At 40.1% G+C, this 144,179-nt stretch overlaps 2 protein-coding genes across 4 annotated transcripts; both read left to right on the top strand.

Annotated features, from left to right (window-relative positions):
- The first annotated feature begins 4,360 nt into the window (after positions 1-4,360).
- PIK3CG (phosphatidylinositol-4,5-bisphosphate 3-kinase catalytic subunit gamma) lies at positions 4,361-35,986 on the top strand. Of its 3 annotated transcripts, none has more exons than XM_065743624.1 (11): positions 4,361-4,508; positions 9,370-11,385; positions 15,646-15,711; positions 15,809-16,034; positions 19,050-19,153; positions 21,334-21,480; positions 22,396-22,486; positions 25,689-25,819; positions 26,945-27,056; positions 30,234-30,391; positions 35,281-35,986. In XM_065743624.1, exons 2-11 carry the CDS (start codon positions 9,382-9,384, stop codon positions 35,560-35,562), a joined length of 3,321 nt encoding a protein of 1,106 aa, XP_065599696.1. In that variant the 5' UTR covers positions 4,361-4,508; positions 9,370-9,381; the 3' UTR covers positions 35,563-35,986. The 3 variants fall into 3 exon arrangements, with proteins under 3 accessions (XP_065599696.1, XP_065599698.1, XP_065599697.1); XM_065743626.1 differs by lacking the exon at positions 4,361-4,508 and adding an exon at positions 5,292-5,322; XM_065743625.1 differs by lacking the exon at positions 4,361-4,508 and adding an exon at positions 8,017-8,152.
- Positions 35,987-58,223: 22,237 nt separating this feature from the next.
- On the top strand, positions 58,224-143,937 carry PRKAR2B (protein kinase cAMP-dependent type II regulatory subunit beta). The gene is made up of 11 exons (XM_065743658.1): positions 58,224-58,718; positions 84,864-84,899; positions 119,625-119,677; positions 121,555-121,638; positions 134,459-134,565; positions 135,408-135,561; positions 136,939-137,040; positions 137,615-137,689; positions 139,782-139,847; positions 139,992-140,136; positions 141,507-143,937. Exons 1-11 carry the CDS (start codon positions 58,397-58,399, stop codon positions 141,638-141,640), a joined length of 1,278 nt encoding a protein of 425 aa, XP_065599730.1. The 5' UTR covers positions 58,224-58,396; the 3' UTR covers positions 141,641-143,937.
- The last annotated feature ends 242 nt before the right edge of the window (positions 143,938-144,179 follow it).

The raw sequence follows: 144,179 nt of genomic DNA, 5'->3' as shown, positions 1-144,179 counted from the left end.
CAGCACGGTTCAGAGATCTGACGTAGAGCAGCCTATGGGTACAGTGTTAGGGTCATTATTTTTGGTGAGAGAACATTTCAGAGACAGAAAATTCTGTCTGTACCTTATTTAGAGATACTAATCTGTTAGTGTCTGCTAGACTAGAGGTCTTGTTAGGAGTGTGCTTTCCTTTTCTTTACATTTCTATTTCTGTCTTGTTTCATTTCCTTTGCCAAGTCCCAGCAACAACAGATGATGCAATATTGCTTCACCACCTAATACTGAGATCTCTGACAGCAGCCACAGTTCATGGGTTTACACAGTCCTTATGAATAAACAGTGGTCTTAACAGATCTGCTTACACGCACCATGGTGTCATGAGGAATAACATCGCTGTCTGACAAGCACAGCCATACACGTACAAATAGAGAAGGCATGTATTGAAGCTTGTAAGAGATATTACATGAGTTTTACATCTCAGCTTATGCTTGTAAGCAACTTTAAGAGGTGTATGGAGGAAACAGCTTGTACTCCCACCTCTGTGCTTTAAATAACTTTTATGAAAGGTAAGAGCCTAAGTCAGTTAAGTGGGAGACAAAGCCTTCAGCAGATGTATCTCAGAAAGCTTCTGAACACCTGCTGCTTCCTGTTCGAAAAGTCTGAGATGTCTAAAATGAGGCATTTCAGGCAGAATCTAGGCTAGGAGCACAGACCTACCATGAAAAAAGAAAGCAGGTATTTCTTGGAGGAGAATAGTCTTGAGATTGAAGATTCCTCTTTCCCTTGTTTGAGCCTCTGCTCTGTTTAGAGAAGTTCACAAAAGATATTCTGAATCAGGTCACGGGGTTACTTCCATGGCCAAGAGAACCTGAAAGTTTCCAAGTCACCTCTCTTGGGATCTCAAGCCAGTCACTTGTGTAGAAGATATCTTACAGAGGATGCAGCTGCCGCTGGCACCCCTCCAGAGAGGGGTTCTGCAGCAAGAGCACAGCCTTTATTTGCTTTTCTTCTGGATCCCACCTTTCTCACCCAGGGTCTTCTACTGCTTCCCTGAGCAGTGACCCAGAACTGGCATAAAAACAAATGGACCGTCATTTCATTCCCATTAAATAAAGCTGTGAGAGGTGGGCACTGCAGGCAACATTTAGCTGTCAGCTTCATCCACTACATGAGCAGCCACCATACTGAGAACATGATGCAAAAGCCAAAGAAAGCCCATCTCACTCGTCAACTTGTTCGAAAGTTATAAGAACAAAAACTTATTTCTGATACCAAAGATTACACAGAATCTCGTATATAGACAAAGAGACTACAATGAAGTTTGCACATCTGTTTGCATATTTACATGGTCAGTTATCAGAGCAGAGCTGTAAAATAAAGGTATTTAGTCAATTTATTTTTAATCCTGAACTGAATATATCACAAAGTACTTAAGATTCATTCAGAAAGTTCCAGCTCATAAATTCTGTAAGAAATGGGAAAGCTACTTACCCTCCATACCCTCCATCAGAAAAACCATGTATCCCTCGGTGTTTTTTTTTTTTTGTTTGTTTGTTTTTTTTCTTCAATGTCCTCTACATAAGGAAGCAATTACAAAAGCGAATGTTGCTCTTGCTGGGTTGAGGCAAGCAGACTCTGGCTTGTTGTTGGTATCAGACCTACAGCATCCCTGCACTTAATTTTTTACTCTGATAGCGATACAAAAAAAAACCCACAAGCTGTTAGGTACTGCTCCCAAAACTGCAATGAACCCAGGCTGTCAGTGACAATAGAACATCTACATCAAGTTTCAGCATATGTTGGTACATAAAGTTGTTGCTGAGCATTTAATGTGGCTGTTATTCTTTATCTCAGTTCTCCACAAAACAACATAAAAACTGATATTTGACTGTGCAGAAAACACAATAACACCATCTTACATTTCTCCAACCTCCAAAACTCCCATTAAAGATCGTGACAGCAATTTCATGTCATATTTTTATTACAGCTGAAAGATAAAGGAAATAATTGCATTGTGACTGCACCCCACAAGGTTTTATTAGCAAAATGATTGCTTCTTTGCATGACTAATTTTGATTAAATCAGCTTCATTTAAATACCAAATTGTGTTCTTCACCTTCCTTCATTAAGCTATGGTATTCCTGAATATTTAGAGCTCCATTTTTATATGGTAAAATGCTCATTTCTGTGTTTTGTACAGGCTGTTATTGGCTGAGAAAGAGATACGACTGCTAGATAACTTATAGGAAAGGTTTAAAGTCACAATGAAAAATCGACAGGAATAAAATAATTTTAAAATATTTATTTCTGAAGAATAGGTGAACTATAATAACAAAATTCTGCACTACTTGATTTGCCACAAGAAGTAATAAATGTGTGTGCTGTGTACATAGAAGTGGAAAATTAACTGCAAAAAAAATATTTTATTAGCCCACTAAATCTTGAAATTAGAAAAAAAAATCTGTAACAACTCACAAAATATTTTACCTCATTTTCTTGACTAGAATACAGAAAATAATTTATTCTTCCATTGCAAGTTGCATGATGTTGATTTATAGCTATTTAAGGTACTTAGTACAATTCTGGCAGGAGACAACATGAAACACGTTGCTCAGGTTGTAAACTATTCCCTTTGAATTTGTCTTTTGACAAATGAAAGGCTTTTGTTCAGCTGCTTCAGTCTCCGTATGTTTTTCTTTGCATTCCCAAAGAAATCCAGAGATTTCATCATGATTAATAGCCAGACTTACTATCCATGTTTTCCTGGAGTGATCCATCTGCGATCCAGACAGCAACAAAAAAAAGCTTCCTATTCTGATAAGGCTTTCTAATCTCTTAATTCAGCATCACATATGCTGTGCAAAGGTGAACTTCCTTGGCCAATATGACCAATTGTATCAGGCAAAAACCAAGCACAGTCAGTGAATCATCAATGAGTTTCCTCCATGCTGCAAACACATCATGTGAAAGCTGTTAAAGGTTTTTATTTTGCTTTCACATCCAGAAAAAGGGAGACTTCACACCAGTACAGAGTTACACTTCCACTTAGCCACTGTTCAGTGTAATTTATATTTATTTTAAAACTCTATGTTTACACTTTTTTTTTTCTGAATTCTGAATTCCTTTCTGCTTCATGCTGGTATTGCAGTTCCTAATGCTGTCATAAAGAAGATTTTTTAAGCCGAGAGAATTCCACTATTATAATGACAATTACCCAACCTTTCATCATTGCATCTGTGCAAGTAACATTCTAGCTATTCCTTTCTGACATTTTTCTCTACGTGGAAGTTAATGCAGTGTACCTAGGAAGACGTTCTTGTGAAAACCTATGATCTTATCAAGAGCTCCCTGGAGATGTGACCTTGTGCCAGCACATCTTTCAGGACAAGCGTGTAGGCTCCCTGCTGCCCAGGGTTCACCTGTGAATCTCATAGCAAGATCAGGGTCAAAAAGATCTCAATACAAGAGTTGAAATAATTTTGCTATCCATTTCAAATAGAGCTGAGGAGACACAAATGCTCAGCTCCTTTCAGAGTCAAACAGCCAGCAGCCAGCATGGGGAGCAAGTTGTAAAGGCGAGCTGTTTGTTTGGGTTGGAAGTGAATGTTTTTGCCTGTGCTGCATTTTGAGTCCTGGCACTGTGAAGCTGATGAATTAATCCTGCTGTGGGCAGCTCTGGCAGGACCTTAGCTGGAGTACTCCTCTGTCCAGTTCAGGGCAGTGCTTTCCAAAACAACACAGCCCATTTGGCTGGAGCCCAGAGGCAGGCTGCAGGGAGCCCTGCAGGGCTGAGGACCTGCCCGGCCTGAAGATGCAAAGACAACAGAAAACCAGGAATCTGGCACCTTCACGTAAAAAGGGTTCTGGAAAAATAAGGGGAATAAGACAAATAAGAGGTTGATAGTGTTGAATGAAAATCTTTCCAAAGGAGAGAGCCACTGAGCAGTGGAGCAGGTGACCATCACAGGGCTTCCTGAGGACAGCCTAGCCCGGCACAAGCCAACCGCTACTCGCCTCTGCGCGGGGCGGGATGGGGAGCCGGCGAGGTCCCCCAGCCCACGGCCACGCCGCGTGTGTCACCGGGTCATGTAAAGCCGCGCGGCAGTTTCCGGAGCTCGTTCCGTGCCGCTCCCGGCCCCGATCGATGTGGCCGCACCGCAGTCGCTCGCTCCCCGTCCGGGTGCGGCTGCCCGCTGCCTCCCGGTGGTGCCGCGGCGCGTCCCGGCCCAGTGCCGGCCCCTTCCTCGGGCCCCCGTCCGGCTCGGGGGAAGGGGTCCGGTCCCGGCAGCCCGCTCCGCGCACCGCGGCGGGGCCGGGCTCAGCGCCCGGGGCCGTGCCGGGCCGTGCCTTGCCGGCCGAGCGGGGCGGGGAGGCCCTAGCGCCGGTTCCCCCTGTGCCCGGCGTGTGATTGGCGGCGGCTCCGGAGCTGCCTACCGCCGGCCATGGAGCCTCCCCTCCGGCCCCCGACCCGCTCCGCTTCCTGCTGAGGAGAACACCTGTCCGGAGCGGGGCCGCGGCCGCGCACTGCGGTGAGTAGCGCCGTTCCGAGGTCGCCACCGGACCCCGCCCGAGGCCGGCGCTGCCCGAGGCGAGCGGCTCGGACGGGGGTCCCGCAAGCGCAGCTCCGCTGCCCGGCACGGCCCGACCCTCGCGGCGGGCAGAGGCGAGCGGGCTCGGGCTCCTTATCGGCCTGCGGTGGGCTCCGCTGTTCCCGCGGGCGCTCGGCCCCGGCCGCCATCTCGGGCGGGCACGACCGCAGGGCGCTGTGGGCTCGGCCTGGCGCTGCCTGGGGCTCGGCCCGGGCTCGCGGCTGTGCCCGGCCCGGAGTCAGGAGATACGCTCGGCCCTGAGAGCTCTTCCAGCGGCTCTGCTGAGTCGTTAGTCAGCTCCGTAGTCCTCAGGGCTGAGTGCATCCGAGCCCGGCTGGTGCTTCACTGTTCGTGGCCTCGGTGCCGAGTTAGGGCTTGACCCGACGAGGAACTAGTTGCACGACTGATGAGAAACCCTTCGAGTGAAATGTACGCTGTACGCTGACCCAAACTGTGCGAAGTGGGCTATTCTCCTGCCTGTGCCCTTAAGGTCTGCGAGTTAGCTGTACTGTGCAAAGAGTTTAAACAGTAAATAACAGTATTTCCTCATCTGACAAATAATAATCTCTTGTGTGACTCAGTACGTGTAAGTCATAAATTTCCCTTACAAAAAAAAAAAAAAAAAAAAGGCTGAAATAATGTCATAGGACACTATGGAGCTGGTGTTCTCTTTAGATCTTGCCCACAGCAGGGAGTTCAACCTAGATGATTTTTAAGGCCCAAGCCACTCCATGATCCTGTGATACAGTTTAAGGTCAGTATTTGGAAAAATAGGTTCAACTTGAAATGACAGTGTGTTCCTGCAGGAGTCAGAGCTGTGATCCTTGGGTTTCCAGACCCTGCATCAATTTAAAACTAAATTACCCATCACTGATGTTAACTGGCTAGCCAGAATTCTTCCAAACTTCCTACTTTATTTTTATTTTGATTTAATCCTGGTGAGAGTTGGTGGTTGCTAGTGGATTTGACAGAATAACCACCCAAGACAGTTCTTTTAGCTGTGTTCATGCTTAACATGTTTGTGCTGCATCTTGCTGTCTGCATAGCTCACAACTGCAACATAATGTGTATAGTAGGAAGATAAATTTTATTCCTATCAATCAAGTGCAAAGCAGTCTCCAGCTACAAAGCAAGGCTGGCAGGTAGATGTAGCATGCTGCTTGGAAACCTTTGGGTCGTGTCATATATGTGGATTTTTTTCTTCATTTATCTTTACAGTTAGCTTTATCTCAAAGTGACAATGTAAGTGAATCATTGTATTTGCATAACGTATAATTCTTGCTTGGATAGTGCCTATTGTAAATTATATTGCCCGAGGAGGAGATCACAGCAAAGTGAAAAGACTAATTTACAGTGTTTTTCATATGTTTTTCAGATTAAACTAGAAGCAGAAACTAGTAGAAAAATAAGTGTAAGTGGTAAAGAACGAGCAATAGTAAAACTCTTAACGCAGGTTAACCAGGCAGGGAAGTTTGACAGGTGCTCTGATTTACTATTATTATTTACTATGTTTCAGTCTGTGTTGCTGTGGTTCCATTCCCTTCCCTGCCCTACCAGCCCTGCAACTGATGAGTTAGATCAAGGAGCTGATCCAGCTGAAAATTAACCAATCTTTTCTGTCGCTGTTGCAGTCAGTTTGCTGACCTGAGTGAAGAGGTGGGAACTTGATGGGAGATGGGCGTGAACCTGTTTGCCTCTCTTAGTTACATTGTACAGGCCCACCTCCTCCTGTGTTCTGTTGTACCCTCCAGGATACGTGGGCCAGTGGTAGGATGCTTCAGTTATTGCAAGGAAATTGAGACTTAATTAGGACTCATAAGAACTTTTTTTTTTTGAAGGAATTAATTTCAATTTTGTGTGTGTGTGTGTGTGTTGTTGGAGACATATAGAAACATTCATACTGGAACTTATGCTTAGACATGACAAAGGTTTTAGGAAGTTATTTTAAATGTTTTTCAGTTCTAAACATAAAAGCTTCCTGATGCATATGCATGAGGAAATGTGTTTGTGCCATGCCCACACGTGGATTGGCAGGAAATAGTTACAATTTTGGTGTCACCTTAAGTAAGAGCGAGGATGCTTATGTGTTTGTCACTGCACAAACACAGGCTAAAGATGGTCGTTGTTCCAAGAACTGACTTCTGAAGCTGATGGAACTGAGCCAGACACGGAGCTGGATCTGTATATTGGATTAGACATGGCAGATTGCAACCCAAATGAATGTGGGAGAAGTGTCTAGTATGGGCAGCTGCACAAATGTCACACACTTAGCACTGTATCTGATGTGCTTTGCTGGGGAACATCTGATTCTTTCATACTATTACTCTATCAGTAGGTTCTAAAGGGATGAAACTGTCAGTCACTGTAGTTGCACAGAGTATGAGGTAATTCTCTGCAGCATGAGGTAGAGATGCTTCATTTGAATGTCTTGACAGTGTTGATCAGTGGACTAGTGCTGGAATAACTTACCAGGAGAAGGAATATATGTGTATATGTGCTTGGAAGATTTATACTGAAGTATGTATCACACAGTTACAAAATAGAATGTTTTCAGTGGCCGTGATTTCTTAGGTCTGGCAAAAAAAACCAACAGTGAAACTTTAACGAGTCCAGGTTTACTTAGTAGTGTCATCACAAAGACTTTTAGGATGAGAGATATTTGCAAGAAATCTATGTATCCTGTTGGCAGGAGAAACCTCCCTGCTAATAGCTTACATTTAAATAAAGAAGAATGCATTAAATTCCTTACTATGCAGTGGTTTTTTAGAAATTACATTATAAAATACAGGCTTTGGAAGAATGCTGCAAAGTCAAGCTTTCAGAATTAAGGTTGGAAGTCTGTAGTTAAAATTCTTCCCAAACCTTAAGTTGTCAGTTCTAGTGGGTTTCACCGTGTGTTTGTAACTGTAACTGCATGAGTTAAAAGGATAGATGAGGAGATAGATTGCCCAGTGATTCTGTTGCTGAGGTTACCATGCAAGATTCTTGGAATACACTGTCTCCACGTGATGTTTATATGAAGATTGGCTTAAAAAACCTGTAATTAATGTAAGCTGGGGTCCTCAAAGTGCTACCACCATACAAATAAAAATAAGCATTGCAGATTTAGTTTTCTTTTGTCTGTTTTTTTTTTTTATCCAACTCTTAAAAAGTGGTTAAACTCTTTAAAGCATACTCCATCCTATTGCTGATATTAAAAATGTTTTATTTAGATTCATTAGTTTTATTGCCCAAATTATTTTTAGCTGTTTTAGCCTGTGCTAAAGACAGGCTGTAAGCGTGCCTCCTATGCACATGTGTTAAAATTACATTGCTCTATTGTAGATATATTTTTACTGTTATAACAGGAAAAGCTCTCTGACTTTTTTTAAAATGAGCAATCATATGTATAATCAACTTGGTTAAAACTTCCTTCCTGCTAAGTGCAGCACTTCCTTTGCATCTGGATAGGAGGGCATGCAAGAAAAGCAGAAGAGCTTAAACAAAGTATTTTTTGTATGAATGATCTTTCTTTGAAAAATAGGAACTTCAGAAATTAAACAAATGAGTCGTCTTCAGCAATTCGGCCTTTATTTGATAAGCAGGTAATAATAATTCCTTGTGTTTTGTCTGCTATAGAAGTGATGTCCACAATTTGCTTTTTGGGGCTTGAAAAAAAGAGTTGTAGATAGCACGTTAGATTGTTTTACCCTAACATGTTTTTCTTGCTCCGTTACCTGCTGAGGCATCATTACATCAGTGTGTTTTAGTTTTTCTAGTAGCTAGAGAAATATATTATATATATATATATATATATATTTATATAATAATAAGCTTTATCTGAAAATGATGTTTCATATGTCGCTGTAGGTTTGTGAAAGAAAGCTCAGTGGGCGGCTTGTGCAAGTGTGTCCAGTCTCTTCCGACCTCTTGGTGAATAATTTCCACTTAAACTCATCTTCACTGAGCAGTGTTAAACTGAACAAAAATAATTTTGGTCTCCTGAAAACCAGTAATATGCAGGGTAATAAAATATAAAATGGTTTGGGTTGGAAGGGACCTTAAATATCATCTAGTGCCAACCCCCAGCTTAGGAGTTTTTTCTTCTGTAACAAAGCAATAGTTCGTATTGGAAGTGCTTGCTTTGTTGTATGTTCAAAGTCTGGTGAGAGGTTTGATTTTAAAAATCACATCTAAAGATACTGGGCTTGAATTCAGATGCATTTTAAATGTCTGCCTTAAGAAACATGCTTGTGAATCTTAAGGAACGTTTTTTGGTGTATGTCCTTATTCCTCATTGTGAAAAAGAGAGGTAGAGAAAAGTGAGTGCTGTCTGAAAATTAATGGTTTGTTTTGTCACGTTCTGTTTTTCCTGGAACTTGGCAGGATAGTGTTCTGTTCATGCACCTTACCATGTCTTTTGATCTCTGTGAAAATCCACTTCTGTGAATACCAATAACATCAAGAAAGAAGAATCGGTGTTTGATTAAATAAAAGCTAGAGCAAGTCACTGTGGCAGAAATGCACAGTCAGACTGCTTGTCCTTAGTGAAATCTGGGAAGGCTGTTTAAAAGCTCTATTTTAATTATTTAATCATTGGGTTGGGTTTTTTTTCTTATATTTGGTTGAATTGAAAATATTAAATCTGGAGTGGTTTATGTAAAGTGAGTATTTATGGTCAGAAATTAAGGGGAAGAGGAAATCTAAGAAGCATGTAGCAGGATGCTGACTGGTCTGTGATTTTAATCATGAATAAGTAAAAAATATCAGTAAAGAAAAAATGTAGATGAGAATGCAATCCAATGTTTTTATCTTTTGCTAGATTTCTTCTGGCATGGAGTTGGGTGGCTATGAACAGCCTGTTGTTATGAGAGAAGAGAACAAACGAAGGAGAAGAAGAATGAAACCTCATTGTACATCAAGTAATTTATCTTCAATGGAACTGATATCCATTGAGTTCATTTTACCTACAAGCAATAAACATACTAAGGTACCGGAAATGTTGTTACTCGAAATAGCTGGAAACTGTACTGTTGAGCAAATGAAAGCACAAATTTGGATGCGTGCAATAGAGATGAGTCAAACCACAGACTTCTACCATGCATTCACCCCGGATCAGTTTGTTCTTCAGTATCAGAAGAAGGGGCAATGGTATGAAATTTATGATAAGCATCAACTATTACAGACACTAGACTGCATACTGTACTGGAAAGTGTTACAGAAGAAAGTAGGCAAGATATATGTAGTCCAGAAACAAAAACCATCAGAAGAAGTTCAGGAGTTTCAGCGGCAGCTTAATGATTTAATTGGTTATGACGTTACTGATGTAAGCAACGTGCATGATGATGAGCTGGAATTTACCCGACGCAGATTAGTCACTCCACGAATGATAGAGGTAGCCTGTAGAGATCCTAAACTATATGCAATGCACCCATGGACTACATCTAAGCCACTACCAGAATATTTGTTTAAAAAGATAACTAATAATAACATTTTCATAATCATACATAGAGGAACGACAAGCCAGAAAATTAAAGTGTCAATAGATGACACTCCAGATATGATTCTCCATAGCTTTTTCACAAAAATGGCAAAGAAAAAATCTTTGATGGATATCCCTGAAGATCATAGCGAACTGGATTTTGTTCTTAGGATTTGTGGCAGAGATGAATACATTACTGGAGACACACCCATCAAGGATTTTCACTGGATAAGGCAATGCCTTAAGAATGGGGAAGAAATCCACCTTGTGTTAGACAACCCCCCTGACCCAAGTGAGGATGAAGTGCAGAAGGAAGAGTGGCCCTTGGTGGATGACTGTACAGGAGTTACAGGATATCACGAACAATTGACAATAGATGGAAAAGATCACGAGAGAGTCTTCACTATCTCTTTGTGGGATTGTAATAGGAAATTCAGAGTAAAAATAATTGGCATTGATATCCCAGTTTTACCAAGAAATACCGATCTTACTGTATTTGTGGAGGCTAACATTCAACACGGGCAACAGCTCCTTTCGCAAAGGAGGACTTCCTCAAAACCTTTTACTGAGGAGGTCCTGTGGAATGTTTGGTTGGAGTTTGATATCAAAATCAAGGATTTACCTAAAGGTGCGCTACTGAATCTTCAGATATATTGTGGTAAAGCACAGGGATTGTCCACAAAGGCGAACCTTCAGTCATATGAATCCCCCAACTCTGATTCAAAATGCAAAACTCAGCTTCTCTATTATGTGAATCTTTTATTGATAGATCACCGTTTCCTGCTACGGAGCGGGGAGTATGTGCTTCACATGTGGAAAATCCCAGGCAAAGGGGAAGAACAAGGAAGTATCAATGCAGACAAACTCACCTCAGCAACTAATCCGGATAAAGAGAACTCCATGGCTATCTCTATTGTGCTGGACAGATATTGTCACCCAATTGCCTTGCCCAAGCACAGGATAACATCTGACTCTCAGGGGGATAGGACACGAGCTGAAATGCCCAACCAGCTTCGCAAGCAACTTGAAGAGATCATAGCAACTGACCCACTTAATCCACTTTCTCCTGAGGACAAAGAACTGTTGTGGCACTTTAGATATGAAAGCATAAAGCACCCCAAGGCATACCCTAAGCTGCTTAGCTCTGTCAAATGGGGACAACAAGAAATAGTGGCCAAAACATACCAGTTGCTGGCTAAAAAGGAGGTATGGGATCAAAGCACTTTAGATGTTGGACTCACAATGCAGCTTCTGGACTGTAACTTTTCTGATGAAAACGTACGAGCAATGGCAGTTCAAAAACTGGAAAGTTTAGAAGATGATGATGTTCTTCATTATCTTTTGCAACTAGTGCAGGTAAGGTGTTCTAACCCAAAACACATTTTCTACTTTCACCTTTTGTCTGTATCATTATTTTTGTATGACCATTGCCTTGTGCCTTGCAATTTGCATCTTGTGCCTATAATTATGTGTTATGGTGTCAGCACGTAACATGGTTGTGGTGGGAGCAAATCCGTACTGTGCTCTCTCTAACCCTGTTCTTGTCAGGTCTGAATCACACTGTGCTGATGAGCTGCTGGTCAGCTTTACTGAGGAAGAAAGTAAAGGCAGATGTTAACTCAGTAAAAGTCCAAATAAAAATCTGGGGTTGGATTTCAGGATCAGGAGTGACAGTGCAGTTAAATAATGTGTGGCAGTGCTGTCAGTTTTTGAATGTTAAGGGGACCAAATTTATCTAGAAGGTTCTAAAATAATTAAAAGGCAAATAAAATTTTGTTATTCTTAGATAAAATTATTTCATTCTGAGAAATTGAGTGAAAAAATTGTGTTTTTAATGGAAATGAATCACCACTGTATTTATTTGAAGTGCTTTGTGTGCAATCTGACAGATGAAACATCTGGAAAGTTGGCATCAGTTGTACAAGCAAATCGGTTGGTTTGTTTGCCACGAAGTGGAGCTGGAGCTGGGCTGGCTGCTGGTGGCGAAGTCCCACAGCTTCTGAGAGGTGGGACCCGCAGTCCTGCAGTGGAAGCACGTCCCCCAGTGAAGCAGGGCGGCACTGCGGCTTCCTGGGCCTGGCAGGCCTCTGGGTCACGTGTGGGACTGTCAGCCTGCACAGCAGGAAATGCTTTTGTCAAAGAATCAGAGGACAGTATATGCATTAAAAAAACAAGACAACAACAACACTAAAACCCTACAAAAAAACAACACCCCACCCCTTAAAAAGAAAAGGAAATGTTGCAACCTGGGAACTGGTGGGATGGGTCTTTTGATTTCCAGGTGTTCAAAGGACCCTGGCTGATACAAAAAACCAAGATAGTTTTTCAGACATAGCTGCGCCTTGGCAGTGCTATAAAGAAACCTTGTTAGCTTTGTCTTCACTCGTCTGAAGATGAAGCTCCTCAGGCTGAATTGGTGTGCTTAGCATTAGCCAGAGGAACCGTAGTGGTTGCTTCCCCAGACCTCCCACGTTGCTGGGCTGAATCTGCTCGGCTGCGGCTCTGCAGTCTGCACGTAGCTCAGCAGTTTCATTCTCCTCTGTACCTAAATTAGGGCGTAGGACGGCGATCGGTCCATGACAAAGTGCCTAAGAGAAGGGGGGGAAATACTCTTTAAAATTTCTTTTAGAGATTTTTTTTTCTTGAGAGAGTTTTAAAGAGAATAAATAACTCTAATGGTAAATTAAATGTGTAGTATAATTTCATAGTAGTTTAATTTCACCTTGTCATTTTTAGCAGGAAATTTATCCCCATGTTAAAATACTGTCATCCCCAAAAGGGAAAAGAATACTAAGTCCCAGCTTTTACCTCTTAACTGCTTCCTTGGATTCTCTTCCGTGGTTAATCGCAGAGCACAGACCTTTGGCACCAGGCAGACAAGTACTGACACGGCATTTTTCTGAGTCCTCTACTCTAGGAGAACATCTTGGATCTCTCCCTTGAAAACAGTCATGGCTTCTCACATTTGCCTTCATGAGAGCTTTATGGCTTCTTTTCCTGTGTGTAGGGTGTTCCCGTCCTACATCCCAGTGCAGGTGGAATCATGTTATCTCCTGCCTGGTTTATCCCAAACAGAAGTAGTTATGCCATGAGTAAATCCACTGACCATCCAATAAAGGTCTGTGGCTCTCTGTAGTAAAACGTGGCAAGGATAGTTAAATCGAGGCAAAATCCATTGAAAAACAAATACCAATGAAGAAGATTGCACTACTTCTATGTGGCACTGTGTCAGGGCCTTCTGTTGGTGAGCTGACCCAGCAAAGGTCCAAGAAAAGACCTGGGGAAATACTGTCAGGCTTTTTTTCATGGCTAGCTTTTATTATGCATATTCAAATACTTGTAGTTGTCTCTATGAAGGAAAACATTGGATTGTTTTTAAAAATAATTATTTCCAAGACACAAGTATAGTAAGGACAGTCATAAAACTTACTTTTTTTTTTACAATCTCTTATACTGAAATACATTCACAACTTTAAGATAAGGAAGTTTTGTCTTGAAGCAGTGGCCAGGCCTTGGCTCTGTTTCATTCTGCAGTTGTTTTTCAGGGATGTACATGGACAACATTCAGCAGAATGTATACTGGAATAAGGTCTTTAATAGCCTTCCTTGGGCCTGTAAGCAAATCCGTTTGAATGTATGTAATGGTCATTGCGTTGGGGTTACTTACAGCAGTGAAAATACATTTTTATTGAAAAAAAAAGTAACACTTCATCATCTCACATGTGAAGTAAATGCTCTCTATATTTTACAGTCAATCTAAGATTGTGAGTTCTCATTATCTTTCCTAGGTAAGATGCTGTTATTTGGATGAATTAAACTATTGGGGAGTTAGTGTTGATATTTTATTAATAAAGGTAGAATGGTGTGCTGCAGTACATTTAGGAGATATTTCATTAATTCAGCATAGCTGTGCTGATGGCTTGGTTGCTTCCTTGCAAGCTGCAGAACACAGCAATCTTGAAAGGGCCATTATGCTGTGTTGCATAGCTATCCCTGGAGGTTTGTGTACTGTGATGCTTCTAAAAGCTGAGCATGCTACACACTGTGGGCTCTGCACATCCCTTTGTTTGCCCTTAATCTCCTCACTGCCACATCCTGGCTGTTTCCAGAACCTAAAACCATTCACCAACCACTCTATCCATGCATGGGATTTTGTGATGCTCCTCCAGGGCTTGTTTGCTACTTCTTCCATGTTTACATGCCTACCTTTCATCCACTTTAGCCTCAATATGATCCTCCTGTAAGTCAGAGTCCCTCAGTCAACAGGAAGGAAGCAGCTGGAGAAAGCACTCCCCATCACAGCCTGGGGTCCAACCCAGAACATGGGTTAGGATTTGTTTAGTAGACCAGTTCACTTGGTTATTGAGGTGGGGGTGAGAATAACAGAACAAAATTCCAGATAGTTCAAAAAGCTTGTTGACTTTGTTTCCACCCCCTTTTTGGCAGTGACTTTGCAATATTTGTGGGCTTGGTGCAGGGGAGTGGCTGCTGGAAGAGAAAATATATATCTGTGCTCACAAAGTCACTGAAAAAAGCAGGTCTGCTGAAGTCTTCTTTTGTTCTTTCTTATATAGAATGGGATTTGTATCAGAGGTGTCCTGTGGTGATGCCTGTTGGCAGAAATGGTGTGTTATTACTGAATATTAAAGAATGATTACAAATACTTTATTTCATTTGGCAGTAATATTTTCAAGCATTCTCTGTATTGGTCAGACTGCAGACTGTTTTTTCATCCCGCTAGGTTTTCCTACAGACTGTTGTTACGTTGTTTCACTGGCAGTCCAGAACTCAATCTCATTAGTTAGCTCGGCCTTGCCTTGCTTGTTATAGAATTACAGAATGGTTTGGGTTGGAAGGGACCTTAAAGATCTTCCAGTCCCAGCCCCTGCTGTGGGCTGGCTGCCTCCTACCAACCAGCTCAGGCTGCGCAGGGCCCCATCTGACCCAGCCCTAAGTGCCTCCAGGGATGGGGTACCCACAGCTTCTTTGGGCAGCTGTGCCAGGGCCCCACTGCCCTCTTAGTAAAAAATGTCTTCCTAACATCAAACCTAAATCTTCTCTCTTCTAGTTTAAAGCCATTCCCCCTTGCTCTGTCACCATAGACTGTGTAAAAAGTCAATCCTCTCCCACTTACAAGTTCCCTTCAAGTACTGGCAGGTCTCAGTGATGTCTCCCTGGAGCTTTCTCTTCTCCAGGCTGAACAAGCCCAACTGCCTCAGCCTTTTTTTAATAGGAGAGGTGCTGCAGCCCTCTCATCATCTTCATGGCCCTCCTCTGGACCCTCTCCAACAGCTCCTCCTCCTACCTGTGCTGGGGGCCCCAGGCCTGGACACGGTACTCCAGATGGTGCTTCATGAGGGCAGAGGTGTAGGGGACAGTCACCTTCCTCGCCTTGCTGGCCACAAATTGCTTGTTGCATTAATCTGAAAATAACCTGTTGCAGATAAAAGGTCCAGCAGAGAAGCACTGCTTTGTTTTTTTCAACCTTGTTTCCTCAAAAAACCTGTTTTGTTATGCTCTTTCATGCAGCAGTGTGTTATGTACATGTGACCTGTAAAGTGTAAGTGCAAGAGGACCTTACGTATGTTACTTACATATCTTCTCTGTATTTTTCAGGCTGTGAAATTTGAGCCCTATCATGACAGTGCATTAGCCAGATTTCTGCTGAAACGGGGTTTAAGAGTAAGTAGTTCACATACAGCCAGCTCACTCTAAGTTACTAGCATTATGTGAAGGAATAGTCTTGTGTGCTAACCATAATGTCTTTCTTCACCATCAGAACAAAAGAATCGGTCACTTCTTGTTCTGGTTTTTAAGAAGCGAGATTGCCCAGTCTATGCACTACCAACAAAGGTTTGCTGTGATCCTAGAAGCCTATCTTAGGGGCTGTGGAAAAGCAATGCTGCATGATTTCATGAAACAGGTTCAAGTCATTGAATTGCTGCATAAAGTCACAATGGAGATAAAATCAGTTTCTGCAGAAAAATATGATGTCACTTCTCAAGGTATTTATTACCAGACATTTCTTCGTTTGTCATAGTATTGTTCTTTTCTGTTTAGGTGTGAAATCTAGGCATCAGATTGCCTAGGTTATTTAAAAATCATGGATAGATAACTCAAGGGGCACCATTATTACTTCTTATAAAATGTCAGTGTAAGTTGATAGAGATTGAGCTAATAATACATTTGTTTGCTGTTTTCATCCAAAGTTATATTACAGACATAACATTTTCATTCTTTGACTTATCTTCTTGAGCCTCATGTCATGCAACTGGAAAGTTAGAATTTTGTACATAATTTTTAGCTGAATACCAGCTCTGAAAAATAGAAGCAACCCAGGACACAAATATTAACTGGAAATAAAGAGCAAAACATGGCACTTGCCAAGAAATGCAGCCTTACCCTAGGCTGTGCCTGCAAGAACCTTGGCAAGAGGAGTGGGGAGGAGTTCAGAGAAGTCTCTGCTAGACCGCAAGTAGCTGAGGGATCAGCCCTCAATATACAGAGCACATCTTTGGTGCTCTGCAGCATGATGAATAGGAGTCCTGTGAGACACAGATGTGACATTGTTATTTTCAGTTCCTGTAAGCACTGCTTTGGCCCTGCACTGGGGTTATGTAATGCCTGTTTACCTCTTGTCTTTTCCTGACTTTTTTTTTTTTCTCAAATGACTTCCTTAAAAGCACTTTTAATAAAATTCCCGTTAGTTGCTCAGATTTGGGACTAAGTGCAAGAGACGTTATGACAATAATATACAATGTAAATGCTAAAAGCTGTGGAATTTGAGAGACAGACATACTAGTTCTTCCAACATGTTCAGTACAGTATGTGCTAGGCCACAAAGTCCTTGGTTCAAAAGTCATTCCTGTTCTGGTTATTGGGAAGTGTCAGGGGTGCTATTTGAGATGCAGCTGTTCTTACAGACCTTGTCTTGGAAAGTAAGGAGTCCACTAGGAGCTGACTGCTGTACTTACCAGTTCTCAGGAGGTATTCTTTAGGACTAGAGATTTCTGTATCAAAAACATGGCATGAACACAGAGCATTGGGTAGAGCCTTTGTTATTAAAATTGTTTATACTACTTGAAAACAAATTTATTTGTGATTGCATAAAGTGTAAAGAGGATGTGCATTTGTTCTTCAATATACGATATTTCATTTTCAGTTGCATTACCACGGGGTGTGAATTTCAAGGCTGACTGCCTATATAATTTTATTTCTAAACAGCATTTTAAATGTATCTGGACAGATTTGGTCAGATCCCCATGTTTCAGAAAGGAGCACAGAGCCTTGCAGATGTACGTCTGTAACAGCAATGGTTTCCTTAACACATTATCTTTGAAGAGTATGCAAGATAAGAAGGAAAGTTTCAAGAGAAAGTAATCACTTTTAGCACCCACCAGATTTTGAAATCAAAGAATTTCTGTATTTAATCTACAGCAGAACAATTAAAGAGGTCTTATGTAATTGACATTTCCACTGAATAAGGCTTCCATTCAGTCTGTCCTACTAACGATACACCTAGTTTAATTTTTTCTTAGGTTGCTGAAGATATGACTTTTTCTATAGGCATCCTAAGCTTCTTGAATTTTTAAAAATGTATTTTCTACACTTTCTTTTTTAGTGTATTACTTTTTTTTTCCATGTCACTTCCATTCTGCTTTTATATTTTAAGTCTGAACACTTTAAATTGTTTCATTTCATTCTCTCATGCAGTCTCATCTAATTTTTATATACATGTTTTTCTTCCTTTGATGCTTGTGGGTTTTTTTTATTTTTATTTTTTAATAAACTACTCTAAGGCCTGTGGTATTCTGGTAGCAATTGTGTCATCAAACTTACTTTCATTTTACTCATAATCTCTTTTTCTTATATTAAAAACATAGCTAATAGTAATAATAAATAAATTCTTAAGAATATATCATTACCAGCTTGTTTTGGATTGTCTGCTTTCATCACTGCCCTGTTAGGTGATTTGTTGCCCCTGTATGTGTATGTGCAGCTGTTTCTTCTCTTGAAAAAGAAATATTTCTCTTAAAATACATAGTTCTTTGTTCTAAAGCTAGATCAACTTGGAAATTGGCTTAGAAAGTGCTTTGACCTGTGTTTTAAAATCAGCTAACACCTGATCTTTGCTTGTTTCAGTTGGTCAGTACAGAGTTTTGAGACTAGGTTGTTTGACATTATGAGAAGACTTACTGAAATCAAGCTAGATTTGTGTAAGAGATCAGTAGTTAAATTTTGTAAAGCTTTTGCATGGCCTAGGTTACCACAACCTGGTTTATTCTTAGGAAAGTTGTCTAATTATATTGTTCACTTGTTAGCTGCTGTATGTCACTGGCAAATTTAATTTTTTATTATTACCGGAGTAGATATCCCATCAGTCACCAAATTTTATTGTAATATGAGATTTACAAGGCTACAACAAGAGAACTCAAGAAATTCAGCATCTCTGTGGTTGGATTCATTATGACTACACTGTACAGCACTGCATTCATTCAAAAGCCATGAATCTGGCTGCAGGAGCAGTGAGATAGGTGAAAATTATATTAGTAAATGCAAGGTACTTTTCATTTTCCCTTCCTTCTGAGCCTCTGAGGAAGATATTTTAGTATTTCCTTGACAGTAATAAGGGCAGTATGTAAATATATATATACATTTCAAGTTGTGTCATTTTGTTTTCCTAAATGAAAGTTGAGTTTTTAATGAGTTTTAATTCTATCCTGGAGATGGAATGTTCAGAGGAATATCAAGCACTGCGTGGTGCTTTTGACACTGTGTAAAGGGGCAGTGAGTTGTGAGATGCTTCAAGACTTCGGGAATCTGAAACAGCCCATTAATCATGGAAGGTAAAGAGTTTAACTTCATTCCTCAAAACAGTGTCTTTAAGGAAAGCAGCTCACAAACTAGCTAAATGGAGGAATTGTTTTTAGCTAAATTGTGATTCTAAATACGTTCTATTAGCTATAATGCTTTTACTTCCAACTTTTGATTTTAGTGTGTTTTCTTACTTGCAATTGCAGTTATTGCACAGCTTAGACAAAAACTTGAAAAACTACAGGGCAGCAAACTTCCAGAAAGTTTTAGAGTTCCATATGACCCTGGGCTAAGAGCAGGAGCCCTCGTGGTGAGTACATCTCAAGTTTCTACAAATGCTTTTTGAAAAAAATATCCTATCTGCAACTACTTTTCCTTTGGTGAAAATATCTGAAGATCTTGTTTCACTGTGAATGCAATGACATTTCATGGCTTCAAAAAATTTTTCTTCCTAGAGCTAATAGCATTTCTGTAAGCATGTTTACATGCTACCATGCACTAAAAAAAAAACAACAACTCTTAAAAATTCTAATAATTAAATGTCATTTAAATTGAAGATTTAACAGGTGTCTGACTTCTTTTTATATTAAATGCCTCTATAAAACTGTTTCATCAGACTTCAGAGGTTTGGGGATGTTCAGTTTTTCTTCTTACTTTCCTTGTCTTTCCTAAAAGATGTATCTGACCTTCTCAAGTTGTTCAGGTTTATTCAAGACCTTGGTCTTACTAACGCAAACATTTACCTTACCTATTTCTGTTTTTTCAGTACCTCTGCTGACTGTGTTGCTTCTATTAAAAAATACATTAACATTTTGTTAGAAATATGTTAAGAACCACTTGCTTCCTCCAGTTTTGTCACGAGATTGTTGAGGCTTGTGCCAATTCCTATGTTTTACAGATAAAAACATGGTGAATAAATAAGCAGGTGTATTGGTGGATTTGCTCTTTCAGCTTCTATGCAGTGTGGAATTTGGGTAAAGATGCACAATGAGAGCTCTTTGGATGCACTTGATGTGCAGCCTACATGAAATGAATCCTTTGGTTTTTCTCTTGGCTAAGAGCAGATGAACCATCCAGCTTAAAGAACTGCCAGTCAGTATTGTACTCATCTGGGTAACTGATAATTGTTTTCCAAATCTGTCTGTTTTTCTGTTAAATAAGCCAGTGCCTTGGTAGACAGCCTGTAGCCCTGAAAGAGCTGAACACTTCCCAGCTGAGGACAACAGAGGTACTGTCTGTATAGAACTCAATTCAAACAATATTTACTCAGAAATACAAAATTTGTGATAACTTCAGAAATTTAATTTAAATAATAATATTTTTTGTGCGTGTATACATATTTAACTTTTAAAATTTATTTATTGAGCTTTTTGACATAAGACCTCAACATATCTTTCAGACCTGTCTAGTTTTCCTTTACTTAGGAAATGGGCAGCTCTCCCAGGGCCTTCCTGGGTACAGGAAGCAAAGCAATTGGTTTACTAAGAAAAGTAGTCATGTCCAAAAATAGATGTAACCATTTTTTATTTTCTTTAAACTATATGAATGGAAATTTTTGATACAACATTTGATATTGGTAAGCTTTAATTCTGTCTTTATTCTAACAAGTGTTACTTGTCCATAAGCTTAAAATCCTCGCAGCCTGAAATCTGAATAGTTTAAACCAGATATTAGTCACAAAATCGATGTTTCTAGTAAGTTCAAAGATTTAATGGTACTCTTCCCTGACATCATCAATTCTGTCAGCTCTCAAACACTGGTCTGTAAATGCTTTTATTGTTTTAGGTGGTTTTACTGTACATAATGATGTTCAGTAATGAGCCAGGAATTCCAGAATAGGAAGTATTTTGTACCACATTTGTACAAGACATAATCAGTTGAGAAAACATTTGAAATAATGCAATTTGAGTATTTCATTGCTGAACTTCTCAAGATTGAAAAATTAGTAAAATGAAATGAGTGTTTATTCTGTTATTTTATGAATTACTGTGCTAAATTACTTTCACAAATGCCATTTTCCACACGAATCTGGATGCACAGTTTTCTAAGGAAATTGAATAAAATCAAATACTCTGAAAAAACAGTGAGGTTGCTAAAAGTCACATGAATAGATGATTTGGCAAATTGCATTGAATGACTGCTACTTTCTTGTTTTGCAGAGCATCTCAGAATGCTGTAGGGAGGTTCTATGTTTTCCAGTTACTTCAGAAGCTCTTACTCCTGCCTTAAAAGTTCTTTCTGTCTGAAGCACATTTACAAGTTAATATCAGTTGCAGAGAAAGGCTTATGTTTCTCGTCATCATGGGCAGTGTTAAAAGCTCTGCAGGTTCAGTGAGGTTTTCTTTGGCAATGGAAAACCATTCTTTACATGTGTTTTCAGTGTGTTTCTTGTGGAATAACCAATTGGTGAACTACTCTCTAGGTGATGTATGAAAGGCTGGTGTGCTGATGTTGGAGTGCAATACCTAAAGATAAACCTGTCTTTCACAGATAGAAAAATGTAAAGTAATGGCATCCAAGAAGAAGCCCCTCTGGCTTGAGTTTAAATGTGCAGATCCAACTGCTCTATCAAATGAAACCATAGGCATCATCTTCAAACACGGAGATGACCTCCGTCAGGACATGCTTATTTTACAGGTAAGATAGCAAAAATGCTGTATTGGAGGTAGAAATTGAATATGTAAATATTTAAAAATTGTTTTACTTTACAGAGAAGTATATGCTGCCTTCTTAAAATAGGAGGCTTTCATTTTTTAAGCTGTATGACAAGCTGATAGCAAAACAGGTTCTTTTTTTTTGTCCTACTGTGTTTTAAGTTACTGTTACTTTTTTTTTCCTGCCACATGCCACAGATACTCAATATTTGGTGTCAGATGGCTTGTTTTTCTGATGAATTTTTTTTTCATTATTTGATAGGTGAAATTGCAGATGGAGAAAAAATAGTAGATAGCATTGCTGTAGCAGTATTTCAATGACTACTCTGACAAATGGGGTTATTAGCATTTGTGGGGATATTTATGTTGGAAAGTGGGTGTACTTGCTAATGTGTTCAATGTCAGATCGTGTAGAAATCATAGAAGACACTTGTTATTACCTTGTAAATAGTAGAGGTGGCTCAGGAACAGGACAGGTTAGGAAAGAAAGCCCTGTTCCTGTAACTGATAACCTTGAGTGGCTGCACACTTACTGTGTTCTTCTCTTAAGCCACAAAATAGACAAGCAAATGTGGCCCCATGTCAGAAGTCTGGGCAGTGTTATTTTTCTGAGTAATAATGTCTGAACAATGCAGATTAGACACCAGGAAGAAATTCTTTATGCTTAAGATGATGAGGCCCCCTCAGGTGCCAGAGAAGCTGTGGATGTGCTTTCTCTACAGAGAAGGCCAGGTTTGGTGGGGCTCTGGGCAGCCTGATCTAGTGAAGGGTGTCTCTGCTCCTGGCAGAGGGTTGGAACTTGTTAACTGTTAAAGTCACTCCCAGCACAACCCATTCTGTGATTCTTTGTTTCTATGAACTTGTAATAACTTTGTGCATTCTTTTTTGGTTTTACTAGATTCTTCGAATTATGGAATCCATTTGGGAAGCAGAATCCTTGGACCTCTGTTTGCTACCGTATGGCTGTATTTCTACAGGGAACAAAATAGGTATGAGAAGACAGTTACTGTAATTAGAAATTCAGAATATCTTAGTTACAGAAGTCAGATGCAGAAGTATTCAGTATGCACTGCAGTCCAGAAAACAACATCAGTTTCTTTATTGTTGTCTCTTAGCTGTAGTTTCTGCCCTTCTGATGGGTAACCTTATACTGCTAGACTAACTAGACAAGTGATTGTGCTTTCTTTGCTAATCCAACTGTTTGGATCCAGCTCTTTCCCTTTAATGACAATATTTGATATGAAAAGCTGTTGAAAGCAAGTGACTTCCTCAAGATGTGTTTTAATTTGTTAATAAAGATGAATTTTAAAAGAAGAGTTAAAATAGCAGAACATTTCTGTTTTTTCCTGACATGAAGCCTCATACTCTATACTACTTAGAAGCAGCGACATCACTTGATAGGATGCTCAGGCAGTGTTTGTCAGTGAGCATGAGTTCATGCAGCAGAGATCATCTGTTTTGTAGAATTCATAGTGGGAAGTCAAGGAGTTCCATATGAAATTTCCTGGAGAACTGTGTCACGGTGTGTAGAGCAATCTGATCAGCTTAGGAGAAGTCCATTTACATCCAGAAATACCAAACTGATACATAACAGATACACCCTGATGGCTGTGGGACTCACTGTGTTGGCTTTGTGTGTGTTATGCACCCTAGCACAGCCATGCTGCAGTTTCTCAATATTCAGATAATTCAGAATTGACTGTCACAGTTAATTCTGCTGACCAGATGTCACACAACTGTCTGAAGGAAAGCTTCCTCAGTACAGAAAAATTGGCCATGCTCAGATTGTGCTTTTATGCTGAAAAGAATGCTCTGGCTGATACAAACCATTCGTCAGTGAGACGGATTAGCAAGTACTGCTCTGCCATTTACTCAGATCTTGAACACGTGTAAAAATCAGCAAGTGTGTTAACTCCTGTCATCTGTGTAGCTGGCAGTACGAATGGAACTGCATGGATTGATAAAATCACTGTAGTATAAATGCTGCCACTTATCTCCCAAGATCTCCAGCTTTTGTTGTAGTTGTTTTTTGCAATATATTTTTCTTTACAGATCAAAGTCCCAAAAGTCTTTAAATAAGTATCTGCAGTGTACTTTCTCTCCAAAATTGCATCGTAACATTTTTGTCATTGTTTTTTTTTGGCTTCAAGATTTCTCAGGAGTGCAGAAAGCCAAGCTCACTGATTCAATACTTGGTAGTGTGGCACGTCTGTGTTTCTTTTCTCCTCATATAAGTGTTTTTAAAACTAAATAAATCATATTGATAGAATTCTAGTAAAATCAAAGGAAATGGTTATGTGCTCACTTTCACAGTGCAGTGAGGGAGCAGTGGCACAGCTGCACAGAGAGGTGGTGGAGTCTCCTTCTCTGGAGACGTCCCAGAGCCGCCTGGACGCCTACCTGTGCAACCTGGGCTAGGGAGCTGCTTTGGCAGGGGGTTGGACTCCGTGATCTCTGGAGGTCCCTTCCAACCCCTGCAATTCTGTGATTCTGTGATATATCAAAATGCAAACTAACTTAAACTGTAAATATAGATCTGTTTTTTAACTTTGTGTTACAACAAAAGTAATGTTTTTGTTTTGTTTTGGTTTGGTTTAAAATCATCTTAAAGCAATATATCTTAAATTAATGGAGGAAGGTGTAGGAATTCTGCCAGTGACCATGGTGTTCTTATATTCAAGTTACAGACTTCAGCATTCTTCCTTGAATTCTTAATGGGTTCCCCATTCTGTGATCTCAAAGAAATAATAATTTAGTTTTGTACAGGCACTGGGGAGGGAGATGTAAGAATTCAGCATCCCCCCAGCATCATGGTAGGGCCATGGAAAATCACATTGATGCTTCACTTCTGTGTGGTTTGCTGAAAATACCCATAGCCTAAATGAATAATACCCACAGCTTATGCTTGTTTGGAACAAAACAAGAGTGGTGACATGCAAATTTCCTTTTGCAATATTTGTTGGTGGTTTTCTTCCAGACTGCTTCTTTTCTTCCTTTTAATATTTCCAAGAAAATTTGGGACAGTTTCTGTGTATTTACACAAGAATGATACCCCATTCCACAATGAAAATAGTGAAACAGACAGATGTCTTGTAGATTTCCTGACACCTGCAGGGTATCCCCTCCTGTGTAGATCTATCTCAATCTGTTGAAGACATCTGAATTGAGTGCAGTTTGCAGATCTGGAAATGTCCACTGCTGCTGCCAAATAGACCTCAGGAGGAGGAGTTTTCTCTATTGTGTATCATGGGTGAACAGTCATACCTTATTCTCTCTCCTGTTGCATGGCCATATGTTCCTGGCCCTGTGAGACAATTTTCACTATTCGCTGTTCAGGGTCATTGCCAAATTTAAAAAGCTCAAGTTGGCACATAAAGTAAAAGTCACCTACCTCAGTACTGCAGATCCAGGAACAGACAGCACTGTGCTTTTGCTGCTTTCTGCCTGGGTGAATGCAGTTCAGTTGAGATCATCTATCCCAGTTACTGAAGCCTTCTCTAGGACTAACCATACCCACTGAGAAGCATATCTCTATTTAGAAGGACCTGCCAGGACGGACACGCTATTTCAGCAGATAGTGTTTTTATCAGGATGCCCTCAAAACATTTGCTCAGGCAGAATAAGCTGTTCTCTGTAAGTTTTGTACCACTGTTTTAGCTCTACAGCAAAGAATGATCAGTAAATGGTTGTCATTAGCATCTGCTCTATCATTTATAGATGTTTAATGCTGCTAAACAGCACAGCTATGCTGAGAGTACTTGAAAATGTGAAGAGAAGCAGAAGGTGTCTCCTGAAACAGCTCCCCTCCCCTGGAGTCAAGAAGCTGTTCACCAGCAGAGGGAGATTTGTGAGCACAGGCAGGAGAAACATTTCCAACAGCTGGAACGTGATCTGGAGCTCAGTCCCAAGAGGCAGACCACAGCCTGACAAACACAAACCGAAGTGCAAAGCTATTCAGTTTGGTGGTGGTTTTCAGAGGTTGTATTTCCACAGTAGTGTTGTTGAGGGCTCTGGCTGGCTTCAGCTGGGAGTGGGCAAGAGCCAGTAGTGCTTGTAACATAAGTGGATGCTCACAAGCACTGACATTATGCAAAAAGTTTAAAAAGCACAGTTTAAAATATTATTTTGCATATTTTTATGCTTTGATACCAGTGCATTATAAATTCTAATTTCCCCTTTGTTTTCTGTTAGGAATGATTGAAATTGTGAAAGATGCTACAACAATTGCCAAAATTCAGCAGAGTACAGTTGGCAACACTGGTGCATTTAAAGATGAAATACTGAACCAGTGGCTCAAGGACAGATGTGTCATTGAGGAGAAGGTGAGTTCTTTGAGTTCTCCTCCCCTGAAGTGGGATGGGGGGGGAGAATCAGGAGGAGGGAAGGAATGTAAAACCCTTGGGTTGAAATAAATGCAGTTTAATAGGAAAGAAAAGGAAAAAGAAAAAAAAAAAAAAAAGAAAAACTGTCAAAAAAGATAATGCACAAAATAAGTGATGTACACTGTAGTTGCTCACCACCAGCTGAGTGATGCCCAGCCAGTCCCCAAGCAACAAAAACTCTCCCCAGTCAGCTCCCCTGGCTTTATGGTTGAGCATTGATGCTGTATGATATGGGACATCTCTTTGGTCAGTCTGGGTCACCTGTCCTCCTTCTGTCCCCAGCCAAATCCTTGTGCATCCCCAGCTCCTCACTGGCAGGGCAGTGTGAGAGGCGAAAAAGTCCTTGACTTACTATAAGCACCACTCAGCAACAACTAAAAATTCCATGTCTTATCAGTGTTATTCTCATCCTAAATCCAAAATGCAGCATTATACCAACTACTGTGAAGAAGATTAATCTATCCTAGCCAAACCAGGGCACAGAATTTTTGAATGCACTCTAGTAACTGAGAAGCATTGTGTCCACCATTGTGTTTAGAGTTGTGTTACTCACATGAGATTGAAAAATCCATTCATTTTCCCTGCACTCAGCTGTGATATCTGTGAAAGAGCCTTCTGCATCCAGCTGGCAGCTGGGCTTCTGAGTTACAAGATGCTTTAGAAATGACTTCTTTTTCGGTGATATTTAGAAGTGATACATGAGGAGCAGATTGAAAGGACATCTAGGAACACTAAGAGGCAGTGTGGTTTTAGAGGACTGAAGTACAGATTTGGGTAATCATAACTCCTTTGCTTAGGTTCAGTGACCTGTTTGAGCTTTATTTTCTCAGAAAGTGTGGACTACTCTGTGCTAATTTTATTTGGCCAAGAGAGTACTGTTCTCACAGCATAGTGAGTGCAGTGCAGGGCTGTGATCATTATCTCTGCTGTGCAGCAGTGAACTTCATAAGACAGTTTGTTTAACTTTTGCTTGATACACATCAACAGAAAGGCATGTTAATTTGGGAATAGCTGAAAGAATGTTTCTAACACTGAAGCATTTAACATCTCTAAAATTATTTTTAGTTTCAGGCAGCTGTGGAAAGGTTTGTTTATTCCTGTGCTGGCTACTGTGTGGCAACTTTTGTTCTTGGAATAGGAGACAGACACAATGATAACATTATGATCACGGAAACAGGTGAGTCTGAGTTTTTTGGGGGAATTTTATAGACATGAGGACTATCTGCACCTCAATAGGTTTATGCTTTAATCTAAAAAGTAATGCATATAACAATGAATGAAGGTAAAGAATCCAGTTCTGTCACCACTGCTTTCAAATTCAGATACTTGCATGACACTGAGACCTATCATTAAACTCTTTGGGCTTCCATATAAGATCTACATGTTTATTTGATGGAGTGACAGCATCAGTGAACAAAGAAAAGGCAATTCATGTTGTCTACCTGGACTTGTGAAAGGCCTTTGACATGGTCCTGCACCATATCCTTATCTCTAAACTGTAGAGATGTGCAGCTTGGAAGGCCAGCAGTATCCTGGACTGCATCAAAAGAGCGGTGGTCAGCAGGGCAAGAGTGTTGCCCCCTCTACTCAGCCCTCATGGGGTCCCAACTGGAGTAGTGGGTCCAGGTCTGAGTCCCCCAGCACAGGAAGGAGGAGGAGCTGTAGGAGCAGATCCAGAGGAGGGCCACAAAGATGATGAGAGGGCTTTAGCACCTCGCCTATGAAAAAAAGCTGAAGGAGTTGGGCTTGTTTAGCTTGGAGAAGGCTCTGTGAGACCTCATTATGGCCTTCCTGTACTTAAATGCAGCTTAAAAGCAGGTCAGGGACAGGCTTTTTACAGCTTAATAGTGATAGAACAAGGAAGAATGGCTTTAATCTAGAAAAGAGGAGATTTAGGTTTGATGTCAGGAGGAAATTCTTTACTCAGAGGATGGTGAGGCCCTGGCACAGCTGCCCAGAGAAGCTGTGGTGTCCCATCCCTGGAGGTGCCCTAGGCCGGGTTGGATGGGGCCCTGTGCAGCCTGAGCTGGTGCAGGCAGCCAGCCCACGGCAGGGGTTGGGGCTGGATGGTCCCCTCCAACCCAAACCATTCTGACTGTTAATAATGCTGTTCTTTTCCAAGGATGAGTTTGTTACAAACTAAGTAATCAGGGCATGTAAAACAAATGTTTATGTCTAGAAATAGGATCTAAGAGCCAAAAGATTTTATAAGTAGACAGATATTCACTTGTCTGAAGTGTGAATGGGGTTCTGAGTCGGATTGTATGTGCTATCAGTATTCAAATGTGATCACTTCAAAGGAGCAGAATTGTTCTATATAGCTTTGTAGAGAATCCTAGAAAATAAGTGTACATGGAATGTGGTGTTTTGTTACTGAAGTCTGTAGGATGGTGTATCACAGGACAAAAATGCCAGCAGTTCAAACATGACCATACTAAATTAAACATAAACAACGTGAGATATTAAAGCGTATTAAAGTATGGAGCTAAGCATACCTGTCAAATTGACAAGGGCTTGCACCTTTAGTGATTAATCTCACCTGCTGATGAGCCACAGCTGGAGAAGCTGCCACCCTCTTGTACTCCGTGTCATACTGTTGTCTCCTTTGCTGGGCAGCACTGCTGAGCCAGCCAATGAGAGCTGCGCCAAGCTGGAGTTGGGTGCTACCCTCTAAGTGCTGGCTGCGTGTGGTCGCCTGACTGACCAGCTGATGCAAGAGCACTGGGTGTGTTTCTGAAAGGTTGCTGGTCTGTGAATAGTGGACTATTGTCTACTGAACAGCCTATCCGTGCTCTTCAGGATGTTGTCTAGAACATTCACAAGTGACTGAGTGTGTCAGCACAACCAGGTCAGCTGTGAATAGCCCATTGAAATCTTTAAGGACCAGTGTGTGATAAATCAGATTTCTTTGTAGAAGCTGGCTATGCACATGTGTTACATGAGCATTCTTTTGTCCTTTTGTCATACTTGAGGAAACAAACTTCTCACCACATGGCTGCAAACCTCCTGAAAGGACCTAAATTTTTTTGTATTACAAATTACAATTACTTCAGGATTACTTCTCTATGGATTGAGCTGTGCATATGAAGGCATTCTATCTGGTCTAAGGAATTCAATTCCAGTTTCATGAGCTTGTTACTTCCCAATTATTCTTTACGTAATGTGAAGAGACAGAAAATACTTCTGGGCTTAGTTAGAAGACCATATATTTAATATTACTCATATTGTAGTTAAAGTTTTACCAGTTGAAGGCTGGAGAGAGGAAGTACCCTGAAGGTAGAAATGAGCTAATTGGAGACTATAATAATAATAATAATAATAATAATAATAATAATAATAATAAAGAAGTTCACTAGAAATCCTTAAGGAAAAGAAGACAAATCCTTTAATTTCAACATTAATATATATAGTACTATATATGATATGTAATGCAGAAAGTGAGTGATAGGTTTGTAGAAAGAGAGACAGTAAAGGAAATGTTATTTGTTTATAGTCAGGAGCAGATGAGCCAGAGTTTAATAGGAGCTGTCTGGAACAACAGAAGGGAGAAGGAGGTGACTGAGAGGTCTGTGGACTATGTCAGCACTGGGGTAGGTTGTAAGGACTCAAAAGCTGGCTGAAATGCTGGCACGTGTAAGGATAGTACACCTGAGGATCACTACTAAGTAACACCTTACGTTGTTTGATGTTTCATCTTCTTGTATGTATATGCCATTATTACAAAGTGAACATACTTTTATACTTTATCCTTACATCTTGTTTGCCAATTAAACTAATAAATGAATCTAAAGAGCAGCAGGCCACTCCAGTCCTATAGTTGTGGCAGTCCTTAGAAGTGAAGTTTTTCATTGCTTTCCTGGGACCTGATACTGTACTATGATCTCAAGGTCATCTGTAGTGTGGGAAACTTATTCTGTACACTGCAGGAAGATATATAAACTGGTAATGCGGGTATGTGAGGAAGAAGCATGTTCGAGTTCCAGAGTTGCTGAGAATCTGTGCTGTAATTGACAAGCCTTTTCCATGTAGTGATGTGCTGGGATCTGATTGTTATGGATCAGAGCCACAAGGTTTCCTTGCTTCATGTTTGAAAAACTGTGAGTGTATGTTTAGAAAACATAACAGATCTACCTCGTTTTAACAACTGGTGAATTCAAAAAATAATTCTACTAAGAGAATACAATTACCTATTACAAAAAAAAAAAAAAAAAAGGGAGAGAGAAAATAGTCTTTTCTGCTGAACTACAGAGTCATCATATAGACCTAAAAGTGCTTTTGGAAATACAGTAAATACGTATAAGTGTTCTTGGCAGTTTTTTGCATTCGAGCCTAACTGTGACTTCTTTTTATGAAGGTAACCTTTTTCATATTGATTTTGGCCATATTCTTGGGAATTATAAAAGCTTCCTCGGAATTAATAAGGAAAGAGTTCCTTTTGTGCTGACTCCGGATTTTCTGTTTGTCATGGGGACCTCCGGAAAGAAGACAAGTCTCCATTTCCACAAATTTCAGGTAAAGTGAATATTTAACTGTAAATGAATTAAGCGTTGTTTTTTGCCCTCTGAAATGAACATTAATACTGTAGACTTCAAAGGGCTGTGCTCCTGGGTATTGCGTTAATATAGTTTACTGAATCATGATACATTTCTGGGTTATTTTAGCTGTAACTAAAAGCGAACATTGTCTGTAGGATTATGGGCACTAGGATGCTAAGAGCCACGTAGCCACGCTGAATAGCTTCAGCTAGCTGCAGTCAGGCAGGAAATCTTCTCTTTGTTTCTTCGTTAGATTGAAAATACTTTGTAAGGGACATCAGTATCCGTGACGGCAGAGGGACGGCTTTAAGCATTCTGTGTGGTACAAGTCGGTGTTCCTCAACTGGCTGTGCCACTGTTACTCCCACCTGATTCTGCCCTCTTATCCTAGAGCTGGGCCTGCTGCATCTGGACAGAACTTTAAAGTGATCTTAAACTGTGTACAGTTCTGGTTTTGTAAATTGCATGGACTGAACACTGTGAAAGAGAAGAACAGTGTTAAAAAATAAAATTGCAGTTTTAAGTGAGCTCCTCCAAAACAGTTGTGATTTTGTAATCTTGTGACAAGGAGAGAACAAAGCAAAATGCTGTTTAGTATGTCTAATGAAATGTCAGAGAGAAAGGCTGAACTAAGGTAAATGGATGTCTGGGCTGGTATTCCTGCACACATCGTTAGGAACTTTAAATTTGTGCCTGACTAGAAAGGATGTTCCCCTTACTATCTCAGGTCACCTGTGGAGTGCAAGTTGGAGCAGCAGCCCGACTTAGATACTCAGGATTCCCTTTGGATAGGCCATTCCCTCTGCCCTGCCTGGTACAAGGTCTGCCTTTCAGCACTGGGTACCTCTTGTTGGGTAGTGAGCACGTCCCTTTGAATGTACACATGACTGTTCAGCAAATAACTAGGCAAGTGTCATTCTTGAGGCCTTCTGTCATTCTTGAGACTTCTGAAAATAACTATAAACCACCAGGTGCCATTTTTAAGTCTTCTGCACAAGGACTAGCTTTGCAAGTGGGGAATGCTGAGCCCATGCTCTTAAAGGGGCCCACAAGCAGTACTGCATACAAGAAAGGTGGCAGTGCTCGGCCATAAGCCACTTGCAGGTGTGGGGCTGGGACACCCATCAGTTTGTAGACTGGAAGTCTGGTAGTCTGGAAGCAGGAAAGAGTTGAAAAATATGACAGTGTGCTAGTGGAGAATGTGAAGACTAGCAAGTTCTTAGCATCTGTAGTGAGGAATTGTGTCAGTATATGTGGATCTTCCAGATCGGAGAATGTATGACGTTACTTCAGCAACCCAAATGTGTAAGTAAGAGGAGGTGATTTTGGTCTTAGCTTCTTTTCAGTAAGCCTTCATCATACAGAGCAATCCTGGAACTGACTGTATTTGCTTTTCTACAGTGGTACAAATTTCTAAAGTAAATACCATCCCACTGGTGCAGAAATGCCACTACAGTGCCAGTGTCAGTTCCATTTGTGTCCTTAACCAGATGAACAGTGCTTAACGCGCCGTGTGAGCAGTGACCATGATACATAACCTGCTCATCTGACCTGGGATGATGTGGGCACAGGCAAACAATAATACTGACTGAAAAAATGTTTCTGCTGCATTATGTACAGTATGCAACCTGCTGCACTGTACTGGTAATGCCTTAAAGGATTTAAAAAGAAAGTTGGAAGCAAAATACTTTTGTACAAGTAAAATACTAACACAGCAAGATACACATCTCCTGTTTTGCTGTTTTAATTGTATGTCCAGAGAACAAATGTAAATAAAATGAAAGCTTTGCTTTTCAACCAGCAGGTTGTATCATGTTCCCAAACAGCGAGGGATTCATTCAGTGTGCCTGCTGACTCATGCATGCAGTAATGGAAAAGTCTCAGCATTTACCCTTCATTAATGTTTAAGAGCAGCGCTCGTTAATTTGTGCTTCTGCTGCATTAAATATGTTGTACTTTAGAAGAGTCCTTCAGTCTTCTTGATATTCTGAAATAGCTATGGGTTTGTTTGGCTGTATTTCCTGTCACCTGCTGGTCCCTATTTATGCGTCGGACACAGCTCCTCCTGCAGGTGTAGTTTCACACCTGACTTTCAAGTCCCCTGCAGCAGGGTGCAGCTAGCTATTACTGTGCTGGTACTGCTGCACTGTTAAAGCTGGCAGTGGTGTGGCAGTAAAGCTTGCTCCTATTAGCTCTTACCCTGCATTTTGCTTCCCTTTTTGCTCTTTTCACAACGGTTAAAAAAAATATTAGATGCCAGAGGCCATTAATGAAGTGACAGAAATGTTTAGTAGAAAACATTTGATAAGTATGATTTAATCTGAGAAGGCAATTATTTCTCCATCCCATCTGTGAATTTTTCAGCTGCCTCAGTGCTGTCCAGATTTCTCCTGCTGTGAGTGTCAAACGTGGTGGCATTTTCTTTCCAGCCTTTGGCTGAAACCCATGCCGCTCTTTTACTCCTACATACATGCAACTTATTCACTTCATACGTGTAGGAACACCTCAGGGAGCCTTCTTGTAGATCTTCCTAGACCTTTGAGCTTTGTCCACCAAGCTATTATTATGTGCAGTAAGCCTCAGTTTTTCTTTACTACTTTTGCCATTGAATGGATTTTTATTCATTCTGATTCATTAATTTCACTCAGTCATTTTTTCCTTACTTTACCCAGTTTTTAGTACTAATCTTATCATTTCTTCTAGTTGTGACATTTATTTACAGAATGCTGTGTATTTGATTGTCAGACAAAGGTGACAGAAGGAAGAAGGATGTACACGTGATCATTGAAAAATGGTGTACAGGAAAGAGAAGGCCTGGATAACAGAACCTGGGCAGTTTGTGTTACACAAATGCCTGACCCTTAGACACTCATACTTAACAACGGTTTCAGGCTCTCTGAATAACCCACTGTTGTCTCTTGGAGACAAGTTGGGGGTGGTTTCTCCTCAGCTCCTTTCGTTTGGCCTGTGGCTTTCCATTAGTTAACCCTGTCTTCCTAATCCCACAGTTCTCACACAGCCCTGACACGCACGTGTGTCACTTTTGGCTCCCTCTGCCTCTCATAGAAGTACAGAAATGACTTTTCCTGGGAGCTGTTAATTCCAAACTCCATTCAGCTCCTGCCTGAATAAATAACTGTAACAAGGAGGTGCAGATGTGTTAAATCCTTCGAATTCTTATGAGGACAGTGATGCCAGTTTCTTGACTGTGTAATTGTTTTTCTGCCTCAGACACCTTCAGCAGTGAGATGTATCATCCACAGAGAAATGCAAAACCTCCTTTGATACGACTGTAAAGAGCTTTCATCTCTTTCAAGAGAAACAAAAACCATGCTAACTCTTGTGACAAGATTCCCCTGTTTGAAGTCAATATCTCTAAGTAGAATTTTTTTTCCTGGTGTCACGAAGTGGAACTAATCCCTGTGAAAAGTTGATTGTGTTTTCTATTGTAAATTGTGCTTTGGCCATTGCAATTCATCTTCTGCTTTGCCGGAGCTGAACTGACATTAAAGTTCTCGTCTTATTCCAGGACAGGATTTATTTGGAAATTTAAGGGGCCCAGGCAATAGGGGGAAAATGAGAAAGAAAAAATCCCTATGGAAAGATCTTGAAAACATCATCCTTCTCCCTCTGTGTTTCTGTGATCATTCTGCTCGTTTGTCTGACGTCGCTGATGTGAGCAGTGATAGATGTTGAGGTTGTTTGCGCCATTCTGTTTCTGAGGAAGCAACACCCATCCACCGGGGCAAAAACAACCAGAGCTCTGCAGAGCTCCTGAGATTTGTTAGAAAGGTATATGAAAGTACTTGAATTGCATTGGATGTTTAAAATCAGTTTATATAAATTCGTGGAAAGGTTAATATGAATGTTTATTTGGGTAAAAATCAGTGTTGCTTCAGCTTAGGTTTTAATAGCAACTACCTTCTTGGAATTACTTCTTGTCTCTTCCCATTACCATGTTGCAGCCCTAATTTAACGTCCTCGTTTTGATTTCTAACATTTGATTGCTTTTCCTTAAAATGTTATTTCGAAAAGTAAATGAGTAACGAATTCAATGTAAGAAATAATCATTTTGATTTATGTTTTAGTCACTCATCATTAACCATTCTTTTAAAAGGTATTTCTTATTTTTCTAAGCTGCAGAAATTTAATTCTTCTAGAGCTTGTGCTGTTGAGCGCAGATTACTTATACACGGAAGTGAAAAAAGCAATGAAAAAGACCAATAATCCATTGAATCTGGTAGGGCAGCACACGACCATGGCAGTCTTAAAGCCAGGCAGCATGCCTGAGTTTGAAGCAGGGCTGTCAGCTGGAGAAATGTCACAGAGCACTGCGCCTGGAGAGCTGTCTCCATTAAACAAGCCATCACCTCCACAGCTTTTAAAGACATCCACATTAAATGTAGAATAGAGCCCTGGAGATGCTGCTTTATTCAGTGTTGCTTGCTATCCCGTGGTCTTTAAATGGAAACATACCAATTGTGAAGAAAGACGATGAATTACTGCTGCCTTTTTAACAGTCTCAGCAAGGGATTACATGACAGGGAAATTAATGTGAAATTCTGGGGAAGCTGAGGTTTTGAGCTTTAACAACTGATATCGTATTACTTAAAAGAGCCTTTAGTTTGTGCACCAAAATGGGACTCGTTGCCCTGAGCTGTGCTAAGGAATGGCGTGGCAACGAATGCAGACAGCATCATGTTTCTGCTTGGATGAATGGCTCTCTGGGGTCTCCTCTCCCCGACACATCGGTGACTCAGTCGTGTGGGTTGGTGGCAGAAGTTCATGTCCAAGTTCCTGTGAAGTTCCTAAACCATCCCTTTCCATGCACCTCTTCATTTAACAGAAAATCCTTTTCTTTTGTAGGATGTGTGTGTGAAGGCTTATTTAGCCCTCCGACATCACACCAACCTGCTGATCATCCTGTTCTCCATGATGCTAATGACTGGGATGCCCCAGTTAACCAGCAAAGAGGATATTGAATATATCCGGGATGCACTGACAGTAGGGAAAAGCGAAGAAGATGCTAAAAAGCATTTCCTTGACCAGATCGAGGTTTGCAGAGATAAGGGCTGGACTGTGCAATTTAACTGGTTCTTACATCTTGTGCTTGGAATCAAGCAAGGAGTAGAAAAGCATTCTGCCTAACATTTGATGTAAACTATCTGTAGGTGTGAATAGGAAGTCAGTGAATGTACTTGTTATTTATGCATTCCGAATACATGAGCAGTCAAGACTGCCTTTACTTTGCTGGCAGCTTCTAAAAAGGCTTTTTTTTTTCTCTGCCTCTCCAGAAGAGCTTTCCTGCAGTTAAGATACACTTTTTTTTATGTCTATTGATGCTTCTAGTTGCTGGATGGACAACTAGCTGCTTTGCTGACGTGGCCTGCAATTTTCTTCTTTCCTTTAGTAATGATGAAGGAGGAACTTGAGCCAGATGATAACCTGCAAACTCAGAGAGGAATTTTTGGTGGCAATAGCCTTCATTGTTCACGGGAGTCAAGCCTTCAAATGGGGAAAAAAGAGTCTATTTAAAATCAATGGTAATATTGAAATCCCTGTAGGAAATCTAATTCTTGGTAAAGAATTAGATATATTAATACAAATATTTAATTATATTAATATAAATATTCTTCACCCACATCACTCCCCTTTGTACTTCATCCATCCTTGTTCTGATTTTTAATATGTGTCAGTAGAAAACAACCTTGACTCCACTGCCAAAAGAAATGGTTACATTATTATTGTGGCCTTCTGACATACACAGCTGAGCTCAACTGCTGCTGGAAAAGAGCTTCATCGTTCCCTGCCAGCTCCTCTGGTTTGAACCTGAAACTCTTGAGGTTTAATTTTAGATGGTTTTTTTACTATATTTTTTTAAATGGGAAGGTCCATATGATATTACAGTTTATATTCTTATTGCAAATTTACTGAAATCCCACGTGCATAGAAAAAGCTTTGTAGAAAAATCAATGGTACTTCCTTATTCCTCAGAGAAAGCTCCTCACGTAAAAGTAAGTGACGTTTTACCAAATATTTGAGAAACCCAAAGTTATTTATTCTTTGGAGATATATTTTCGGGAGATACCCATAAGGAATTAAAATTAATCTTTGAAACTGTGTATATTTTGCTATTTATTTTTAAATTCTTTAAGAGACTGTACTACTGAAAAGCTATTTATGAAAGAAACAATTTCAATATTTAAACCTAAAAGAGGCAAGAAATGATCAGGGTTAGTAGAATTGTAACTTCTGTGCTTTAGGATGCCTGCAGATCATCTAGTCAGCCTAAGGCAGGAACAGATTCAGATTGTGAATTATTCTTTGACTCCAGTTGTTACTGTGTGCTTCCTGCTAATTGATTCTTACCAAAGAGTGAAGATGGCTTACAGCATTGCTTTTTTGCACTCGTGCCCATGTAATTTCTTCTTCCACTGTAGTTTTACATGGGTTTTACTTTACCTTTAAATGATGAACTGAATTTTGTAATTCTGTTACCATTTGCTTTGATCGTTTCACAGAACTGTTGAGATTTTAACTACTGCTACCACTGTTACTACTGAGCATATCCTGGAAGGATTTGTACTACATGTACTGCAACTGGGTCTCTGTTTTGAGATAGAGCCAATCTATTTTTGAAATGAAGATGTTTAATTGATTCCTGTGCACAAGGACATTTTTGATGTGTACAGTAGGCAGAGTTCAGGAGATCTGAAAAGGTGAAATGTAGAATATTTTGTTGTTCTGTTACGTTGCCATTCTGTGCAAGATAGGCTTAGAACCGTACTAAAATACCAAGTCAGTGGTGAACATTGTCTGTAAAATGATATTTTTAGGTTTGTATTTTGTAGATCTGAAATAAATTGCTATGTTTTATCTGTTTAATTTCTCCTTTGTGAATAAACACTTCTCCCCAATATTTTAAAGACCGCAGTTTCAGTAAGTAAATCATAAGAAAATCTCTGCTATATTCAAATGCAGCGTAGGGAAAGAAATGCTCATCACAACTTGAAGGGAACGACATTCCTAAAGCAGCCTTTGTATGAGGATGGAAGTCTGGGAGGAACCCACAGCCACAGGAAAACTGCTCAGTCCCTCTCTAAGCTGAGACAAGTCATTCTGATCGAGTTTACAGTGTGCTGCATTGAGTTGTAGACGACGTTTGTTACAGACTTCAGGAACGGCTCGGTGCTGAGCTCATTAGCAGATGTCTCCAGAGCTCTCTGTGCCTGCAGCCAGGCAGTGCTGGGCGCCCTCGGCAGTGTGAGGCACCCAGGCTCTTCTCAGTGCCGTGCAGCAGTGGGACAAGGCACTGTGCCCTGAAACGTGAACAGAGGAGGTTCCATACAAACATGAGGGAGAACTTCTTTACGATCAGGGTAACAGAGCACTGGAACAGACTGCCCAGAGGGGTTGTGGAGTCTCCTATGGAGATACTCAAGACTCAGCTGGATGCCCACCTGTGCAACCTGCTTCAGCGGGAGGTTGGGCTCAACGATCTCTAGAGGGCCCTTCCAACCCCTGTGATGCTGTGATACTGTGACTTCAGGGAGAAGGAGTAGCTGCTGCATCCCCTTGTTAGCTGCAGAACAAGCCCTCTGCTGGCCGACGCTGTGTCTGTAATAGCCGTGCACCCACATGCTGGTTGTCTGTCAGCTGCTACGTGTCCGTGTGCCACCAGCTCTGCTCCGGGCACCCCGGGCCTGAAGGGTGCAGCTTTAGGACAGCTGCCACTGCCACTGCAGAGAGTTGGGCACCGTGTGAGTTGAGGGCCTGAGCTGGGGGCCTGCGGTCTTCCAATGGCTGAATGCGCCCTAAATAGACCAGCCCTTCAAAACAGCTTTTTCATATGGGCTATAAAGCAGTAAAATGGAAATTAGTCACTAACCACATTTTTCACAGGCTCTAACTCAGCATGCAGGGAGATGAAATTATTAATGTTTCTGAGTAGGTCTCAATTATCATCCTTTTCTGCTGTGAACCCAAGGACTTTTAAAATTATTTTTAAAGTAACTTTTAAGGGCTAGATTTTTTTTTTATTTTAAGATGCATTATATTTTCTCAGCAGACCAAATTCATGTCATTATTGCACCGAGCAGTGGCAATTTGGAGCTATTCTTAGCATCGGTGCCTCCAACTCAGCTGTGACTCCACTAACATTTGGCTCCAGCCTGATTGTAAAGGTGGTGGTTGGCGAGGAACGTGGCTCCAAGGCTCCAGCCTGCATGGGCTCCGAGACACAAAGAGAAGTTGGGAGGGAGCAAAGGTGTACAGCATTATATTTAGATCACACTGAATACAGTGGTTGTGCTTGTTTGTGGTGTTCATCAGCAGCAGAATATTCAGCCTTATTTAACATAAAACTTCCTGTACAAAGTGTCTGATGATACAGAAATACAGATGAGAGCAACTGACTGCAGAAAAATGTGAATGGAAGTTATTACTGTTGTAGGGTATTTTTTATGATAAACCTTCCTTACTGTCTGCTGACACCGTCTGCAAATCCAGAGTGCTCCGGAGATTATGTAAATTGCAAACTCTGTGCCACTGAGTTTCTCACTCTTTGCAACAAGAGTGTCGAAAATAAGAAATTGCTGAAGTGAAGATCTGGGGCACCAGAATGTCGGCCAGGCCCAGCAGGCCTTTTGAGCATCCCAGGAGCAGAGAACGTTGATGTGGTTTCATGTCTTCTGGCTGCCACTTCCACTGAACGCATCACGCTCACCCCAGTCTGTGTTTTGCAGGTAGAATTGGACAGAGAAAAATCAGCCAGGTTTAAAGAAAGTCAGACTGATGCTAGAGGAAAGAAATCCATTTCTGCAGCTACGCCATTAATAGTAAGGTCTGGTGCAAAGGTACAAGTAACTATCGGCACGTCGCACGCCTGCAGCGCTGCAGCGGAGGAGCGGCACTGGTGACTGGAGCCAGCACGATGCAAGGAGGCAGTGAGAAAGGCACATCTTTTCCTAGCTTTTGACAGCAGAACATCTTGAGAATGTGGTGTGCTGTGTGTTGATGCTGAGCAGGTGGGCACTTGACAGGAAAACCCTGTCCCTTCCTACCCCTGGGAATGGGTTTTGTCATTTCGGAGCTTGCAGCTTTGACACCGCCAGAGCCCCCTCGGGCTGGGGAAAGAGAAGGAGGCAGTACTGAGACAAACATGTGCCACCTCTCAGGTGATCTCCTGGGGATGCGAAAGAAGAGGCTGTCACTTTGGTAACAGCAGCAGTGCAGTGCCAGAAGCACATGCTGGTTAATTTTAGATAACAAAAGGAACCTGTGTACGGCAGGAGTGCTATATCAAGTAAGTACGAGCACATCCCACACCTCGCTGCGAGCTCCCTGGCATTCAGCACTGCAAGTCACAGTTTGCAAATGCCAGTCGTGCTCTCCACACGGCAGTCCTAGGGACAGAGCTTTCTGCTGCTCAGATGTGTGAAGAAACATGGGAGGGGCAACCTGTATGTAACAGCATTGCTTGGAAAGGCTAACACTGAGTACAGACTGAAAGGGAAACTGATGTAATGAACAATAACCAGGCAAGACTTCTGAAAGGATGAGAGGAAAACATACAGATGTGTTCTGGCCCACAGTGCTAAACAGTCTTAAAACCATAGCTCAGACTTTGTACCAGATCTGTCTTTGACTTTGAAGATATCTCCTTTTCTCTAACCACCAGGTTAGAGGCTGCTGGAGCTCTAGCAGTTTTGAGAACTGGGAAATTTGGTGCCACAGCACAGTTTCTTGGTAAAGAGATCATTAACAATTCAAGATAGGGCTGAATTTTGCTATGGAAAAAAAAAAAAAAAAAAGGAAAGACAAAAAACCTGCTAAATTACCTGAGATTTAAAAAAAAAAAAGTGAAGAAACTCAGCCTCATGCTTCCACACCAATCAACCGTCAGGTGTTTGGGATCAGACTGAGCCCTTCACGTGGGGATGCTATTTCCCATTAGGGTGGAAACATGCTGGGTGCAGGATGACAGCTCCTCTGCTTCTGTTGGTGTCTGCACCAAAGCATCCCATGGGATAACCAGATCCCTTCAGGAAGTGCTCTCCTCCAGCCAAAGGAATCCTTCATTTTGATGAAGCTCATGATGTCTCTGATGTTTATGAACTTCTTCCTTTCCCACAGATTATGATGTATTTTCCAAACCTGCTACCTCTTGTTTCTCAATAAGGATTAACATGAGCTGCAAAGATCTGCATGTGGAGGAATAATCTTATGACAACAGCCACCCACATCAGTGCTGGGAAAAGCCAATCTATGCAGAACAGTCTTTAGTTTAGTGCAGAACTTTTCCTTTCACAAAGAAAAGGACTTTCTCACGAAGCAGACCATAAGCACTGGTATTATCAGGACTACCCAATGAGAATACGTGCAGTTTGTAAAATGTAAAACTACATTTGCTTTTTATCAGCGCATAAACCTGTAACAAGAACAGTTATTCCCTCTGCTCTCAAATCTTCTCCTTAGTTCTCAGCTCCATTTCTTGTTGGTTTTGCTTGAAGCTCCCAAACCGAAGCCAGATGAGCCTTGCGGCAGCCGTGAAACGCCGAGCGGAGCAGCAGCAGGAGAACCAAGTGCCAACAGCAACACCTGCATCAGCAACACCTGTCCCAGTGCAAACCTGCTAAAAATTCTCCTGGCTCTGAATCCCTTTAGAAAAGGAATCTGACAGCACAACAAATCAGGAAAAGCTGATGGCGTGTCTTCAAGGGGTGAAGCACCAGGAGACCAAGCTTTCCATGGTGTAATGCTCCGTGGTCACCTTTGTGAGCCTGCATCAACATGCTCAGGGGTGAGCTCCGTAACAAATACACATTTGCTTGGAAAAGTGGAGAAATCTTCATGACGTCACTGCAGTTATAACAGAAACAAACTAGGAAACAATGAAAAAGGACTTCTTCAAGGATGATTAAGACTTGAAGAGAGTAATAATGTGGGACCACCACGGGGTGGTAATGCTAACGTGGAGGGATTCTACCCCAAATTAGCCAACAGAGCTAGTGGTGTCAGTGCCTGGACCTGCGGAGAGGCAAGTGGGCTGCTTTCAGCCCGCTTGTAAATTGACTTCAGACAGCTCCCTGTGGTATGTCATCTTCACAAGAAGGAGGCCAACAAAAGGATACAAGGAAAAGACTGCCATAAGCACAATATCCTCATTTACAACAGCATCAAAGCTAAAACACACGAGGTATCTGTCAGAGTTGCTTATAGGATCAAGAGAATACAACCTGAAAGCAAATCACAGGAAAGCAATTAAAAGTACCATTTTCCCAAAAAGACATGGAAACAACAGCTCAGATAGGAACTGCCTGCCAGGATTTGCTTAAATACAGCAAATAATGCATAGTTCAGAGCAAAACCTCCCACAACACAACACTTGAAAAAATGTAAGCAGCACTAGAAGCAGACAAGCTGCCAGCACCACCTAGAACAGCGCTGATATGGGCAGAAGCTCCATGAGAGCAGCCAGGGACAAATGTCCACATCGCCACATTTCTGCTCCAGTGGGAATGCAGATGTAGTTTAAAAGACATAGAAATACGGCATTGAATAAATAGTGCTCCAGAAGATCTATAATATGATTTAAGAATGCTGAAAATAGAATGACATCTGGAGAAACACAAACAAATAATTCCCCCAGACTTATCAGTGCCGATCAGAAACAAAGATGGAGAGAGATCAATAAGACAATGAATCCCCAAAGACAATCAGTTCCTTAGGAGAATTTAGGAGATCTGTTTAACTTACAGAAGAAGCACATTTTCTTGACTACCAAAGACTTCTGGAAAGAAGAAAAAAGCTGACTCTACATTACGGGTAACAGAAACAGAGAACATAGTCATTACAGCTCCATTTCCTCAATAGCTCTGAAAAAGATACTCAGGAGACCTCCTGGCCTGAGAGACATGGAAAGATGCAGCATGTGCTTTCACAGCAAGACTGATCAAAAATAGTCACAGACCATCTCCTACATTCAGTATACCAGAACTAGAGCCCACAGAGCTTGGTGATGATGCCCAAAGCATCTGACAGAACATGGCAGTAGTGATGCCTGCTCTTCCTTAACCCAAAGGAAACCATTACCTGCTGAGAGCTGATTATTACTGTAGTTTTCCAGACTCAGTCAAACAACATAGGAGCCAGCAATATAGTAAAACATTCTGCAACAGAATCCCACAAAGCTCCCAGGTTGCAATTGAGGGAGGTGTCCAACATGAGAACCTTCGATCCTGAATACATTTTCACATCTACTATCCCATTTAGTCTCCACGATTTGCTCTAAGACGTTTCTTGTTTATTGACTCTTTATATTTTCCTAAAGCCTACAGTTAAGGAAGCCTTACACCAAGCTAAAGGGGGCATCTGGCATAGAGTGGGTGAGGTTGGGAAGCCAAAGGGCAGGATCGAGGCCGGTGGAAGCATTCAGCCCACACACATGCTATGTTGGCATCACTCAAGCTGCCCAATTGAGAAACCAACATGCAAAAAGCTTCTCTAGCACTTATTCCAACACCTTAACTAACACATAGCGACTCGCTGAACTGAATGTGAGTAAGTGCAAGAAATAAGAGGAAGGTGCTATCTGTCACTAGGCAGGATCCAATCTGGAAATTTATCTCTGCTCAATGGTTTTCTTGATTGAGAAGGCCCAAAAAGGAGGGACAGCTGGCAGAGGAAATGCAGGAGGACAAGCTCTTGCTGGAATCAACTTGCAGTCCAGATGACAGCAAGGCTCTGAAAGCTAAGACCTGGGCTGAATGTCCCTTGCTGTAACTTAGTTGCTTAACTGTTTTGCCCAAATAAAAGCATTCTTTTCTGTAACACTGATCAAGAAGCTTGCAAGGAAAAACTCCTATCCTATAGGGGAAGGACCATGCATTACTTGCCCTTCAGGACCTGGTTTGTGGCTTGCACAGTTCTCTACACTACTTGATTGACAGAAAAAAGATTTCTTCTGAAATTACAAGCAAATATCTTACTGGCAGATCAATGGACTGGGGATGGTTTCTGAGTTGGAGAACATTCATACCCATAAGTCATCATGTGGCAGTATTTGCTAGATAAAGGGTCTGCAATGAATTTATTCAACAACAAACATCTGAGGGTGTTAATAGATCTGTACAGGATGGGTGGTACAGACATGTACAACCAACTCTCCGTATTTTTCTTGGCCCAATGGATAGAAAGCTGAGAAAGATGCAAAAATAGTCAATCAGCTAAAAATCAAAGCAAATCAAGGTTTCAAGACCTTCCCTCAGTTTACGAACCTATTGAAAATAAGCAAAAGCTGTGAATTATTTCTGATGCCAAGAGTTATTAATCAGCATTTGTTCACTGGAAGAAGAGCTGGAAATTATGCTCTAAGTGTCAAATCAATGAAAAATTCCTCAAGCAATGTCAGTGTCATGACAGGCAGCCAAAGAAGATGGTCTGACATCCCAGGAATTAAATCATCAGAACAACCTTATTGTTATGTACAGGGAATGGACAAACAAGGAAAATGGTAGACTCCTGACTCTTAGTTGAGCAATATACTGCCAGCAGTACCAAAACAGCAAATGAAAGGGACACACATACAGTTATTAGCAAGACAAGAATGTCCTGCTTTGCTTATAGAAGAGAAAACCCCAGTAGGGCCAACACAAGCACAGGTGACTTCTCATCTTTTGCTATAGCTACAAGAACCAAAACCAAGTGCTTTCTTCAGATGAAAGATTTAAATGCCTAAGTGAAGAACTATGGTGCAACTTGATAGTGGTTTTAGGAATACCTTCAAAATTCCTTTGCTTATGAGAATGTGTGGCAAGAACACAAGTAAATGTTCTGACGTATGGTTTTTTTTAAGCAAAGAAGAAGAAAATAGACTCCTTAAGCTTTTTTATTTCATGGGTCTTGAGCTGAGAGGCTGAGCAGAGTTGTGCTGAAAAGCTGGGTTAATAAAAAGCCTGTTTAGTTTAGCTCATCCCACATGGTTCTCCATTCCTTCACACAGCCTAAACGAAGACAATAAAATCATGTTTACATTGGTATATTGCTTTTTCTCCTCAAGAGGCAATTTCTTTCTTAAGCTTGCTAACACTGCTATATTTGCAAAGCTTAAGTATAGGTGAAATTTTCAGTTGAAAATGTATCTTCAGTACAAACAGTACCTATCCAAGACTGAAGCAAGCATTCAGAATAGGATAATTTCATCTCGCATCTCTGTATGGTGATTGTTCCTGTAGGAATGCTGTCCGGGAGGAGGCATCTCAGATGCTCTATGTGAACAGCTGATATCCCTGTGGCCAATTTTAGGTGGAAAAAAGATAAATAAGAATTAAGATAAGCCTGTAGCATCTCTCTCCATCTTTGGGAAGTTCCTGATGTTGCTGTTTCACAAAGGGAAAGAATAGATACTCCCCCAGGGAGCACCAGAGCTTACATTGCTTTCTCTCTCTCCAATATTTTGAGTAGTACGTAGCACACATGCCCACAGCAGGCAAAGAGGGTTTTGGCAGGAAAATAGCTGATGCTCTGTGGACTTCTGCTCTTAGCACATCTGGGAGCACACGTGCTTAGGCAGACAGGGAGCCATGAGTCACCAGAAGGGAAAGACAAAAATGCAGCTGAATTTCAGCAAGACAAGGAAAGACAAGTTTGAGGTACCAAGCCATATATCAAAATAGGCAGCTTTGTAGGAATCCCACCAATACAATACTGGAATGAACTCCAGTTCCGGCTTCAGCTCGGGCATGGGAGCCAGATCTACCAAACCCCAAGAAAATAGGAACAACATGATTCAGGTCTGGAAATTCAAAGCCTGTTTCAACCATGTCATCCTCAGCTCTGGAAAACAGCCTCAGTAAATCTCTAGTTGCATCATCATGACAATTTTCCCAGCTTGTTGGCTAAACAGCATCAGTACTAAATATAAACCTCTTTGGCCTTCCAGCAGGAGCTTGCCAAACATGAAGGAGAGCAATTTGTCCTTCCTGAGAAGATACATGCCATCATCAGGCATATGGTACCAAGCCAGAAACAATTCACCCCAGAATGGCAAGCTGCCTGCTGCCTGCCTCGGCCTGCTGAATTCCCATACTGCCATGTCATCACACCTATAACACAGAGAATAACCAGGAAACTTCAGATTTCTCAAGTTAGAGTCACTCTTGTAAGAAAACTCATTGAAATGCAAAGTCAAAAGGTAATTTCTTAACATATCACTTTAAAAAAAAAACAGGAAGTAATCTGGTAAATCTTCACACTATGTTTTAAGGTCCCAAGCCCTCAAATAAGGATGCTCCAACTCCCACTACCTTTATATATAAATTGAGACGTACTAAAATCTATGACAAACAGATTGTCGCGCTGTCAGAGTGGGCCACAAGAAAATGAGCAGCATTTAAAAGGGAACTGACTTAACCTACAAAAAAGCAGGCCTGCTAATAAATAACGAACTGTGGAAGATCTACTTAATGCTCTATGTGGGGTTTCTCTGCTCAGGAAGTGAGCTAATTATGGGAAAACAATCAACATCTTCACGAATTTCATCTCGTGGATTATATCCCCCAGAACTGAGCCAGGTTGTCCCAGTCCCTTGTAGCTCAGGTATCAAGATGTTCCAAGACCAAACTTTAAACTGACACAAATCTATGAAATTTTTCATGTTTTTTCAGTATCCCCAGAAAACTAGTGAGCTGTGTGGCCATACACTGGAAATGAATTGTTTACAAAAGTAATTCTGAGAAATAAAATGTTAGACTTTGATCCAACAGTGCAAGCTGGTCAGACATAAAGACCCACATGCACATATCAATTTGCAACCTCAGGACCTCAAACAACAGAGGACATCTGGAGAATACCAGGGAATTCTTTCATTTGTAACCTTGAGCAAGGAAGTACTACCACAAACTGAGACAAGAAGCAAATTACAAACTTATCTAATCATTTATGCAATCATCATCTTTCAGAAGGAAATTCAGCAATGTCACAAAAGGAGCAATTGGAAAGGTTAGGTGCCTTCCCACAGGCTGAGAGCAAGATGCTGATATATTAACTGTGGTGCTTTCAAGGATTCAGAACTTAGGATCTCCTCTGGTTGTAAAATGCATTTTGCTACATGTGGCTTTGTAGTGGGTCACTTGTGGTGGAGCCCAGAACATGGACAGATGCTGAATCCTGAAAGTAGGGGCTGCCTCTCAGCAAACCTAAGCTGACTTTCAGCATAGAGGTATTCAGAAACAGAGCACCAAGTAAGAAAGGGACAGAGGAGAAAAGTGTTTGGGAATATTTTTCCATTCACCCGGAGTACTAAAAGAAGAGAGGGTTCTGTGGCTTATTTCAATATTCTTTAATCGCTGTTGAGCCGTGAGTAATGTTCCCACTTGAAAACCTCCTTGACATGTACCCTGGTTCTTAGCTGAGTACTTTTTTTCTGGAAAGCAGCTATTAGGCACTTACCCTTATCTTGAGAGTCAGACAGTCAGTATGGTGGTGTCGTGATATGTTCATTCTCTCTGAGTTTCATAAGTACAAGCTGGATTGCTTAGAATAAATTAGGTTTTCTGTCCTGTGTCAGGACTCCTCTTTGTGATGGAAATGAAGATATTTCTGCCATATAATACATTTCTGTCATGTAGCACATTTTTCCGAGGGTAAGGTCATCTTATTGTACCAAGGAAACCATTTTTAAGGTCACAGAATTAAGTAATTTCAAACATGCACTGATTTTTATTTAAGTTAGTACAAAGTTTTCAAGCTTTCTCTCTAGCCCAAGGCATTGTTAATATTCACACGAATACAAACTTGGCTTCCAAACCATCCTGCAATCACTGCAGCTCATCTATATTAAAAACAAAAAGTTAAAAAAAAAAAATCAAACCACACAATGAGTGTTAAGACAACATTGCAGCCTTACCACTTAGCAGGAGGTTTTCATCTGCTTTCAAAACAGATATCCATTGCCTTTTAGCTGTGGCCACTTCTTAAAAAAAAACACACAGATTCTTACACCCCTACTTCTCCTATTTCAGCTGAGTGAATAACATTTTCCATGTTTGAGCCATTACCATTTTAGTAGAGTTCAGCCTCATTTTGTAATATCTGCTGGGTGAGTAATTCCTCCTCATCCTAGTAGTCCCATTGAGTTTCCATTTGAGCAAGAACTTGCAAGATCAGGACCTCTCACCCTCAGAACTGACTCTTTTTAGAGTGTAACTATTTTTATTCCCCAGCTCTCAGGCATAAAAATGTTGACATCTAAACTGAAGTATGTCAATGGTTGAGACACAAAATAGAAAATTAAAGCCATCAATTAAAATATGTCGAGGTTTTTTTTCCTCTGCATCTTGGAAGGAAAAGAAGGAGGGGAAAGAAACAGCAGAGACTCACAGAGAGCTGACTCCCTTCAGAAGCACACACCAGATCTGCAGATGAGTCTGACTGGGACCTAGGACAGGTGAGAAGAGCAGCATGATCCCATTTCCTTTCATTCCACCACAGCCATGGCTGGGCTGCTCCAGGTATCTCAAGCCATGCAATGCTGATACCCATGGTAGACCCACAGAACTAGGCTAGCTCTTTCTGGATAAAGAAAAGAAGCCTCAGCCTGGCGAGCATCATACTGGAAGCTGGCCAGGGCAGCAATATGGGCACTGATTGCACAATGAGAATCCTTCTGTCCCCTCAGCAGTCATTATCCCCCTTCTGTAATAAGGATGAGACTAGTGGGACCCTGCTGCCAGCTCCCACCGGACAATCTGGCAGACTAACAATGGTACAACAGGGTATCTACTTACTTCTTCCTATTCAGGGAACCAGGCTATGTTTTACAATCTCTACTGGTGTTTCCACCCCATTGGCCTCTCCTAGGACACTTCAGGATGGTGCTACAAGGAAAGATTTGTATTCTCCAGAAATCTGTACGTAGCTGGAGCAGGTGACATGATTTTGAGAAAGTCATAAGGACTTTGAATCTGTGCTGTCTGCCAAGACCCATTTCCCACTCAGAAGTCCTGGGATGCATTAGCAGATTGCTCATTGTGGTCTATAAATGCTGTGAGAAAAGTCTTATCTCATTCTCAAGGCTAGGTCTTTTATGGATATCAACATCTGAGGCATTCAGAGCCCACAGCTTAGAAATATCTGACAGGCCAGAGATGTTACCAGGGACAAGCCTACAGGCCCTGAAAGCTCTTGGATACATGGACTGTTTCCTTTCTTTTTAGCCATTTGGGAGCAAGGAAATCCTCTGCAGTGTGTGCGAGACATAGGTTTCCCTCAGCCAAAGGACCCAAGAGACCACTTCTGAAAACACCTATTTTGGAGGCTGACCTGGAAAGACAGGACCATACCTTTCCTTGGTGGGAAAGACTGGCTTTTCAGGGAAAAGTACTTCTGGCACCATGAATTCTGTGCAACGTCCTGTCCTAGGAGACTCTTCTCAATGTTCCCAGTTTGAGTCTCCACTTCCGTTTCAGTTCATGGAGATCCATCTATGGATTCTATGATTCCACGATCTTCACACTGCAGCCTGGCTTCAAAATATTGCTTCTTCCTTCATAAGTTTCTCTTCCTACCAACTCATCCATTTCTGGTTCAAGTCTCTACTGGACAAAGACGTTCTTACATCATCTAGACAGCAGAAGAACAACAGAGAAATCCACAGAGCAAGGGGAGTATCCTTGGACCTAGATTCTTGCTGTATGTGCAAAAGACTAACAACTATCCATCTGTCCATAAGAACACATTTCTTCCTTTTCTTATTTACTTGAAGGCTCTGCTGGGTAATTCTGTGGGAAAAGAGAAGGACGTCTATGCAGGGTGTCATGGTGCAGATGCTATGATGCACACACTGCAGGTGAGTCAGTACTAAAATCTCTTTTCTATGGCATGGTGCAGGTGGACTTGGGAGACATCATCTCCAGTGGTGTCCCATTTCCATGCCATCAGGACATGCCTAGGGCACTTTGTAAAGGACTGCAACCGTGTTTTCAAACACAAGAGACCTTCACTAGGCTTTATGGTAATGATATAATAGCATGGATTTTAGGGCTGTAAGGGCATTGCCAGATGGATTTTAACACACAAATAAACCCATGAGGTAAATGAAAAAAAATTGGATACTTTGACTGAAAAACATGTCCTTATTTCAGTAAGCTGTCATTTCAGGGTAGGTTATGGAGTCAAATCTGCTCTCTTGTTCTACAAATGCACTGTCAGCTTTATCCTCTCCATAGCTCCTTATGCAACTGCAACCTTGTAAATCAGTCTGCAGCCTGACGTGTTCTGGCTAGCCCCAGAACATGGATGGTGCCTACAGATTAATCTGCCAAAACTTGGGCAGCCTCCAGATAGTCCTGCAGTGTAGGGCCAGAGAGAGGGATTTCAGCAGAACATGGCCATTGCCCCAACAACAGCCTAGCTCTGCTGCACTCAGCTGGATTTGAACAAAGCAAGGATTCTGCCCTGCTGGCTGCTGATAGAGCTGTACGGCCCTAGGTGGAGTGAGCACAAATAATGGCAGACCCCACAAAAGGAAGTAAAACCAACCATTTCTGTCAAGGTGGGAGACTTTCCTTAACTCACATCTGTCCTCTCAGCTCCACAAACGTAACTGCTGTCCTCAGCTGACGGGTTCAGTATGAGCAAGGATTACTTACTCCATCAAACAAGAAAAAGCATTGTCGCAAAAGGACTTGAGTCTGAAAAAAGCACGCTTGGAAATAAAGAGGGGCACTGGGGAATCGCGTTCTGGCAACTGCACAAAGTGTGTGCATTTCCCATAGAATTGAATAAAAATAGAGCATACCAAAAACAATGATAAAAAACACAAAGGAATGCATGTCTGGCACTGCTTATATTTCACTCCTGGGAGTAAAGTTGGAATATTGAAAGGGTGGTACAATTATGGATTTTACTTAAAAATGTAAATATTTCTGTTTCAAGATAAAAATATGAAAAATAATCCCATCCTTAAGATAGGATAATAAGATCCATAAACCTACAGTAAAGAGCAAGTCTTAACTTACTGAAAGCCGACTAAGTTAAGATATTTACATTGCATTTGTAGAGTGATTAATGTGATGGGGTCTCTGGGTTCTACCAAAATAAGAATAGCAATGTCAGACATAGACATATATTTATACGTGTGCACACAGAAATGAGAGTGAGAGTCCTTCTGTTCCAGAATCTGTAAAAGTCAGTGCATTTGGATATTTTTTTTTAATCAAAAGCACATTTACCAGTTCTTATAAACAAACCATTCTGAGACAAACCAAAGGCTTGGCACTGCAGCGCACAGCTCTGAAGCGTCCACATTTGTCCTTTTAAGCCTGCTGGTTTGAATTAAGGTTCTTCTCTCGAATCTACTGTTCCCAACTCCAGGCACATGCCTTCCCTCAGACTCTGCAATACCTGAACTCTGGTCTGAGGCCCAGTAGTGCACAAAGCTGCCTGTCATACAGCCTAGTGTGTCCGCCCAGCTCAAGTTGGCTGCAGATGTGCAAAGACACCCAAAGGTAGAAAGAAACATTTCCTTGATTAGGATGGTTCTTATTTTTCACAGGATTAATGTTTACAGGAATATTATCACTAGATTAAGGTTCAAACTCAGGAAAATATTTCAGCTGGTATCCTACTGAACCAATACTTATGCAGATGTTTTAGTCTTTCTATGAATAGTAAATAATAATTTCTCAAAAAGAAAATGAACAAACACAAAAAAGCAATTAAATCCATCAGAAAAAGAAAACTCAGCAATTGCATTAAATGCCCTCTGAAAAGGCTGCTTCTTCCATAGGGGAGGAGATAGGATCACAGACTCTGCAGCTGTAAGTCACTCCTTTTGGAAGTTAGGTCCCAAGAAATGTATAATAATACTTACAATAGATCTTTGGTGGGAGGAAAGTTGGCAGGTAATGAGCAATGCAAGGAATGGAACTGTAGGTTTCTTTTTTTTCTTTTGCCCATCCAACAGCCGTTTCTACTCCTTTGAACCCTGTTTTCTCTACACAGCAGATAATTTGAAGATTTCAGAGCCAATCCCAGGACAAGTAAAAGGAGAGGAGGTTTTGTAGAAAGAAGGTTACTTTTCTCACAAATCATTAGATTTCCCAGGTACCACATGGGAAGTTAAAATCAAATTATACATTAATTACAGCTTTTTTACATTTAAATAATACTCAAGCAACTACAGTAGTGACTGAAAGTTTTTTAAAAGCGTATTTTTTTAGCATGAATTTCTCACTATCGCTTCATATTCCATGAAAATTAAGAAATACCCTACTATTTCAGGGTATTTGTGTTTCATTAAATCTCGGAGATATCAATAATTTGATACATGCTAGGAAAGTTCCCATGTTATACCTTAAATCAATGACTGCACCATTTTTTATTTGCATTAATAGTGGAAAAGTTTGTTACACTTTTTTTTAAGACCACAGCCATAATCTTCACTAAATTATTGGTTACTTCGAGTATTAATTTAGAGACACTGAAGTTTTACGTTCCAAGAGATGTTGAGCCACATCTGCTAAACAAGACCTATTCTATTCTTTACTTTAAAGGGGCTAGAAGGAACTACCAGACTATCTAGTCTGTATTCATATTCATTCTAAACTGTCTAGACTGTTCAAAATAGACTTTATCATTCAGATCATTTGGTATAAGCCTCTTTACTATGCATAATGGCATTTTTTTGGATAAAGGCTGTTATTCAAGCAGGAATACAGAGCTGACGTCAAGGGGCAGGAAGTGTACTACTTCTCTTCAACCTTGGATTCCAGTTGTTTAATCTTTGCTGTTGGATATGCATTAATCACTGGCCATGGCTGGAAGGCTATACTTCAATTTCCAGACATTGTTTCCTTGTTGTATTCCTTGGTTACTTTGAAAAATCTTCTTTACCTTGTGTTTTTCCCTTCTGGAAGCATTTATAATTTGGTCAAATTTCAATCCTCCTTTTGATAAAAATACCGAGCTCTCTCAGTCTTTTCACCTTAAGGCATTTTCTTCAGCTTATGAATAATTCCTGTATCTTTCCTGCACAGCTCTTATTTTTCAATATTCTTTTGAACATACGAACACCAAAATTATAGGCCATACACTGGTACTGGTCTCAAGAGTGCTTCACAAAGGGAAAATCCCCCCTTCCCATTTACTGTTTGCCTCCTGAAACACCCAAGAATCTCATTAGCCCATTTTGATACAGATTTATATTGGGAGTTCTAGTTGAGCTGCTTCTCCATTTTGATCCCTAAACCCTTTCAGAAGCGCTGCTTTCCAAGATAAAATCCTCCCACTCTGTAGAAACATCTTACACTCTTTGTTCTGAAGTCAATCACTTAAAATGTAGGTGTGGAAAGAAAGATTTCATTTAAATGGACAAGTTATCCAGACTGCTTTGTGCTTAGCTGAGCTCACTGATACCACCATTCTAACTGGTTTTTATGTCACCTGGATATTGCATCAGCAACATTTATATTTACTTCTAAGTGACTGTGGGAGATGTTGAACAGAAACAGTCTCCTGTCAGTCCCTGGGGAACAACACCTCCATTTGATGATGATTTTCTGTTGCCAAGTAGTTTGAGAGATGTTTGTTAGCCATTTAACAGGTTGTGTTGACAGTGTAGCATGCCATTTTTTATTAACAGAGTTGGACCCTTTATGAGCATAAGATCCCTAAAATAGCCTGTCTACTACAGCTACACTATCATTTTATTTCATTACATCAAAATGAGATGAAAGTTTACTTTTAATGGCAAATTCAGCACTTACTGACATATAGCGCATATACTGACTTTAAAGATTGGACTCTTTATTTTTATTTTTATTTGTGAAATTTCAAGTGACTGCTTGTCAGTGCCCAAACTGAGGCACATTAAGTGAACTGATTTTCTAAGAGAGGGTATCCAGGAGTTTCTGAATACCAAGGACTACAAGCCAATGGATTTCAAAGCAAATCGACAAATGTTCATTCACTGAATAGACCATTGTAAGTAGTGTTCACAATAAGACACAAAGCTCATACTTCCTGGAAGGCACAGTTTTGGGCTGGGAAGAGCAGAAAAGAGACATAAGTAAGAAATTTACTTGAGTATATAAGTGGATACTTGCTCTTTCTAGATATATGTTAGACCTAGGAAGAGTTTGATGTTTCAAATCCACAGTAAGAACAGACAGAACCAAAGGCCTGAGAAGAACAGGAGAATCAAGTCGAGGAAGAGTCAAGAGGAATGCATTTAAATTTGATCCTGGAAATACAGGTACTAGTTAGTTTATTATGTTGATGATAGAACTGAACATTCTTCTGATCAACAGATTATGCTTTGGTAAAAGATTTGGCACAATAATAATAGCGATATATCATTCTAGTTTTGAACAACAACAACAAAAAGGAAACTATGAGCCTGCACAGCTGCATGTTTTGTTACTGCTGAAAGAATCTATGGTTGAGTGACTACCATTGAAATTTGTTAACAAGAGAACTCAGTAAATAAGATTTGCCTAGCAAGACATCACGAGCTGGCTTGTAAACTGAGAAAAAAAATCAATATATGTGATGTTTTAAAGGTATTTGGGAAGATCAGAAATTTCTGTGTGATTTGTACTAACTACTTGGTTGCTCAAAACATACAAACCAGCTACTGCAAGATCAAGAGCCTGCAAAAGCATACAGCTTTAGAGATTTTGAAATACACATAAAACATGAAGGCATTTTCAAGTTGCTTGTCAGCAGCATCTTTTAATCATGCAGAATGCAAAGTGTTTCTGAATTTACAATTTCAGAAGTCAAAACTAAAGATTTAAGTCAGCACAAAGCAAAAATTAAAACAACAACAAACAGGAAATATTCCTACTTGTCAGTCTTTTCCTAATATGCTGCAATAGGCCTAGGTGCAGTTTTTGTCCTGTGTCTTCTACAGTACAATACAAACTCTTTCCAGGGAGAAACAATGCTAGGAGCTGTTAGGTTACCAATGTGGTAACCTAACAGTACTATGGATAAAGACATCAGGGTCTCTTATTTCAGAGCTAGCCATGCAACTCGTCACAATAGTCCCTCTTACCTCCAAGAAGGTGACAAAATGGGCTTTGAAAAGCCTGTACTCCAGTAGTGTGCTTACTTTCCACTCTAGAGAAAAGCATACTTCTTCCCCTCCGCATGTATTGCATTGCAGAGCTTAGCCAGGGTTAATGAGAAGATGGTTATTGCGAACATTTTTGGGAGTTCTGGAGAAAGATGTTCCTATCAGACAAATGGCTGAAAGCTAGCAAGAAGATGGCTGCTGGATTGACATATTTGGCTCAAGTTTATTAAATTTACTAAGTCTTCATTCATCCTGGTAAAGATAAGCCTTCAAAGGCTGCCCTCCCTTCTGCACTCTGATCAGTATCCTCTATGTGCTCAGAAATGATCTGTCTCTGATCTCTGATGGAAGCAGTTCCAACCTGTTTCCAAAATATGTTGGCTAGAACTGTCGAGTAGGAGACACAGCACTTGCTATTTTTCAGCTGCTACCTGTATTCTCCTAGTTTTTCCACTACCTCAAACCAGACAAACCAACACACTGGCATGCAAAGCTGGTAAGCAGTGTTATGAAGAGTACATCTACCAGCAAGGAGGAAAGGAGATAACAGAAGTCCTTATTTAATTTTCTTGTTAGTTGTCAAAGTAGTGCTCTCCACAGTCCCTTTTCAACACAGAAATATTTTTGAAGTTTTATATTTTCTTTCATGTCAAGGCAATGCTCGCTGTTGAATGACACATGAAAATTAGTACAGTGGAATCAGAGGCATCAGAGAGGTGTGAACTGATCCTTTCACTATCTAACTGCTCACTCTGCTAGAGTGTAACACATGCTGGGACAGTTGTTTCCTTATGAGGATTTAAAAGCCATTTAAAGTCAAGGCAAGTTCCTTGGAGCAAGAAGGAAAAGAGAAGACATCAACCTGAACTGCAAAGTTCACTGCCATTCGAGTTACACCAAATCTCAAGCTGTCTTCCTAGACACACATTTTAGGGTGTTTTGAAAATATGAAATTAGAGTAATTCTTTAGAGCGCTACTAATTAGGAACTTCTTATTCAAACAATGCCAGTTTCGCCTACAAACATTGAAGACTGGCTCTTGAGGATGTCCCCAGAGGAGGAATCTCCTTTCACTCTAATGATGTCTGGGACAATGGGATGCTCTAGCAAGCCTGAGAAATCCTTGACTACATGGTGATAGAGTGCTGCTGATTAATCCCTGAATTAACAGACAGCCTTGTCTGGCTGAGAGAAAACCTCAGAGATGACAATCCATTCAGTCCTGAAGACTACAGTAAATGGAATTTTATACGCTCACAGAACATAGGCACCAAGTGGATAGTTGGAGCAAGGGTCAACAGTTCCTGGTTTCCTCAGAGTTCAGGCAGCTCTCAACCTGATCACAAACAGGAGAGCCCTCTCAACACTGTTAGCAGGCTTTGAACACCTAGACTTGTAAATGAGCCAGTATGGTATTTCTAGCTAAAGCTCCTTTTAGAATAACCAAGATATGCACCTGTCCATAACATACACATGTCAGCCCTCCTGCTGCACGTGATTCTTGGCCACAGCAGTGTATGTGGCTACACAGCACCATAGCAGTACTCCGTAGAGGCAGATATGGTTGAGACATGTCAGTAGGCTGAAATGAAAGCAGTTTATTAAGATAGATAAAAGAAAACAGAATTAAAAAAAAAATGTGATAACTATGTATGCATAGTCTCCACAATGTAATTACTTGCAGACCAATGCCCACTAATAATTTAACTACCTGTTGACCAACTACCCACCAGCAACTTGACCAGACCATCTTACAGCAGTCAGCCCTAAACCAACTATCCACAATCATATGGGTATGGAAGAACCCCTATCTTAATTTAAGTCACCTGTCCAGGTTCTGCCCACCTCCAGCTGGCACCCATAAAGGACTCCAGGCAGCTCCCATTGCTCAGCAGCAACCACAGCAGTGATGTGATGTTGGTACTGTCCCTTAGCTAAAACCAGGGCTCCTGGCCAACAGCAGGAAGCAGCAGCATTCCCAGAGCCTGCTGGAGGAACAGCATTCTGCAGTGTAGAGTGCACTCACAGCCCGTCTTCAGGACTTAGTATGATTATGGAGATCTCTCTCAGGCTGGGCAGTGCTAAATAGCTATGAACTTCACTTTGAATAAGTGCTCCATACTGGCTTTTCCCACAGAGGGAAAGTAAGCCACAAGACACTGTTGAACAGTCTCCTATAGCTCTGTTGGTAGGTGTCTTTCACCTGCTGTAGAGCAGTGGTGTCACTACTATGCACACAACACTCAATATACTGGTTTGCCAAGTTCATGACGTCCAATTTGTGAACCAGGCTCAATTGGAAAAAAAGCTTCCACAGGAAGTATTGGCTTCATTTGGAAGTGAATCCAATTAAAAATGGATTTGAGGTCATGGTTTGGATAAAAAAAAAAAAAAAAAAAAAGCACCACAGGGATTGCTGCGTTTTCTGGTTGTTACTTGCCGAAGCCATGTCATTCAGTATTTCCTTGCTGATACAAACTTGATTTTTGCCCACTTTTCTCACCTAGAGTTCCTTTGGAGTGTAGTTCAGGACAGCTGAGATAATAGTGAGTGTCCAGTAAAACCAATTTCCAAACAGCAAAGTGGTCCTGAGCTTGGACCTTTGGGCCATTGGTTCACTTTGGGCACAAACCCAGGCCTGGCAGAAATTTCTGTGTTCAGTTGTTAGCCCCTCACTTCAAAAAGGACATTGAGGCTGTGGAGTGAGTCCAGAGAAGTGCAGCAAAGCTGTGAACGATATGGAGCACAGGTCTGATAGGGAACAGCTGAGGGAACTGGGGTGGTTCAGTCTGGAGAAGAGGAGGCTCAGAGGGGACTTTGTCGCTCTCTAAAGCTGCTGAAATGATGTTGAGCGAGGTGTGAGCTCTGCTCCCAGGTAACAGTGATGGGGCGAGAGGGGGTGGCCTTAAGATGCATCAGGCTGGATATGAGGAACAATTTCTTCTTAGAAAGAGTGGCGAGGCATTGGCACAGGCTGCCCAGGGAGGTGGTGAAGAGTCGTGTGGATGTGGCACTGAGGGACGTGGTGCAGTGGACATAGTGGGGATGGGCTGACGGTTGGACTAGATGACTCTAGTGGTCTTTCCAACCTCAACGATTCTGTGCCTTTATAATCCCAGCATGTTGAGGTCATGACAAACCACCTTCCCCAGACCTCGCTTTCCGAGGAGCGTTCAGCGGAGCTGCATGACAAAGCGAGCACTGCCTGCAGCCCTGAGCACACGGCAGCAGCACCTGCTCACGGCACCGGGCGGTCCCTGCAGCGCGGCGACGGTGAAATTGAACTTTTGCTTTTATTTTTCCCCAATCGTTTCTTTCCTCAGACGCTGTGTTCACGGACCTTGAGGCGACCAGCTGACCGCAGGCATTTCCTGACGCTGCGCTTCCTAAATTATGACTATAAACGTATGGCGTATCTATGCATACGAGCGATGCGGGAATCTCTTTATGGTTGTCTGTGGCCCACAGAGAAAGAAAAGCACAATAGCAACGAGCACTGAAACACCGCGGGGCCGGAGCCCGAGGGGAGCGCGGCAGCGCGGGGTGGGGGGGCGCGCTGCGGGCCGCAGTCCCCGGCGGGAGGTTGTCATGGTTTCCCGGGTCACATGTGTGCGAGGTTCCCCCGGCGCGGGGGGAGGAGGCGGCGGGGGCGGGGAGGTTTCAGTCACGGACGGGGTTGCCGCCGCCGCCGCCGCCGCCGTGCCGGGTGTGGGGCGAAGCGGATAGAGAGGCTGCGGCCGCCGCCTGCCACGAGCCGCGGGCGGCAGCGCGGATCCGCCCCCCGCCCGCTCCCACCTGCACCGCCCGCCCCTCCCCGCCGCACAGGGGCTACGCGCCCCGACCCCGGACCCCCGGCCCCCGCCTCTCCCCTTCCCCTGCTTCCCCGCCCCGGCCGGCCCCGGCATGAGCATCTCCATCCCGGCGGGGCTGACGGAGCTGCTGCAGGGCTTCACGGTGGAGGTGCTGCGGAGCCAGCCCGCAGACCTGCTGGAGTTCGCCCTCCAGTACTTCGGGCGCCTCAAGGAGGAGGCGGCGGCGGCCAAGGCGGCGGCGAAGGAGAAGGAGAAGGAGGCGAGCGGCCGCCGGACCGGTACCCCCGCGCCCGGCCATGACCGGGGCCAAGCGCCGCGCCGGGCCCCCCCCGACGCCCGCGGGGTCAACTTCGCCGAGGAGCCCATGCAGACCGACTCGGAGAGCGGCGAGGACGAGGAGCAGCGGTTCCCGGGTGAGATCCCCACCCGGCCCTGAGGGGAGGGCGGCGGCGGCGACCCCGGTCGAGCACGGGGAGGGGTCCGCCGGGTGCGGGTCGGCCCCGGGGAAGCGCCGGGGCCCGGGGCATTCTCCTCGTGCCGGAGCGCGGCCGGGAGCGGCGGTGCGTGCCGGTTCCAGGCGGGGGTGCCGCCTCCCGGGGCCGACTTCGGCCGCGGCTCTGTGCCCTTTGTTCAGGTGCGCGGCGGCCGTTCGCTAACTGCAGGCCTGCGGTGCGCCCAATGAAGGCGTCCTCTTAGGGGCGTTCCGTGCCGGAGGAGAAAAGAATTTTCTTTTAGAAGAGAAAATCGTCGTTTTGTCGTTAGTCCGGTGGCACGCTGGTGTCACCTCGGAAAGCGCCCCGATGGGCGAGGTGCTGCATTCACGCGTTTAGTTAGTGTGTTTCATAAAGCAGAACGCGCTTTGAAACCTGTTCTCTTATGAAAAGTCAGTCCTGCACGCAGGACCTCCAGAGCTGGCAGAACTGCGAGTGGCAGGGAGCGTATGCAGCATCCCACCTGCCTTGGAGGGTGACATCGCTGTGCACCTTCATGAGGTGGACGGGACCCAGGTAGATGCCGTAGATGGGCGCGGTGGATTGAGAGCAGGGCTGGGACGCGGCTGCTTGAAGGGCACCCAGCACACGGCCTTTGTGCGGTAAGGATGGTGGACAGGTCATGCCGAGGGGACAGTGTGCCCTTCCTGGGGGCTCAGTGCCTTGGGGGCAAGTGTAAGGTTGAAGCTACCCCATCGCCCCAGGTTGTGCTAGAGGTAGCTCTGCCTTGCAGAGTGCAGAAGCCAGCTGCTTTCTAGATGAGCATTAGTGCAGTCTTTAAAATACGTCTGCATTTCATCAGGGAAAAAATGTAGATGGTTAAAGATTGGGTACGTTTTCTAAATGCTTTGTGCTGCGCCGTGAGATAGGCAGCATTCTTTTTGTCTGTTCTTTGTGGCCATGCCGTGTGTGTTCAATGGGAATTTGAATCTGTCAGACAGGGTTTCCAGACTGACATGGTAATGTTGAACTCTGATGCTGATTATGTTGTCTGTGAGATAGGTAGAATTCTGGAAATGTGCTGTGTTTGGAAATGAAACGGTGATAATGTGAGAGAATGAAATTAATACCGTTATTCATTAACACCAGGCATAGTTTTCAGTTGTGAGGTCTGTGGCACTGAGCAGATTCTTACTCATTGGTGAATGGAGACCTGGATGTGCAGAAATAGAGCGTGACTTTATTGGTCTGTATGTGCTATGTACGTAGGAGTTTACAGGGTGCTTTAAGAGGCTTTCAAAGTGCAGGAATGCCCACAATCAAGATCTTCCCAATAGTCGTTCTTTGGTGATCTTGTTTTTTCATTAAAGGGTGTCCTAGAATGACTTTGTTTAGCTAATTGATTTGTGCATTTGGAAAAAAAAATCTTTAAAATATCACATTCTTTTAAGCCTAGTATGCTTTGAATGTTTAATTTTACCATGGCTTGTAATCTGTGGGAGTTGGAATAATTGATTGTTACAAGTCACAAAACAAAAAAACCCACAAAAAATATTTGTGAAACTACTTGGAGGGTGAATTAATGAGTAAGTTATAGTAAAAAAAAAAAAAATTACTAATCTTGTGCTTGTGTATGGGCACGTTCTGCAGTAGTGTATATTTGAAATTGCAGTTCTATGCTTGCTCTGAATACGTATTCTGTTAGGTGACATAACTTTGCACCCATTCAGCCTTTTGTTAATAACTGGAGGCATAAAACCTTGTGCTTAAATCATTTTAACCAATGTTTAAATAGCAATTTAAAAACATATTTCTTTTACGCTTTTCCTTTCTGCTTCTGAAAGAAGCAGTTCTTGATTATAAGTTAGGGGGTCAACCTTTATTTTCTTTTTTACTTTTGTGAGTTGTCAGACTAATTCTTTGTAGTCAGTTTGTCCCATTTCTGCACTGTTTTTATGCAGCAGAGCAAAACAAGTTTGAAAAGTTTGTAGGTAAATATGAAATTAAAAGCTGGTGAGGAGCTCAGTCCTGGTGGCAGTACCTTTTCTTGCGAAGGCAGCGTACTTGAAATGTCATGTTGACAATATTCCGTAATTTGCCAATTCAAACAGGATGTTGTTGAGAGCTTGCTGTAATTGCTGCTGTCTCCAGCACTTCTTTCTTTCCTTCTTTTCTTTTTTTCCCTCCCTTCTACAATGCTTGCTTCTAAATACCTAAAAACACTGCAGTTGAACAGTGTCAGTATGAATTTTGTCCTTGAAATGCATTTTGAAAGGTACTTAAGCATTATTCCATTTTACAAATGACAGGCTGAGGGATAAGCTGTTTTAAAAAAAAGTAATAATACTCTGCTCAGGTTCAGGAGTCATACATGATCCACAAATTCAACTGTATTCAGGTCCTCTGTGCCTGTCAGATCAGTTCCTCTTGATGTGATCTGATTTAAGAACAGTTTCCTTGCGGAGAACTTTGTTGAATTGGTGGTGTATTGAATTGTCACCTGGAGTTAACGTGACCTCTGTAATGCCACTGTTTATGTTCAGGATATTCATATTATCCTTTCAGAACACACAGCTCAATTTGGAATTGACTTTCAGGTCTTGGAGTATTTTTTTTTTCCTGTTAGATTGCCCTACGTGGATGTAGTAGGGTCAGTCAGTGAACAACTGATTCGTGTTACTGCTGATAGCACTTACATAAGTTGAGTAGGACTGAATCACATTGTACACATAAAAACAACCCCCCCCGCTTTTAGCAAATTCTTCTAACTTCTTGAAAGTTTGAGGAGTGCATTGAAAGGTATTACATGGTCTATACAAAAATTGAAAATATTAAGATACCTGTTCCTTTACAGATTACTGCATGTTGACATGTACCTTGTTTTGAAAGTTAATAATGCACCTTATTTGTAGCAGCTGTGTTAAACAGTTGCTCAAATCTAAAATGTAGTATTTTTTCTGGCTATGATATTAATTAGCAGAACAATGCTTTTAGGAGTGACACTGTTGTTCTTCACGTTTGTAAGAGAGCTGTGTTGGGTGTTCCATTTGGAGTCTGATAGCCTGTGTTTATCTTTGGTTTTACTACGGTGCTTTTTCCTGGATAGAAATGTATGTTAAGTGGAAAATAGTTCAGCTGTTCCAGTGTTGTTCTGTTGGTGTGCTAGTGGCTTTGAGTTCCTTCCCTGAAAGCTCACACTATCAAATGTAGCAGTACTTCTCATCTTTACCCACTGTTAATATAAAGATACCACTGTTTAAATAAAACATAAGTATTCCTAGTTCACAGTATCAGCACTAGGGGCTTGTCTTTTCAGTTAGTTTCTTTATTAAGTTTGAATCGTTCTACATACGTGATGTTTATACACAGGTTTTGAAATAATGTGCAAGTTGTAGAAGCTGGAGCAACTTTGCATGCATTAATACCAGTTTGTGGTGGTATGTGGTACTTCATCAGAGCTATTAACTTTACTTGCTGTTCTTTTCCTGAAATTAAACAAAACCTGAAAACATTTAACAGTTTATAACCTTCTTCCAGGTCTGATGTGCAATGGTAGCACATAGAGTTGAGAAAGGGGCTAACAAGAACAAGTAGGCAATATAAAAATGTATAGATTTTACTAGGATATTATTAAGTCACAGACATATAGAAAGATGTAAATTTCTTAAAAATATGTATTTTTGAGTGTAGGCTGAATACCTAAATGAATAGTACCCACACAATATAATGAAGATGGACAGTATATTTTTGGGTGGATTATCCAGATGGTATGAAGATACCCAGTAAATTAGGAAGGGCTCATTTGTCACCAAAGGTCAAGGCTCACCTGGAACTCCACAGAGAAGGGATCTCCAAAAAGAGGTCCTTTCCCAGTGGTGGTCAGCACTTCAATGGGGTCTGGGAGAGGTGGAGCCAGACTCCACCCCTTCTGGTCATACAGGTGCATTGCCTTCACCTGTGCTCCTGCAGCTGACTCAGTGCTCGCCTCATGTGATCAATCAGTGAGGTGAGCACGTGATTCAACAGTTCCTATATACATCAAGTTAAAATCTGAGTTACTATGGTGTCTGAAACTGCTGGTATCTAAGCTTGCGTAGCCAACTTCGGGAATGATGTTTTAATCTTCTCTACACTCCTACAGCTGAAATATACAAGTAATACCTTACTTCTTCCTCTGTAACGAAGTCAGGGGCATTACTGAAGATGCAATTTAGAGAAGATAAGTTTGCTGTTACAGGCGAGTCTCCGTTGAAAGTGTGTGAGCATGGGCACTGCTGGCATACTTCTTCACAAAGTTGTATGTTTTACCTCCTTGGACATCTCCATGTGGTTTCTGGTATGCTTCAGAGCACAGTATATCCATTCAGAATAGGCGTTTGGGTTGCAGATAGCATCCAAAAAAGAAAGAAGGAAAAGAATTTGGGCCACAATGTGTGATATCTTGCTGTTTCTGCTGGCCATGGCAGTCAGGAGATGACTGCTGGTTGCTTTGACCCAGTGTACAGGGTCACAAAAGCACAAAGCTTTGATTCCTTGCCTTAAATCTGAAAAATGATAGGGCTTCTTGAAATAATGCTTTCTGATATTCGTGATAGGAGCAAACAAAAACATTTTATTTCTGCCAATAGTTATTTCACAAAGCAAGCCTGAGCAAGTTGGCCATTTAGTCCTTAAAAGATAAAATTAAATAAAAAACATATTATTATTTTCTCACCTTAGTCTGACCCAGGTGTTTTCTCTAGCCTGGGGGAACTGCAGTCCAGAAACTTAGTTTGGCAAAGTTATAAACAACTGGAAATGTAATCTTGTAATGGGAAGCATTTAGCAGTTGAGTAGTAGGACACATGGCTCTGCCTGGTTTGTGTGTATATGTGTAATTGCAGATGAACAGTGTGCTTTTGTTATAACAGCTTTGTAAAATAAATGTTTTTAATAAGAATTTAGTTGAAATGATAGCAGCCTCCACTCAAAAGTATCTCCCTCTCCCTGCTCAAAACAAAAGCGTGTGTGAGTGCTGGTGTATTTAATGGCTGTTGTTTTGTTAACGTTTGTCTCTGGATATTTAAGAGAAGCAGGAAAAAATTCCAAAAGCTTACAGACAGAAATTAATTACACCAACAGCGTTCAGTTTATCTTTTTATCTGAAGGAAACAACTTGAAGCTGACTTTGGCTGACTGCTCCTCTCAAAAAGAGAGCAGTATTAATTCCGGAAGTGTAGAAAGACACAAAGTTTTGTTGCTGTGCGTTTGAAATGATTATATTATAAAGTATAAACAGTGTCAACACTGCATCTACACACCAGAAGCATGTTTCTTGCACCTATCATATCTGCTGTAAAGGAAAACTGGCTTACTTCAGGAATTTTCTAGGAGCTTTGTATCCATCACTGACTTTGATTTGGTTTTACAAAGAGCCCTCACACCTTGCTCCCCATATGCTTTTGAATGAAGGGAAAAATTGATTATTTTTTATTTGAATAAAGAGAATAAATGTGTATCTGTGGGCACTAAGAGAATACCAGTTTTTAGAATTTTGATAGGACAAGGGAGAATGGCTTTAAACTGAAAGAGGTCAGATTGGATGTTAAGAAGAAATTCTTTACTCAGAGTGTGGTGAGGCACTGGCACAGCTGCCTAGAGAAGCTGTGGGTATCCCATCCCTGGAGGCACTCAGGGCTGAGTTGGGTGGAGCCCTGGGCAGCCTGAGCTGGTGGAGGTTGAGGGGTTGAGGCTGGGTGATCTTTAAGATCCCCTCCAATCTAAGCCATTCTAGGAATGTTCTCATGTTGAAGATCTAAGAAAAACAAATGATGAGATGATGTAATGTTTATATCTTGCACAGACATGTGCTTCATCTACCTGTCAATATGTTAACCTTGGTTTAATATATATGTACCTCAGGATTTATCCCCAGTCTCATATGCAGAAGTATTGCATTTTGTTCTTCAGTACTGTTCAGGGAGAACTCTCAGTTTGAGGGAAATCTACGTTAAATGGTGAAATCTCTGCAAACTCATTGGCCTTAGCTGCTCCTGTAAATCTGGAGCATATGGTTTGGAAATCTCACATTTAGGTCACACAATACAAATTAATCAAGGTATAGGCAGCTGCCCCATTTCTGTTCTTCCTGTATCAAAGATGACTTTTAGGTTTGGAAATTTCCTTTGTCAGGGCAGTGATGAAAGAAACAAGAAGTCAAGGTGGAAGGCAGAACGTACAGGCAAAAGTGGAGTCAATATGTGGTAAGGGAAAATGTGAAGCTAAAAGCAAGAGGAAGGTGAAGGCATGGAAGTGAAGTAAGGAGAAGAAAATAAGAGAGCACTCACAAGCAAAGGAACATTCTCTTCTCTTTACTCAGGTATAACCCTGCTGTTCTCATATATACACTGCAAAGTTATGTGCTGAATTTTCAATTGAAATTCTAGTTGCTTTATACATGTGTTTTTGAGGAGCAAAAATGCAAATTTAAAACATATTGACCATTTATCATAGAATCATAGAATCCTTAGAGTTGGAAGGGACCTTTAAAGGTACGTTCCAGCTACCCTGCTGTGAACAGGGATATGCACAGGTAGATCAGGTTGACCAGGGCTTGATCCAGCCTTGCCTTTTATGCTGTGGAATAACTATTCCTCCAGCAAGTTTGAACTTTTCATTGGAGCTTTGAGTGAGTACAATTGTGGAGAAGTGTGGTACTTCTAAAAAGATGAGTGATTATAGAAAGGTGAGTGAAGGAGGAGGAATCATTGTGGAAGAACATCTATTTGAAAGAGATCTCTGCTTCTAGAGTAGGGCTTGACATATGTGAATTGGAGAAAGACTGGCATTTATTTATTACTACAGAAGTATTATTTACCATGAGTAATGAATATGTGGACTTCTTTGTATTTTAGGTTATTACATAGTTATGGGTGTATAAAACCTATGACATCCAAGTATGCTTGAGTTACTGTATGCCAGATAAATGTTTTTTTTTTAAACATGCACAGCTGTAAGTAGGTATTTCTACCATAAACATGGGTTATAGTATTACTTGATAGTAGTGTTATGATTCTGTGGTCATTCTAAGGGAAGTATATACACTTATTTATTTTCTTTGTCATTCAGTGATGGAACAGTTGATTCCAGATAGCTTTGTGTAGATTTTATACTGACAGCCCCTTTCCTTGCAGTGAACCCTTTTACTTGCTGGATAGGAATGATAACCTGTTTACTTAATGGAACTGTACACCAAGTTCTTGCTGTCAGTTTTGATCCTGACCAGTAATTACCAACATTAATAGTTTTGTTTATAGAATACATTTTTGTTGTATGGATTAGTTTTCATAGTGCTGAATGGAATGTGTAGCTAGATTAAATTTGTCCTTAACCATTCTTTCTTCACTCTTTCTTTTTTACTTTGCTAATTTACTAGTGTTATTACATTTTTCCTTGAAGGAAGGCTTCGTGCTTGTCAATTCTATTTTTTATTTTAAATTTCTTAGAGCTCTATTCTAAGCTTTGGTGCATTTCATGATAAAAATAGAAGTACTCACACAGAATTTCTGTTAGCAGTCACTAGGGAGTGTAGTACATGAGTCCAGATATAAATGGATCAAGCAAGTAAGCTAGATGCGCAGTTTCAGGGCCACATCAAAAATACGATGTTTATCAAATGTCCAGTATCAGATATCAGATGCTTATTTCAGCATTTTAAATGATACCATGCCACACAGAGAAGTGGGAGATCCGAAATGAAGGCAGATGTAGCCCGGCAGAGGTGTCTGAAGTGGGTGGGAGGTAAACTGCAGGTTGTAGGCACAGCTCCACAGAGTGCCCTGAACAGCAGCCATGTGACAGCTTCCATCCGTGTCTGTTAGCATTGCTGCAAATAGAAAAGTGATTAACGGGCCTCAAGTAAAACGAGGAAACAATGAATGAAACAATGCAAGAATCCAGTTTTAAATTCAGTCAGCCTTGCCTTATTGTACTGCAACTCAGCATGATGGAAAGTAGAGTGGTGCAAAACATGTGCTAACAACATAAAGTGTTTTTTGCTTTTATGCTTGCTTCTTAAATTGCTCTGCTTAATTATACTAATGTAAAAAAAAATCAGAGCAACAATTTGAGAGCTTGAGGACCTAAAAGCTAATGAGAATAGCTTTCTTAGGCATACTGTTCCAGTTATTTGACTAAAACGTTTGTTGCAGAGCTGGGCTAAAAGGGTCAATTGGTAAATGTGAGAAGATTTATTTAATGGAGAGGCAAGAAGATTGTGGTATAAAATAGATTCTGAATGGAAAACAAGTAACATGATCTTTCCTGCTCAGAGTTGTTCCAGAGACCATCCTGCTTTTATAAAGATCTTAACTGCATTGACCCTTCCTGAATCCCTGTGATGCAGCTGTAAAATATGGTATTATAAATACTAGTAGTCTCCTCATAGTATAATTTTTTAGCATGACATGTCTGCTGTAATACATACCAGACAGGAAGAAATGAAGCCTTGCCCAATGCTGGAAACAAAACATTCCTTGCAAAGCCTCAGTATGGACTATAAATAAAAGATGTACAGAATCTTCTCTATTGGGATGGATACAAGCTGGAAGTCAGTGTAAACATTCAGACCTGCTAGCTTGAGAGCACAGGCTGCAAGGTTTAGTGCTTTTTCCCATTCTGATTTTACTGGTGGGTTTGCAGTGCTAGTGTGAAACACATGATCAAGTGCACTGCGTTATGAAGTGTTTGAAACTGTTGCAGCATATGGATTAAATTCAGCTGAAGCTGTTGGTGAGAGAATTGTGGACTTTTTTCTGGCATTCCACAAATCAGTATATATTGCCACTGCAGTGATCTTGTCCTCTTGATTTGTTTCCCATTACTTTCACTACTGACCCTGTTCCCTTTCAGATCTGTTCCCTTTCAGGTCTGCTCTCTACAACCACAGCAGGTTTTCATTGATAAGTAAGGAACACCGTGGTTATGGCAGTAATCACTTTGGTGAAAAGTGCTGGCTAATGTAACTTGAAATAGGGATTGATCAAGAACTTAATTTGGGGGGATTTTTGGCATTAATTTTCATGAATGTCTGCAATCTAGTAACCATGTTAAACCCCTGCTCCTCGATTAACAGAGGCGAAGAAGTGTAACAGCATAAACTTTGTCTCCCAGATAACTAATGACAGGACAAGAGGGAATGGCCACAAGTTGCATCGAGGAAGATTCAGATTAGATTTGAGGAAACATTTTTTCTCTGAAGGAGTGGTCAGGCACTGGAATGGCCTGCCTAGGGAGGTGATTGAGGCACCATCCCTAGCGCTGTTCAAGAAGCGTTTAGATGAGGTGCTAAGGGATTTGATTTAGTAGTTCAGTGGGTAGGGATGGTGATAAGAGGATGGTTGGACTAGATGATCTTGTAGGTCTTTTCCAACCTAATGTACCTATGAATCTATCAGTTCGAAAAGAGATTATCCAGAGATTTCTTGTTTTCTTCCAAAGCACTGTTTGTGATACTCATCACATTGCCATGAAAGAATACGGAGTTTACTGCAGACATATCCATGGTATGAACATATTTTCTGTTCTAATAAAACCATTTTTTATCATTAATAAGTTCATTTTTTTAAATTTAGATTCTCAGTAATAGACCATTATTAACAAAATAGAGGGACACTGTTTTTTTTTTTTTTTTCCCCCCTCTGTTGAAATTAGGTGATTAGGATCCAGATGCCTTTACAGATCTGCTTCTTGATCTGTCTCTTTAGCACTGTTTAGAGCTAGAGATCATTTCCTTGTGGGTTCTGGATTTTTTCTTTTTCAACACCCCCATTCCCCCCTCCCCACCTCTTTTTCATGCATACCACTTTGTTAACAGCTGTTTCATTCAGTGCATTTGAGCTCTGAGTTACATTCAGGTGTCTTTCTCTAAAGCCATCGTTAAGCTGATAATCTGTCCTATTGGTTTTTAGTAGATATTCAAAACATCAGAAGCACTGATCTAGCCTATACCACTATGTTATTTAAGCATTTTTGAGGTAATTTAAATACAGACATGTATTTTTACTTTCCTGTTGCTTCAATTTACAGGAAGTATTATTTAATGGCTAGTGTATGGATGAAAAAATTGTTCTGAAAGTAGGTAGATGGTTATTTGTTCTTGTATACTATAAATTTTAAATCTCAGGGAAATTTGTGTTCAGTCTTTATCTGCATATCTCCCTTGCTAATCTGGCAATTTTGTCCTTCTACTGTAATGAGCTACTGCTAGCAGCTGAGGTGGGAGTAGACGTAGATTAATTTCCATTATCCATCTTACAAGAAGAAGTAATTTCTTCTGTTTTTGCTTTCTCATAACACAAAATGGTGCTGCTGTTTTAAGTGGGCACTGCTCTGTTGTCTGTGTAGAATATATTAGCATACGAACCTGGACTGTCTTTGATTATTTCAAGTTATGGTTTTAAAGAGTTAAGAACTGAAAGAAAACAATTTCATGCTTTCTCTGGCTCCATTGTTCAGATCATTGTATTTGCCAAAAGTGCAGCCTTTGAAGTGTACACAGAGACTGGGAAGTTGCAGGATCTTGGAAAATCTCAATGAATGAATAGTTTGAGCTTCTGAGAGAAAGGAGTATTTTCCATGCAAGCAGATAGTACTAATTTGTCCTCTTCTGTGACTGTGTTCTACGGTAGTTTTTGGACTGTGTTGCAGCCTCCAGGGGAAGTCCTTTAATGTGAACTGCTGCTAGAAAGACTTACATTGTAGTAATGCCAAAATTGGATGCTATTGATCTATTTTCACCATACATTTATTTATATTATGATGAGGTTATGGGAAGCATAAGAATAAAACAGTGGGCTGCAACCTACTTCATCCATGTCAACCATCTTTTTTTTTTTTTTGCTGAAGAGACCTTCTGGTGTGCTAAATGGGAGGAGAGGGAAAAAGAAACAAACTCTAGTAAGAGATGGTAAAATACAGTAAAACTCCTGTTTTTCACCTTTTTTTTTTTTTTTTTTTTTTTTTTTTTTTTGCTGTTGGAGTGTATCGAGTCTTGTTTTCCCTCTTTTGCTTTTTGCAGTATGGAAAATAAGATTACTTGACCTGCTTTTTAAACTGAAACTGAATTAGTGGCCAACATCAGTTTTCCTTGTTTAGAAATAAAGGCTTATTTGCAGTTTTCCATGGCAGTAATGGAAGATAAATGTGTGTGATCACATTTCTCAGTCCAAAGGGAGCGGGGTGAGATTTGCAGTTCTGATGCTTGCTGTCATTATAGATGTGTCACCAGATAGTGGAGGACAATCGAGGAGTAAGTTGAGCTGAGGTCGATGTACAGGCCTTTCCTAAGAGACAAGTTACAGTATCTTGTATCCAGCTCATTGTATTTGGTGTGCCTCATTGGGTGCTTACTGGAACATAATATTTCATGTTAGAAAAATGTTTTTACTTCTGATTCTGGAAGAGTTCTACCACCATAGAGTGTGAATCCTTGACAAAATCAAAACAAAATATACAAATGAATTACAGGGAGAAATGTCTTTCAGTCCCATGAGTTAAGGAGTCTGGTGGAGCCAGCCCCTAATGTAGTGGGCTATTCACCCCTCCTTCAGCTGGGAGGTGACAGCACCAGGGCCCTTTTTGGGGAGGCCTCGTGCTCCCCTTGGATGGAGACCTGGAGCTGTCCACCCGGGGGGTGCTGGACAACCATGAGCACCTATCCCTGCTGCTAGAGTGGGGAATTTGGCAGTTGGAAATTCACTTTTTCTCAGCTGCCTGGATTTTTCTGTGCTTTTTAAGATGTATTTTACTTCTTAGAAAGGAATTGCCACGTGTGGGTATGTTGGAAATCAATATTTTATCATCTTATATCTCAGTGTTTATTGCAAATTCTTCTTTGGTAGAATTTTTATTTTTTAAATTTTGATGTTTTATTTGCTGAAGGGATGCACAGCTGCTTATTCAGAAGTAGTAAGTCTGGCTACAGGGCACTAACCATACAAACTGACACAACTATTGTTTCTTTAGATCATCATGTAAAGTATATTCGTAAAAGTTATATATATGTGTGTGTATATATATATTATGGCCAGAAAGATCAAGCTGGTGTATGATACCCATGTGTATGTGCACATGCAACATTTAGGTTTATTTAGGAAATGCATGACTAGCTTATAGTGTGCAGTTCAGAACAGCACCTTAATACCTCTCAGAGCTGCCCTGTGCTGCTGTTCAGAGATGTCTGGTACTGATTAGCTGTCTGACACACCAAATGAGGCTGAGCAGTACTGAATTTGTGGTCTTTCTTTCATGATGTGTGGTATTTCAGTGGCAACTGTTAGGATTCAGAAGTTGGTAGAAACTTTTTTTTTGGACTTTCCTCAGTGTTAAATTTAATTGAATTGTCCAGCTAGTTCAGAAGATAACAGGAACAAGCAAAAGGATAGCATCATGGTATAAAGTTTTCCTTGAACCAAGGCTGAAGAAATCAAGTAGGCAGCAGTTTCCTTGAAATAGGGTAGTTATTACTGACACTGATTAATAACAGCAGTTTCTGCAGTAGCCCTTATTAATTGTTTTATTTTTACAATCGGTCTGTCATTTGCAAAATGAAATGACATTTGCTTGTTTCTAGTGTTCAAATAGCTTGTGTTGAAACTAAGTTAACACGGACATGTTGTTTTTTGTGGAAGGGCAGTCTCTCTTCCTAAATAGAGTAGAAACTTGATTGCTATTACACTTATAGATCTTACATGTTACTGTAACATTTCTTCAGAAAAGAAGATGAGTCTGGTTATTGCTGAATAGAAGTATTTCTTTGTGATTTTGTTTTGTTACAATTTGGAAAAGATACAAAGGTCAGAATGTGAACACAAGCTCTGTTTTGAAAATGTAAATGCAGAGCCAAGAAGATTTACGCATTCATGCCGGAAACTCTACTTTATATTTATTTCTGGCTAGGAGCTGACATTGTTTAACTTGTGTTCTGCGTTCCAGGACAAAATAGTTTATAGAGCCGTAGAATTACTTTATTTTTTTTTTAGGTGGAAGAATGAATTTTGCTTTAGTCTATTCTAGAGTGGTTTTTTTTAATTACATTTTTTAAAATCTTTAGAATTTACCTCCTTTTTCTTACATAAGCTGTGTATTACAGATTCTACACTACAAGTGTTTCATACAGATAGTTTCTCTAAGTGTAGTTTATACTTGACATCAGTTTCTGTGTTAGAATGGACTGTACTTTAAGGAGTGGAAAGTAGGTTGGAGTCTTCTTGTTTGCAGTTGAAAATTCCTGCAAATTGCAGGCAGGTTGGGAGCTGAAACTTGGTGGAGATAAAGCTGTCCTTTTTAATGAATGTATTAAAAGGAAGCATGTTTAATCATAATTCTCAGCTTGAAAAAAATATTATTGGTAATTGTTTCAGTTTTAAAAATATTATCTATGCCGTTTCTAGTGGTCAGCTCCTCATATTTTATGGAAATTATTTGATTTTCAAGTAAGCTTTTGTTTTAATATCAATAATGAGAATTTGCCTTTGGAACTATGGAATAGATGCATTAACTAGAATTGTTGGCCTAACTGTAAATTTAGATAGCTTTTGTCTGTAATACTTGCAGAAAATTTTAAGGTTTTAACACAGAAACACAGCAGGGCCTATGAAACCATATACTGTAGAAAATGCATATGTCTGTTTTTACAGACAACTTGATGAAGCTCTTAGGCGGTGACAAGTTGGTTATATTCTCATTATAGTAACCGAGGGTAGCGTTTCCCATATTTCACCAATCATAAGAGATACTTTGAAAATACAACAGAATAATTTTATGAAGTCTGCTCCAGAAGTATTGCCTTTTTTAAAGATGTTTACCTCCAACATCAGAAGCAGATGTTGACATGGTGGCGGTAGAGGCTGAACCTTCCTGACAGTACTCCATTCCATGTTGTTACTGTGTGACAGATGGCAGCAGAGGGGCAGTCTGACAGAATGATGTCTGACATGGAAGCGTGTATGTAGTGAAGGTGTGGAACTGAATTCCTCCATGCAGAAAAAATGGCACCCATTGACATTATAGATGCTTGCTGAACATTCAACCAGTGGATGTGCATACAGTGAGGCAGTGGGTGATGTGTTTCAGAAGTGGCAACAGTGACTTGAAAGATGAGTTATGCACAACTGTCACCTTCATTGGTGCAGTTTTTTAGGAGCATGGCATGCAGGCTCTTGAGCATTCATCGCTAGTGAAAGTGTATAGCTAATGGTGATGACCATTGAAAAATGATGTTTTGTAGCTGAGAATTTGCTCTATCAAACAGTGCTACTGTTCTCTTTGTATCTGTTACAGTTTCCATAGACATAAATGCTTTCAAAGTGACATTACTTTCAGAGTGACTATGTATTTAATTACTCTATTAGTATTCTCCAGTGCCAGAAAGGGTGCTAGAAACTATAATGTTGTTGCCTACTGTAGAGAGTATTCCCAGGTTAGCAGAATTCTTGCTAGAGCAGCAGCTACCCCAGAAGGGATGTGTCACTTGTGCTGTTGTGGAGTTGGGAAGTGCTGGAGATGGCCTCAGGCAGCTACACTCCAGCAGCCTGCTGTTCTCAGCTGGAGCAGACAAGCATGTGGCTGTTTACCCAATTTTCTATACAAGACACAATTTCTGGTTATTTATGCCATATAACCATTACAGAATACTACATTAAACAGTATGTTCTTCTTGTTGGTCTTAACATTAAAGTCACTTTTAGACCTTTAATATATATAGACTTTTAATATGGAAAGGGTGAATATATTTGTCTTGTGTCCGTTTGGCTTTGGTTGTTTTGTTTTTTCTTAAATTATCCTTGTTTTTATTTATTTATTTATTTATTTTAATAATTCATTTTTACTTTTTGTTATATTTATTCGTTCCAAAATAATTTTAGAAAAAAAAAAGTAGTGGTATTACTTCTCATATTCAAACCTGTGAGGCCCCAGGTGGAGTACTGCATCCAAGTCTGGGGCCCTAAACACAGGAAAGATGTTGAGCTTTTGGGGAGGGTTCAGAAGAGGGCCATGAAGATGATCAGGGACTGGAGCACCTCTGTTGTGAAGATAGGCTGAAGGAACTGGCTTTGTTCAGCCTGGAAAAGAGAAGGCTGCAGGGAGACCTCTTTGTGGCCTCCCAGTATTTAAAGAGTTTATAAACATGATGGAAATCAACTTTCAGCATGGGTAAGTAATGATAGGACAAGATGGAATGGTTTTAAAACTAAAGGAAGGTTTGATTTCAGGGGGAAGTTTTTTACTGAGAGAATGGTGAGGTGCTGGAACAGGTTGGCCAGAGGGGCTGTGGATGTTCCTTCCCTGGAGGTGTCTGAGGCCATGGGGGCCCTGGGCAGCCTGATTTGTGCTTCATCTAGTGGCTGGCAGCTGTGCCTGTGGAAGGGGAGTTGGAACTTGGTGATCCTTGAGGTTCCTTCCAGTCCAAGCCATTCCATGATATTCACTTCTAGTAACCTAATGTGGATGCTGACAACACTGGATAAGCATTACTTTTATTGAAATTATTAAGATGAGCTTCCTTTAATTTTAGAATCGTTATGAAGCAGTTAACATTTAAAAAAAAATTGAGAAAACAAGGAAGAAATGTTAGTTAAAACTAATTTATAGAAAGTGATTTTTTTTTTTTTCACGTTTGTGGTAGTATGTACTTATTCTGGTAAGCTGAAACAGCTCTGACCTTTCTTCTTCGTGGGTACTGAAGTACCCAGATCACTAGATCAGAGTCAGGCTTCTTACCTGCTTTTTGACATGCTTGTATGCATGTTGGCTTGGATTCAAGAGAAGAGCTGCTCGTGCTTGCTTTGGAATATAGCATGGCTGGGGGGATACTTTTTTATTTTTTTTTCCAGAGGTGTGTGTTGCTGATCTGATGTGTACCCAGTCAGGTGAACCCATCCCTCAGTTTTTGTTTCTCCCTTTCTGAAGCAGTGTCTTATTTTTTGCTATTTACCCACTGTAAACAAGGTTGGGGAGGATGTTGATGGAACAAGAAGTACTTCACCGGAGTGGAGAGTTTCTGTCACGTCCCCAAAGCAGTCATTTTTCTCTTAAATGACTCTTGTCAGAGCAAGGTTTCAGATAGCCAGCTGAATCTCTTCCTTTTCCTGTTTCTGTACATTTCTCTGGTTACTACCTGATTATCAGCCCAAGTTGGTAGCTGTAACTAGACAATGTGAAGAAGTGTCTGTTGACGTTTTGGGTGGGTCTGGAGGGAAGGAATCTTTGGTTTATGAACACATACATTTCATTTCAATTGGTTGTAGTCGTTTTCTCAGGCAGTGATGTCATTATCAACTGGAATTTTGCTACACAAACTGGGAGTACAGTAGGTTATTTTTTTTTGGACCACTGTTTGCAGACTGCTATTGAATGCCATGTGTTATTTCCTTGCCCAATGACTAATGATCCTGTGGCTGGCTGCAAAGCACTGTTATCAGGAGTCATGGAAAGTTGGCCCTGTGCAGGAATCTCACAGATAGTTACAGAAAGGCAGTTGAGGCAATGTTCTCAAGCTTTGCTAGCCAGGAGCAGAATGAAATGGGAGCGGAAGTGGTTGTGATGCTAAAGCTTGCTTACAGCAGATGCAACTTTTCAAACATTGCCTGAACTATTGAGAAAAGTGGAGCTGAGCTAAGAAATCCATTAGTGGCCATTACTAGAAATTTCTGAACGTTATCCTGAATTAATGCAGCCATAAGGCATAGCGGGTTGTAACGTTTTTTGTATGAGCCTGGCTCCCTCAACCTTTCTGCATAAGAGAGGTACTCCAGTCCTTTGAGCATCTTCATGGCTGCCTCTTGACACCATTGCCTTATGTCAAGCACTTCTATCCACTGCTTTTTAAGCACTGAGTAACAAACAAAAAAAGAGCTTTGCCTCATGCTCTGAAAACTAACAAAGCTATATGTTTTAGTTCTGACCAGCTGGGAATGAATATCGTGAATACAAGAGAAATTCCCATTAATTATGTAATGTTCTTAAACATGAAATCTGAAGTCTTAAATTTCACCAGTAAATGAAAAAGCAGGTGATGTAGGTTATGGATTATACATATTCATATATATGTAGAATATATTATATAAACACACACATACACATATATAAATGTATATTTATTAAGGTACTTTGTAGCTGAGGTTTCTGCCGTGCAGGCTGACTTTGTATAACATCTTAACTTCAGAAAGTTTTAATAGCATTTGCCCATGTAAGTATTTGTAATAATCTAGTGGCAAAGTGACAAAAACATGATTAATAGTGGGAAATCCAGAGTCTCAAAAGTGTGATACATTGGATTAAACAGATGATATAAACGTGTACGGGGAGAAATCAGTTATGTTCATAGTTGTTAATATAAAATAGATAATTGTAAACTCACATAAAGATATACTCCTTCAGAAAAGAATACTGTCAGCCATGACATCCCCAACCCACTGCCAGCAACAAGGTTGTGACTTCATTCCTCTGTAATAAATATAACTTGCAGGTATTGTCAAGAGATTAAAAAAAAAGGGAGGGGGGGGGAAGTAGGTTGAGGTTTTGTAGAGTTCCAAAAGCACAGCTGTGTAGTAGCTAAGGGAGGCTCATAGATACTTAAAAATTCAGAACAACAGGTCACTTATGCAAAATCATAGACTGTCTAGCTTGCAGCTTGGCAGAAATATTGATTTGAAGACAGGTGTAAGTAATTCACATCTCGTGAGATGCTGATGACATAGATGTCGATTTGCTGTCTCTGCAGAAAGGCAGCACCATCCCTGTGTGTTGGGTGCTGCTGTGGAGCTTTGGCAGAATGACCTGTTTTTCTCCCATTCCAACAGGGAACTTGCATGCGTTAGTAAATACGCTTCAGGCAGCAAAATTAGAAAGCAGAAAAGAACATGAAATTGGATCTAAACGCCTGTGCTGTAGTGCTAGAAAGCAAATAACCATAATATTCTTAAAATAGCTTGTGAAATTTCAAGTGGAAAAAAACCATTTATAGATGGTAAGAAGATAAAAGCATTACTGGCACTTTATATCAGATGGGCTTTAGTGGCAGTTGTAAACTATGCTATGGCTATAGCAGGATATTTCTTGAAGATTAGGATAAATTGCTTAGGTAGGGAAGAGGGGTGGTACAAGTCATATGGGATGGTGACAATGCTTTCTAAAAAAAATAATGATGATCAACAGTTGACTCTGCTAGGCAGGAATAGTGAGTCTGGCAAATTGTACAAAATCAGCGGGTGAAAGTAAAAAGGGATCTTTGGTATTCAAGGTAAAGCAGTGCTTCAGTTCTTGGATTTAGGCACTACAGGAAGGCCTGGGTTTTTGTGGCCTTGGGTATGTTGTAGGAAGACTGACATCCCTCATACGTTGGTATTTCTAGATTCAGTTTCATACACTTTTTTCTAAGTGCATCATTTCTGATGGGCATAGTCTTTCATAACATCATTAATTTTTGTCAGGTGTGCCGAGTAGCCTGGGAGTGAGGGCAGCCAGGACTCCATAGCAGAGCTTCCTCACTGGTTCGGGTTTTCAGCCTGAGTCTGAGCAGTTTCTGGTGCAAGTGAACTTGTTGCAACCTTTGGCATAACCAAGGGCTAGGCATTTTACTGTGAATTTTTCTTTATTTTTATTTCATTTCCCTGACTGATAAGTTTTAATGACAAGACTGAGTTTATTGGTCACTAGCAATAATGATGAGGATGAACTTGTAAGGGAAGACATGCTTCTGTTGTATGTAGGTCTGTAGAACAGAATTCACATTTCAGGTTATAAGTGCAAAAGTGCTCAATACAGCAACATATATATATTTTTCTCTTTTTCCCAAATCTCAGAAGAGGTGTTTTGGTGGGGAAAGTACCTATTCTCTCCACGCTCTCCAAGCAGCATTTCGTCCCCATTAATGGGCTGTGGCAGCCCGTTTCACGACACTGGGCCATTAATTGTTTCTAGCACATCAGGCAGGCATTTCGTCTTTTTGTTTTCAGTATTAGTAATTACATACAGTGTTAATTATTCATAATAGCTGAAATCTCTTAATGGATGAAGTGAGAAAGGTTTCTTTGCCTCTCACTCAAGGTCTGTGTTATAAAAGGTTAAATACTTTGTTGGCGTGTAATGAGGTGAATGGCTGTATGTCCATGCCAAAACAGAACCATGACAGTGTGCTGCTCTGTAGCAACACTTCAAAAACAAATATTTTTTAAAAATTAACAATTATAACCTGGGAATAATGTAAAAACACTAGAACAGTGTATTAGAGTCTCTGTTTATTGAATGTTTTCAGGGACCATTTAAAATGTTGCCGTTTTCCTGGTACCATAGTGATAATCATCTATCTGTTTAAAATCTAAGTTTTCATGTTCAGCAGCACAGAGAATGGGGTATTTCTCTGTGGTTTTAATTCTTATTTTTGTGTCGTGACATTGTAATAATCAGTTTGTCAAAAATTTTAATGAGCCTTTTTTTGATAATTGTTGCTTTTGGGTTTGAAGAACTGATTTGCAGCTTGGTGCTGTGTAGACATCAGGAAGAGGTGAGGTGAGAGAGTTTGTGTTTTGGTCTCAGTTTGAATGAGCAAGTTGTGTTTACTGCCTGGGAGATGCATGTATATGGACTGAAGTGTGCGAAGGAGAGCAGTTTTCTTCTGTGCTGTTTGTACCTGTTTATTTACTTACAATAGCTATGTATTTGTAAGAATGTTTAAGAACAAAAGTAGTTGCCTGGATCTTCATCACGCTTTCCTTCAAAGGCTATCCTAACTGCAGAATGCTATGCAGCCTTTGGAAGTGCCTGGCACTGGGCTTGGAGAGGGGCAGTGCTACTGCTCTAATGCTTCATTGTGGAAATAGGAGCTCCGGAGCTGTATCCCAGTGAGTGTAAGACAATTTTTCATTCTAGTTTTCAACTTATTTTGACTAATGCTTCCCCGATTTCTTGAGAAGCTGTTCTACAGTGAATTAGAAGTAATTTTTGGACTGAAAAACAGAGGATAAATCATCTGCAGAGCCAATGAATGTTGCAGAATTCAGCTTTGAGTAACTGCATTTTAGGTCTACAACCTTGCGTCAAGTTGTATATTGTAAAAATGTAGATAATACGATCTCCATTCTGGTTTCTAGGTGTATACCTATATTTATTTGTTTTTACAGATGTGTTGATGTCTTCAGAGGGGAATAATTGTGTCTGTGCTATGTTGTGGTACAGGGGGTTTCAAAATTTGTAGATGCCGTACCAAAAAAAAAGTAGTTACCTTGAGATATCCTGTCTGTCGTACCTATTTTTCCCTGCCAACATCTGCTACCAAGAACACTCAAAATTATTTTCTCTCCACTTTACTCCTGGTAGTACATAAATACCAATCCCATAGCGTTGTTTCATCCTCATCTTGACTTCTCAGTCTCTACCTATAGGACTCCCTGAGGGCATTCATTTAACACCTCGTGCCTTACTGCCTGCAGCGTGCCTACATACATGGATGTCCATGTCCTGCAGCACTGTTATATACCCAAGGGCAGCATATGCATACGTAGGCTTGTGCAGAGCTCTCTTCTCTGTACAGAGGTAGGTCCTTCCATGTGCACATCTTACGCTTTGAGGAGCTGTGGGTCTTCATTCAAAAAGGAGCTCAGTGTTTTGGAGTGGACTTAAGATTCTCCTTACATGCTGAGGTTTGGCTCTGAGGAAATGAGATGGCAGTACTGTTGCCTCGCCTTCTTGGTTCTTTGGCGAAGGGCTGCTTACGCTGTGCACTTTATGGCTGGGATTTTCCATTTTCCCTTGTGTAAGGACCCAGTGGATATGCTGGTCTTGAATTCTTTTCCTAGTTAAGAAAGAAAAAAAAGTCATTGTTTATTTGAGGGAAATAATAAAATGTATTGTCTACATTTTGTTGTTAAATGCAACTCAACAGAAAGAGCATTATTTTATTTAGGAAACTGTGTTGTATCTAGCTACAAAGGGCTGCTCATCTTCTGAACACTGCCCGTGTATTCCCTGGATTTATCCCTGCTCCTCATTGCTGTCACAGTCATCATGGCCCTTCACTGAGAGGAACTGAGAATCATCTTCCCTTGAGCCAGCAACTCCTTCCTTTGTCTGAGGCATTTTCCTGTGCTGTCACTGCATGTACCAGACAGAGTCTGAAGGGAGAAGAGAGAGCAGCTCTTTAGAGTAAAGCAGTTCCAAAGTTGTTTCAGCTTTAATGCATTTCTTAGTGAGTATAGTGACCTATATGATATGGTTTTCTCTAATTTCATAGAATCACAGAATGGCTTGGGTTGGAGGGGACCTTAAAGCCCACCTAGTTCCAACTCCCCTGCCATAGGCTGGTTGCCCCCCACCAGCTCAGGCTGCCCAGGGACTCATCTAAACCAGCCTTGAGAGCCTCCAGGGATGGGACACCCACAGCTTCTCTGGGCAGCTGTGATAGGCCCTCACCTCCCTCTGAATATAGGATTTTCTATCTAACATCTAATCTGAATCTCCCTTCTTTTAGTTTAAAACTGTTGCCTTTTGTCCTGTCATTATCAGGCTGTGTAAACATCTTGTTTATAAGCTCCCTTCAAGTGCTGGAATGCTGCAGTGATGTCTCCCTGGAGCCTTCTCTTCTCTAGGCTGAACATGCGCAGTTCCAGCAGCCTGTCTTCACAGGAGAGGTGCTCCAGCCCTCAGATCATCTTCTTGGCCCTTCTCTGGACCTGATCCAACAGCTCCACATCCTCTAATGTTATCAGCATAATTTTTATCATCTTCTTAAATCTGTATTCTGGTAACATTTTCATGGGCTCTTGGAGATTCAAAGCAAGAAATGAGCGTGTGCCTTGAGCTCTGATACAATCAGCTGTTTTTTATCCACTGGTAAATGACCCATTCTGGATTGTCCATGCCCTTGTGGCTGTGGATTTCCTGTGCCATTGCTCTTCATGCTGGTGCTGCCCAAGTATAGCTCTCAGAGCCAACTCCAGAAGCAGTGTAGCTGCCCAAGTGCAGCAGCATTGAGCTTGAGCAAGAATCTGTGTGGTCCAGTATTTGAACAAGGGTGATGCGTGTGCCTCCATCGTGTGTTTCAGTACCCAGTACTGAAGTACTGAGGTACCCAGCTGGGTCTGCCTGGAGTTCTGAGAAGGCACACCCACAATGAGTTGGATACAGGGGACTCTAACCCTGCTTTCTATCATACATTTATGGGGCAAAAGAATTGAAAAACAAAAACAAACAAACAAAAACCCCATACTTTAGGTTTCTTAAACCCTTCAGATTTGTCTGGCTGTATCCTCAAAATGCCAACTGTACTCACACAACAGGAATACATCTTATCTCCTGTCAGTCCTTTGCTTTGTACAGAAGAGCCTGGACTGGCACTTGCTTGGGCTCAGCCATTGCTTGTCTGTCAGCTGGTGTGCAGGTGTGAGTGCTCAAGCAGAGCTAAGCATAGCCCCTTGTTATACCCCAGGCAGAAACTCCCTGACTTCCTAGGGAGGCTGTGTCTGACATCTGCAATGTGTTTGGCTGCTTATTCCAGGTGATGTTAATGACACAAAAATCTCTGGCGGTTTCTGAAGCAAACTTGGCTTAGGGCACTTAAATAGTGAGTCTGCAAAAAGAGAAGCTCAGTGCTATTAGGACAAGCTAGCTGCAGGCAGGATGCACAGTTTGGGGGTCTCAGCATGGATGTCTTGGTGCTCTGCAGACAACCCCGGCAACATTCCTGCATTCTCTACCTGCAAAATTGAAATGGTTTTGTTGTCTGTTTCACAGTGCTGCTGTGATGAATGCTTAATGTTCTTAAGGGGTAATATGAATGGTGAAATATGCGGTGGGGGAAAGGCGGTGATTAGGTGGTTATTGAATGATGGAAATACTTCTAATGCAGTCTTTGTGCAAATAGATGTTTTGAATAGTGTATGTTCTAAGTAAGCATATTAAAACTCTTCAACCTCTTTTGATCATTTATCAATTATTTCGTTTAGTTACTTGATTTCTATTACCAAAATACTTTAAAAGCTGTGCTTTTTGTACAGCCATCTGAATGAGGATTGGCAAACATGGATTTCAGTTACCAGCAGGTAACATCTTAGATGGTGCAATTTTCTCATCATGCAGCACCAACCATTGTAGTATGTCATGTAAGGATTGATAACTTAGAAAATACCATTTGAAATAGATGTCATCTGGATATAGGTCCCTGAATTATTGTTACAGTTATTAATGTTGCCTTTTCTCATTTTCCTCTTTGAATGTCTGTAATGGATTGTGTTTAAGACAAACTAGAATATGAACAGTGGCATCTAATGGAGCAACACCATGCATTTGAACGAAACCCTCCATGCTAAGAAATGCAACCCTGCTCGTGGTGCAGCACTTTCCCTCTTACTCAAATTAAAGATCAGATGTCACTGGATGTGTTTTAAATTTATTCATGTTCCAGTTTACCCTTGATTGGAAAAAATCCCTATATTTTGATTTTGCAATGGTGAGGTTTTGCAGTCCATGGGACAGATGGCCAGCAGCCATGGTGTGACCCCGCACCGCCTGTGGAGCCAGCAGCCAGCGCTCCTCCTGTGCGTGCCAACCATGTCTGCCACTGGTCTGTCCTTTGCTTTCTCAGGCAAGGCTTCTGGCTCCCCATGACCTGAGAAGACAATAGAATACTATTCTACATCTGCAACAAAATGCTTGTTAATCTCTCCTTTGCTTACCTTGGTCCATTTATCGTGCCAGCCACTGTAATCACCTGTCTGATTGTGCAGCTACTTTGTAGTGAAAACATCAGCTGAATTTCTGCTATCTTTTTATTAGCTAATGCACCCATCTTTCTGGGCAGCAGAAATAGATCGTAATCTGCAGCACAAGCAACAGGAAGGAGTTGAGCATGCTAAGTAACAAAGAACCACCAGGACTGCTCCCAGTGGCACATTTGGATGACCCTCACAAAATCCTCATCTGGAGAGAAAGAGAAACACTGAATGTTCAGAAATAGCTGCTTGCTATGGTTCTGAGATTCTGGTAGCATTCTTTTCTGTTGCTCCTTTCTCCTTCTTTTCTCCTATCAGTAAATAAATTCTGAAATTTATTATGAAAGAAATTTTAAATCTCCTTGTGAATTCAAATGTTTATGCAGCTGGAAGTAGCTGAAAAACGAATTGTTCTTTTGATGTCTTAATGACTTGTTTCAGAGAGGAGTCGCCTCCGAAGGATGTGATTTTGTGCTAGGCATCAATTTTTGGAAGTTGTATTATTTATTGTGTTGGTAAAATGTGCTGAGGTGGCTGCCTAGGAGAGTTAAATCTTCATATCTGTGCACGATGCATAGAACTGACAGCCAAACCAAAATATCATCCCTGAATTCTGGGAAAGCTTTTTAATGGAAGCTCAGCACAACTTTATGTTTTCTTGTTAGAAAAATGTTAGATTTCAATATATATATTTTTTATGTGTGTAAGTCTGCTGAGAACTGCTGCTGATGTGCACACTGGAGGTAATGGCTCAGCAGCCTGATGGTGGAGGATCTGAGTGGTGTCCTGAAATTAAACTGGGCTAACCCTAGAGACAAAATGAACCTTGTTCCTTTTGCAGTTTGTGGAATCAGATGGCTTTGTCTATTGCAAAACAGTAGTTGCATAAAATCTGGTGCCTGCACAATTAAAGATGTAAATAATTATCTTGCCTTTTTAATTAAAAAAAGGACAGAATTAGTAATTGAGGTTAAAAATAATTTTGCTCATTATGCATAGATCTTGTATACCATCTTGTTTATGTATACATGTGTTTGAGGTTTGTGATTGCTTATCCACAAGAGGTTTCCTTGCTCCTGTAGAGCACTTCGAGACAATGCAGTTGGATTTCCCAGTTCATTTCTTGCCATTTGGACCCATCACTGCTATATATGCTTGCAAAACCATCTGCAGCTGTGGCTCAGAGTTTGTATCTTTGCTCTGGTTTCTTCCACCCAAAGGAATAAAAAGTCAGTTTGCATCTCAAGTTGTTACTGTCTCTTCTGTTTTCTCGGCAGTTTTTTCCCCCTAATATTGTCTTAGACTTTCAAGAAAGACTGCATCACTTCCATGTAAAATTAAAAGGGGTGAGATGAAAAAGTTCAATATTTTTCATTTTTCAATTCCATGTTAACCTTGAGAGTAATTTTTAAGTTTGAATATTAATAAGTGCTGTAGGAGCATGCATTTTTAATGTAGCTGTTGCCCATGTTTGAAATTAGGTCATTCCGATTTTTTTCTTACTCTTTATTCCAGTGCTGTTTATCACATGAGAGTTCAAGACCAGTGTTTTATACTAATTACAAGCAGTCTGAGGGTTGTATTTGGAAGGCAAAATGTATGAACCTTTATCTGTTGCATCTCTAGTTGCTCTAGAAGAAGCTGATAAGCCTGGGAATGAGAGAGAGGCAGAATACAGACCTATGTGCTCTGAGATGGAGTTTGTGATCTCTCCCAGTTGGAAAAGGGAGAGGAATTTGATTCCAAATATTTGCACCATGTATTTGGAGATGTTCCAAGGTAGCACAATTAGACAGGATTTGTTGTTGTGAAACTGACTTTTCTGAGGAGCTAGGGAATGAAGTGGCTTGGGAGACAGTTTAGAGCTGGCATCGATGTTGTATTATCTGATGGCTTTTAAAAGTAAATCAAAGTTTGTCTTTCAGATGGAAATGTGAATTAGTTGTTTGAAGTTTGTTTTTTGACGTCTACATAGGAGAATCTTTATTGCTGGATTTCCTATAGGTAAATCTAGTAAAAGTAGTTTCGCCATCTATTTAATCCATCCTTGTTTGCAGGATGCCAGTGTCTATATGCTCAACAGAGAATGAAAATACAGACCTAAAAATTTCACAGCCAATAACGAAGAACAAGTGCTTGCATGAAGAAACTTTGAAGAAGCTGAAATTAGTCTTGAAAATTTTACTGCTTGTTGCCCTATCTCTTGTAAAACTGCTTCAAAGTTGAAGTGTATATGAAGTAAACTTGAGTTTCTTTAAATGTTTACAAATAATTGCTCTTTTCTGTAGCTGTCGTACTTTGAGAAAAAGTTATATATGTTATATATGAAACATGTTCGATTATTACAGAAAGAATCTAACTGAAATGTTCTCTTTTCTTTCAGCTCCAGTGATAAATCGATTCACAAGACGAGCATCTGGTAAGTTGGTAAACGTGCATGTTTCATTGGTCAACGTAACAGCTGGAACATAATGCAGGCTGTAATTGCCGCATAAGATATAACACAACATTAATCAGATTTCTTCAAAGATGACTGACCTAGCTTCGCCTCAAATTCATTATACAATTTACTGGAAAATGTAGCCAAGGTTTCAGATCACTGAGCTTGCTTGAAGCCTTCTTGTGGCGTTTATGAAAATCCACACTTTCCCTTTTTCCTTTAAAAAAGTTAATTTTATTGTTAACAGGGTTGAACTTTGAAAGCATGAACTGAACATAATCTGATGCAGTGTTGTCTGTCTTCATACCTGAAACAATAATTTGGTAGCCATCTGTGAATGAGCCAAGTGTACCACTCTGCTAAAATGCATGTGTTTTTTCAGAAGTAAGTTGGTTTGTTTAAATGGTGCATTGTTCTGCTCTAGAGAGCCATCAGGCCTAGTCCTAAAAGTTGAATTGCCCTGGTGGTTTCTGTTGTGCAGTAAGAGTATGGCTGCCTAGCTTGGTGCCATTTTGAGTTCTCCAAATGATTTGTTTAGCTCCAGCTCAGAGGGAGGAGTATTTACCCTCACCTGGTAGATGCTGCAACATGTAACAGATCCTTCCACATTATTTATCATTAAAAATCAGTGTTCCTGGTCTCTCCTTATTGCTCCTCTGCATCACAGCCATCAGGTTTCATATTTCTGAGCTAGTTCTCCTGAAGCACATGGCCTGGAACTTAGCTCTTGCTTGTTTGTTTATGAAATCCTATGAACATGAAAGTGTGCAATGTTGTCAGGCTCATGACAATTAAAGAGTCAATGGAATGGGAGAAGTGATCTGTTCCTTGTCAAATCAGTTTGAAATCTGGCTGTAAAACATTTCCAACTGCAGATGATTTTCAGTAAATGTAACAAAGTTTGTATTGTGCAGTCCAGAAAGTCTAGCCAGACTTCTGGCTTTTCTGCTTGCAACCTCAGCCAGATAGTTTCATTCTTGTCAAGATAGAAATATTAATGAAGTTGCTAGGGATTACTATGGAACTGTATAAAACTAATGGAGGCTTGCATGTGTAGGATTGGTGCATCATATATGTAGCACACAGTTAAAAGATAGTGATTGATCGATTCCAAATATTATCATGCAAACAGTTTTAAGCATTGATGGTACCTTATAAGGTACTGTAGTATTAAACAAAAGGAATGATTTACAACTAACACTCAGTGAGCAGGGCTTTATGCAAATCACACTGCGTGTTTTAAGCACAGTCTTACTGTGACTGATTCATAGCTGACTTCAGTGAATGAGATCTTTGTAACAGATGTGTGATAAGCTTTTGCATTTCAGTAGGAGAGTTTGTGTAAAAAGCTAGGAAAAAAAAAGTTATTAATGTTTCTTTAAAAGGAAAGTAAAAATATGGGAGAACTCTGAAATTTTTTGCGTGCTTACTTAGAACATGCATAAGTGGTTTCTATGGGCAGTTGCTATTTAATGTGTTGTTCTTTTTATGGAGAGAAAAGGTAGAGTTAGATTATTCAGAGCAGTAGGATGAACTGTATGATATGGTCCAGATGTAAATTATGTGAGTCAACTTCAAACTGCAACAAGGCAATATTGCAGTCTGCTGCATGCACCATTTTATTTAGTTTCTGGCAGCTTTAATTGTTAAAATAATTATTTTGCTAACCAGACAGTCCATGATAGTTCCTACTTCTTAAATACTAAGTATTTATCATAGTTGTACATGTATTTAAAAAGCTACATACATAAAAGGCAAAATTTGAAACAAACTGTGCTAATGGTACAAATATTTTATAGGAATGTTTTCAGTGATTGTGATATTTTTAGATGGTTACCTTTTAAATTGAATGCTTGGATACATTAAGGTGTTAAAGATTACTTAGCAAATAGAAAACTCAGATAGTAGCTGTGTTTTAATACTTTGTAGCCCAGTAGCATTCTGTAATCTAAGTTGATTCTCATACTTGGGAAATGAGTGGATGACTAAACACAGAGTAGGGTTTTTCCACAGATTTGCATTTCTGTTCATTTTAGGCTATTTATCTGGGGGATGTGTTAAAATTTGAAACGTGTGAGCTTGTTGTTTCTGGGACATTTTTGAAGATTTGTTTCTGATGAATGTTACTGCAGGTTAATGGTGAGCATTCAGGACTGTAGCACGTGGTGCTGTGTTATGTCTGAAGTAGTAATATTGCTGATATATTCTGTCAGGGTGAATTTAGGCTCCCTGTGTGTGTCACACCTCTGTCCATAGGCTGTTCCTCCTTCTGCACGGATCCAGGAGTTGTGCTGCCTGAGGGCACATTGATTAAATGAAAATGGAAATACGGAGGTTCTCAGTGTGTTGATTTCCATTGGATTTCCACTGACCCATGCTCTAGTTCCCAAATAACTACATCCAAAATGGTGTTAGCAGTGTCTGTGTTTAACCAGCTATGGGATGGAGAAAAGAGTTGGGCTGCCACTGCTGGCGTTGGCCACACTGACACTAGGTGAGGATAAACATCACAGTAAATACCCTTAGCAAAGGTGCCTTGATGGCTCTGCTCAAGGCTGCTTTGTGAGCTCCCACAGTGTATGGGGAGAAACCACAGATTTCTTCACAAAGAGCAGGAATCCTCTGCAGTGGCTTTCTTGGCTTTGACACTTCTGTTATTCCTTGGGTAATTATTTGGTGATATTAAACGCAGTTACTTTTCCTAACTGAGCCAGAAATTAAGCAGCCAGAAATTAATTGCTGAGGCACCTGCTGAAAACAATGTAGTAAGGCATTTATTATTTAACAGCTGTTCCTGTTAACATGCTGTGAGTATATTATGAACTAGAAGATAAGGGAATAAGTAAGCTAGGATCTATTAATTTTCTTGTATTTCAGTTCATAAAATTTGAGCTACTTAATTATATGTCATCTTTGTGTTTTGCATGTTCACATGTATACATTGTATGTTCTATACATAAAATACACATGTATACCATAGTGCTGATGAGGTAGCTACTTACAGACTGATTAATGATACACCCTGTTGTTCTAGCTGTGCACAAAGAATAATTGATATCACATGAGTTTAGCAAGGAGCAGAGAATAACAATACATCTATAGCTAGAATGAACAATGAGACAGCTGCATGTTCATTAATTTTTCTTTTAAAATCTGGTGGAACTACATTGAAGAGATAAGAACGTTGAGGTGATCAGGAGACTTGCATGGGAAGAAGGAGGAGATCGAGTTAGTAGAGGCAGTATGAAGTGGAAGGGAAAGCTGCAAGTATGTTCCTTAGGTGAAAAATGATGTAGAAGTTTATGGACAGGCAGAGGTAGCCCAGAGGTGCATACCTGAATACAGATACTTTTTCTGTTAATTATGTTAATTTTCATCCACTCATCTAAATATGAGATACCAATGGCTGGGAAGCTGATGTTCTGTATGTTAGCAGAAGCACTGAGTTCATGCTTTTTGGCATCTTAACAGTTGATAAATAGATAAATTACCTCAGTAAGTATTGGCAAGACTTTAAAATAGTGCAACAAAACCAGCTCAGATTTGCTACCAACTGAGCTTAAGTTTATGTTTAGTAGATTCCGTTTACTGAGGCCGTTTATTCCTATTTTCTAGTATAATTCTAGAAATGTATAATATCATTTTAATTAAGAAATAAATAGGCCTATGAAGTTACTTCAGTTATATATCTGCTTTTAGACTCTGAAAGACTGAGAAGAACCTAAACGAGGCTGCTCTGAGTTGGCCTTCCTGAGCTAGGAAGAACTGAAGGTAGGCTCAGTAACATCCGTGGAGTATCAGCAACAGAGAGAACCTCCTCATTGTGAACTTAAGAATTCCATTTTAGTCCTGTGGAAAGGAAATAAATGATGTTTTAAATACTACTCTCTCAACCAACCCAGGAGGAAAAGTGGTTTTATTGAGCTTCACCACAAAACTCTGAATCAAAGTAACTTAAATATGGTCAGCAGGCGGAGTACATCAGTGACAAACCTATAGGGAGAAACTGCCCTAGATACAAATGGAATAGATTTACAATCAAGCAGATATTACTATCAAAGAAAAATAATTAAAAAAATGCAAAAGGGAGCAGAGAAGGTAAGATCTTTTGGGCTCTTTCTGCATGGATGTCAGCAGGGACCTCCCAGTTATCAACTTGGGAGGGACAGAGTGTGGGGAAGAGAATCTCATGTGACGCTAGAGGAGACCTCTGTGTAACGCATAACATTCTGGGTTTGATTTGTTGAAACATCTATTTATTTTTTGTTTGTGATAGTTGATTCTGGGAGACATTTTTTGCTTTTCCATGCACTCGGAAGAATTGTCACTTTTAGGTACGAGTGACTAACTGAGGATGGAGGCATCCATGAAAGAATGAAGCAGTTTTTTTTTTCACTTCCTATGTCTTTAAAAAAATGGATATGATTAATTCATTTGGCAAGTACTCAAATTTTGATAAGGAAAGCAAATCACTTTTGTACTGCAGTAATTTCTAACAGGGTTGTGTTTAGAGGCCTCTTTTTTTCTTATCAGGTGCACTTACAGCACACAAGTTTCTGTAAGAATTAGAATTCATTTTGACTCTACAACCTCAGCTTTACAAAACATGAGTGTTTGAAAGAAAGGAAGAGATGCCACATGCTCTTAATTGTTTGATATGTCCAAAAGCTTTGATAATAGAGCTGTAAATTTGGGCAGTAGTTAATTTGAAGTGGATACAGCAAGTCATTTTAGTTCATTCCTGCTCAGGCCTGGCAATTATATAAGTGTTTTCCAGCAAGAGCTTCTGCTGCTTAGAAATATCTTAACTTCAGCAAGTAGAAAATGCTCAAAAGGAAGCTCATGAAACTGTTTCAGTCAGTTTTAATTTTTTAGAACTAATAAATTTATTTAATAAAAGCACACTGATAAATTCCTAAGCTCCCCAAACCAGCTGTTTTTGCTGAGCAACTACAGATACACACGTGCACACATACAGATGTGGTGAAATATCTTGCAAAGAGTCAGTTACAATTTATAGTACCATTATTTATGTCACATATTGGATCTCCCAGCCATCTGTACAGATGTCAGTCATGAATTGGACACTGTTGCCACATGGGAGACTGTACACACCCACACTTCATTAACCACAGGTTGCATCTCATAGCTTCTCCTGCTTCATGACCGAAATGCAGTCCTGCCTGCTGGTTGTTCATGAGTTGACAGCATCCTCATCACACGCCTGCAGAGATGGGCGTTCTCCATCTCAGCTGCTGCAGTTGACGCACGGGGCTCACGCCTCTGCGTGTCATATGATAGATGTCTGCGTTTTAACGTGCGTTCAGATGGGAGGAGGGGGGTTTAACACAGCCCAGAAAAAATCTGGGAACGAGTTTGCCAGAACAATTTGTCTATCCTTTCTTCATGTTCTTTTAAGGTACCGTTGGGAAGAAAGTGACAAGATAAAAGTTTTGGGCTTAGTTATTCTGAACAGATCTGCGGACTGTGAATTAGTCATGCCCACAGCAGCATTTACATATTCTGCTGCTAGATTTCAGCTGAATAATTTTTACAGAACATGTGACAACCTACTAAGGGAACACAGAGAAATTTTACTGAATTTAGATGATGTGAGTCCTATTAGTGAAGGAATAGTTAATTGCATTCTGCAATTATAAGTTTGAAAGAGCATAGGCGATACTAAATTCAACTGAAAATATAAACTAGCATTTAGGAAGAGCAAATTGATGCTCTTAGCCAAGAATAGAATATGCCCCTAGGAAAGAAGCTAAGGCTTTGAATTTAGAAAACAGATACCACATTTGTAATTTGTCTGAGTAAATTGCAGGAGAGGAATAACTGTATGTAATCAGTGCAGGTTAGGGGCTGATCTCCTGGAGAGAAGCTCTACTGAGAAGGTCCTGGGTGTTCTGCTGGACAGCAGGTTAGCCAGGAGCCAGCTGTGTGGCTTTGTGGCCAAGAAGACCAATGGTTTCCTGGGTGCATTAAAAAGAGCATGGCCAGCAGGTTCAAGAAAGACATGGAAATTCTAGACTCTAGTGGAGAGTCACAGAGGTGATTAGGGGTCTGTTTTCTCCGACGACAGAGCACTTTATTGACAGACCAGGAATTCCAGTATAGTTCTTCAAGGAGATACAGGGGCTGTCTTTTTGTTAATTACATTCTTGTAGTCAGTACGTAATTTTAAATGCTCAGTTATTGAGTTTTTTAAACAGGACCTACTGAGCAGTCATGAAATAGTATTTATTGCTGAAAACCTTGTTAAGCCCTAAGGCTTCCAGCATAACAGCAAGGAAAATCAGATGAGTGCTTTGATGTGTCTGCACTGCATGACAGAGCACACTAGAGAAGCACCCAAGCTTGTGGTACCACCTCAGTGTTGGTTGCTGGAGGCTATATAATCAGTGAGTCTTAGCAAAGTCTGTGACACCTGATAAGGGATTGACAGACTGAGGATTTCTGTGAGCTGCAGCTGTGCTGTGCTTAGGTGGACAGAGCTCTACATGGCTGCAGGCAGGAGCTCTGCATCATGATGTGAGTGGACATTCTCTTTGGTGATTTCCTGCTCCTTTCACAAGGCAATCAGCAAAAAATTCACTATTTTCCTATGCAACAGTCCCTCTTCCAGTATTTTCTGTAGATAGCACCTGCCTCAATCACCTATCAACATTAAAGAATGAGGAGTATCCTGAGTTTATAGATAAGGAATTGGAACGTTTATATTCAAGTCAGAATATACATTGATAGTTTTGCCTCAGAAACGACAGTTTTACATCAGAAGCTGAACGCCCTGAGTGAGATTCTCATTTTCTTTTCCTGAATCTTTTAGGATCACAGCTCATATTGAGAATAGTAGCAGTAACTGTATGCACACAGCAGCTTATAGATCAGATGGTTATATTTCTTTGCCATGTGGTATATCTATACTGAATTTTTGGATGTATGCTGTTGTGAAACTTGCTGCTCATGTATTCTGTCTGCTTTCACAGTGTTGTCCCATGGCCAGGATCAAAGAGAAATGAGCCACAGAATTCCCTCAGGAGCAGCTTCTGCTATTGGATAGTACAAGAACCAGTGGAATTTGTAGTGGGACTGCACTCAGGCTGCACGTTAACGGTGTGATTTGGGTGCACTGAGCTGTGTGCACCTTACAGGCATTGAGGCAGGGAGTGAGGTCCCTTCAGTCTGGTTCTGGTCCCAGGGGCCTGCTGAAAGTGCAAGTGTTACTCTTGAGAATGGAAAACTGAATTTGGTGGCCTGTCTCAGAACACACTGAGGTTTGTGAAAAGTTGGAGACTGCTGTTTCCCGCACAGTCTGTAAGCAATGATCCAACTTCATTTTTAGTTTATCTTCTGTGCTTTATTAGCTTTCGTGCTCAGAAGGTCATCTGTCTTCTTGATTCAGTTATTTCAGCTCCTCTAATGAAAGATCATCTCTGTGAAACTTTATCCTTTCTGAGTCATTGCATCAGTTCTATTACTCTTCCCTACTACAGCAACAGTGGTACTCTTTTTCAAAAGAAAAGCAGCCTGGTCTAGTGAAAGATGTTGGAACTAGATGATCTCTAAGGTGACTTTCTAACCCAATCCATCCTACGATTCTATGAAAACAAAACCTAGTCTATTTGTGTACTGCATCTAGAACTTTTTAAGTAATTTACTTTAAGCATTTGTTTAATTGTAGGTATGTTTTTTTGTTGTTGGAGATTTCCTATATTAAACCACAAGCTCTGGAACGTAGATTCTTACAGGTTGTATCCAGGTGTTTCCTTGTATAGATCATCAGCAGAGAATGAACACGACATTTTTGAGACTCATTGTAGCAGAACTTTGGAAATAGGGTCATAGTTGCAAGTTAATTTCATGGCAGATTTTTAGGCGTGGTTGTGCTTAGACTGGTTTGTTTTAACACTTCAGAAGTAGATAGAAACAGATGTATTAGGTGCATGCTGTAAGGCACAGAGTAAATGGATGGCTGTGGGAATGGAGGAAAAAGACAATGAAGGGAGAGATGATGGTAGAGGTGAGTTGTGTTCTGTGCAATATGCTGCCATGGAGAGGAGCTGTCATTTGTCTCAAGGTGGCAGGGTGGGAAGGGAATAAAGAATAATCACCTTAATTTTTGCACACACAAACATTTATGCTGGGCTTTGGGGAAAGCTTTCTAACTAAATGCTTAGGTATAAAGACATATTAAGGATTAAAGAAACAGTAATTTTTTTTTCTGCAGTGGTAGGGATGTAATCATACTGCAACACTGCATAGGAATGATTTAGTTTGATTCCATGAGGTTTCCTTTATATTTAGTGTGATTGTTTAAATGTTGTGTACATTGTGAACATGTATTTCTAGACTGCATTTTATGGGCTGATTAAAATGTACAGAGTAATTATTTTAAAACTGTGCAATCTGGTATAATGGTCTTTAGAATACAGATGTGTAATCAATAGTTTCTGAATTCATAAATTACTGCATACACATCTTTATGAAAAACTGTAAATTTTTAGTATTCTTTATTTTAGTATTCTATTTAGAAGATAGTCTGCATATCAAGTTCCTGTTCAAGAAGCGTTTAGATGAGGTGCTAAAGGACTTAGTTTAGTAGTTGGGTAGAGATAGTGATAGGAGGATGGTTGGACTAGATGATCTTATAGGTCCTTTCCAACCTTATGAACTTATGAACTTATGAACTTATATAGTTTGGTATCAATAGAATGAATAACCATAATTTTTTCTACTGTTTTAGATGTACCTGTTTCGGATACATGGAATATAAATCAGAGGTTGTGGTTGAATTATGAATCAAAATTCTTTACTGTCCAGTCAGTGTGATGAAGGGCTCAGATATCCTACCGAAGTGTGGGACTGTTGGACTGATGCACTGATCCCCTTAAACTTATTTTGTGTGTATAACTAGGAAATAAGGTGGGGTGAGGGAAAATGGCACAGAATTGCTGTGCACAGCCCTTCCCGCAGCCAGCAGCGTGCCCTTGCAACAAACAAGAGCTTAAAGCCATTGTGAGTCAGGCTAACTATGACCCTGTGGCTATTACAGAAACATGGTGGGACCCCTCCCATGACTGGAGTACTGGGATTGGTGGCTACAAGCTCTTCAGAAGGGATAGACAGGGAAAAAAGGGTGGTGGCATAGCTCTCTACATCAAAGACTGTTTTGATGTTGAAGAGCTTGTGGTTGGAAATGACAAAGTAGAGTGTCTATGGATAAGGATGAGGGGGATGGTCTTTAGGGGTGACATCATGGTGGGGGTCTGTTATAGACCGCCTAGTCAGGATGAAGAGATAGATGAGGTGTTCTACAAGCAACTAGTAGATGTTGCATGATGGCCAGCACTTGTTCTCATGGGGGACTTCAACTTCCCTGATATTTGCTGGAAATATAATACTTACTAGACGAGAGGATTGAGTATACCCTCAGTAAGTTTGCAGATGACACCAAGTTGGGAGGATGTGTCAATCTGCCAGAGGGTAGGGAGGCCCTTCAGAGAGATCTGGATAGGCTGAACAGCTGGGCTGAGCTCAATGGGATGAGGTTCAATAAGACCAAGTGCCGGGTCCTGCACTTTGGCCACAATAACCCCATGCAATGCTATAGGCTTGGGGCAGAATGGCTTGAAGAATGTAGAGAGGAAAAGGACCTGGGGGTGTTGGTTGATGCTTGGCTTAACGTGAGCCGGCAGTGTGCTCAAGTGGCCAAGAAGGCCAACGGCATCCTGGCCTGTATTAGAAATAGTGTAGCCAGCAGGAGCAGGGAGGTGATCATCCCCCTGTACTCAGCTCTGGTACGGCCGCACCTCGAGTACTGTGTTCAGTTTTGGGCCCCTCACTACAAGAAGGACATTGAGGCCCTGGAGCGTGTTCAGAGAAGGGCAACAAAACTGGTGAGGGGTCTGGAGCACAAGTCTTATGAGGAGCGGCTGAGGGAGCTGGGATTGTTCAGTCTGGAGAAGAGGAGGCTCAGAGGAGACCTTATTGCACTCTACCACTTCCTGAAGGGGGGTTGTGGTGAGGAGAGGGTGGGCCTCTTCTCCCTGATAAGTAATGACAGGACGAGAGGGAATGGCCACAAGTTGCGCCGGGGAAGATTTAGATTAGACCTGAGGAAACATTTTTTTTCTGAAAGAGTGGTCAGGCACTGGAATGGCCTGCCTAGGGAGGTGGTTGAGGCACCATCCCTAGCGCTGTTCAAGAAGCGTTTAGATGAGGTCACATTATAACATTATGTAAGGCACTGGAAGTTAAAGGTTGATGTTCCAGTTCCATGGACTGCCAAATTTCTGGGTACCTGGTTCTCAGAAGAGAAGAAAAACTACATTCCCCAGAGGACTTTGCATTCCTGTTTTCTACTGAGGGAAAGATAAAGCTTCATGCAAGTCCTGAGGCTGACCCTTTTTTGCTGCTCATCTGTAGTAGGAGCTCCTTAGCCATCTTGCCTTCAGCTTTAGAGTAATGCATTTGGTTTTGGACACTCTCTCTCATTTTTTATTAACCTCATTTCCATTATATTGTATTATATTCTGTTATTTTTGCATTCTGATATCTTATTTAGTAAATTAGTTTTCCTCCTCAGATCATTGCTTTTAGACCCATCTCCCTACCCTCTCCCTTGTCCCCCTTCCCCTTTCCTGGGGCATGGGTCCATGGGTCCCCTGCTCTGTTAGTCATGGAACCGGGACAAACAAGCCCATAAACAAACCACTGACACTAACTGAGTAGTAGAGAATAACTTCCAGAGAAGACAGGTTTTCCAGACAAAACAGACTTTGTACAAAAATAAATACAGAAATGATGCCAACTGTTCATATCAATAATAATAAATATGGGTATTATTTATCTGCAAGCAGTAGTTTACAAATGTTGATGATTATTGAATAAATATACTAAGATTTCTTAATAGATGCTCTCAGACTGCAGTGACTGCTGTTAAACTAGATGATACAAACCACAGATTTTTCTGTGTTGCGTTTTAATTTCTCTTCTTGTTTTAAGCAGATTTTTCAGATTAGTACTTCCTCTCTTGTATCCACTTAACACCTGATGGGCAACAAATTTCTCCTCTGTCTGGCAACATGTAGCTCGTATGTGTTTCCTGTTTTGTCATGTCCTGCCTGTAAGGGGAGGCAAAGACCTCCTGATTCTGAGTTAACTTTCACCGTTGATAATCTCATCAATCCTAATAACACATCAGAATCTAGATATGATTAGAAAATCTAATGACCTTCTGGTGAGTTTATCAGGTTCCTTATAACTTGCGATTTTTAAAGAAATAAAATAATTTATTTGAATGAGTATGTACATTACTGAAATAATGTTTTAAATTGATTTTTGGATCAGACTTCTGTTTATAGAATCATAGAATTGTTTTGGCTTTAAAAGGCCCTAACGATAGTAAACTCCAACCACCAACCTAACACTACCAGTTCCACCACTAAACCATATTACCTAAGTGCCAAATCCACTAGATAGTCACCATTTAATCTTTTGTTTTTTCTTGTTTGAAATCTTTCAGCAACTGCATCTGTAATAAACTCAATCTTGTTTTCCACGCTCTTTTATTCATTAACATTTCATGTTAAGGGGATAAGCTACCTCCACTGTAGGTAATAGAGTATGAATTATAGTGTTTGACTGTAGTATCTTCTGGCCAGATCTCTCAAATCCTTCCATCTTCAGCTTCTTGTGGTGTGAGTTCCATGCTACAGAAGATTTTTTTTTCTGTGGGATAAGAGATAAATAGGTATGTTTTACATATTAGGTTGTTCAAAATTGAATAATAATACATGCAGAACATTTTTCTTAGCACGTGTTCTTGTAGAACACCATAATGCAACTGGCTTGACTTTTAACTTCCAAGTTAGTCTGCCAAATATTAACCCACTGCTTCTTTTAAATTCTGTGTGGTCAAAAAAAGGAGAAAATGAAATAACTTTGTCAGTTTATGCACATTGTCTACAATGTACAACTGCCTGATGTTTTGTTTTCTAAATGTTGTCAGTTGCACATGTTTCATAGGAACATGATGCCTTGAGTGCTGTGGTATGCTTTTCAGTTATCAGAGTAAAATGTCCTTTGTCAGAGCATAAGCCCAAGGCTCTTTTGCCGTCAAACATTCCTTACTTCCAGCCTCCAAACCCCCTGCCATATAGTCCTGTTCTGGATCATCTTTGCTTCACACATCTCTGTCATGTATCTGTCAGAGTTGCTTCTCCTTTAGTTTGAAGGAGGTTATAGTCAAATTTAAAGCCTGGGGGGAAATATGGCTTAATGGATAAAGAGAGCATATCTGATTGTATTTTTATTTTTTCTTGCCAGTGGATCTCATAAATGCTCCCAGAGTCATTCTCACTCATGTATTAAACATCCATATAAACTTACCAAACAAGCAGATTAGTATGTTCTAGTAATGGTTTTGTTGTTTCACTTGATGTTTTGATCACGATGAACATTTTCTGACTTTGGACGGAGTTGCTGTAGGAGTTGGAGACATTCACAAATTAGTTGTGGTTTACCATATTTTTTAGCTTGGAATCATATCTTCTTTAGCCCAAGGCAGTACACCTTTTCTCCTTTCTGATCTTCCTTTCCCTCGTAGATAAGACTGTGAAATATCTTTGAAAAGCTCATTGAATATATAGTTTTTAAATCTGTGGTATATATAATGTTCTTTCAAATGTAGTCATTATTACACTCATACTACTATATAGTGTATTAATGCTTCTGGATCCTTTCTCTTTGAGCATTAGATTTGTTTATTTTATTATTGTACACTAATGAAATTAATGGTTATGACCATTGCGTACAAATAGCTGGGACAGAACAAAACACAAATAACAGATTTGTAGTGCGCGTGGTTGTGTTTTAGCAGCATGAAACTACAGTGGTCCAGCACAAGGCATTTTCTAGCAAGGGATGAATGCCTTCTGCATACACCATTTCTATTCCCAGTTATGCTGTATATTTATTTGCTTTTACCTAATTAGGAATATTCTTAACAGATTTTGAACACAGGATCTCTCACTCTGATTCTGTCTTACATTGACTGTGTAAGGACAGAAAAAGTCCTGCTTCTTGCCATAGGTGCTTGATCGTGTGGCAAATGGAGGAGAATCTGGAGAGGAATCTGCAGTAGTGTTTGTATGTGCATTGAACAGGATATGTGTGGCTTTTATTATCACAAAAGGTGTAAGAACTATACAGGGTCCTACTGTAAATTTGGGAACCTCTGCTCTGTTTGTTTCAGAAATTTCTCTGAATAAATATTTTAATTATTTTTCTTTATACATGTCTCACTCATATTCCTTTTCTCCTTTTAGAGGAAAAAAAATTTTACATCAATGCATCCTAAGGTTTTGTTTTCTATGCTAATGATGTAGATCAATAACAAAAAAGTAATTCCCATTCATATTCTTTTCTGTTCATTGTTTTGTGCAAAAGTCAGAGAATATTTTCTAGTGACTCACATTGCTGTGAAGAATTATTATGAGCATGCCAGAATGAAAAACTACCGTGTACCACAATCCGCTCATGCAAAAAAAAAAAAAAAAGCATGTATTTATTACATATTTAAAATAGGAAACGGAAATAGATCTGAGAATGAGGAAGAATGAACCAGTCAGCAGAATACATTTTACATGCAAATGCTAAAGCTTTGTTTACTCTTCACGTTAAATGTCAGTGCATATGGGAATGCTCTTTCACCTCTCCATGCACAAGGAAATACTGAAAATGTAGAGATTATTTCAAATAACTAGGTTGTCTCAAGGCTTCATTCAGCCTCTGAAACAGTCTTTAACACCAAGCATCAACATTATACTACAACAAAACTCGAAGTTCATCCTTTTAAAGTTTCTGTGCATACAGATTATTAAATGAAGAATGTGTCTTTTGAGGCAGAAATTCAAAATCTACTTGCCTGTCTTGATCTTTCCTGCTATGGCAGTCGGTATTTTGGAGACACAACTTTGGAGCAAGACAGTGTTGTAACAGCATAGTTCTCTATGAGCTGCAGAGTTAAAACACAGAGGAGTCCTGAACCAAGGCTTGCTTTCTGATCTGTAGTGCTCTCGCCAGTGCGAGGGAAAGGCATCTTTCCTGTTTGTTCTGCTGCTTTTGATTTGGAAACTATTTTCACAACTGTTCTGGGAGAGTCTAGGGTAGAGTTCATGTACTCCCTTCCTTCTTTTTAGCTTTCCAGTCACAGAAGTGTACTTTAGTATTGTGCAAATATAGTTATGCAGGACGTGATTCAAATCTTCTGGGCATTTACTGAAGAGATGTACACTAACCTTTGTTGTAACTGAAGCATCCAGTTTATGCTGCCTTTTGGGAATAAATTCTGGGGAATATTCAGCTGCCACTGGCTTTCATAGAATGGTTTAAGTTGGAAGGGACCTTTAAGATCATCTAGTTCCAACCCCCTGCTATAGGCAGGGACACCTCCCTCTAGACCAGGCTGCTCACAGCCCCATCCAACCTGGCCTTGGCTTTGTGTTTAGGCTGTTAATGAACTGTGTCAGAGGATCAACCATTAGTAGACAAAAATGTTTGGGTATTTATTTGTATAAAAGGTGGTAATAATGAGTCCCTCCACGAGATTGATGCTGTGCTGTAGGATTTTTAAGCGTGTCAAATGGAGTCAATCACAGTTTCTCAGGGTCTTTATGAATGAATGCTTCAGATACAAAACATGTGAGAGAGAAGAAATACCTTCACCTTCAGCACAAAATTACATTGAAGAAGATAAGATCCTAATCTAAAAGATCTTCACATGCTCCTTAGATCTGTGTGCTGATGAGCAATGACAGGGGAGAATCTAATTTGTCGTCAGAGTTCGGTAGTGTCTGAAGAGCCTGGTATATGGTTGCATGTTGGCAAAGACCATATGCTTTCTGATTTCTTACTTGAGCAAGTCAAACCTCGTGAGAAGGGTGAGTAAAGAGTGCCTCATACTTCTTGGTATGTATTAATCAGCCCTGTTGTGTATTAATCAGCTGGTTTCTTGCATATGTAATCCAAGAAGCTGGTCTGCTGAAGGAATGAAGAAGGATAAATGGTACTCTTTTGATGCATCAATTCCAGAAATGCAATCCACTTCTGAAGGACAGGAAAAATACATGGAAAAATAGAAGAGGTTGTTGAACTGTGGTCAGCCTCCTGTCACAGTAGGAAAGCAGAGACAGAGAAGGATGATGGAGTGTGACAGCAGCTAATAGACTGGATTAAGGAGGGTCTAGGAGAGGAGAATAGGAAACCTGCACTTGATGCAGTCAGGAAGAAAGAATTAAGGGGGGTTCAGATCCTTTGCACTGCGGCAGCTCTTGTTCAATGTAAACCATTTTCATTTCCTGCACTGAGCAAATTCCCATCTCTGCAGAGAACCTGCTATCAAAGGGAAGGGTAATTAAAATGCATAATGACATAAAAGCTGGGTGCATGAAGGAGACAAAGACTGCCTACTACTAGCGAGTGATTTGCTGCAGTCTGACAGAAGGGTAACTGCGTATTGCTGTGCCAGTTCTATGCTTTTGCTGATGCAGTTGTGCAGCTCGTGTACTCTTTATCACCAGCAGCTGTCATCTGGGATGCCAGGTTCTGCAAACCTCCTGAACAGAACCTGGCTGTGAATGGGTGAAGAAACCCTGTAAATTAAGAGTTGAAAATAATAGCAAGAATAATAGAATGATGTGTCTGGAGAGAGATACAGGAGTGACCTCACAAGGACAATAAAATACAAAAATAAAAAATAAAAATAAAAAGATCTTTTCTCATATTTGCTGGGTGGTGACCTTGTGCCCTTCTTGTCTAAGAACTTACATGGAACAGAGAGTTCTTGGTCTGGGTTTGTGGTGAGAGAAGAAGTAGAAGCCGCATGGTGGTCATAAATCCTCCTGTGAGTGTCTGTGAGTGGAGCAGAGCATCTTCAGCAGGGAAAGGAGCACCTCTGCACACACGCATGCTCACATGCACACAGCTTTTGTCATATGTATATTTCTCTTGTGACTGAATGATAGTGAGTTGTACAGCATTTGCAGCAATGTGTGCATTCAGACATGGCATACAACCTGATATTTTATGCTTTCCAGGATTTTTAATTACTTAAATCCAGTGGAATATCTTAGTATAGAGAGATGCTTGGCTTCGGAAGACTTACTATTTTATTAAAAAATAAAGTGATCTGAATAAATACTTAATAATGGATGCAACAGACTAAGTAATACTGTTTCTGAAGTGTCTTAAAAACTGTACTGCATTTTGCCCTATACTGTTCTTTTGTGTATTTTCTCTACGTACAACTGTTTACATTTTCTTTCACAACACTTCTTGTGGATTCTCACTTTTGTTGTCCATACAGTAATGTTCCGTGTCATCTTTTGTGGTGCATAGACATGTGCTGACATCATTTATTTATTTATTTATGTTCTGTATTTCTATTGTTAGTCTTACATCTTAAATTTATTTTGTTCTGGAAGGGCAGCATGGTTTCAGAGGCGCTAATTGGCTTTTTCCATCCATTGCTGCAGCAATGATTTACCAACTTTATTTTTTATTTTTGTAGTTATTTCAGTGATTCAGCTGGGGAAAAAAGACACTTGAAGCCATGATATAATACAATAATATTTCTTTGAAATGCACTGAAAGTGACAGTGATATCCATAATTTTAACATTCCCATACGTTTCTAGCAAATCATTTTTAGCATGTAATATTTTGTGGTTTATTTTTAACCAAAATGTTTTCCTTGTTTGAAGTTTAAGCAAATTTCTTCAATTTCTGTGACATTTTCAAGGCTGAAGCAAAATCAGTTTTTTAGTGATGTGATTTTAATGACCATATATGTGACAAAATAGCTTTTAAAATGTATGGCTAGAAGCTCCTCATTAAAATTGAATTACTCAAAATAGAAGAAATTGTTTGCTAAAAGTTAACACTGACTGATTGTGAGTAATGTTTTTCTCTCTTGAATTCATTAAGCCTATATGTTCAGGACTAGATCTTTTTTTTTTTTTTAAGTGCTAAGTATCTCTCACTAATTTTAGTGTGGTTGAAGGTGCCCACTTGGATGGAGGGTGAGGTGGCATGCAGTTATATTGTGAAAGAGAGGAAGGAAATTTCAGGGGATTTCTGTTCTGTTCACACTTTTCCTGCAGGACTCCTTAATCAGAGCACAATTTGAGTGATGGATCATTTTCAAAGACATTATGAGCAATGGGAATTGTCTCTATTTATAGCCTGGTTGCAATCATATCTGACTACTGGGTTTCTCAGTGTATTTATTATGTGAGTGGTACCAGCAGGAGCTCTGCATTTATATCCCCATGTTGCCATTTTTTAATGACTGCTCCTTTTAAATGAAACTTCCCTGTTTTGCTTCCTTGCCTTGGTTTCATGACTGCAGAGTTAAAGCTACTGCCATCCTGGCATCAGAGGACAAAACCAACATGCTCTAATGAGTAGGTTGTTAAATTGCATATTGATACAAGCGGGTAGGTTGTACGTAAGTGGTTTAACAGACAAGAATAATGTAACTCTGGGCTGACTGGAGTAATGGAAGACCTTTGTTCCAGCCATCTCTAATATAAAAGTACATTCCCTGTTAATTAAATGCTTAGCATCAGAACTGTTGTGGTTTTTTTTCCCTCTAACCTATGGTTTCATTTTGTGCTCCACAAAATCAGGTGGGAGCAGCACGACTGTTTGCTGCTTCGTATTACTGTGTTGTTTTGGAGGAACATGTCCAGTGTGTACTCATAGTTCCATTGTCCAATTGAGTCACTGGGACTTGAGTTGATCCAGCCACAGGACGTGTTTTGGGAACTGTATGTAGTTTCCCTTCTCCTCTGGCATGGATGTAGTGAAACAAAAGTTAAATATTACTTTCTTTTTGCAAGCAACAAAACTGATTACTAGAAAACTGTATTTGTAGGAATCAGAGGGTTTTTTTGGGTTTTTTTTTTCAAATCTTTTGACCTTTCCTTTCTTGAGAAATCCACTTTTATTCATACAATCCCTTTTGTGCTTATCACAGCACATAATTACAGTGGAAACATTGAAGAGCAGATCAGAACAAGTCTGTAACTGCTGTTAAGCAGTGGTCCCTGCCTTCTAAAAACCGTGCCCTTGTGGCCATTAAGCCTGAGAGGTTTGTCCCTATGGGCAGGGACCTGAAGGCCCAGAGCTGTTGGGTAGCACCAAGGTAAGGGACCGTGTGTTCCCATCCGCTCTCAGTCTGGAAGCACCGTTACACCTCTTTCTATTATATTCTTATAGATAGAAGGAATGGCTGAGGACTGCAGGGCACAGATGCACCAGTATGAGGGAGCAGAGGCTTTGTATGTGGGGTATCCATCATTCGCAGGACCCATGTTACCCATGCTGTATGTACAATTCTTATATAGTCCTGTAGTTATTGTCTGCCTTTATCCTTGGGGGTGTGTCATGTTAATAATATTTAACTTCACGAGGGCCTAAAAATGTTCAGAGGGCCTTCTGTAGTGTCCCCCCTGCAACCAGTAGTAATATTTAGATATATATATTTTTAAATATCAAATTTTGACTGATTTTTTCATTTATCATTTTTGAAGGTCAGTGCTGGTGTTATAGTGGTGTGAAAGGTTAGTTTAAGTGTGATAAAATCAACTGAGTAAAAATAACTGCAAATATTTTCAGGGAATTAAAAACAGTAAAAAAATATGCATATCGATCAGTAACATAATAGACAGGCTGCTGCTTCTGGAACTTCCAAAAAATTACCTATTTCATAATGTTAATTAACATATTAATTAAAATTAATTACTATTAATTATTAGTGCTGGGTTGCCTTTTTCTAACGAACTGAAGTTGATAATTGTATTTGCTTTCAGTTCCACTCATTCCCTTCTTTTGAATCATAAAACCATTAAGGTTGGAAGAGGCCTCTAAGGTCATCTATCCATCCAACCCTCAACCCATCACCACCATGCTCACTAAATCATGTCCCTCAGTACTGCATCTGCACAGTTCTTGAACACCTCCAGGAACAGTGACTCCATCACCTCCCTGGGCATCCTGTGCCAGTGCCTCACCACTCTTTCAGAGAAGAAATTATTCCTAACATCTAACCTGAACCTCCCCTGGTGCAAGTTGAGGCCATTCCCTCTTGTCATATTGCAGTTACATGTGAGAAAAGATCAACCCCCACCTCGCCACAACCTTTCAGGCAGTTGCAGAGAGCAATAAGGTCTCCCCTGGGCCTCCTCCAGACTGAATCATCTCAGTTCCTTCAGCCGTTCTCCATCAGACCTGTGCTCCAGACCCCTCACAGCTTTGCTGCACTTCTCGAAACATTCTCCAGGACCCTCCTGTAGTGAGGGGCCCAAAACTGGGTACAGTGCTTGAGGTGCAGCCTCATCAGTGCCGAGAACAGAGGGACAATCACTTCCCTGTAGTGCAGACAGATACAGGCCAGGATGCCATTGGCCTTCTTGGCCACCTGGACAAGAATTGTTTTGTGTTTTTGTGAGCACATTACTTCCCCTGTAACTATTTGATATGCTGGAAATACATTTCAGTGTTGGCTTACAGCACTTAGAGTTTTTTAAGATTCTGCCCGTTTGATCAGATGAAAGGGGATATCTTGTGTGATTTCATACCAGCCAGGCAAAATGAAAATTAAGCAGAAAAGTAAAAACAGAAGTAATATGAAAGGAAAAAACAAACAAACAAAGAAGTCCCAAACAGAACAGAGAGAATCTATCGTTGAATTCCATTGCAGTTAAAAATTGCAGTCTCATTGAAGTTTACCTGGAAGTAACTTCAAGCATGCAGAGTGTCAGACATTAAAGTGTCACCTAGGCTTAATTCTCTGTCATGATTTTTATGCCTGTTAGAAGAGACAGCTTGTTTTCTTTTCTTGCATGGAAGCATGAGCTTCAGTTAGAGAGTTTGTGTGCATGTTTGTACAGGCTTGCCCACATGGGTTATTCTATGGGAATGCCTGCATTTTACTGAGCAGCACAATTACCTAATTGTTGAATGGGTTTTATGTAATCTGAAGGTCCCAAGGTTTTCCGTTTTTTAGCAGCTTACTTAATTCATTTTTCCTTCCTTCTTGTACTGTGTTTTTCCTATATCATTAGGTAGTGACAGAGAGTAGACAGTTTATTCTTAATCGGTCTTGACAAAGAAGAGAACAAAATATGAAAAAGTTTTTTTTTCTTTTAATGGGTGTAACAATAGGAATTTGTGCCTATTTGCTTTCAGTGGTTTTGTTAGTAAATAACAATAAATAATCATGTCTTTCTTTGTTATGTTCATTGCTATGATACTCAGGAAATTTGAATTCCATCTTTGATTCACATATGAAGTATTTTTATTGATTAGAAAGTGATACATTTCTGATATATGTTCTGTTAGTTGTTCTTTTGAAGTTAGCAAGAGAAGGGATTAGTTGCCTGATTTGCCCAAAGGCCTCATCAGCTTTGGGCACCTGAGGTTGCAGTGGTAGCCACCAGGGACCACAACCTCCCCGAGCACCACTGGGAGCCTCTGGGACCACTACCTTGTATTTCACAAGAACTGTGGGGCCAGTGGAACAAAGTCTTGTGACATAGATTAAGCATCTCAGTTGATGCTGACTGTAAGTACACCAAGAAGTGAAGCATATGTTGGGTTCCTCCAATTCAACAGCTGTGACTTACAGCTCTTTCAGATCCCACGGTGGCAGCTAGGAGTCCCTCCCCAGTAGTGACATTTTGTTCTCAGTATTAACGTGCAGCACTTTGGAATGTCAGGAAAATGAGTTTAACTTGTTACACCTCTCTTCTCTTATCGCTGGTCCCTCCATACCAGTAGTCACCTTGAATGTCTTTTTCTTCATTCTGTGGTGGCTTTTTTTCAGGGTGAAGAGCTAAGATGAAGCCTCATTTGGTTAAATTTAAGGTTTCACATGAGCTATTCAGAAACAGAAGTTGTTCACTGCAAAATAGGAATGAAGTTTGGTCCCTCTAATCTGTTAGGGGGCATTTGGACATAAATGCCAGTAATACACTCTGGGTCCTTTTTATGTTCTGTATATTTGTCCATCTGCAGTTCCTGCAGCCTTCACTGTCATGTTGAGGCAGATGCTCCAATTAAGCATTCAGAAGTATTTCCTTTTCCCTTTTCCCTGCTTTCATGATGATTCTTCTATATATCCCACTATTAACCAGACTTCTCAATTTCTACATATTACTAATTTCTCTTCGTATATCTGGTTCTCAAGACAAGCATATGAATTTTAAATTATTTTTAATTTAATTGACCACAGGTTGAATCTGGGACCATAAATTCTAGTCTACATTAACTGTTAATAACTTACCTCCTTGTCAACTGCTAAACATAGTTGTCTTCTGTGATAAGTGGAGCACTGAATTTATGTGAAATTTCATCCTGGATTTTGCTTCCAGTTCTACTGGTGCTCTAGACCTCTGTGGTAAATCTGTGGAACAAGTGGGCCACTACTCGTCAGGTTCTGCAACACTTTTTTATGATAGGACCGGGCAGGTTCCATCACATTCAACAAGGGAATATCTCCAGTTTCTCCACGAATCTTCTAGAACAGTGACTTCAGATGTGGCCTTTATGTGGTGATGATAAAAAAGCCTTGAGCTTTCCTGTGGCATTTTCTAAAATGGTTCTGCCATTGCTCCTTTAGATAACCATCCAGATACCCTTTGCCAGGTAATTTTACAGTGTCCAGAAAACATCATGGAACTATTGGTAAACTTACAGACTCAAAATTTCCCAATGACTAGATGCTTCTGGATCTTAGGAGATTTCAGGTTGGAAGGTACCTTGGGAGGGCTTCAGCCTCCAGCTCAAAGCAGGCTAACTCTTAGATCAGACCAGGTTGCTCCGGGCTGGGTTTTGGAAAATAACCTCTCTGGATGCTTTGCCACTGGACTGGTCTCAGTGTGAAAAAGTCTTCCTTATAACCAGTTTGAAACTCTTTTGTTTCGAGTTGTGACTTGGTCTTCCCCTTTCCCTGCCCCTCCCCTGACACATATTCAAGTTTACAGAGCCTCAGTTATCTTTCCATAGGTACTTCCAAGCTATTGCTAGGTTTCCCCAAACCATCTCTTCTCCAGCCAAGCTCCTTCAGCCTCTCTGCTTGCAGGACCAGTGCCCAGCCATCCTGGTGACACTCCACTGAGCTCATTCCAGTTTATCAGTCTTCCTGAATTTGGAGGCACCACAGGTAGACCCAGTATTATAGATGTGGTCTAATAAGCATGGAGTAGAGGATGACAATCGCTTCTCTGGCTCATACAGCCAATTTTCATACAATCGTCCACCTTTGTTGTTGGGCACTGATTTCTCAGGGCCAGGTGCTGTCCACCAGGGCCCCCTGCTCCAATCTGGGGCAGCTCCTTGGGCAGATGGTGGCTGGCTGTGCTGCTTGAACCATGAAGATGGTGGTAACTGGGTGCACATGCCTCTCCGAGGGGAGTCCTAATTGAAAAGCATTCTCTAGACATAAATTATTTACACACTGATATATGTACTGTGCATCTTTCATGTATTCAACTGATAATAAATAACCGTTTTTCTTTGTGCTCTGACATATTGAAAAGACCACTGAGAGCATAAAAAATCACTTTAAGTGACGCTAAATGCATTTACGCTGTTTATTTGTCACAGTATTCAAAGCCTAGCCATTTTTATTTTTAACATGTCAAGCTTTCAATTTTTATTACTTTTTTGTTTTAGAATTAGAAATATTTTATTTTTATATATCAGCAGTGGGTACCTCAGTCAGAAAATAGATTCTGGTTCATTCCACTAGAATATTTTGCTATCTCATGGCTGTGCTGCTGTGTGCTAACTTTTCACTGAATGATTATTTAATCATTAAACCTGAAATGCCTAGAGGTCTCAAGGGAACTGTACACAAATTAAGTCAAGAAGTTCTTCAGCACTACTGCTTAAACACAGGACGTTTATAAGGGAATACAGTTTCCTTGGGGTTCCTTCAGCTTTCACTGTGGCCTTGATGATTCCATCTGAGATTTCTATTTAAAAGAACATTCCACAGAATATTGCAAAGGATGGGTTTGGTTGAAGAAACTAGATATAGCTCCATCTTACTCTAAAGATTCATTTATTCTCCTTTGGTATTTAACAGAGTTGTTGCTAAAGAGCATCGGTAGGCAGTTTTTCTTCCTGGGAGAAAAAGATGAAACTACAAGCCTGAACTATAACACCGTACAAAGTGAGATGATAGACCTTTGCTTAATTTGTGTGATCATTCTAAGAGTTCTTCTGAAAAATAATTACTTGGTGTATGCAATTTCCTTGGATATTGGTTGTAGTTAGTCAAAAATTGTCAGGAAATGCGAGGTGTCTGGCTCAGGTCTTCATTGCTTTTTCGCCCAAGTTTGAAAGAATTGCAATTTACTGTGTGTGTGTGTGTGTTATTACCTCTCATCTAATACAATAAAAAATAAATAAATATGTATCCTCTCGTTTACTTAGTAAGAATAAGGTCATGTGTGTATTATTTCCCTGAAAGTACAGATATGTTTGGCATATAGAATAGACAAAGAGGAAACTCAGCTGAAAGCTTGAATTTTATGTTTAGTTTTCAATATGGCAAGTCCATTTCTATTCTGAGTCATAGACTCATGGAATCCTTCGAGTTGGAAGATGAAGGCCATCTAGCCCAACTCCCCTGCAGTGCACAGGGTCACCACAGTTAGATCAGGTTGCCCAGAGCCTGATCCAGCCTTGCATTGAAAGTCTCCAGGGACGGGGCATCAGTCGCCCTCTGGTGCAGCCCCTTTCCCTGACCCCTTTCCCTATTCCCCCTCCCCTGACACAGCTCCGTGCCGCTCCCTCGGGCCCTGTCGCTGTCACACAGAGCAGAGCTCAGCGCTGCCCCTCCGCTCCCTGGGAGAGCTGCAGCCGCCATCAGGACTCAGCTCAGCTCCTCTGCTCTGGGCTCAGCAAGCACAGGGACCTCAGCTGCTCCTCACACAAGACGTCTTCCCTTCTGTCTCCTGCAAGCGTGATGGCAGTTTTCTGGGTTTACCTCTATCTGGCTTTTCTTCAATTGCAATGTGATTTTAACTAGGCATTGAAAAAATGGAGTTGTGTAGTGGTGGTTAGCAGAAAAGAGTGCTGTAACTTGAAGTGTCCTGTGTTATCTTGATAGAACTTCTAGCCTTTCTGTGCTGACTAATGTTAGAAAATGACTGGCACAGAAACTGAGCACTGTGGAAATTCACAGGATCCATAGATAGAAGAGATGAAGCTGCTCATGATGACTGCTTGTTATCTGTATGAGTTCAGGGTACTTTTTTTCTCTTGCAGAAAAAGATAAATCACTTCCATGAGACAGACCTTGGTGTCTTTCTTGTTCTCAGTGGAAATTAGCAACACAGTTACGGGCTGCTTCTACTACTAGACAGTGTAAGTGTGCTAACTGGTGCTCTGAAGTTGATTACTGACCCAGTTCTTGGAAGAATATTTGTAGTCCATCTTTTGGCTTGTTATTGTTAGCATTATAGATGTAGGTGAGCATGTAGTGATTGCTGTATTGGGCGCTTACTTCCTTACCTTGGTATGTAGTGCCAATACTATCTGATAATAACTGTTTATATTTTGATTGTGGAGAAAGTAAAGTGGAATGTATTATTTTATAGTTGTGATTCATCTTCTATGCTTCTTTTAGCTATCTAAACTAAAACCTGTCAGTGAAAAATCTTAGATGGATTTTCTGGAATTGTTTAGAAACTAGATGTTCAAAATTAAACTTTTCAAAGGTTGGCAAAAGTGTTTTATAGGATATCTTTTTTGTCTACTTGTCTTCTTGTTAGATACGAAACCTCTGCATTAAATTTGATTTATCTGAGTTCTGATATAAAGGATTGTGTGAGTATGGCTTACCCATCTGACCAAAATCAGTGTGCTAAAATTCTAGGAGACAGCTCCTTTAGCTTATTGTTGTGTTTCATCTTGCTTAACAACCTTAACAAAAGGGGGAGTATCTCTTTACAGTATGTGGGCTCTTCAGTGTAAAATGGGGAAGGATTAATTCAAGCTTTGTTCCTTTGGTATCACTGTGATAAAGGTACATTTTCTATAGTGACCATTCTTTTAAAAGGATGACTCCTCCTCTTCTTTCAGGTGCCTGTTCTCTTCTTGTTATTTTAAATCCTGCATGGATACAAGAGATCTTGTATGAGACTGAACTTTGAATTCTCTTGGGTGCCCAAGACAATTCTGCTCTGTAAGCGGAAGTACTGAGGAGTTCAGAGTCACCCTTCAGGGATGACAAGTCTGCTTCCTAAGCGCTTCAGTATCTGTGCCTTCTTTTCTTGGATGGCCATACATACTGCTATTGGCAGATCTTTTCACCTGGTCTTGAACAAATGAATCCAGCCTGCTGGAAGGACACCAGGACGAGCTTGTCAGAGCTCATTGCTTTGTCCTTAGTGTCCTACAGTCATTCTTTGTGCAAGTCTGTGCCCAGTGGTCACTTTCTCATGCGTCTTTGTTCACGTTTTTCAGATTTTCTCAAAGCCTTTTATATCTTTACATGCCCTGCCACCAGTGATTGTTTTCTTTGTGTCACTTCTCAGCAGTTCCTTTCCTTCTCTACATCTCTTCTTTATCTGTCAAGTTGATTCTTGTATTAGTCTTTCAAATACCAGCATATTAAGTAGCCAAAAATAATGGTTTCATAAAATAATCACCTTATTTTGGGTTCATTCACTTTTGTAACTACTCTTTGTAGATTTGTAACACTAGCCCTTTTCCCTTTCCTCTTTCCTTTCCCTTCCCTTTCCTTCACTTCCCTTTCCCCTTCCCTTCCCTTTCTCCTTCCCCCTGTCCAGTTAAACCAAGGGGCTTGATTTTACCTCACAGCTTGTTGGCAGAGTTGAGATCTGCTGCTATTTTTCCCTCTTGTATTCTGTTATTCTTTTTTTTGTTTTGTTTTGTTCTCCTCCTATTTTTCCAAGTCCTCCTTTGCTCAGCATTAATCCTTCTCCTGTAAGCTATGGGAGTTAGGGAGCCTTGGAGTTATATCTTTCACCAGCTTCTCTGCTGTCTGTTCATAATTACCTTATTTACTATGATTTTAGCATTTTAACTTTTTCAAACAATTCCTAGTTTTGCTTTGTTTACAGTTCTGTCTATCCATCCTGTCCTACAGCTGACTGATTCACACATCTCACCTTCAGTGCTTTATCGCTAGTCCAAAATTATAGTATTTATTTTTCTGGCATTTTTCAACTTCCATTTTTCTCCTTTTTCTGTTTGTTTGTTTTTGTTTTTCTTCTGTCCTGTTAATAATTTCATGTTTTACTCTGCCAGATTTGTAAATACTGTGGTGTTTTTCTGCAGACATGTTTCATGCTTAACCCATCATTAAAGATAATTACTTTTAGTAACTAAGTCGCAAATATGCCTACTGGCTTACTAAAACTTACACTTCCTTTTCAGATATTTTACTGCATTGAGGGGAAGACATGAGTGAAGATTAATGAGTAATAAACTCAGTTTAGTGCCTGTTTCTATGTCCTTTTTTAAGTGTCTGTATATCATTTTGCCATCAAGTTTGAAGAATTTGGCTAGGGTAGTTTTTCAAGAAGTGGTTAGTATGCTATTTGCTCACTTTAACATGCATTTAAATGCATTAGAACTCATCTAAATAGTTACTTGCTGAAGGTTTCGTACTTCAGTAAAAATCAATGGCAACAATTCTGTCATTTTGGGCTCGAGTATATGAAACCCAAACTCTTGTACAGAATAAGTTACAAACCCTGTCATACTGTATAGAGAATTCATGTTGACTAAAAATAAGCTGCTGTTGTGGTTTAGTGTGTTGTATACAGTTCCTTAAACTGTACTACTGTGTTGCTATTTTAGAAGTGTAAACAAGTATGCTTTCACAGTGTAGCTGCCGGAGATGAACAGTTGCAGCTACAGTCTTAAAAATTTTTGCAGCACTTTTTATGTAAGGGATGAATTTTTTACGGGGAAAATGTGGTCCATTCTGAGTGTACTGCTGACTTTTCAGTAAGAGAAAAATCTGTAGATGGCTATGTTGTGTTAAATCAAAGGAAAAGAGCTTGGTGTAGTTCCATTTTTTTTGCTTGGGTATTAGTGAATATAAAGTTGAAAAGTATGCAGAGAGTTCTGTGTCTGCTCAGAATATGTCAAATATTTATACATAGTTCAGTTATGTCCCAAATAACACACTGCAGCATTGTGAACTGCTTGGACTGGTATGAGAATGGGAACAGAAGGTTATACAAGTCAACATCAGAGTATGGTATGTTGTAATACAGCATGCTACTCCAGCCATAGCTGGGAAAGCTTGCAGAGAAAGCAGTATAGTCTGTAGTATATACTGACAAACTTTTCTAGTGGAGTTTTGTAATGTTGTTATTGTTTAATAACTACCTGCTGTGTTCTGGACACTGTAATGTGTGTTTGTGCTGGTTTTCACTAACCAGACAGATGAAATCAAGCACTTCCTGAGAAGCCATGCAAAGCTGTCTCCTCATCGTAAGCCAGAACACTGTTTTCTTTATCTCCATCTTGCCAAATTACACAATTACAGAAACAACTGAAATAGGACTGTAACAAGGACTATGCAAGTCCTCATGGAGAATCTACTAATGCCTTTCTCTGGGTCCCTGCTTACAAATAGGGGAGTATTTTCATCCACTTGTGGTGAAATTCAAACATGCTGTTTCAGTGGAGGAGTCAGTTTAGCAATTCACAACAGTATGATTTAAGGGAAGAATCTTTGCCCCAGCACTTTCTGCCTTTGGTGCACAGTGCTTTGCCCTGTGGAGTATAGAAAGATAGTGCTGTCTAACACATAAAAATTTTCCATGTTATATTCTTTATTATTAAGGAGCTTGCTGTGTAGAAGCATTCATGCATGAATATCTCATTTGCGATAAAGTTATCTAAAAATGTCTCGGGGGACCATCATGTTTTTTAAATGAGCTTTAACAGTGCAATCTTGATCAAATCCTTGCTTTGGTGAGTGGACTGGTGTAACGTGAATAGACTTCACATGTACTTCTGAATGGAGAGTCCTTGGGAGGATCTGACTCACAGTGTGGGTCTTGTTCAAGATGCTACATATTATTAGGCATTTCATGTTATTTAGCAATGCTAGAGGAAATATCTTGAGGTGTGATTAAAATAGCAGTAGTGGCAGATGGACAACAGAAAATGGCACTGAAGAGTTGATTGCATGAGCTTCTGAAATGCTCAATTCCTTGCAAGCACATAGTGCAGGCTGAGCACAGCCTTCCAGCTCTGGCAAAAGGTTTTGCCACTAGCAGAAGCCCAATATTTGGTCTGTATTTATGACCGTCATACAGTCTTCAGAGAATCTCAGTCATACACTGAAAGGAAGAGCAGATAACAGTCCTTCGTGAGCAGTCTACTTTCAAACAGACATTCTTGGCAGTGCTCCCAGTACTCCAACAGAGTCCCCAAATAATCAACTGAAGGTCACCTTCCTAAAAATTAAAAGGAGATAAGTGGAGTGGATTTTATGTAGCTTTACATTTTGAGGTGACTGTCCTGAACATTCAGACACTTTTGTTAAGTAATGAACCACGCAAAAGTACTTATCTCATAAATATGGAAGGGGGTGGGAGGGATTTCTTCAAACTGCAGATAAGTCACCCTAGCAGCTTCCACATGGCTAAACCTTGAGGTGATATTCCTGCTGGATGAGGGGATGGGACAGTGCTATCTATTGTAGTTGGGGATGTTTGTAGGGATGTAGGGCATGATGCCCTACCTGCTCAATGGCAAGAGATGGTCTGTTTTCACACTGCAGCCTGGTGGTCACACTGACAAAACTGTGGTCTTGATTTGTCCTGAGTGGCCTTTTATGTATGTATGTATGTATTGTAACATGCTTTATTACTTTGAAAAGGGTCCATTTATTCATTTTTATGCCATGTTTTGACTATAATACAGATGAGCTTTCATTCATTTCATCATTGATAGTTTCTTCCTGAAATACAAAGGGAATAGATAGAGCATATTAACATTTGTTTTTTGATCTTACAATTACTAACTTTGTTAATTCTCATTTTAGAATTCATTCTAAATATACTGTAATAATATAATAATTAATACAAATAATAAACTGACTTTACTTCTGGTGCTGCTAGAGTTAGAAATTCTGCAAGATTGCCCCTTCTTCCTGGCAAAGCAATCCGTCTAGATTTGTGTGCAGTGTTCACTGCATGTGTATTTTAATAATGCACTGCCATCTCATAATTCAGATTTCTATACTTTGTGTTGATGTATTTGTCCTTGATTGCATTTGTGTCTATCTTGATGATTTATGTGTGAAATGTAATCCCTCACTGAAAAAATGGAATAAAAATAGTTTCATGTTGTTGAGCTTAGCAGCCAGTGGAGGAATATTTACAGTGTTTGTATCACTATTTTTAAAACTGTACTTATGCACGGGATGAATTAGGTCCCTAAGCACTGTATTAGGATTGCTTTTTGAGCAATAGTACAATACTAAATTCAGCAGTGACATGTAGCCAAATGTGGCAGTGCATTTGATCATGAAAAAGTCAGTGTGTACTGTGTACTTTTGGGAGAGTGGAATGAGCTGAGGAGGTAGAAAAAGAAGCACCAAACACCAGCAGTGGAGTGGTTCAAAATAATTATGTCTGTGATGTCAGTGAGGACTTAGTCAGAAATGCTGGAGGCCAAAGTCTGTCTCCCTGGAATATACAAAAAGAAGAGAAGTCTCTGGGGAGACCTCATTGCAGCCCTCACATACTTAAAGGGAGCTTATAAACAAGATGGAGAGTGACTTTTTTATGAGTGCTTGGTCTGATACTGATAGGACAAGGGGGACTGGTTTTCAACTAGAAGGGAGAAGATTTAGATTAGATTTTAAGAAGAAATTCTTTACTCAGAGGGCAGTGAGGCCCTGCCACAGCTGCCCAGAGAAGCTGTGGTGCCCCATCCCTGGAGGTACCCAAGGTTGGGTTGGATGGGGCCCTGGACAGCCTGAGCTGGGGGGTGGCAGCCAGCCCATGGCAGGGGATGGGGCTGGTGGGCTTACAACCCAACCCATTCGATGATTCTCTGAATAAAGGTTTACTATTGCATGAGCAACTGTCCCTATCAGGTGATGAATTTGTTTCCTAAAGAGCAGGAACTAAATGGACAAGTGCAGAAACCAGTCTAGGAGCTTGCTATAAATAACAGGGCTTGTCTTAAAAGAGATAGAATTTACATCAGCCTATTAGTCAGAGTTGTAATTACTCTTGTCTTAGTCTGGGCATGTAACACAGGTCAGATTAATAGCTTTGTAAAAGTTGTGGCTTCACTCCACTGACTGTAATTGGAACCCAGTTGACTTCTGCAGATGTGGATGTCTGCACAATAGGCATCTTATTTAGTTCTGGATGTTTTATTGTGATTCTAATAGCCCAAACTCCATTGTTCATGTAATGAAATTCAGTTGACCCTAATGTCAGAAACCATAATTCAGAAGCAGAAATAAAATGTATCAGGTTTTTCCATGAGCCATCTAGTGATGACATTCAAAAATTAGTGTGTTACTGGACTACAAAGCTTATAAGACAGGGTGCTGAAATAACAATGGAGGAGAGGAAATTCTGCATTTAAAGCTGCAGACCCACAGCATTTATATGATCTGTAAGTTGTGACCAAAATGCAAAATGCACCTGTAATCACAAAAGACAAGCCAATGTAAAATGAGCACAAAACTACAACCAGAGGGGAAGTTTCTCATGATAGATAATAAGTCTTTTTAAAACTGGGGGAGACGGGCAATAACCAGAAGAAACTACAGCTGTTAAAGTTATACACTGCACATATTCAGTGATAAAGCAGAAATATTTAATTAAGGTACCTGCTAATAATAACACAACTGACTTTCTCAAGCAGAGATGAGTGAATTTAGAGCAGAGACACCAGATAGCACAGAGAACCATAGGTACATTCTCTCTTTCTGTACTGATTCTGCCTGTGGCTATGTGAAAGGGATTGATAAGATAGAGATGGCCAGAGAGGAGGCTAAATTCAGTTTCCTTAGTGTGGTCTGGAGGACTGTTAAGTCTTCAGCCATATTCCCCAAGACCTGTTGGTTCTATGATAACAATATAAATGCTCACAAATTAAATTCCCATTTTGTTTAGTTTTGTTGGGTTTTTTTTTGTTTGTTTGTTTGTTTGGTTTTTTTTTTTTTTTTCATGTAAAGGACTGGTTGTCACTGTTCCTAACTTTATTTATGAAGTAGCATGCTGCAACACACGTTTGTTAAGTCCCATGTACACATATTTCCTTACAGCTCAGAGGCTGATACCAGTTGAAACAAGGTAATTATTTACACTGTGGTGGGTTATGGTGTTTACTTTGCATGTTATTATTGTTGCTATTTAAATAGAAACCCCCAAAGTTTATTTCAGACAACATACAAATACTGTATTGCCATAAAAATGTTGGTAGGAACATTTTGTGTATTTAGAGGTAAAGTATTGTACTTGTTCAAGATATCTCAAACTTCCTTTTGTGGGCATTTGTAGTTCTTTGGAGCCCAGTTCAGTTCCTAGTAAAGTTGGTGGAAGTCTTTTGGTCAGTTCCACAGGGATTTGTATCAAATCTGTTTCTGAAGCTGCCAAGTTTTAGAAAGTTGATGTTTTAGGATTTGCTAAGTGCCTAATATGGTGAGGTGGTGAGGGCCAAGACTTCCTTTGGGACTCTCCATACCATATGCAGTAGTACAGTGAAATCAGTGAACAGGCATATTACTGCATCTATCTGTTGCCTACTTTAGAACGAGTTTGTATAGTAATATAAGAAATACTGGTACTAACAAGAGCATCTGAAATCTTAATCTGTGAGGAGCCGTGCAACTGAACTAACAGAACAGGCATGGAGGGAAAAGAGGAGAGGAAGCGCAGTGCGCTTTGGACAAAACTGAGTCACAGAAAAGGCATTCAAGAGGCTATTCTGCTTGATAGCAACTGGAAGGAAGAAACTGTTGTAGAATAGAGAGAGAAAAGCCAGTGTGAGTGAGAATTCCTGCAGAATGGCAGAGCTCCCATTTTAGGAAGAGAAAGAGGTAGAAAGGGTTGGAGCAGGAGGGTCAAAGGGGTAAAAGGGGACAGTAGACATCACCTTGCAAAAAAAGAATCTGGAGAAAAGACAAAGGAAATTGGTTGTTCCTCAAAGAAACTCCTTATAGGGAACAAATGCAAATTGTGACAGCACAGAAGGAGGATAAAATAAAAGTAAAATAAATCTATCTAAATTATAACTTTATTATTTATATCAAGCACAAGAAGGAACTGTGTAGAAAATTAAAACTAATTTGAGTGATTAAGGATGAGTATAAAAGAATAGCAAAAGATACTGAGACAAAGATCAAAGAAATCAAGGCAAAGAAAAATGTGATCCAATTACAAGAACAAACATTAGGAATAACAGAAAGTTTTCTAGAAGTACATTGCTGCTAAGAGGATATTCCAGGAAAGGGTTGTTCTACTTAACACATTACGTCAATCTTCGCTAGTGGCATTAAGAGTGTATGGAAAACTCAGCCTAGAACAGAAAAAGGACAAATTAGAGAGTGTTTAATAGGTTAGGTGTCAGCAGGCTAGCTGTGCCTGAGCAGTGCTGTACTTGGAAATGGGAGAAACTGAAAAAGTCAATCTCAGCCCTGTTAGCAATTAACATGGGGAAACTGAAGAAAATAAGTGAGAGAGAGTGGAAAAAAATAAAAATAGAAAACTTGATCATTAAAAGAGAGGAGTGGCTTCCTTGCCTAAAGGAGGAAAGCTGTCAGAGGTCTGTGGGTCATTCTTAGAGAAATTATGGACAAATACACATTTTGGAAGTACCTGGAGAAAAGGGGGAAAATAGCAATGGGCATGGATTTTCTAATATCCTGTAACAAGAGAACAGAACTTTTGCATAAGAGAAATGGAGCAGATTCCTACATTTTCAGTTTAAGAAACTTAAATAGTGCCTTGCAATAAAAATTAAACAACAACAAAAAAAGAAGCTCCTATAAACAAGATAGGGAACAGTGTGCTGTTAAACACTGTATGTAATTTATGCGTGTTAACATAAATTGAATGGGATGGCCACAAAACTGAGTAGAGAAGCTGACTACCAAGCAGCTACTGTTCTTTCATGGCTGGATGTCTGTATTCTTTCTGAGGTTATTTTAGATACTGTTGGTTTTTGGTTTTTTTTTCAGTGATAGTCTAGATTATGTATGTTTCTTAGATTTACTGTTGTCATGAAGTTGAGAATGGATTGGAATAATGCTGGAGATTAGAATTCAGAATGATCTTAGCACATTGCAGAAATGGTTTGGAGAAGAAGGTGATACTTGGTACGTGATACATGGTACTGCCTTGGACAGAATAGCCATGAACAGGACAGCTGGTAAAGCAGTGATTTTTGAAAATTGTATGCAAGTCATGAAAATTACATGAGTAGACGTAATCAAGTTGCTATGAAAAAGGTGTGGGTGGATGGGAATACATATAGCTTTCAAAATGTCAGCACAGCATTTCATCTGTTGTGCTGAGCAGCAGCACCATGCAGCTACTTGCTCCTCTCCCAGGTGGGAGGGGGAGAGAATAAGGTAGGCAAAATGGTGAGAACTCCATGGACTGAGATAATAAGGAATTAATTCGCTGCTTCCCATCAGCAGGCAGACTTCCAGGAGAGCAGAGCTCATTGTGTGTGATGGCTTTTAGGGAAGGCATACACTGTCACTCCAGACATCCTCATTCCTCCTTCTTCACTCCCTGCATTTATTGCTGAGCGTGGCACCATAAGGCATGGGACATTCTTTTGGCCAGTTTGGGCCAGCTGTCCTCATGCTGTTCCCTTCCAGCCCCCTGTCCACCCCCAGCTTCTCACAAGCAGGGCAGCTTGAGAAGCTGAAACATCCTTGGGAGGCACTGCTCAGGAACAACTAAAACATCAGTGTGTTATCACCACTATTTTCATCCAAAATCTAAAGCATGGCAGCATACAAACCTCTGCAAAAAAATTAACTCTATCCCAGCCCAAACTGTGACAACTGAGTACTGTGTTCAGCTCAAATATTGTGTCTGGTTTTGATTATCACACTTCAGTAAAGCAGGATGAGTTGGAGGGTGCTGAGAGGATACCAATGAGGGTAATAAGAGCTGGAAAGTATGACTTGTAAGAAAAGACTTCAAAAATCAGAAGTATTTACCATAAAAAGAAAGAGAGAGAGAAAAAAAAAATTTCAACTGTATCAAAAGACCTTGTATTTATTCAGGCAGTGGGAAAGATCTGATCCCTGTATCCTGCATAGATTGCTTAGATTCTGAACAGATGTGACCAGATTAGACAGGAGAAAATATTTTCTGGTAGTAAGGTCAGATCGCTTATAATTGGTTACTTGGGAAGTTGTGAAGAATCTTTGAGATCTTTCAAAACACAAAAAACATGACTGAAACTGATGTAAATGTACTGTTTTCCACCAGGAGATGACCTGCTGTGGACTCTTAGCAGCAGTATCTTCTGTGGTTGTCTGTGGAGTGTGTCACATTGCTATGTATGGCATGCAGTTCATTTGTGAATGTAATTCTTGTGAAATTATGTTTTACTTTCAATTGAGACTACACTTTTTTTTTTATTTCAGTGTGTGCAGAAGCTTACAATCCTGATGAAGAAGAGGATGATGCAGAAACTAGGGTATTTAATGCTTTATTATTATTTTTTTTTTCAGTTCTCATGCATTAAATTTAGGGAGAAAATAAGACTGATTATCTCTGTTATGTAACTAGCATTACCATTTCTTTCCAGAACTTTCCTTATTGTAATGTTCTTTAATAATTTGTGAGGTTTTCATGTTAGAGCAACACTTAAAAATTCTCTGTAATAGTCACCTGTGTAGGACACAGTTAAATATCATTCTAAATTACTGTACCCATGATCCATGCTCTGTTATGGAAACATTCCAACCCCTACAATTCTGTGATCTGTGTGCTCAGAGAATTTTTGCTCTTAAAAGTATTTATTTAGCCTCCTTGTAATCTTCACAGAATCACAGAATTGTAGGGGTTGGAAGGGACCTCTAGAGATCACTGAGTCCAACCCCTTGCCAAAGCAGCTCCCTAGCCCAGGTTGCACAGGTAGGCGTCCAGGCGGCTCTGGAACGTCTCCAGAGAAGGAGACCCCACCACCTCTCTGTGCAGCTGTGCCACTGCTCCGTCACTGCACTGGGAAGGAGTTCCCACACACATTTGTGCAGAACTTCCTATGCTTCAGTTTGTGGCCATTTCCCCTCGTCCTATCACCACACACTGCTGAGAAGAGTACAGCCTCATCCCTTTGCCTCCTTAGATATTTACAGATGTGGATCAGATCCCCTCTGAGTCTTCTTTCTTCAAGGCTGAACAGACCCAGGTCTCTCAGCCTTTCCTCATAAGAGAGGTGTTCCACACCCAACTATCATCTTTGTAGCCCTCCACTGGACTCTTTCAAGGAGATCCCGGTCATTTTTGTACCGGGGAGCCCAGAACTGTACACAGTACTCCAGGTGAGAACTCACCAGGGCAGAGTAGAGGGGGAGGATCACCTCCGTTGACCTGCTGGCCACGCTCTTCTTAATGTACCCCAGGTTCCCATTGGCCTTCTTGTCCACTGGGGCACACTGCTGGCTCATGACCAGCCTGTCATCCACCAGGACACCCAGGTTCCTCTTCTCAGAGCTTCTCTCCAGCAGGTCATCCGCCAACCTCTATTGGTGCATGTGGCTATTCCTCCCTAGATGCAAGACATTGCAGTATTTTAATCATTATTCTTGTATTTAGGTAAGGCATAAAGAAGATTAATTGTAAAATCACTAAGATTTTCGTAAGTAGAATGCAATAACTAATGAAATAGATTTATTTCTTCTATTTAGGTCAGCTTTAAAGGCATTTATTCAGTTTTTAATATGAAATAGTGTAAGTGTGACTTTTAAAGACTGGCTTTTATTTTTGTATTGAACCTAATTTCAGTCTAATTAAAGTGTCAAGAAAGTTTATCATAGAAATAGGTTAAAAGTTAAACAAATAACTTAGTTGATAATGATATTAAGCAGACATTGGTAATTTAGTAAATTTCTGGCTCATTGAAATGATGTGAAGTCTGTTGTTTACTTGTTAAACTACTTGTATAAACTTAGCACAGAGACTATTTTGCATGATATTCTTTAGGAAGTAGTCATGGCAGATAGATAAACGGTGGTGTTTCTCTACAGAATATGTATGCTTGGAGAGCAGTAGAGTAACGTTTACACAAAAACTGCTAAATAAAGGTATCTAGTATGGCTTATGAAAACAAACTGGATTCTACAAATGTTTGAAGATGTTGTCAGCTTAAAGACTGACAGGCATCATTTGCTATGCTGTGGTGATGTAGTGTTATCACTGAATATTTATTCAATTTGTGAAGGTTTTAAAGGGAAAATGTTATGGAGCTTGAAAAAATTCTGTATAAAATACTTAGGTGAATTAACTCAGCCCTTCAACTAGTTGCTGCTGTATGATAATCACTTTAAAGGTTTTTTCTATTATACCTCTCAGATTATTCACCCTAAAACAGATGATCAAAGAAACAGACTGCAGGAGGCTTGCAAAGACATTCTTCTTTTTAAGAACCTAGATCCGGTAAGAGCATCTATACAATAAACACAATTTAGCAGAGTTGATGAAAATTAATTCTCTTGAAATCTTCAATGTAAGCTTGCAGATTGGACTTTATAAGCTCTTATGTATGCTTTCTTGACCATTACATAAACTCCAGAAGTGACATTTTTATAACTGTTGTCACTTATAAAATACATTTCTTGTAGTACATTAATATGAATGCATGTACTGATGTGATTGTTCTGTATTTTACTTTCTTATTTTAAATCTTTTCTTTTTTTACATTCATTTATGTAGAGTCATCTGTTATTTGGAACCACTGAATTGTTCTAGTTACTTCTTACTTTCCAAAAGTGTGCTGAGTGCCTCATGAAAACCTAAACTTACCCCCAAAGCCTACATTTTAGCTATAGCTGTAACTGAACAAGAAATTCGAGAAGCAGAAGGAGAGGAAAAGGCAATAGCAATACATTTACATTATTATTTTACTTAGTATATATAATGTAAAACACTACAGATTTTCTTCTTCTGTGTAGATAATTTCTGTCTGTTGTCCATAAAACTAATTATGGGCTTTTGTGATATGGATCAGACAGAGGTGATAATCCTGCAAAAATGCACAGGGTTGTTTAAGGGAAAGGTGTGTGTATCAATCAAAAGGTGCATGCCAAGGTTGAGGTGACTCGTGGCACAGCAAATGCTTTCTTTTTTTCAGTTCTCATGCATTGATTCAGTTATATCAGGAGGGAGAGAAGTAATTATGTAGAGTTTTAAGCACGAGAACGAAAAATGTTAAATTTGAGAGAGAGACAGAGAGAGCTAATGGAAAGAGCAGCCTGCAGCTCTGTTGGGAAGTCAAGTGCTATTACAGAGAATGCAGTTTGATTCATGCTGCGAGTTTCCAGCTCCTGCTTTTGTCAGCGCAGAAGCGGTGCTCTGACCCAGGGCACCCCTTCCAAAAAAGGCTGTGGGGAGCAGTGAGCCACAGACCCCCCCCCAGGGCTTTGCTAAACCTTGGAGGCAGAGCTGGAGGAAGGCAGAAGTGTTTCAACATAGGGAATCATATGTGTTCTTGGGATGCTGGGGAACAGACACAGGATCTCCTAGCTTCCTTGTGCTGTGTGTTTAATGGGAACTAGTTGTTCCACTATACTGGTTTGTACTAAAGTCACCCAAGCATTTGGCCCTTGCACTACTTAATTACTTTTTTTGCATGTCTTCAGGGACGCAGAGAGGTCTGGTGGCATCTGCACTGTATGTGGAATTGCATTGTTTAAATACTCCTTGTTACTGCTGCGTCCTATTGTAATGCTGTGTATACAGCATTGAACTGTTCCAGCTTGGGCACTGTATATTATATGATTTTGCTGAGTTCTAAGGGATCACTGTCCCTCTTGGTGGAAGTATTCTGAGAACTGCCTGGCTGTCATGTATTTTCTTTTTGCTTCTGAATCAGTTACTTGTGATTGTTAGCATTTCCCACAGCCATTTCCACATATTTGGCACAGTGCTTTCCTTCTGGGGCTCTACCTTTAAGTCTGTTCCTGGGATCTTGCAGATCTTTTCTTGTTCACTTACCTTTGCTCAGGATTATGTCCTGGGGATTAAGAATGATTTTCTGAAGGAGTGGTCAGGCACTGGAATGGCCTGCCTAGGGAGGTGGTTGAGGCACCATCCCTAGCGCTGTTCAAGAAGCGTTTAGATGAGGTGCTAAAGGATTTAATTTAGTAGTTGGGTAGAGATAGTGATAGGAGGATGGTTGGAATAGATGATCTTATAGGTCCTTTCCAACCTTATGAACTTATGAACTTATGAATGCTTTCTTGTAAATTAAGACCTCCACATTGTTCTACAAAGCCAAAGAAGATATTTTGTGTAACGGTGTTTTTATTATAACTTTACTTATACTTTACTTTTACTTAACTTTTTTTTTCTTTACTCATAAAGAGCATTGGAAAGCCACTGAGCTCTGAAGATAGCAAGAGTAGTGAAACACAGTCTTCCTCAGTCTGGCTGGCTGCCTCTAGAGAGCCCAGATCTGTAGTCCCATGGAATTTCTCCCACTCATGCTTGTTGTCCTCCTATACAGTGACTTCAGAGCTCTGTGACTGTAGTTGCAACAGTTTAAATTTTCTTACCCCAGATTTCTTCCTCACCTCTGCCTCTCCACTTGACAGCACAAGTACATATGATGCCAGCTGATGAAATTCGGTCTCTGGCATTTTAGCAAAAAAAAGCCCTCATTCATCTTGGAGAGAAATAATTTCTTCAGCTGATAAAGCTAAAGTCTCTGGAACAGAAGTCAAGCTGTGTATAGATGGTGTGACTCCCACTCCCACTGCTTCTTTCTTGCATTGAACTTCAGTTTCTTCCTATTGTAGTTCTGCGTATGAAAAACGTTGCAGAGGTCAGTGAGTAGAATGGGAAAGAGAATGTAAAGTGCTTGGCTTTTCCCTGATGGCCCTTTAGCAAGGTGTCAAACACATTCTTAGATAGGATACCACTCTGAAATGCAGTGTAGCAGCATGTCCTAAGGCACGATCAGAATGGCATTCAGTGATGATGCTAAATGCAGTTCACATTTGCTAACTTTATCCTACCATAACACACTGTATTTAAATGTGAATGAAAGGATAAGATAAGGGTATCATAAAAGCAAAAGGAGAAGTTGCAGTAGTTAAGAGGTGACTTACAGTACTGTTCAGCATTTTAATTAAAGAGCCCATTTGAAAAGACAAGAGGCTTAATGTAAAAGTAAAAAACAGCCATTTGAATGTGAGACAAAATGACAGAGAGGAGAAAAAGATAACATTCAGGCTTTGAGACAATTTAGGACTTTCCAAACACATACCACTGTCTTAAGCCTACATTTATCGGATAGCAGTTTTTAATTAGATAGGTAAACTTATGTAGATGTATTTATAAATACTGATATTTCACAGAAAGGCTCTAATTGAAAAAGCAGTCTAGTATAAAGGTACATTAGGCTGTGGTACAATTCACTAAGTAGCACAGTGCTTTAAAATCCAACTGCAGTAAAATTCCCTGTGAAGTTCTTTTGAGTCATCTCAGATCTTTGTTTGAAACTTTGTGGATTGCTAAGGATGTGACTGATCAGTTAATGTCAGTTCAGCAATGCACTCCTGAGTTAATTCCCTTAAATAAAAAACACTTCATAAACATTTAATATGTTAAAATGCTAACTTTTTTTCCACCTTTCTGGGGGTTTGCTCACTTCCCATCTGTTTGGGGTCACCGCTGTCAGTTTTAGCTAGTGCATAACAGTACTGGAAAAATTACTGAAGAGGAATATGGATTGAAATGTGAGTGCAACAAAATAAGGGTAAGAGGTTTTGCAGAGCTCTTCAGCTTCTTGTTGGAGGACTGGATTGGGAAAGAATCAGGAGAAATTCCAGTACTGTGCAGATGAATGTAGAACTATGTTGATGAATCAACTCAAGTGTGTGTGCATTTCCACACTCTCTCCTTCATTCTACAGATACTGTAGTTTACTGGCAGTGGAATCAGAAGCTGCTTGCCTCTTTCTGTCAAGGTCCTCTTTTCATCCTCCTTGATTTTTGCCCTCTTTCCCTTCCTTTCCATTTTGTCTAAGCCAACAAGGAGAAAATAAATGACCAGATGCCTTGAGCCATTACTGACAATGAACCTCAAGTTGCTGTTACTGAGTTTTGTTTCTGTGCATGTAACCCAACGGTTATTCTGTCACTGAGAGGAATGGCAGCAGGTGCAGCTCATCTAGATGACAGACTTCTAGCAGTTACTCCTTTGGTTTTGTCTTTTAAGAGGAAATTTTGCTGAGGCAGATTAATAGCAGGTAGTTTGTCTGCTATGGGCTAGATATGGCCTGTAGGCTAGCAGTTAAAAATAACAAAAAGAACACAAAAACAAGTGATGAACCAACTTCTCATCAGAGTAACTCGGAGGCTGAAGGGACTGGTGCCATCAAAGTTGTGCTGCACCCTAACACTTAAAGTTCAAGTCCTTTCTTTAGCAAAAATCCATAAACAGTTTTAGATCTGTTCTGTTTCAGGGATATTATATTTTGGAGATCATTGCCCTGTTAATGTCTTTAGAGAATATTTCAAATAAGATTGGACCTTTTTCTAAAAGGAGATAAATTATACATATTGTTGACAAATGTACAAGAGCAATGTCTGGGCATATTGACACTCATTCACCTGGAGAATTATTATAAGAGAGTACAAATATTGATTAATCAATTATAATTGATTATCATTATTGTTGATTATAATTATTATTGATTAATCAATTATAATTGATTAATTCAAGGGAAGATGAAAGAAAGCACAAGGCAACCATGTTTTATGAATAGTGGACTCTTCTGCTTAAGGCCAACGCCTTAATTGAAGTGTGTTACCAACAGAAGGTTCTCATAATGCTTTTACATTCCTAATTTTTGTTGTTGTTGTGAAAAATTGGGACTACAGATGGTATTACAATTAATGCAAGTGTATATATGAATATATGAATGAGAGAACCCAGAATGCATGAACATGTTAATATTCTGCTTTCTTAGTTAGCAGAAATCTCTTCACAAATGAATGGATTCCCAAACATAGAATTGCCCTTAATTTTTTTTCTCTAAGACAAAATAAATGTTCACACCATATCTGGTAAACAGCAATACTCCCCATCTGACCTGTACTCAGTTAATGGATGTTTTACAACAGAATTGCCCAATGTAAGGTGCCTTTATCTTAAAAATTAAGAAAGTGCTTGCAATCCAGCATTATTTCTGGCCCTTTTTAGAAAAGTGCTGAAAAGAGTAAGCCAGCTTGCTCAGAGGGCAGGTTACAAAACAGAGAAAGTATTACTGAGTCTGACTTGCTGGGCATATGGGTGATATGTCAGAGGCAGAACATTAACAACATACAACTATGCAGAAGAATTCTAGGGTAAATTCTTAAGGAAAATACTGATTAATACTCAAAAATATTGATCATACATCTAAATATAAATCAGATTATTTGATAGTGAAGAAATAAAGGTTTTTTGATGAGTTTACAAGTGGATATCAAACGAGGGAGCTAAATATTTTGAGTTCGATCAGTAGTGCTACAAACATTAATATCAGAGCTCCAGGGGAGTATATGTACATGGTTTTTGTTCTGAAAAACAAATACTGAGTGCTAGAGACATGAATTCTGCAACGTACTGTTCATCTCCAAGATCCTGACTTACTGATTTGTAATTTTTTTTCTTCCCGTGGTTTCCCTTTCTTGGGAACTGAATTTTTGGCTGAATTGGCTGAATTTTTGTCTCTCTTTTTTTTCCCCTCACTATTCTAGTACTGTGTCTGCTTTCTTAGTACTTTGCTGAGCAGTAGTTGATTGATACTGGGAGGTGAGGTCCTAAATGGCAATGCTCATGCCATTGCAAGCAACTGGGGAATGAGCCAGGCCAACCAGAACAGCAACAAATGTGCCCTGGATGCCTCCCATGACATGAGCCAGAAGACCAGCCACCTCAAGTGTGTGTAGCTATGAGGGATCCTCATGCATTCCCCCAAGGAAGCTTACATCCTCTTTTCTGAAGTGCCTATACCAATGTTGCGTGCATGGGGAATAACAACAAAGAATTAGAGATCTGTGTGTGGTCTCAGGGCTGTGATCTCATTGCAGTCATGGAGATGTGCTGGGACAGCTCACATGACTGGAATGCTGTCATGGATGGGTATGTGTTTTTAGGGAAGACAGACCAGCAAGGCAAACTGGTGGAGTTGTTCCTTATGTTACAGAACAACTGAATTGTACTGAACTCTGCTTTGGGATGAATTGTGAGTGACTTAAGAGCTTATGGGTAAGCATTAAGGAGAAAGTAAATGTGGTTGGCACAGGTGTGGGTGTTTACTATAGGCTACCTGATGAGGAGAAGTTAATGAGGCCTTCTACAAACAGCTGAAAGTCCTTATGGACACAAGTACTCCTCCTCATGGAGAACTTCAACTTGTAAATGATTTTAGTATGCACGTTAGGATATGAGATGATAATATATCAGGCTTACACACTTTTGTTTTTTACATGGATATCATGACAGGCCTAGATTCATAAAGGTACTTGGTTTCTAAATTTCATGCAGTAAAATAATTCTTAATCTGTGAGATTCCTAAAACCTCTGTGCAGGTGCTGTGCTGTTCACAGGTACCATGATAACTGACAGATGTTTTTGAACGTAAAGTTCTTCTGTGGCCATCGTGGGATAAAGTGGAGGAGGAGAGAAGCTACTTTTTGTGTTAAGGGTAGTGTTTAGAGTGTACACACATGAAGACTGTCAGAGTGCATCTGGCTCCTTCTAAAGTGTTGCTGAAGGGCTCCTGTTTAACTTCCACTGAGGACAGAGGGCTCCCTAGAGCACAGCAAAGATGATAAACTAGCAGAGACTTTACAGCTGAGGTGCTTTGTACAGATGGAAACTTGAAGGGGGCTGAAAAAACAGTGCATGAGAGTGTCAACGGTTTACGGGCAGGTTCGGCCCGGTTCCGTGACGATTGGTGCGGGGGACCCACGGACCCACGTCCCAGGAAAGGGGAAGGGGGAAAGGGAGAAGGGAAAAGGGAGATGGGCCTAGGAACAAAACAGCGGCAACGATCTGAGGAGGAAAGCTAATTTACTAAATAAGATATCAGAAAGCAAAATAACACAATAGAATACAATATAATTGGAATTAAAGCTAATAAATCAAATAAAATGAGCAAGAGAGAGTGTCCGATAAACCGAAGGCCTTACGCTAACGCTGAAGGCGGACGGCAGCGAGCACCCACTGCTGAGTCGATCCCAAAGGAAAGAGAGTGTCCCGTGACCGCAGACAGTTTTTATCTTTCCCTCTGAGCGTAAACACGTAAGAACGCCAAGCATCGCAAAGTCCTCTGGGGAATGGAGTTCTTCTTCTCTTCTGAGACAGGTATACCTGGAACTATCGATGATCCACGGAGCTGGAGCATTAACTCTTTAACTCTAAATGCACTACATGATGTTATGATGTGGAATACCAGTACCAAAAATCATAAAACCATGACATTCCACCCCTTATTCCACATCACTGCATCATGTTTGATATATATGTATAGAAGAACAATGATTAACATGCATTAAATACACACAACATATATATGTATATACATGGAATTACTGACCGCACTCCCCCAACATCAAATTCCCTTGTGGTACACATTGAACATCCCCATTCTTCTGCATCACCCACCAAGTGGACCCAGGTCCTTGAGCAAAAACAGTTCCACGGAGAGGTTTACCCTTTCCAGAAGCTGGAAGGACCCAAACTGCTTTTCCCAACATGTTCTTTACATGTACTACAGGGACCTTATCTCCCTCTACAGTAGGTAGAGATCTGGATTGGGCAGGACCATCACGATTGATGGATCCTCGAGTGTTGACCAGCCAGGTGGCTTCTGCCAAATGCTTCTCCCAGTGCTTAAATGTTCCGTCACCCATTGCTTTCAATGTGGTTTTTAACAACCCATTGTACCTTTCAATTTTACGAGAAGCTGGTGCGTGATAGGGGATATGATAAATCCACTCAATGCCATGATCTTTGGCCCAAGTATTTACAAGAGAATTTTTGAAATGAGTCCCATTATCGGACTCAATTCTCTCTGGAGTGCCATGTCGCCATAGGACTTGTTTCTCGAGCCCTAAGATGGTGTTTCGGGCAGTAGCATGGGGTACTGCATATGTCTCAAGCCACCCAGTGGTTGCTTCCACCATGGTGAGCACATAACGCTTACCACTGCGAGATCATGGCAAGGTGATATAATCAACCTGCCACGCCTCCCCATATTTATACTTTTGCCATCGCTCTTCCCCCCAAAGAGGTTTCATTCTCTTGGCTTGTTTAATTGTGGCGCATGTATCACAGTCATGGATAACCTGTGCAATAGCATCCATAGTTAAGTCCACCCCTCGGTCTCTAGCCCATTTATATGTTGCATCTCTTCCTTGATGGCCAGAGGTCTCATGGGCCCATCGAGCTAAAAATAATTCACTCTTGTGTTGCCAGTCCAAGTCTGCTTGAGCCACCTTAACTTTGGCAGCTCAATCTACCTGATGGTTATTTTGTTGTTCCTCAGTTGCCCGGCTCTTAGGAACATGAGCATCTACATGGCGCACCTTCACAGCCATATTCTTTATTCGGGCAGCAATGTCTCTCCACAGTTCAGCAGCCCAAATAGGTTTACCCCTCCGTTGCCAACCATTTTGTTCCCATTGCTGTAACCACCCCCATAAAGCATTTGCCACCATCCATGAGTCAGTGTAAAGATAAAGCACTGGCCACCTCTCTCGTTCAGCAATATCTAAGGCCAGCTGGACAGCCTTTACCTCTGCAAATTGACTTGATTCTCCTTTTCCTTCAGTGGCCTCTGCAACTCGTCGTGTGGGGCTCCACACAGCAGATTTCCATCTGCGGTGCTTACCCACAATGCGACAGGATCCATCTGTGAACAGGGCATATCTCTTTTCATTGTCTGGTAGTTCATTATATGGTGGGGCCTCTTTGGCACGTGATACCTCCTCTGCTGGTGTTGTTCCAAACTTTTTACCTTCAGGCCAGTCCATGATCACTTCTAGGATTCCTGGATGACTGAGGTTCCCCATCCGAGCTCGCTGTGTAATCAGCACAATCCACTTACTCCAAGTGGCATCAGTAGCATGATGGGTAGAGGGAACCTTTCCCTTGAACATCCAGTTCAGCACTGGCAGTCGAGGTGCCAGAAGGAGCTGCGTTTCAGTACCGATTACTTCGGAAGCAGCTCGAACCCCCTCGTACGCGGCTAAGATCTCCTTCTCAGTTGGAGTGTAGCGCTCCTCAGACCCCCTGTACGCCCGACTCCAGAATCCAAGGGGTCGGCCTCGGGTCTCTCCAGGAGCTCTTTGCCACAAACTCCAAGTGGGACCTTCCTTTCCAGCAGCAGTGTAGAGGATGTTCTTTACATCCTGTCCCGTCCGCACTGGCCCCAGGGCCACGGCACGGGCTATCTCCTGCTTAATTTGCTCAAAAGCCTGCTGCTGCTCAGGGCCCCACACAAAATCATTCTTCTTCCGTGTCACCCGATAGAGAGGGCTCACAATGAGACTGTAGTTTGGAACATGCATTCTCCAAAAGCCCACTACACCCAAAAAAGCTTGGGTTTCTGTCTTACTTGTGGGTGGAGACATGGCAGTGGAAATACTAGAGTTAGTGTACTGACAGTGATAGTGAGCCCCAGTGAGTGCTCCTCAGCATCAGCTGGACCAGCCAACCTCACATAAGAGGTTTCAAGCCAGATCCAGAGGTAGGATACAGCCATCTGGGTCTCGGGCTCCCGAAAGTGTCTGATATCTGCCCTGGAGGCTGGGGGGCAGTGGTGGCATCACCTGAGGGAAATGTGCAGTGTTCAATACTGAGCTGACAAGTGAAGGAGCCATAGAGGACTATGTGAAGGACTGTGTAGCATCAGGCAGGAGACACTGAAATATTAATAATAAATAAAAACATAAATAAATAATGTCTGTTTAAGCATAAGTAAAGACCTTTTTACCTGTGAGAACGATCAAATGCTGGACTAGGTTGTAGAGTTAATCTACATGTTTTGGGATGAAAGAATTAAGAATACCAGCTCACTGTTTTTCACTAGTTAGTCATAGAACATTCTCATCATATTAAATGTTTAGTATTTTGAATGCTTTAATTACAGGGGATAATGTCATATGATTGACTAGAAAGACAGATTTTGTTTTTCAGGAAATTAAGGACGATGCCAAAAGGCAGAGTTTGACTGACCACAGTAGGCTGTTTTACTCTTAAAATTTCGCATTCTTGTCACCTTTCTTCAGTTCTGTAATCAGTAACAATAGATCCAAGGACATTCAGTGTTCCTGAGGCCAAGCAGTGCATTATCACCTACACACGGTTGTACAGCTTAACTCTTACCCCTCCCTCTCCAGCTAACCCCATGAAACCAAACAAGTAATCAGCATAGTTTTATCTGGACTGTTTTCTGGGAAGAAGCCCTGGCTCAACCATTCCTTCAAACCATGACCAGGGCTTATCAGGAGGAATGATGGTTGGCACAAGCCCAGGCTGTTTCAGCTTTGCTGACAGTTTTGCCAAGAGCAAAACGTGCTTGAGCATGTCCTGTGGTCCTGATGAGCTGTACTTCATAGTTGGCTCTGGTCCTAGTTGATCTAAACATGCAGAAGAACTTTCCTCATTTAAGCTAATACGAAACCAGGATAGGTACAGTCTTGGTCTAAATATGAGAAAAGAAAACCGCACTATTTCCACTTAACATTGTAGGGGAGGATATATCATGCTGTCTGTTGCTGGTGAGGTAACTAGTGCTTCTTCAGTTTCCTGTCTCCCAGTAATAAAGGACCCAAGGAGACAGCATGGAGCTGCATCAGAGGAGGCTTTGGCTGGGTGTTAGGGAAAGGTTCTTCAGCCTTTACAAGTGTTCAGCCGTGGAACAGGCTCCCCAGGACAATCCTTTTATTGATATTTACATGCTTCACCATTCAGAATGTAAAAATAATAATAATAAAATCCATTACTGCTATTGATCAGAGTGTGTAAATAAATGTTATATATGGAATCAAATTTCAAATAATTTAAACTTCAGCTTTGGCATTTCTTATGTGTAGAAAACATTATTTTTAAGAATAAAGAGCTATAACTGTTACTCTTGAAAAAGCTGTATTAAGATAATGAAACTCTAGCAGAAGTCGCATATTTCATGACATCCATGTTCAATAGTTCAATTTCTCTATAAGTTTTATGTCTATTAGAAGTGCATCATTTTAATAGAGTATCATTCTAGCAGTATGGAATACCAGATTGCCACAGCATTACACAGATCTACAAACATTGGCATACAAAAATTCTTCCTGGTTTCATTTTATAAGTGTTTTCCAAACTTGAACTGCTTTCAGATTGTGTCATTTTACAAAATACTGGAATGAGTTTTGCATATGATAGCTGATCTACTTTTCAATTTTGAAATTACCCATCTTTATCCATTCAGAGCAACTACAGAGAGTGCTAGCAAATTGAGCCTCATTTTGGCAGGGAAACAAGAGGATTCACATAGAAGCAAGCTAAGCAAGCAGGTTTTGTAATTCTCATGGTGACATCAAGAGCCACGTGCCTGGTTTGGCTATTGTGGTCTGCTCTATCATTATTTTGTGTTGAAAGATTTAGAAATAGGACAGTTAAGTTAGTTGCAGTTTATTCATAAAGCTAAAATACGTGTAATACTTCAGAAAATTGTATACAGTTTTCTGTGTCTCCCAGTGGTGTGCACATGTACACTTTTGTCTTGAATTATAACCTATTCACTGAATAGATAGTTAAATGATCTTTATTTTTGCAAAAGCATACCTCTGTATAACAAAAAAAAAAAAAGGTGCCAAATCAGAGACATACTCAAAGGATTCCTTGCTGGCCTAGGTAGACTGCATTATGCATTTTACCATGATACGTACTGAGGATGAGTGCTATCCATCTGTTGTTTTTCTGAGCCCACACATGATAAATTGATTCTGTAAAGTAAAATTGTATTTGTCTGCTTTCATTTTTAAATAGGATCTGATAACACAAGCTTGATATTTTTAAAAAGGTTTGTGTAAGTGAAGAAATCCAATAAATCAAGGATGGAATTCATTCACCTAACTTCATCTGTCTACAAATTAAGTATCTATCATTGAGTTGTAGTAACTCCCTCTGTCATCAGTAGGAAGAAAGAGCAACCTCTAGAGAATTATTCTGAGATATGTGGTATGTTTATCTCTGCCCATGGGCTGCAGAAGGACTCTTACAGGACTGGTTTAGCTGGTTTTGTTTGTAAAGGTAAAAGCCATTTTTCAGTGGTTGGAAATGCTATGAACCCAACCATTCAAAAATGCCTGAGGATCTAAATCCACTGGCTGTTCTGTGTTGTGGTTTTCAGTTTAAGCTGTTCCAGTGTGATACATACCTGGTAAGCTTGAAAAAGTCTGTGAGAATTTTGTGCTTACTCTCAATGTTTTAAGTATATTGCTGAATAAACTGGAAATAAAATTGCAATTATTATTTTTTTAGGATTTGTATCAGTTCACAGAAGAGCTCATTTGTTGGTTTTGAATGTAAATAAATAGGTTTTAGCAGGTCTACAACAGGCAAGGCAGATCGCATAATTAGTTATTGGTTTATTCTTTTATAATTCAAAAGTTGACATTTTGTTAATTTCTTAAAATTTACCTCCAGATATTCATATTCCATTCAGTTAAATAAAGTATTTTTATAGCCATGTGTACATTCCTATTTCCCCCTGAGCCTAGCATTTACTAAACCAAAGCAGTACAGACCATTATGGTTATTTCTGTCCAAGCTTCATGCGGACCTTATGTAACTCAGATTTTCAAAGTACTTGCAGTCATTTTGATCTAGTAAAATATTTCTGAAGACTAAACCAGGTTTAGTGTGTTGTTTGCAGTGAGGCACACAGCTCTATAATTGGTGAAATGAGTGAAGATTGAAATTCTAGCTTTGAATGCTTATGAGCAATTTTTATTGCAGTCAAGATGTATTTTGTCATTGGTAGATACAAGAAGAGAAGTTGGGATTGGAACACTGGAAGAGGAAAAACTAACACTAAATAAGAAGTGAAATCTGTCTTTCTGGTTTGCCCATGCATCTCTGTAGCATAAACATTTTAATGTTCCTAATCAGTTTCTGCATATTTGAGAGGTGGGGCAGTTTGTTACTATGAAGAATAAGATTTTGAAAGCAGATAATAACATATTGTCTTTGACTATGTTCTTTTAAACAGGAACAGATGTCTCAGGTGTTGGATGCGATGTTTGAAAAGCTGGTTGAAGGAGGGGAACATGTCATTGATCAAGGAGATGATGGTGACAACTTCTATGTCATTGATAGGTGAATGGCCGTGTCTTGTGGCACAGAGTATTATGCAAAAGTCTACTGAGAAAAGTCTATTTCTTGATGTACTTCTACTTGATTCTTACACATTTGCATGGCAGAAAGAAAATAGAACATGTGAGAACTATTGCAGTTCTGTTTGAGATTTGGAGTGCAGTTTTGGAAATCATTCACATGATTTATCAACGTGTACTGTACAGATATTCAGCACTGAACAGAACAGTGGCTTAGTGTCAGTGAGGATGGCTGTAGGATACCATGTTCCACTGCTTTCTCAAAACAACAGAAAAGTTAATAGTTGAGTTAATAGACGGGGAAAAGAAATCCACGTTAAGTCAGATAATTGCATGACCTCTTTATTTTGTAATCTTTTGTTGCTTTTCATATGCATTCAATGAATGTGGAATTCATCTAGTTATTACCTTATAAATTACCATTTTCAAGTATTTTAAATGAGAAATTGTATCATTTCATATCATAACAATATATTGCATTTGTATTTAGTACAGTTAAAATGAAAATAATAAACATGAATACTAGGTTTGATCTTTATTTTTCCTAAATACAGTTCTGGCAATCAGTAGATCCTGTCTATTTTTACAGTGAATTACTTTCAAAGTTAACAACCTTATCTTTCACTTAAAAGAGGAACTTTTGTTATATATTGAATATTTTCTGATCTAATGGGGTTGTCTCAGCAAGGTGCTTAATATAATTTAAGCAAGTGGAATGTGTATTTCAAAGACTTTATTCTTGGGATTCATTGTATATAGAGTGAGAGTGCTGAGCAAAGAGCAGGATTAGCTTCTATTCAATGTATTTATATATTTTATTAACAGAGGGACATATGATATTTATGTGAAATGTGATGGTGTTGGGAGATGTGTTGGCACCTATGACAACAGAGGAAGTTTTGGTGAGCTGGCCTTAATGTACAATACACCCAGAGCAGCTACAATTATAGCTACCTCTCCTGGTGCCATCTGGGGTTTGGTAAGTGAAATACTTAAGTTAATGTATTATTCATTTGTTTTAAATATATTATCTAAATGGCACTGATATGCTGTAACAGTATAAAAAAAATTACAATTTTAGAAAGATTAATATTAAAAATTCTGAGGGCTCTTAGCACTTCCTTTTTTCCAGAAACTGTGGAAACAAACCTGAGGCTCAAGAAAACAGAGTTTAAAATAAAAATAATGTTGTTTTATTGTACTTTATTGTTAATTGTCCAAACTGCAGAATGGTTTCCTGCATCTTGATATGAACACTGTTGATTCCAGAGTAGAACTCAAATATGAAGTTATTTATCAGTGTTACATTATTGAAATCTTTGACAACAGCACAGAATTTACCAAAACAGTAAGAGTGGGTTGGCTGTTCTTAAGACTTACATTACAATGTGGCTGATCCCAAGACAGCATTTTCCTATTGAAGCAAAATGCATACTTTTCTGGCAAAATTTCATGTTTTTAAAATCCCCGTGACTTCTGGGATCATCGCAGAATTTAGGACACTATGAGAATAGCTTTAAAGTGGATTTGCTTGCATTGGCCAGCAAGTCCCACACGTTGCAGTGAACAATTATTTGCAGAGCATTTCACCTCTCCCTTCAGGATGTAATGACATAAAGTTTAAGAGAAAGAAAACACCATGCATACTGTTTTCAATTGTCTGCCTCACTTCAAGTGGCAAATACCAAAGAATGACCAATTGACTGTTAAGAGCAGTAATGGGACTTGTTCTGCTGAAATAGCAGGAAGTGGCTTTATTGTGGTCTGAGACCCAGAACAAGTATTTTGTTTTTGTAGAATAACTTCCTTGCTGACATATCAACATATGTGGGACTTCAGGATGTTGAAGAAACTTTGCAAATTAAATATTTAAGTGTTGAGGATTTAAATACCTTAAATTATGTTGGTTTGAAAACCATTAAACACTAGCTTGTTACATAGAGGCTAATATACAAACAACCTGCCCCTCAAGAGGTTAGAAATACTTTTTTTTCCTGTTTTGAATTGTATGGTATATATTTCGGGATAGCTATTGTTCACACCACCCAGTGCTCATCATATAGCCAACCTGTTTAAACAAATCTGTAAGTAGACTCTGTATGTATGTACTGCCAGAGGGCAGAGAAGCTTTTCACAATGTGAATGAGATTGAGATCAGGAGCTTAATTTTCGGAGCTCTTGACTGACCTCTAGAGGAATTTAGCTTTCTCAACTGACTCTAAGGGAAAACTAGATAGCTAGCTTGCTACCTAAACTGAGTGACTAAAATTGGATAATATGAACATCTTCAGCTACTTCTAAAGAAGTATGTATGTGTTTTCTGTTGCTAAACTCTCTTCTTTTTTTGTGTTTACAGGACAGGGTAACATTCCGAAGAATCATTGTAAAAAATAATGCCAAAAAGAGAAGAATGTATGAAAATTTTATTGAGTCATTGCCATTCCTTAAATCTTTAGAAGTAAGCTTTCTATTGCATTATTTTAATGGCTTTATCAGAGGTACTTGATAAAATTCTGCTTCTGCAGATTTAACATTTGCAATCAAATTTTTCCCCACAGTAAAATTTAGGATACTGCTTTGGAAAAATACCACAGTTTTTATATTTTAAATTTTAAGGGTAAAGAACCACTTTTAATATTGTATTTAAAATTGGTGGGATGTTTCTGTTTCTTTTACTTTCAGTTTTTTGAGCTTAATTTTGCTTGATAATAGTAAAATTAAACAATTATTTAGGGAATTTCAGAATATTTTCATTTCACTGTTATATTTGTACGTGCATGCTTTTCTGAAATAACTTTGGAAAACTTGGGTGTATAGTCATCCAAAATAGAAGCTCTGTCAACACTTCCACCTCTTAAGACTATAATATAACTATCGGAAATGCTATTTGGCAGCTCTTTTATAATTATTATCAAAACAGGAGACTAAATATATGCCATGCTGTGTAAAGATTCATGGAAAGAAGCATAAATGAACTTTCTAAATATTATAATGTTCATCAAATATTTTTAAATTTCCTTTCTTAAATGAAGGTATCAGAGCGTTTGAAAGTGGTTGATGTGATTGGCACCAAAGTATACAAAGATGGTGAACAAATCATTGCTCAGGTACAGTTGATTTTTTTTAGTGTTTCTCTTCCAGTAGGTAACAGTTACCATAATATTTATAAATGATACATGATTTTAAACTATATTTCCTTTGTCAAAAGAAACAATGAATCTGGCAGAGGTGATATTGTTTCAGAAGCTAGTTTTTTACTTACATAGTACTCTGAAAAAGTTCCCTTTCTGTTGGTATGAATAACCAAGTCAATATTTTTAATATATTTAGCAATTTAAACTGTATTATCAGATGACAGTTTATACTAATGAGCACCGAAGACCTACCTTGTTTTTGCTGTATATGTTCTCAGTCGTAAGGTTAAATTTTCAGGTGGTTTTGTGTGGAGACAGGAGTTGGGCCCTTTGAGTCTTTTAGATCTCTCCCAGCTTGGGATATTCTATGATTCTGTGATCTAGGAAACTGTTTGGGATAGGCAACTGAGATTGTCTTGCCCAAAAGTACTTACTAGATAACAGATACAGCCCTTGGAGGTCTATTTATATGAGAAACTGTAATCATTTGGAAAGAATGCAGAGGTGGAGAAACAGGAGTAAGGATCCTATCAGCTTCCATAATCTGTTTTTTCCCTGCTTTTTGTAAGCTATGTCTTTTCATGAAAAGTATTTGCAGTCAGTTCTCTACAGATGTTTTAATTGTTTGGTGACTTAAAAGAGTATTTCACGTTAAAAGTGGTTTATTTGGCAACAATATTAAAAAGGTAAATTTCAAGGCACTGGCTGACATTGTTTTAATGTTACAAGAGCTGCTCCAAAAGTAATGCCTCATATTTTATTATATTGGCTTACAACATCAGACATGGATGTTGGTGGTATGGCAGTAAAGGCTGAACCTTCTCCCAGTGTTCTGTTACGTTTTGTTGTCTGAGACAGATGGCAACAGAGGGACAGTCTTGACACAATGGCATCTTGACATGAAGAGCATGTGAAACAAAACTGAATTCCTCCATGAGGAACAAAATTCACCCACTGACATTTGTTGATACTTGATGAGCATTTATGGAGACTAAGCAGTGGATGTCAGCACAGTGAGAAGAGGGGTGGTTCATTTCAGCAGTGGCAACACCAGCGTGGAAGACAAGCCATGTTCTGGACAGCTATACACAGCTATTGCACCTCAAAACCAAGAGCACTTCGATCAGTTCATCCATGTGAATTGGATGATTATAATCAGGGAACTGTGTACGAAGCTGAATATTGACTTCAGTGCATTGGAAATGAAGGTGGCAAGGTTGGAATATTGCAGTTTGCAGTAGTGGGGTCCAATGAATGCTCACGTAGGAACAGAAAGAACACCGTATGTGAGTTTGTCAGAACCTATTGAACCAATATGAGGATGAGCATGACAGTTTCCTGGACTGCACTATTACCAGTGTTAAGACATGGTGTTACCACTACGAGCCTGAGTTAAAACAGCAGACAACACGTGTATTGAAGAAAAACCTCAAGGCACATTCCTTAGCAGGGAAAGTAGTGTGTGCTGTGTTTTGGGATAAGAAAGGGGAGATCCTTCTGAATTTCCTGTAATCCAGACAAACCATCAGCTCTGACTGCTGCATCACAACGCTGACTAAGCTGAAGGCTCAAACTTCCAGAGTCGGGCAAGAGAAGAAGACAACCTTTTTCTTGCAACATGGTAACTCCATTCCCCTTATCAGTTTGAAGACTGTAGGGCACATTGCTACTTTTGGCTGGACTGTCTGACCATGCCCACCGTATCCTCTGGATTTGGCACCTAATAACTTCAGCCTGTTCAGGATGATGAAAGATGGACTGCATGGGCAGCATTTTCCTGGGAACAACACTGTCATTGGTCATTGCAGCTGTGAAACAGTGGATCACCTCTGCTGGTGCAGATTTTTATGAACATGGCATGCAGGTTCTTATTCACCACTGACAGCTAATGGTGAAAAAAAGTGTTTTGTAGCTGAAAATTTGCTCCATCAAAACAGTGTTCTTATGATCTTTGTTGTGGTTTCCATGGAAATAAATAGGAGGCATTACTTCCAGACCAACCAACATAACATGAATTTAAAATCAAATTTCACATTTCCTTTACCCACCTTTTTTTTTTCTACAGGGTGATATGGCTGATTCCTTCTTCATTGTGGAATCTGGGGAAGTAAGGATTATAATGACAAGGAAGGTAAAACATCCTTAAAACACATAATTTTTTTTGTGAAATCTTGATGTATTATAAACATTACTGTTGTTGTTAATTTTGCTTATACAAATGAGTTCAGCAAATATTGATCTCAATTCTTCTTTTTCTTTTTACTTGATATTTTAGGGTAAGCCAGATGTAGAAGTAGAAGAGAATGGAGCAGTTGAAATAGCTCGTTGCTCAAGAGGACAATATTTTGGAGAACTTGCTCTTGTAACTAACAAACCACGAGCTGCTTCTGCATTTGCCCTTGGCACTGTCAAGTGTTTAGGTATCATTCAATAATATTTATGATATAATCTGTCGGATTGTTTTAACTGTCAACTCTGTCTCTCTCCAGAATATAAGATTTTATTACATTTACCCAAATTAGGCTTTTTAAGCACATCACCTTTTACTATGCATTCCTATTTATTTCCATGCAAAAATTATTTAGAATTATTAACTGTCATTGAACACAAATTCTCTGACTTTTCTGTGATTTCATCAAAATAAAATGGCTTCAGGATAGTGCTGATAACATTGCTGCAAACCTTTTATAGCTATCAGAAGATCCTGTCCAACACTGCAGCCAGCTAAAGAATTTATTTTCACATTGTACTGACTATCATCCATAAAATAACTTTGTGGTAAGACTTCTGTCCCATTGTATCACCATGACTTAAGCTTTAACAAGTTCTTTGTCTTCACCAGATGCTAATTAAATCATTCTGTCACACCATAGTTTACTTACAGACAGCATCTTCTGACCCATTCCTTTTCATTGTCATAGTGTTTAGCTTCTACATATCCACATCTAGTTATGGGAAAACAGTAAGGATGGATTTGGCTGCCTTGAAGGATGGCTTGATTACCGTGCCAGTAAACAAAAAAATTATTTCTTATTTATAACTTTTTTTTAATCCATATCTCTAAACGCACACGGATGAATAGGCAATGAAAGCAAAAACTGTAGAAGGGAGAGAATGAAAGAAGAGAATGAGAGGCAGTGTGGAGGAAGATTATCTTCACCCAATATTGGTGATTCATAGTTGGCACTTCTGAATAGCAGAGACCTGAACTTTTCTGTTTCCTCCCTGGCCTGCTGGCTAGAAATACAGTGGATAATGTCATGTGGTCAGTGAAGGGAAACATTCTGGTTGGACAGAGCACACTGACATGACATGGATTACTGTTTCCAATGTTTTTATGTTTGCTGGGAATTAAATGTCTATTCATTTCCACTGTGAGTGGAAACAGGTAAAAACAGCAAGATGTGACAAGCTAGACCCCAGATACAGCCAACAACATCAAGAAAGGATATGATTTGTTTGAAATCCCAAGGGTATTAACACTGCATTCTGCAGAGGAATTCAGGCCTTTCCACAGTTCTCCTGCATCACATAAATCTTAATTTGAAAATATAAGTAAGAAACCTAGGAAATTCTAAGTTTATTTATGAGGTTTCATGACAGCGATGTATATGAATCTTTTTTCAGCTATGTTGAGTGGTTTTCTTCTGCGTAAACAGAGTGTATACCTCAGTAGTATCTTTCCAGTTACCATTTGAAATTTTCCTTTGAAATATCATGAACAGTAAGATTGATGCCTACCACTGACGAGCACACTGCATTCTTTCTTTCTCTTTCCTTTTTATCTTAGTTATGGACGTGCAGGCATTTGAAAGGCTTTTGGGACCTTGTATGGAAATCCTGAAAAGAAACATTGCAAACTATGAAGAGCAGCTAGTTGCTCTGTTTGGAACAAACATGGACATTGCTGACACCAGTGCATGAACTAAACGTTGGAGCAACGAGATCAGTTATGAGAACATAGCACAGTAGTGGTTAGTCCACTGAGAAATTGTCTCTCTTCCTATAGATGCCAAGCATTTTCTGTGATTTTAGCAGCGGGTTTGGGGGTATTTTTTTTTGGACTTATTACAGTGGAAGTACTAGTAAACAAAATAGAAATTCAGTGACCTGTGGACTTGGCTTTTTAAAGTGCTCAGCTCTAATGCTTCCACATGAAGTGAAGAAGACCTGTGGGGGAGCGCAGCACCTTTGAAAATCAAGTCCTTTAAAGCAACATTTCTTTAAAGATTAGATTTCAAAAACCCCACACGCGATGAACTTGTTAAACCATCTTCTGTCCTTCAAAATGATTACAGTTTTTCTGGGAAGACTGTTAGTTTGAATGTGGTATGTTGAAAGTATTAGTGCACACAAAGTGTTTATATGTATTAATACAGAAGATATACAGTAGATATTACTTTCTGACTATGACGATTGTCATGATTTTATGTTGCTTTTATCACAAGTGTAGTGAATCACAAGACTGATCGTAAGACAAAGCATGACAATGCATTTTGTGTAACTCTCATGACCCAAATCTGATTTTTAACATTTTGTAATTTGTCTGGAAGTCCTCTTTGTTTAATATGTCATGTTTCAGCACGACATTGTAATATCTTATGCAATTTAGAGGACTTGTATATTTTTGCAATAAACTGCATTTTTTATTAGTTACGTGTATTCTGTATAGTCTAGAGTGAGAACAGCTGACAAATTAACCTCAGAGCTTTAAAAGCAAAGGCATAGGTTGTTGTCATGTTCTGCCTAATCATACATAACCTATATCGTTTTACTTCTCCCCGTTTTATATTATGCATTTTGTCTTCTCTATGCTTGTTCTCCAGTTAGTTTTTTTAGATCTCACCTTTTTTATCTGTTAAATCTTTGACCTATTTCAATTCAAAGGATCTCTGTATATCTCTCTTCTTGCAGTCTAATCTAAGCTATCAAAGACCAGATCTAATTAACAAAGTGACTGATATTGAGAGCCATGCTAAACTAAGCTTGTTCTTGAGAAAATCCTTATCAGCAAGTGCTAAAATATATTGAATTTTAAAGATCGATAGTTGAAAAGCTTTGTACAGTTCTGGAAATAATGCTGCTGTTAAAGCTAACATGTCCTGCTTTCAAAAAATATTGGTCATCATAAAATACCTTTTTAGCTCTAATAGCATGGGATACCTTCTGAGACTGAGGAGAGAGACTATCATCTTAATTAGGAGCACAGGGCTCATTGCTTTCAAAGGTCTGTGCCTGGAAATTTCAGGTACAGCCCAATTTTAATAGTGCTTACTGACCTATCTGTTGATGTACATAGCAAGCTAGTGCACGTAATGGCAGCAGAGTAGTTCTGCCAAAGCAGTACTACAAGAACTATGGAAGGCAGCTTGTGCCCTGTTCAGAGTACCTGAATGATAACATCTTTCCTTCTTAGATAATGACTTTTCTAATGCCATATATTTATGTATGTTGATGTAATTACTATCCTGTAATTAGTGATACTTTCTGACAATTTATATAATCATACCTACATATGAAATTATGATTATACAATACAATTATTGTATATAATTTATGCCATATAGTATGGTATAAATTATAAGTCAAATTATTAACAAGCCCCAATCTGAGCAAAATTTATTACAAGTGTCATTTTTTTAACCTGGAAACCTGGTATGAATAATTGCACATATGATAATCTGCCTTTATACTTCTGATTTATGGAAAAAAGAGAAGCTTGTTATACTAGAAGGAGATATCAGGTAACTAAAATCTACACTCCTGTCATTCTGTATGCTTAATCTCTAAAAACTACCTAAATTTTGCACTAGCTGAATGTGATGAAAAGAAATGCTAGAAATTACTTGTATGGCAGTAAACTACGATCAAGGCCATTGATGCCAGTCATGATATTTTCAATATTGTTGGTTATATTTAAAGTTTCCTTACAATAAACAACACTTTTATATATATAAATATATGATTATTGATATTGTTGTGTGTTTTAATTCCATTATTATGAAGTTGCAAGTGAACTATTTATATTCATTTATTAAAACATTCATAATTCTTAACACTTTCATGTTGATTTTCATAAGTTATGCAGACACTCTGGTTACTGGTTGTTGACAACACGTTGCTGCTGTGTAGAGGATGGTTTGCTTTAGTTTATAGCTAGGAAGATGCTTGTGGTAGTGGGGAGTGACAAATTTCAGACCATCAGACACTAAGATTTTCTAGGTCCCAAATTATGGCTTCCTGCTGAGGCAGTTTCTTTATGTTGCTCTTGGGAACTGGATGATTTCTGGTATTTTCTTTGTTGGTGAATTACCAACAGCAATAAATTGTTGCTTTGTAAGTTTGGTACAAATCTGTATATGTTTCATCAGTCAGTATTTGGGATTTCTCCAGGACCTAGTCATGTGTGTGCTTCAGACTTGCCAGTCCTAGTGTTAGAGATGTGGCATATGTTCATCTTATG

Source organism: Cyrtonyx montezumae, unplaced genomic scaffold (genome assembly GCF_038088225.1).
Source record: "Cyrtonyx montezumae isolate F1298 unplaced genomic scaffold, pur_monq_1.0 scaffold_3, whole genome shotgun sequence".
NCBI classification, from domain to species: Eukaryota; Metazoa; Chordata; class Aves; order Galliformes; family Odontophoridae; genus Cyrtonyx; species Cyrtonyx montezumae.
This window is presented reverse-complemented; position numbering and strand designations above follow the sequence as displayed.

Coding starts and splice junctions, on each gene's coding strand:
- PRKAR2B (XM_065743658.1), top strand. CDS start 58,397: ATGAGCATCTCCATCCCGGCGGGGCTGACGGAGCTGCTGCAGGGCTTC. Junction 137,041..137,614: donor CATTCCTTAAATCTTTAGAA/GTAAGCTTTCTA, acceptor TCTTAAATGAAG/GTATCAGAGCGTTTGAAAGT. Junction 140,137..141,506: donor TGGCACTGTCAAGTGTTTAG/GTATCATTCAAT, acceptor TTTTTATCTTAG/TTATGGACGTGCAGGCATTT.
- PIK3CG (XM_065743624.1), top strand. CDS start 9,382: ATGGAGTTGGGTGGCTATGAACAGCCTGTTGTTATGAGAGAAGAGAAC. Junction 15,712..15,808: donor TGCTGAAACGGGGTTTAAGA/GTAAGTAGTTCA, acceptor CTTCACCATCAG/AACAAAAGAATCGGTCACTT. Junction 30,392..35,280: donor TCCATTTCCACAAATTTCAG/GTAAAGTGAATA, acceptor TTTCTTTTGTAG/GATGTGTGTGTGAAGGCTTA.